Here is a 134,202-nt window from a genome sequence, read left to right as displayed (position 1 = left end):
GTGTATGATTATTTTTGGCAATTTTTGGTTCTCACTGGCTGCAGGCTCGACTGCTTTCCCCTGCCTTCTACTGCCTTCTACTGGATTCTAGAATGTAGTGCGCTGGAAGAGGTAGAGGCTTGGCCTGCATATTTATGTGGTATCAGCCAATCCCTGGGGGAGAAAATGCCAAGTAGGAGGCTGAGAGCATACTTTGGGACCTGAAGCAGCAGGGTTCTTGTTCAGGAGGAGAAGATCCCAGCCTGGGGGACTGGGGCCCTGCTGAAATCCAAGTTCATTAAGGTCCTAACTCAGTGAGAGCTAGGGGACCTATTTTCTGGAAGTAGCTGGAGACAAATCAAGGGAACTCACTGAGGATCTGGCCTGGAGACTCACTAGAGAAGGGTCTGGATGATATTGGATGGAGGCATCCAAGTATACGGGGCTATTGTGAGTAGAAGCCTGGATGTTGGATCCTAGTGACTGTTTACTCCTTTAACCCCTTGAGTATCAGCTCCAGTGTTGCTGAATTGGGACTTTCCCTTCACTTGGAATCCTAAAGTTGCTTTTCTCATGTTGCTTGTTAATAGGAAAAAGGGCAAAGAGTGTCCAGACGATATCTTGCTCTTTGCATACCCGCAGCTGTCCTTATCTCCATTACCACTTGTTAACAACTTGTTCCAGGACAATGCTTTCGCTTGATCCAAACCTGCAACCCTTTGTTACCAATTTTTGGGTTGTTTACTGACTACACTTCTGCTTGATCCCTACCTGCTATATCTGCTATTGGACCCCAGATTGCTCACTTCCTAGTGGGGCGACACTAAGGACCGTGACCTAGTACTAACATGCAGCAAAACCCATCTCTACCATCAAGAGCTCTGGACTTAGGCCCAGCACCTATCACAGAACTGTGATAGTGTAGAGTCATTATGGTTGGAACTCCATAGGAGTGCAACAAATAGTAAAATATTTGTGGGCGCATTTTATAGGGCCATTAAATAAAGTATGAGGAAGAGTCTCAGCCACTGAAATGGATGGGAAGAATAATGATGTTGTTATTATTGGCAATTTTAATTATCCTGATATTCATAGAGTACATGGAACTGTACACTTGACAAAGTCATCTCATTTCTTAACCTTACTGCAGAAAACAGATAATCTGTTTAATGAAACAGATGGTGGAAGCCCCAACAAGGAACAATGCTCTGTTGGATCTACTAACTGTAAACAACATGGAGATTATTACAGATGTGCCATAAGTTACAGGAAAGAAAAGCATGTTCGTAAGACAAGAACTCTAAATTTAAAAAAAATAACTTCAATAATTTGTGATCCTTACTGCATAACACTCATTGGACCAAATATTTGCAATAAAGAGCAGGCAAGGCAATTTAGTGTTTTAAAGATGTATTAAGCAAGTGCATTAGTCATTGTATTCCATTGGGTAACAAGCATAAAAAGAACAAAATTAAAACCTATGTGGCCCAATTCTAGTCTTAAATAGCAAGTAAATGAGAAAAAAACAGGCCTTTAAACCGTACAAAGTAGAAGGGACACACTCTCTATTCCATAGTTATCCACTCTGGAGAGGAAGTGCTTAAGAGGGTATTTCATTACCATGTACAAGGTGACTTCAGTAGCTGTAATAAACTGTTTACTCTAAGGCTTGCCATACATGGATCAGATTTGTTTGATTTGAATTGAAAAAAACTGAATGGATTCTCCCTTTCTTCCAAGCTAGGTAAATGGAGGAATCCTCCCCGCTGTGCTTATTATATTCTGACAGTGAGGACCCCTCCGCTGCCAGAATACACTAATCAGTGCTGCAGCTGATTGTCTGTAGTGTCGATCGAAAGAAAAATTTCCAACAAGCTGGTTCGAAAGGAAGTTGATCATTAGATTGAATTCTCTGGAACCGGAATGGCCACTGAAGGATCGAAATCTGACCAGTCCCTGTGGAACCCGACAAATTTCGATCCATCTATGGCTAGCTTAAGGCACCGGAAGATGACATGTGGCCATGATTTGAGGTTAGAAGAAAGAAGGTTTAAGTTTTACTAGCTCCGAGTGTCAACAACTTTAAAATACTTTTAGATGTCTTCCTCAGGAAGCAGAACATACAGGGCTATGGGAATTGTTAGAGAATACAAATCACACACACATAGGTTGAATTGGATGGACCTTTGTTGTTTTTCAACCTTATAAAAACGACTTTAAATATTTTTGTTTTTCATTACAAAATTTCATTACAAAATGATAAGTTTGATGTTTATTGCACAACTTTCTAGTTTTAAAAAATTTGCATAAGAGCCATTGTGGTCCTTTCCCTCAATCGAAATGTACATTAGGTAATTCTTGTATAGTCTATTGCTACTTCCTGTTCTCTTGTGCTGGTATTGTATAGGGTAAAGGGCAAATATGATTAATATCCTGTGATAATGTCTAAAGAGGTCTAGAGGGTTACCCTATGGCTCCCTTCTTCTAGCCATTACTGAAGCCTTTCTCAACCAGGGTTCCTCCAGAGATTGCTGGGGGGTTCCTTGAGCTGCAGCTGGTTGAAACGCCACTTGGCAAAGCCAGTGGCATGACAATAAAAATCTTGTAAAGGTGGAATCCTAGCCACCACTGTGAGGGGCCTTTTTACCACTGATCACTGATAAATTCATTTTAGCGGGGGGTCCCTGGGTCCTGAAAATTATTTTAAAGGTTCCTTTGGGGTTGAAAGATGAAGAAAGTCTGGACTACTGTGTATTAAAGAGTAATTGTGGGTAGAGCTTTACATTGGTATGATCCCCAGCATCACTAATCCTCATCAATTTGGTCAAATTTGAAGCATTTGTTTGTTGAATGAAATGATTGTTTAGCAAAAGCGATTTCTGTAGGCTATTATTACAATTATCATTATAACAGAAGGCTAGCATAAGCCTTAAAGTATTTGCTCCCATCTTTCTAAGCATGTCTCTCCTGCTTCCAATTTCTGAACACTTAGATGGAGTGTGCATAAGAGTCTCCAACTGGATTGCAGGAACATATTTTGAAGACTAATTGCAAACCGTTATCCAACCAGTAATTTAAAAACACATTTAACGATTAAAAAAAACACAAAGAGGTAGCGTTTTTTGCTTCTTCATGTCAGCACTTGCAATCTGATGAACTGAAGTCTGCTGTTTTAATGGTATGGAAAGATCCTGAGATGATCTCACACTGAAGATTTGCATGCAGCTTTGAGACTACAGGAGCAGAAGTACCCAGACACAGTCACACATCAAGATTGGCATTGCCATTTCTCAGGGGAAGTTCAAGGCAAAATGTACATTACCAGGGCACAGCTTAGCCACAATTCATTTTTCAATCAGGTTTTTGCTTTCCAAAAACAGGAAAAGGTAAAATATGGATGGAATAAATTAGCGGCAATGTGAAATTCTTGGCCCTATATACAAGGTAAGTCATTAGTACATTTTTTTGATGTCTCCCCATTGCTTGAAATTGGCTACCTTTAGAAGACCTTCTGCTTTGTAAATGAAGATAAGAATGAGGGTCAACACATCCCCTTCTGCATAATGGGAAATGTTAGGCTCTTTGCCGAAGAACTGTTGGTAAATTCCCACTAGGGAAAACTGCCCTTTGCTTCTTTTTGTGCTCCCTCTCCCTTGGCTATGCAGATCTCGGAAGGCTTGAAGTGAATCTACACACAGGATGGAGCTGGAGAGGTCATGAGCTTGTTGCAGAAGCTCGGTCTTCAGTAGGGGAAAGTCATACCTAAAGCCATTGTGGGCCACCAAACAAACTGGCTGAGCCTGACGGTTTATAAATTCGAGGACAGTCTTGATAAGGCTCACATCAAATGTTTCCTTCTCACAAGATCTCAGTAGCTCATTGTCCAGGTGAGTGATTTCAGAGGCTGTTAGAGTGAGGGGCTTTACTGGATCTACGCAAAGGCAAAGCTTGTCCAACACTCTAGGTAGCTGTATCTCCCCTGAGTCATTGGTTGTTGGACTCTTCAGTGAAGATGCGTGGACAGCCACCAAACACATCTCTGATTTTGGGACGGGTCCAATTTAGACCAGTAGCTTCCAGGTCTAGGAAAATGAAGGTTTTCACCAAGCTGCCCATCACTGTGAAAGAATTTTTACAAGATTAATAAAATTGGAATTATATAGGTATACATGCATTACCTGAATAATGTAAGAATATTTAAAGCTGTTGTGCAGTCAGAAATTTTTTTTAAAGCAAGTGTCCCTTATTGTTAGGGCATTCATTTATGCAGCCACATGATCCTTTAAATGAATTAATAAGAAAACATTGCCTACTAACTTGTGTAGTGGAAACATTTCCATTTGAGACTAGTCATCTGAGTCAGCTAGCTGTGTGTTGGGTGACTGGTCTACTCAATGACCCCCGCAGCTCTGCAGGGCTTGCCAAGGTCATAAAGGGTGCCCTGCAGACTGCTCCTCCCTAAGCTATGGAAGGCGAGGGCCAGGACACCAGGAGATGTTACCACCTAAACTTCAGAGAGAGGGATTTCTAAGGACAGAAAAAAGATCAGGTTCCTTTTTTTGGAAACGGAAATTCCCAACCTTGGGTACCTCCATTGGAGAAAACATCTGTTTGCGTTGGAAGATTTTGCCAATAGTCTATTGTTCTTCCTTGTCAATAGAAAATAAAATAGAACTGCACTGATAGGGTAGGGTACACCATATATTGGGGTTTGACATTCAGTTGTTGAATAGTTACCCAACGTCTGGCATACACTGGTGGTTTTGTAAAGGTTCTAGAAGTTTATCAATACTGAAGGCATTTGGGAAATATGAAATTGTATGGTAGGGAATACTTTAGTACACACAGTCGACTTTCTTTATAGAAGTCAAGTAGCAGAATACTACCCACAACCATTCTAAGTTGTTTTAGCTTAGCTGTCAAGCTGAAGAATAATTGTAGGATCATCTGGGTTAAACAGGAGGACAAGTTGTAAATGTATTTATTGTGTACTTGGTTCATTTTCTAGAAGTTTGGAGATCATACTAAGTTTAAAATTTTAGGCGATTTAAATATCTGAAAAATGAAAAAAAATGGTCAGGCAAAGGGAAAATACCATCTGGGACAGTGACGAAGAACAAGACACAGATTTAAAACCATTCTTGTTCCAGGCCCAAGGACTAAGATTGATAAAGCTAGAGGGTGAGTTTGACAACTGGGATCAAATATTGATCTAAAGTAGGGTTGGGCGAACTTTTGCTCGGCCCGAACTTCGCCTGTTCAGTGAGTACCTACATTTTCAGGGTGCTCGCTGGGATGTTTGCCCGCCGAGCGCCCCACAGTGCACTGCGCGCTGCACAGTGCATTCTAGGGCCCTAATTGGATGAAGCCTTACTCCTGATCACTGGTCAGGTGCAAGGCTTTGCCAATTAGGACACAGAACACTGTCAGAGCCCTGATTGGACAAAGTGAAGATGACTTTGTCCAATCACGGCTCAGTGCTCATAATCCCACCCCACACTATAAAAGGTTCCTTCTCATAGGAAGCTTTTGCAGTGTGTTGTTGGAGTGAAAATAGATAGAGCAGGGCTCAGTTTTCTATTCGCGAGTTAGTGTGTTCACTTATTGTAGTGTAGAGTGTTAGTGTAGTGTGAGTATACTATAGTGTGTCAGTGTAGTGTGTTAGTATAGTTCAGTGTTTAACATGGCATTACATAACATTTAGTGCTGTATACCCTTTTTTTTTTTTGTTGCTGTGTGTTTTTTTTTTTTTGTCCCCGCCTTCTCTTAAATTGTCAGATTTCTGTCAGTCTTCAATTTAAAGTCCACAAAACACCACTTTTCATTCAATAAAGTGCATCTACGTACACATTTCCCAGTTTCTGTTAAATTTGGGGAATAAGCCCCCCCATCCTGTCTTGGAGGCCAACAAGGAGAGGCAGACTTTCCCATGGCACTGTGAGGGGGCCAGCAGCTTATGTGTCCACAGGCAAAGGTGGACGTGGTCCGTCCTCAGGCAGGGCATCATTTCCTCTGTTTAATGATGTTGCCCTTGCTATCCAGCCACAGCATTTAGAAGATGTAGTGGACTGGCTAACTAAACGATTCTCATCCTCCATCACCCAAGCTGAGACTAGTGTGCAGTCCACCGCAGCTGCCAGAGTGGCTTATTCTGCCTCCTTGTCCACAGCTACTCCTGCCATAGCCCCATTATCATGCATGGAGGAGTCAGCTGCGTTATTTGAACACAGCATCAGCCACTTGCCTCTTGATGATGCACAGCCATTACTTGATTCTGATGATGGTTCTGAGGAAGAGGAAGGGAGTAACATGAGCCCACAAAGAGGGGAGAACACTGATAAACAACAAATCGTCAGTCATGTTCCCCCAGCCACAGTGTATTGCCAAGTTGGCTCCAGTGATGATGAGGATGGAGGGGATGATGATGATGAGGTCACTGACTTTATCTAAAAAAAAATTGTTAATCTTGGCCTGAGTGTACTAAAATTTGGCTTCTTCGCATAAGGCTTGCTCACTGTGGTGCAAAAATGTGTTATTTCCATCCAAAGTCTGACAAAGAGACACCAGAATTTATCCAAAAAATCTCTTTTTTTTAAATCAGATCTTTTTTATTGAAAATAACTTCATTGAACAAAGTCAGATGGTTACATTCCAACATACAGATCAAGTTCAATTCCATGTTACATGAGGACATTTAGCGTTAATGTTACATGACTCAACGAACAAACACATTCCGCATGAAGCAAATAGCAATCACAATCAGTGAATTAGATATACTTGTGTGATACTTTAGTTATATTTGTGACTTCTACAGGTCGTTGCTTGTCCAACATATCCTCTATTGGTCATTTTCCATTTACTTTTTTATTGTTCCCCTTCCCTCTCCCCTTTCTCCCTTCTGCCTGACCCAACAGGGTCAACATTTGGCTTAGGGTACCAACTTTCCCTAACCAGTGGGGGGTGGTAAAAGGTTTTTTACCCCAATGTTAACCATTAAACTAAGCAAACTATGTACATATCGACCTCTGCAGTACCCAGCTGTTGCTTTACATTTGTTCCATTAAAGTCATTACATAGACGGGATGATGTTTTTCGTCTCCAGACCCGGCACCAGCGGATCCCGCCCTCTAGTATAATCTAAGGTGGTGCACCTGCTGTATGGACTCTACCGCCCAAGATTCTATTGTGGACCAAGCTCAATGGAGCCAGTCCAGGTGTGTCTAACCATGGCTCCCATATGCTTTCAAATTTGTTAGGACTGCTCGATGTTTATATGTGAGTTGTTCTCTAATAAGAGAGTCATTCACCGCTGCCGTCCATTCCGCCAATGTAGGAGTCATCGTAAATAACCATTTTCTGGCAATAAGTTTCCTAGCTAAAAATAGTGTCCTTAAAATGGCAATGTACGTGTGAGGAGTGTATTGTTCTTCATCCAACCATCCCAGTAAACATAATTTAGGGTCATTTGTAAGTTTGATGTTCCATATAATGTTAATAGTGTCTATCACTGCAGCCCAATACCTCTGTAGTTTGGGGCACTTCCAAAGCAGCAGTGAGGACATAGCGGATCATCTCTCCTGTGCCATTTATGTAATTTTTTGGGTGTGCGATATGTACGGTGAATAATAAATAATTGAGTGAGTTTTTGAGAGGAGCATAGGGACACTTTAAGCACATTCTCCAGTATGTTGTTCATCTGAAATTTCCCCTATGTCTTCTCCCCAACCCGTTCTACAGCCTAAAGTCATTGCCTTAGATACATGACTAATGAACTAATGAGCTATATATAGAGGAGATTTGTCCCTTCCAGGATGATGACATAACTAGTTGTGTGAGCACCCCGGGTTTAATTAACTCCCAGTTGGATGTTTTGGCTTGTGCTGCTATGGCATGCCTAAGCTGTAGATACTGATAGAATGAGGTGTTAGGCAAATTAAATTCTGAGCATATTGATTGGAAGTCTCGGAGAACCCCCCCACAATATAATTGTTGGATGTAGTGTACTCCATTCCTTGACCAATTAGAGAAGTTCTCCAATTTGTTCAGTTCTGGATAGTTACGATTATTCCATATTCGTGACCAGTTTGTGTATCCGGTATATTTCAGGTGCTGTTTGGTTTTGTTCCAAATTTTGCCTATGAGTGTTAGTGTGGGGAACTGTATCAAAGCTCCTAGCTCACCTGCCTCTATGCACTCCACAAGGCCATCACGAGACAACTGTGTACTCGCAATGTTCCGAATAGGATCAGAAGACTCGGGGTGAAGCCAGCCCGTTAAGTGTTGCAGCTGAGCCGTTATAAAATAGTAAAATGGGTTTGGGACCGCCAATCCACCTGAGTCCTTCATCTCCTGTAGGGTTTCCAGTTTAATCCTTGGAACTTGTCCCCTCCAAATCAGTGCTCGGTATAGGGTATTACACCGCTGAAACAGATGGATAGGGATCCATATGGGGGCGTTGTGCAGTGCATACAGTAATTGTGGATTCCAGATCATCTTTATCAAGTTGCACCTACCGACAACTGAAAGGGGCAGCCGGGTCCAACTGACTAGTTTTTCCTGAAATATTTTAAGGAGTGGGTCTATATTTAGCTTTATATATTGGTCTAAGTTAGGGTGTATTACTATGCCTAAATATTTGAATTTATCCACTACTTTAATTTGGTCGGCTATTTGAGGTAGGGGCAACACCAATGGGTCAAGGGGTAGTATTGTCGATTTATCCCAATTTATTTTAAATCCGGAAAAGTTTCAGAGGGTTTGAATCAGTTCCATGAGCTTAATCAGAGAGGTGGACATGTTACCTAGGAATAATAGTGCATCATCAGCATAAAGTGCTAGTTTATCCTCCATCTCTCCCCGCCTGAAGCCAACTATTTCTGTATTTCCCCTTATGGCAGCCGCCAGTGGTTCAATAGCTAGGGCAAAGAGTAAAGGCGATAAAGGGCAGCCCTGTCGGGTTCCCCTGTGTAAATCAAATGATGGTGATAATGTGTTATTAATTCTGATGCAGGCTTTTGGTGCCTTGTATAATAGTTTGATCCAAGAAATTATGTTGTCTCCCAGATCAAACTTCGCTAGTACTTTCCATAAATACTCCCATTCAACACTATGGAATGCCTTAGCGGCATCTAACGATATTATAGCTCTTTGTCCCTGATTGTCTGTGGGGATTTGCATGTTAAGATAGAGACGTCGTAGATTATTTGCCGTGGACCTGTTTGGTATAAAACCGTCTTGATCCGACTGTACCAGTTTAGACACCACCTTTTGAAAGCCTCATGGCAATGATTTTCGTGAGGAGTTTCAAATCTGTATTCAGAAGTGAAATGGATCTGTATGATTCTGGTTGATCAGGTTCTTTCCCCGGTTTTAAAATTACTACCACCACCGCTTCATACATAGATCTCAGCAAAGAATCTGATTTAAATGCCTCTGTGAGTGTGTGAAGTAATTCTGGCAAAAGCATTCCTCCAAACTTTTTATATAGTTCGATTGGTATACCGTCACTGCCCGGAGCTTTGGAGTTGGGGAACGTGGCTAAAGCAAGTTGTATTTCTTCTAGGGAAAGAGGTGCATTTAGAATTTTTTTATCTATACTCTGGAGTTTGGGTAGTGTAATGGTTTCCAGGAATTGTGTTAGCTCCTCCTCAGGGTAAGAGACTTTGGAGGAGTATAGATCCTGATAAAAGGAGGAAAATTCCTGCAAAATAGAGGGTGTATTAGTTACTGTTAATGTCGATTTAGCGTTCAGGTCAGGAAAGTTGGGGATCTGTCTGAAGTCCTAATATGCAGGGATTTTTGTTGTTGTCGGTGTTCCTCTCAGGGGGACTCCCTCTCGATTTATGTTCAAGTGACATTTGCCACTGGGACAGAAAGCGAGGGATTATCTAACATTTGACTTGTCATCAGAGCAGGAGAAGAGGGGAAGTCTCCCAAAGAGGATACCTTCTCTGGTGACAAGTGTCAACGGCACCTTGAGGAGAGTTCTTCTCATTTCCTGTTATGTTGGATGGGAAGTAAGGGCAAGTGAGAACACTGAAATCCATTAGAAAGAAAGAAATTAGAGCTTTTATTACTGTATTGAAAACTGGAAAAAGTTTTGGCTGGATCGGGCTCAGAGGTCACTGCAGAGAAAAAAAATACAAATCTAATCCTTCCAGAGTAGGTGCTTAACAGATATGGTTCAGGTGGGGCACTGGCTTCATCATTTACCTTTATTATCCACCTACACTTGAAGGATTTGACCTTTGTGCCTTCTGAGGTTTGAGTTCCTGACGGGTTTCCTATGAGCTATTTCTTTGGATTCTTATGTGTTGTTAAATGCTTCATTGCTAAACGCTGTCTGCAAAAAAAAAAAAGGCGAAGTACAGCCAAACGAGCTTTAGCTCTACTTCTCATTTTAATGGTGTTTCTTTTTAAAAGTTTTGTATATATAAATACACACACACACACACACATGCGAGTTTGAGCTTTGGGGTGCATACCCGAATGCAGTATGCTGCGCACACCTATGGTGACACCTATTTCTTTTTATCTCTTGTCCTGGTGTCACAGGGAAAAGAATTGATGGAATATCTTCCTAGTGGGGTCACAGACATGAATTGTGACCTGACAGATGTTGTAACTTTTACAGAGAGCCTAATGAACCATGTACATGAACAACAATGCAAGTTTTCTATTCTTCAACCCAGACAAACACAGTGTCCTTGTCTATAGGAACACATGACTAAACACCAGCTACACTGTATACATTCTAGATCAGGCTAGAGTCAACAGTGAATGGTTGCTACTGATTACCAATAGATCATTTAGCGAACAGGAAGTGATGAAGTCTGATTGTTTCCAAAAGTACACTGTGGTACACCAGATCCATGCGTCCCGGTGATCTTCTCTTGGTTTAGGCTCTATTTACACTTCTATGCAGTGCAACTTTGACTCAACTTTGGATGGGTGCGACTTGGATGTGATTTGTTGATCCTCTGCAAAGTTGGACCCACTGTTGCATGTAAAACATTCAGGTACGACTTTCATGCAACTTTTGAGGGTTAACAATGAAGTCTATGGCCCTCAAGTTGCATGAAGGTTAGACCAAAGTAGTGCATGAACTACTTTGAAGTTGCTGTGACTTTAAGTCGTGCATTCAGTATATGATTGGTTATCATTGGAAAACATGGGGTGCGACTTGTCATGTGACTTTGATGTCCAAAGTCGCATGACAAGTCGCACAAGTGTAAATCCTCTTCCACTCCTCCATGATGACATCACGGAGCTGGTGGATGTTGGAGACCTTGCGCTCCTCCACCTTCTGTTTGAGGATGCCCCACAGATGCTCAATAGGGTTTAGGTCTGGAGACATGCTTGGCCAGTCCATCACCTTTACCCTCAGCTTCTTTAGCAAGGCAGTGGTCATCTTGGAGGTGTGTTTGGGGTCGTTATGATGTTGGAATACTGCCCTGTGGCCCAGTCTCCGAAGGGAGGGGATCATGCTCTGCTTCAGTATGTCACAGTACATGTTGGCATTCATGGTTCCCTCAATATATGGAATAAAGTGTAGCGCTAATAAGTGGAAATAATATACAATTAGTGAAAAAAGGCGATCAGAGAATGACGCCCAAAAAAAAAGTGATTAAAACGTGACAAATCAGCACTATGCGATTGAGTAGAGAACCCAAATCGCACTTGATGAGTGAAGAATGTGACCTCATATGCCACTGTGGGAGTGCAGCAATAGTGGTCAACAACCATGTCACATTAAGCCAAATATGTATATAACCACTGTATTGGCATACTGCGACATCATATATAGATAAAGAGACATATCAAAAGGCAAGTATAAAAATAAAAAACTATAGCTATTAGTGTAGCAAAACAATTATTCACCTAAAAACAAAAGTTTGTGCACACACTAAATTGGTGTTACTAACATCAAATGCAAAATTAAATGAAAAAACGGTGTTGCTAGCGCCCAAAAAAAGTTCATAAATGTAGATAGTGACAGTCCCAGAATTTATCATGAGTTTCTCAAACTGCCCAAAATGGTGAGGAGATGATCCAAGTAATATTCTTCCCAATGGTGATTGCAAACAATGTAAAAGATAAGGTACTCTTACCAGCACTGGTGGACTCGCAAGCCATGAGCGGTGAGTCAAAACGGCTTAAACTGTCATACAATGAGTGACAGTGTGGACACGGTCTGCAGAGCTGAGATGTTTCTCCTAGGGTGGAATCCAGATATCCGTCCAGATCGTTCGTTCGATCGTCCGACTCAGCAGTGTAAAGGAGCCATAATCACTTTTGTTATTCTGAAGAAATCCATGTGTGTTTCTCTGTGCCTCTGTGGGAAAATGGATCTAATGGGAGTGGTTTCACAATCAACATGATTGTGAAACCACTCCCATTAGATTCATTTTCCCACAGAGGCACAGAGAAACACACATGGATTTCTTCAGAATAACAAAAGTGATTATGGCTCCTTTACACTGCTGAGTCGGACGATCGAACGAACGATCTGGACGGATATCTGGATTCCACCCTAGGAGAAACATCTCAGCTCTGCAGACCGTGTCCACACTGTCACTCATTGTATGACAGTTTAAGCCGTTTTGACTCACCGCTCATGGCTTGCGAGTCCACCAGTGCTGGTAAGAGTACCTTATCTTTTACATTGTTTGCAATCACCATTGGGAAGAATATTACTTGGATCATCTCCTCACCATTTTGGGCAGTTTGAGAAACTCATGATAAATTCTGGGACTGTCACTATCTACATTTATGAACTTTTTTTGGGCGCTAGCAACCCAGTTTTTTCATTTAATTTTGCATTTGATGTTAGTAACACCAATTTATTGTGTGCACAAACTTTTGTTTTTAGGTGAATAATTGTTTTGCTACACTAATAGCTATAGTTTTTTATTTTTATACTTGCCTTTTGATATGTCTCTTTATCTATATATGATGTCGCAGTTTGCCGGTACAGTGGTTATATACATATTTGGCTTAATGTGACATGGTTGTTCACCACTATTGCTGCACTCCCACAGTGGCATATGAGGTCACATTCTTCACTCATCAAGTGCGATTTGGGTTCTCTACTCAAACGCATAGTGCGGATTTGTCACGTTTTAATCACTTATTTTTGTAGTTTTGGGGCGTCATTCTCTGATCGCCTTTTTCACTAATTGTATATTATTTCCACTTATTAGCGCTACACTTTATTCCATATATTTTTGCACAATTTGTCTGATTGTAGTGTCGGCTGCTTTTGATTTTTTTGGGATTGGCGCGGTACTATTACCCTACTATATGGTTACCTCAATGAACTGTAGCTTCCCACAACTGGCAGCACTCATGCAGCCCCAGTCCATGACACTCCCACCACCATGCTTGACTGTAGGCAAGACACACTTGTCTTTGTACTCCTCACCTGGTTGCCGCCACACGCTTGACACCATCTGAACCAAATACGTTTATCTTGGTCTCATCAGACCACAGGACATGGTTCCAGTAATCCATGTAATTAGTCTGCTTGTCTTCAGCAAACTGTTTGACCAATTTGATGCAGTGTGCGGTGTATGGTCTGAGCACTGACAGGCTGACCCCCCACCCCTTCAACCTTTGCAGCAATGCTGGCAGAACTCATACGTCTATTTCGCAAAGACAACCTCTGGATATGACGCTGAGCACGTGCACTCAACTTCTTTGGTCGACCATGGCAAGGCCTGTTCTGAGTGAAACCTGTCCTGTTAAACTGCTGTATGGTCTTGGCCACCGTGCTGCAGCTCAGTTTCAGAGTCTTGGCTATCTTCTTATAGCCTAGGCCATCTTTATGTAAAGCAACAATTTTCTTTTTCAGATCCTTAGGGAGTTCTTTGCCCTGAGGTGCCATGTTGAACTTCCAGTGACCAGTATGAGAGAGTGAGAGCGGTAACACCACATTTACCACACCTGCTCCCCGTTCACATCTGAGACCTTGTAACACTAACGAGTCACATGACAACTGGGAGGGAAAATGGCTAATTGGGCCCAATTTGGACATTTTCACTTAGGGGTGTACTCACTTTTGTTGCCAGCAGTTTAGACATTAATGGCTGTGTGTTGAGTTATTTTGAGGGGACAGCAAATTTACACTGATATACAAGCTGTACACTCACTACTTTACATTGTAACAAAGTGTCATTTCTTCAGTGTTGTCACATGAAAAGATGTAATAAAATATTTACAAAAATTTGAGGGGTGTACTTACTTTTGTGAGATACTGTATATAAGACCACACGCAATACCATACACACATTACATACATATATCTTCACAAACAAACTGTACTCACCTGATAACAATGTTCTTGATATGACGGTTCAGTAGCTGTGGTCTTTCCTCAAAGATGTTGGGGCAGCTTTATAAAGGGAGTCAGTCACTCCCTCCCATTGTCTTTATAGGATGGAGCACAGCACAGCTCTATGATCACACCCTCTGGATGGGACGCACAAGCAGTAGGAAACCTCTTGTCATCTGGTGCAAATAGTTTCTATTCTGTTTAATCATTGTGACAGTAGTTTCATTTTCTTAGAAAGCAGAGATTTTAGTATGTACATTGCTGACCAATGGCTTCAACCTGCAGTGAAAAGTTGTCTACAGGCTTGTAGGGTTAAAGTGGTCAAATGACCGTTCCAACAAAGGCGTACTGTCATGGAGGATTGTTTTGGGGGCAAGAGCAACCAAGTTGTTTTGTGGTACGGACACATTTCTGTGGGCTAAAGTGTACCATCGTGCCACAGTGATTGGTGGTCATTATGAACGATGGATATCAAAGCTTTTAGTTCAGTGTTGAGGGCCACCCAACATAAAAGTTCATGACAATTAAATGTTTCAATCAAAAAACTATTACTGTCCATGATACTTTTTTGGTCTAAATCATTTGGTGGAGGAGGGGATTATGGTGTGGGGATGTTTTTCAGGGGTTGGGGTTGGGCTTGGCCCCTTAGTTCCAGTGAAGGGAACTCTTAAGTAGGGACGGGTGAACGGTTCGGCTCAAGCCTAGGTTCGGGCCGAACTTTGGTTGTCCAGACATTCGGCAAACAACAAACATTATGCGGTGTACGTGGCAAATTCAAAAGCCACAGAACACCGTTAAAGTCTATGGGACACTAACATGAACAACCAAAAGTGCTCATTTTAAAGGTTTATATACAAATTATTGTCATAAAAAGTGTTTTGGGGGCCCGTGTCCTGCCCCAGGGGACATGTATCACTGCAAAAGAAAGTTTTAAAAAAAGGACATTTTTTTTCGGGAGCAGTGATTTTCATAAGTGAAACAACAATAAACATGAAATATTCCTTTTAAATATCGTACCTGGGGGGTGTCTATAGTATGCCTGTGAAGTGGCGCAGTTTTCCCGTGTTTAGAACATAACGACAGCAAAATGGCATTTCTAAAGGAAAAAAGTCATTTAAAACTGATTGCGGCTGTAATGAATTGTTGGGTCTTGGCAATATAGATGAAACTCATTGAAAAAAACGGCATGTGTTCCCCCCTCCTCCCCTCCAGTACATTACAAGGCCCTTTGGGTCTGGTATTAATAATAAGTATGGCATGCAATGCCAAGCTGCTGCTAACAAAGCAAACAGAATATTGGCATGCAATTAAAAAGGGGATTAGTTCCAGAGATAAAACGATAATTCTCCTGCTCTATAAGACTCTGGTCTGGTCGCACCTGGAGTATGCTGTCCATTTCTGGGCACCAGTCCTCAGGAAGGATGTACTGGAAATGGAGCGAGTACAAAGAAGGGCAACAAAGCTAATAAAGAGTCTGGAGGATGTTAGTTATGAGGAAAGGTTGCGAGCACTGAACTTATTCTCTCTGGAGATGAGACACTTGAGAGGGGATATGATTTCAATGTACAAATACCGTACTGGTGACCCCACAATAGGGATAAAACTTTTCCACGAAAGGGAATTTAAAAAGACACGTGGCCATTCACTAAAATTAGAAGAAAAGCAGTTTAACCTTAAGCTGCTTAGAGGGTTCTTTACTGTAAGAGCGGCAAGGATGTGGAATTCCCTTCCACAGGCGGTGGTTTCAGCGGGGAGCATAGATAATTTCAAAAAACTATTAGATAAGCACCTGAACAACCGCAACATACAGGGATATACAATGTAATACTGACATATAATCACACACACACAGGTTGGACTTGATGGACTTGTGTCTTTTTTTAACCTCAACTACTATGTAACTATTATGTAACTACTACATGTAACTACTGTGTAACTATGTAACTTCTTGAGTGGTATTGGAAAGCATGTCACATAGCAGCAGCTGTGTCGCTGTCTGCGAGGGGAGGTGGGAGTAGGTTCAGAGTCTAACCACAATTTTACAAGCGAGTGACAAACATGTTTTGTGAAGAATGATTTTAGCTAGTTTTAAACTGACCCTCACTGCCACATTCTGGTTCTAAACTGACCCCCACTGCCACATTAGCCAAAACAGGAAGTGAGGAAAACCCCTGCAAATTAGGGGAATTCCTTGAGGACCCCCAGGACACCAGAACTAGTGTCCCCATTGGAAAGTTTCCCCTGGGGACAACCCAAAATTTGGGGTTTTCTTTTACTTTCACTTTTAATGATGATGGTAAACACGACAAATTGAGAGTGTGGGTCTCCGTAACGGGGCACAGACTGCAATTAAAACCTAATGTGCCCCGCTAGGTAGTGCAACCCTAGGACTGAATGCTGCAGATTGAACCCTGGGAGGTTCAGGAAGCAGGTCTACTGGATCACTAAAACAGATCCCACTGGGAGCTAGAGCATAGATTCCCCAGGGCGCGGAGTCTAAGAGCCAGCAGGTGTTCACCAGAGCCTTTAATGGTAAGGATGGACTGCGCTGCAGTCTGGCTTCAGGTCACGGCCCCCAGGGTCTCACAGCTCACGCTCACGGTAGACTACAGGAGAAGAGGAAGGAGGCAGCAGGCTGGAACAACAAGGAAAGTAAGGGACAAGCCAAGGTCGGGGCCACAAGCAGACAAGGACAACAGAGTTCACGCCAAAGTTTAGGGTCACAGGCAAACAGGGATGGTCGGGGACCTTCCAAAGGTCAGGGTCAAGAGCAGACAGGAATAGTCGAGAACAGGCCAAAGTCGGTAACTGAAATCAGACACAGGAAACACAGCAAGTACACACGACCGCTAACACACAATGGTTGATCAGCACTGCTGGCTTGCAGTGCACAGGTTAATATAGGGTTCCCTGATAGGGCCTGGGGCGGGGCCATGCTTAGAGGAGAGGTTATAAAACCAGTCAGGTGAGAGTCAGCTGGTCTTTAGAGATGAACACATGGAGACAGGTATGCTGACAAACAAACTCTATTGCATAACCATGACAGTACCCCCCCTCTGGAGGGAAACTCCAGATGGAACCTCCTCAATAGACGAGGAGCAAAGACCACAGATGCAGTGATCCGTATACACTGTCTGAAAATTCCTTTGACCAAGAAGTTTTCTATTCTGCGCTTTTGAATTTTCTCGTCACTGTGTTTGAAAACTAAAATGTCCCACTAATGATTAGAAAATGGAACAAAGGTTCTTAAAATGACATTTTTTTTTAACCACTTCAGCCCCGGAAGGTTTTACCCCCTTCCTGACCAGAGCACTTATTACAATTCGGCACTGCGTCGCTTTAACTGCTAATTGCGCGGTCATGCAATGCTGTACCCAAACAAAATTTGCGTCCTTTTCTTCCCACAAATAGAGCTTTCTTTTGATGGTATTTGATCACCTCTGCCGTTTTTATTTTTTGCGCTATACACGGAAAAAGACCGAAAATTTTGAAAAAAAATGATATTTTCTACTTTTTGTTCTAAAAAAAATCCAATAAACTCAATTTTAGTCATACATTTAGGCCAAAATGTATTCGGCCACATGTCTTTGGTAGAAAAAATGTCAATAAGCGTATATTTATTGGTTTGCGCAAAAGTTATAGCGCCTACAAACTAGGGTACATTTTCTGGAATTTACACAGCCTTTAATTTATGACTGCCTATGTCGTTTCTTGAGGTGCTAAAATGGCAGGGCAGTACAAAACCCCCACAAATGACCCCATTTTGGAAAGTAGACACCCCAAGGAATTTGCTGAGAGGCATGTTGAGCCCATTGAATATTCATTTTTTTTGTCCCAAGTGATTGAATAATGACAAAAAAAAAAAAAAAAATTACAAAAAGTTGTCACTAAATGATATATTGCTCACACAGGTCATGGGCATATGTGGAATTGCACCCCAAAATACATTTAGCTGCTTCTCCTGAGTATGGGGATACCACATGTGTGGGACTTTTTGGGAGCCTAGCCGCGTACGGGGCCCCGAAAACCAATCACTGCCTTCAGGATTTCTAAGGGCGTACATTTTTGATTTTACTCCTCACTACCTATCACAGTTTTGAAGGCCATAAAATGCCCAGATGGCATAAAACCCCCCCAAATGACCCCATTTTGGAAAGTAGACACCCCAAGCTATTTGCTTTGAGGCATGTTGAGTCCATGGAATATTTTATATTTTGACACAAGTTGCGGGAAAGTGACACATTTTTTTTTTTTTTTTTTGCACAAAGTTGTCACTAAATGATATATTGCTCACACAGGCCATGGGCATATGTGGAATTGCACCCCAAAATACATTTAGCTGCTTCTCCTGAGTACGGGGATACCACATGTGTGGGACTTTTTGGGAGCCTAGCCGCGTACGGGGCCCCGAAAACCAATCACTGCCTTCAGGATTTCTAAGGGCGTACATTTTTAATTTTACTCCTCACTACCTATCACAGTTTCGGAGGCCATGGAATGCCCAGGTGGCACAAACCCCCCCCAAATGACCCCATTTTGGAAAGTAGACACCCCAAGCTATTTGCTGAGAGGCATGGTGAGTATTTTGCAGCTCTCATTTGTTTTTGAAAATAAAGAAAGAGGAGAAAAAAAATTTTTTTTTTTCTTTTTTCAATTTTCAAAACTTTGTGACAAAAAGTGAGGTCTGCAAAATACTCACTATACCTCTCAGCAAATAGCTTGGGGTGTCTACTTTCCAAAATGGGGTCATTTGGGGTTTTTTTTTGCCACCTGGGCATTCCATGGCCTCCGAAACTGTGATAGGCAGTGAAGAGTGAAATCAAAAATTTACGGCCTTAGAAAACCTGAAGGCGGTGCTTGGTTTTCGGGGTCCCGTACGCGGCTAGGCTCCCAAAAAGTCTCACACATGTGGTATCCCCGTACTCAGGAGAAGCAACAGAATGTATTTTGGGGTGTAATTTCACATATTCCCATGGCATGTTTGAGCAATATATCATTTAGTGACAACTTTGCGCAAAAAAAAATAAAAAAAATAAAAAATTGTCTCTTTCCCGCAACTTGTGTCACAATATAAAATATTCCATGGACTCGACATGCCTCTCAGCAAATAGCTTGGGGTGTCTACTTTCCAAAATGGGGTCATTTGGGGGGGTTTTGAACTGTCCTGGCATTTTATGCACAACATCTAGAAGCTTATGTCACACATCACCCACTCTTCTAACCACTTGAAGACAAAGCCCTTTCTGACACTTTTTGATTACATAAAAAAAATAATTTTTTTTTGCAAGAAAATTACTTTGAACCCCCAAACATTATATATTTTTTTAAAGCAAATGCCCTACAGATTAAAATGGTGGGTGTTTCATTTTTTTTTTTCACACAGTATTTGCGCAGCGATTTTTCAAACGCATTTTTTTGGGAAAAAACACACTTTTTTAAATTTTAATGCACTAAAACACACTATATTGCCCAAATGTTTGATGAAATAAAAAAGATGATCTTAGGCCGAGTACATGGATACCAAACATGACATGCTTTAAAATTGCGCACAAACGTGCAGTGGCGACAAACTAAATACATTTTTAAAAGCCTTTACAGGTTACCACTTTAGATTTACAGAGGAGGTCTACTGCTAATATTACTGCCCTCGATCTGACGTTCGCGGTGATACCTCACATGCATGGTGCAATTGCTGTTTACATTTGACGCCAGACCGACGCTTGCGTTCGCCTTAGCGCGAGAGCGGGGGGACAGGGGGGTTTTTTTTTTTTTTTTTTTTTCTTTATTATTATTATTTTTTTATCTTATTTTTAAACTGTTCCTTTCATTTTTTTTTTTTTTAATCATTTTTATTGTTATCTCAGGGAATGTAAATATCCCCTATCATAGCAATAGGTAGTGACAGGTACTCTTTTTTGCAAAAATTGGGGTCTATTAGACCCTAGATTTCTCCTCTGCCCTCAAAGCATCTGACCACACCAAGATCGGTGTGATAAAATGCTTTCCCAATTTCCCAATGGCGCTGTTTACATCCGGCGAAATCTAAGTCATAAAATGCTCGTAGCTTCCGGTTTCTTAGGCCATAGAGATGTTTGGAGCCACTCTGGTCTCTGATCAGCTCTATGGTCAGCTGGCTGAATCACCGGCTGCATTCTCAGGTTCCCTGTTGAGACAGGAGAGCCAGAGAAAAACACGGAAGACGTTGGGGGGGGGGGGGGTCATTCCCTCCCACTGCTTGTAAAAGCAGTCTAGAGGCTAATTAGCTGCTAGGATTGCTTTTACATGAAAGCCGATCGCTGGCTGAAAAGAATGATACCAAGATGATACCTAAACCTGCAGGCATCATTCTGGTATAACCACTCAAAGTTGTGAATGGCGTACCTGAAGACAAAAAAATGGTTAACAATAAAGCACAGTAAACGGTAAGGTATAAAAAATTGCATATCTGAAAAGCAAACATGATAAAACATAACAACAATAAAACATTGCAGAATAGAATACAGTAAAAAAGAGCAGAACAATAGAGAGAGAATAGAGAGAGAGAGAACAATAAAACGACAACTATTTTTTTTTTATTTTATATTTTTGTATGTGTTTTTTTTTTTTTTTTTAACACTTTTTTTTGTAACTAACTTTTATAACTGTAACCGGTTCCAGGTTCGGGTCTCTCAAAATGCGATGGCATCTTGGGAGACCCTGTGAAAGTGTGCCTAGTCTGTGCAATGCTGTACCCTACGCTAATACTCAACTAGTGAATGGTAGCGTTCAAAACATTCACCAATGCAAAGACCAGGATTGTCAGGACAGGAGGGACAATAATAGCGGGTGTCACGCCTATATCCGCGCTTGCTGGAGACACGACATCTTTTTTGGGGGGGTTCGTTGGGTAGGGGTACTCGGGAGGACATAAAGAAAATGCCTCTCATGCAGCCGACTGCATTTGGTTGGGGATGTGAATGGGGGAAGTACGGGCGCTGCAGAAGCGGTGGGTTCCCAATTAGGATTGGCGAATGCAGCAGGAAGGGCACTATGGGCACGACGGGCCTGTTTTTGTCTTTTTGGTGGCAGCGGGACACTACTTGTGCTTGCCACCTCACCAGCTTGAACTGCACTTATGGGACTCGCCACGTCACCAAGTGTTACTGCAGTGCTGGTTTGACTACGACCGGGGTGTACTAGGCCGCTGGTGCTTGCCAGTTCACCAAAACGCTACAAAAAAAAACTGTTAGCGATCGCAGGGATCAGGCCTGACTCTGCGAACGCTGCAGTTATGCATTTAGTGTTTTGTAAGTGTCAGTGATCGATCGATACTGCACTTGGGTGGGCTGGGCTGGGCCGGGCGGAGGGGCAAAACGCAGGTGCTAGCAGGTATCTGGGATGATCCCGCTAACACTGCGTTTGTGGGAACCCTAAACTGCTGAGGACGCTAGTATAGATCTGATCAGATCAGATATTGATCCGATCAGATACTATACCACTAAGGGAGGTGTACGGTGCGTGCGTGGGTGTTAGCGGTACTGGCGCTAACCTGACGCTGCCTGGGGCTGGTGCTTGCCAGTTCACCAAAACGCTACCAAGAAAACTGTTAGCGATCGCAGGGATCAGGCCTGACTCTGTGAACGCTGCAGTTATGCGTTTAGTGTTTTGTAAGTGACAGTGATCGATCGATACTGCACTTGGGTGGGCTGGGCCGGACAGAGGGGAAAAACGCAGGTGCTAGCGGGTATCTGGGCTGATCCCGCTAACACTGCGTTTTTGGGAACCCTAAACTGCTGAGGACACTAGTATAGATCTGATCGGATCAGATATTGATCCGTACAGATGCTATACCACTAAGGGAGGCGTATGCTGCGTGCGTGGGTGTTAGCGGTACTGGCGCTAATCTGACGCTGCCTGGGGCGACGCATATCACCGCCGGGCGATCAGGGGGCTAAACCTTTATTCGGTAATAAACGGCGGGTGCCCTGACACTATAAAAAATAAACGAACTAACCAGCGTCACCCGTAACGGTTATACGGTGATCAGTGGTGAAAGGGTTAACTAGGGGGCAATCAAGGGGTTAAAACACTTATTAGGTAGTATGTGGGGGTCCCTGTCGCTATAAAACGCTGGCGGCGAACCTAAATATTAACCTCCCTAACTAGCGTCACCAGCGACACTAATACAGCGATCAGAAAAATGATCGCTTAGCGACACTGGTGACAGGGGGTGATCAAGGGGTTAAAACTTTATTAGGGGGGTATCCTAGACCTAAAGGGGGGTAATACTCACTGCCCTAACACTGTAACTGTCACAAACTGACACCATGCAGTAATCAGAAAAAAAAAAATACTGCTTGCTGTCAGTTTGTGATGGGGGGGGGGGTGATTGGGGGGGGATCGGGGGTGTAAAGTATGCCTGGCATGTTCTACTGTGTGTGTGTGTGTGTGTGTTGTGCACTCACATGTCTTCTCTCCTCGGCGCTGGGACGGAAACTGCCAAGCCGAGGAGAGATGACATCACATCCTCTGCCTGTGTGAAACTACACACAGGCAGGGGAGGATTCCGATTGGCTGGGAGCGATCGCGAGGGGGGGGCCACGATCGGATGGTCTCCCCCTCGCCTCCCGACGCTCCCAGTCAAATGCCGACCGCCGCTGGCACCGGGGGGGGGGGGGGGTCCGATCGGACCCCCCGCCCGCGGGAGGCAGATCACGTACGGGTACGTGATTCTGCCTGCCTGTGCCATTCTGCCGCCGTATATGTGCGTTAGGCGGTCGGCAAGTGGTTAAGGAAGACATTGTATTTGTATGGCCAGCATAGGTGACAGCAGGCGCAGGTAGCTTTTATCAAGCTACCTGCCTATGACAAGAGAGTCAGTCTTACATAATATATTACAGTTCTGTCTGAAAATCTGCAAAACAGTCTTTAATTTTTGTTTTTCTTTTTGATCTCTGAGTCTAATGATATTTACCAGATTCAACCTCTAATAGTATATACAGTATATCTCTTCTGTCTGTTATTCTCAGAGTGGATTAGAGATTTTTCTCTTTAACCATATTATTTATAATTATAGTATAAATTTATTTATGTTATTTATTTATATTACCACTGGTTATTTATATTTACCACTGCATAGAGATATTTAAGAATAAATTGCCCTTTACATATTAACTAAATTATACACAACACTTTTTTTAAGGTTATTATCCGATTAATCGCAGCAATAATCGGCCAACTAATCGATTATGAAAATAATCGTTAGTTGCAGCCCTAAATTAAAATGTACAAGATGACTTCGGCATACTCTAATGGATCAGATTTTTTTTAATCCGCCAGAGGGCTGATCAAAAAAATTGAACGGATTCCCCCTTTCACACAAGTTAGGTGGATGGAGGAATCCTCCCCATTGTGTTATTGTATTCTGATAGCAGACTCTTTGCTACCAGAATACACTGATCAGCGCTGCAGCCGATTGGCTGTAGTGTCAATGCAAAGAAATTTTTTCAACAAGCTGGTTCAAGAGAAGTTGATAGTTAAATTGAATTTTCTGTAATGGGAATGGCCATTGATGGATCAAAAGTCATCCGGTCCTTGCTGAACCTGCTAAAAATTTTGATACATCTATGACCAGCTTAACCACTTGCCGCCCGCCCTATTACCAAATGACGGCGGCAAAGTGGTTTGATATTCCTGACCGGACGTCATATGACGTGATCAGGATATCGAGCTGCTGCGTGCGATCGTTGTTGCGGCGATCGTTGTTGCAGGGTGTCAGTCTGACACCCTGCAACACCGATCTAGGTAAAGAGTCTCTGACAGAGACTCTTTACCACGTGATCAGCCGTGTCCAATCACGGCTGATCACGATGTAAATAGGAAGAGCCGGTGATCGGCTTTTCCTCACTCGCGTCTGACAGACGCGAGTAGAGGAGAGCCGATCGGCTGCTCTCCTGAAAGGGGGGGTCTGTGCTGATTATTTATCAGCACAGCCCCCCCCCTCGGATCCCACCCAGGACCACCAGGGAATCTGCCCAGGACCACCAGGGAAGCCATCCACACTGGACCACCAGGTATGCCCCTAGACCCCCAGGGAAATACCACTATGTGCCCAGGCAGCTGCCAATCTGTGCCCAGGCAGCTGCCAGTCAGTGCCCACTCCAATGCCTACCACTGCCAGTGCCACCAGGTATGCCTATCAGTGCCTCATATCAGTGCCGCCTATCAGTGCCCAGCAGTGCCGCCTATCAGTGCCACCCTATCAGTGCCCAGCAATGCCAACTTTCAGTGTCCATCAGTGTCGTCTATCAGTGCCACCCATGAGTGCCCATCAGTGCCGCATATCAGTGCCGCCTACCAGTGCCGCATATCACTGCCCATAGTCAGTGCCCGCTCATTGGTGCCACCTCATCTGTGCCGCCGTATCAGCGCCTGTCAGTGCCGCCTTATCAGTGCCCATCAGTGAAAGACAAAAAATTACATATTTACAAATTTTTTTAACAGAAACAAAAGCAAAACTTTTTTTTTCAAAATTTTCGGTCTTTTTTTATTTGTTTAGCAAAAAATTAAAACCGCAGAGGTGATCAAATACCACCAAAAGAAAGCTCTATTTGTGGGAACAAAATTATAAAAATTTAGTTTGGGTACAGTGAAGCGTGACCACGCAATTGTCATTCAAACTGCGACAGCGCTGAAAGCTGAAAATTGGTCTGGGCAGGAAGGTGTCTAAGTGCCCTGTATTGAAGGGGTTAAGGTCCTTGAAGAGGACATGTGGCCATAATTTAAGGTTAGAAGAAAGGAGGTTTAACTTTAGATTGTGAAAAGGGTTCTTTACTGTTATAAGGGTAAACATATGGAACTCCCTCCCCCAGGAAGTTCGACTAGCTCAAAATGTCAATAATTTCAAAAGACTTTTTTAGATGTCCTCCTCAGGAAGCGGAATATACAGAGCTATGGGAATAGTTAGAGAATATAAATCATACACATACACGCGTAGGTTGAACTGGATGGACTTTTGTTGTTTTTTCTTTAAAAATTTTCATTACAAACTGATAATGCTTGATGTTCATTGCACAACTTTCTAGTTTTAAAAATAGCATAAGAGCCATTGTGGTCCTTTCCCAGAACTCACCATCAATAGAAATGTACATTAGGTTATTCTTGTATAGCCTCTAGCTCATTCCTGTTCCATTCTGCTGGTATTGTATAGGGAACAAAGATGATTAATATCCTGTGACGACGTCTGAAGAGGTCTAGAGCAGGGGTCTCAAACAGGCGGCCCTCCAGCTGTTGTGCAAACTACAAGTCCCATAAGGCATTGCAAGGCTGACAGTTACAAGCATGGCTCTTACAGGCAGAGGCATGATGGGACTTGTAGTTCCACAACAGCTGGAGGGCCACCAGTTTGAGACCCCTGGTCTAGAGGGTTACTCTATGGCCACTAATGAAGCCATTCTCAACCAGGGTTCCTCCAGAGGTTCCTGGGGGGGGGGGGGGTTCCTTGAGCTGCAGCTGATTGACTTCCTATCTGCATGGTTCTGGGAGCAACACCCCTTGGCAAAGCCAAAGGCATGACACCAGTGCAGTTTTAAGAGGTCTGTAAGGGTGGCATTCTGACCATCGCAGCAAAGGGGCCTACTTCCCACTGACAAATTAATTTTAGCAGGGGTTCCTGGGTCCTGAAAATTATTTTAAGGGTTCCTTTGGAGTAAAAAGATTGAGAAAGGCTGGACTACTGTGTATAACAGAGTAATTGTGGGTAGAGCCAATCTGCCAGGACCTGGATCAGAACTATGGACCTCTGCTGTGTCTGGCAGTAACTCTTCTTGCTAAGCCGCCTGAGATGCTAGACAGCTGCCTTCTGATCAGTTAGAAAATGTTGCCTTGTACCTTGTTTTTCATGAACCTTGAACTCTTTGCTCCTCCCACTAACTTCCTGATTTAAGCCCTGTCTCTGCACTTCCTGTTTGCCAGATTATTGTGCTCTCTCCAGCCAATATCTCGCTCTAGTCACTCCTGCTGCTATCTGTTTCTACATTACCACTCTTTACCGATCATTGGCTTGTTTCTCAACTATGCTTCTGCTTGATCTTAACCTGCAAGCACTTGTTGCCAACCTTGGCTTGTTCTACGGACTATGCTTCTGCTTCATCCCTACCTGCTATATCCTCTACTGGACCCCAGCTTGCTCACCTCCTGGTGGAGCGATCCTGAGGACCGCGACCTGGTACTAACATGAAGCAAAACCCATCTCCAACATCTCTATCTCTGGTGAGTACCAGTTAGTACTTCGGGTGAGCCCATGTCATCCACCAGGTTGACCTACTTGTACACCTGGTTGATCGAACCCTTTCTACTGCTATATCTACTGACTCCAGACCATGACACAAACATTGGTATGATCCCCAGCATAATTATCATCACTAATCGTTATGAATTTGGTCAAATTTTGATTAAATTATCTGTTTTCTATTAAAGCATTTGTTTGTTGCTTGAAACAATCGTTTAGCATAAGCAGTTTCTGTAGGCTATTATTAAAATTATCATTATATCAAAAGGCTAGCATAGGACCTAAAGTATTTGCTCCCATCCTTCCAGAAGTTTCCTAACCATGCCTCTTCCACCTCTAATTTCTGAACACTTAGATGGAGGGTGTATAGAGCTGCATAAGAGCCTCTCATTCTGGCCAGCGCGCAGCATGTGAGGACGGCAGGGAAGGAGCTCTCTCTGCAGATTTTGGATCCTGACCTAATCCTGTGAGCTACAAGTCTGAATTTTGACCTGGACTGCTGGGGCATGAGTGGAGGATCCTCGGGAGAGCCTCCAGTGATGGTGAAATACAAGCCACCCTGGCCAAAAATGCTGGGAGAGGCTGGCACGTTATGCCTGGGGATTTCAAGATGGCGCCGCCGTGCCAGAGGGAGAGGAGGAGGAGGAGGAATGGCTGTCGCTCCAGAGGGATGAGCACACAGAAAGGCAGCTGCCTGATACCCCTGATCAGGTGAGTCCCAGAGTGCAGAGAGATCGCACTATACGCAGGGGGAGATCACTGGACAGGGGGGATGAGCACAGGCATGAAGCTGACAGGGCCCTAGAAGGGGATGGGGAGCCGTCCCTCAAGCAAATTATGGCTGCCATACAGGGGTGCCAAAACAAGCTGCTAGATCATTTCGGGGAGCTGAAGGGGGAATTTTCCTTTATGAAGCACGATATGCAGTACAATGTTTCAGTTATGTGAAAAGACAGAGTCAGCTGACTCTGTCCATTCACAAAGGAAGGAGGAGGAGGACAGCAGAACGGAGGGGACAGCGGAGAGGCACAGCAGAACGGAGGGGACAGAGAAGGAGTGGGGGACAGCGGAACAGAGGGGACAGCGGAGAGGCACAGCAGAACGGAGGGGACAGAGAAGGAGAGGGGAACGGCGGAACGGAGGGGGACAGCGCAGGGAGACAGAGGAACGGAGGGGGCATGGAGGAGGATGCAGTGACAGTCAGCGGTGATCGCGTGTGGGGGAGTTACAAGCACCGATCACTGCTGTATGTCACTAAAGCAGCTGAAAGCCGCGGGGGGAGAAGCTGGTAACTCCCCCATGCGCCGATCACCGCTGACAGTCCAGGTATCGGGGGAAGCATCGGGAGCATTTGCCCGAGTACAAGTACTTGGGCAAATGCTTGGTATCGGTGCAGATACCGATACTAGTATCGGTATCGGGACAACCCTAATTAGGAGGCTATTTGTTAACCTCCAAACTGAGTATGACAATTCTGGGGAGAGAGTAGTGGCCTCTTTAGACACCAAGAAGGCCTTTGATTCAGTGGAGTGGGATTACCTATTTGGTCTTCTGGAGGTAATGGGATTTGGACCTATATTCATCTCATGGGTGAAGCTGTTATACACAGACCCATTGATTAGGGTGAGAGTAAATGGAATTATATCTGAACCCTTCCCTGTCCTCCGGGGGACCAGACAGGGATGCCCGCATTTAAATACTTGGGGGTGGTGATTCAACTCCCCATTTCTGAGTATCTGGACCTTAATCTGAGACCGGTCATGGGGGCTCTTCGGGAGAGGGTACAGCGTTGGAGAAATATGCCATTGACAGTGATGGGTCACATAAACCTGTTTAAAATGATCTTCCTTCCAAAGTTGCTGTACATTCTCTCGAACTCACCTGTGTATGTCTCGGTGAAACTGTTCAGACGCATAGATTCTATTGTGGTGGAGTTCTTGTGGGGATCTAAGGCCCCCAGAATATCTCTGTCAGTCCTGAAGTTACCGATAGCACGGGGGGGTCTGGCTATGCCAGACATTAGATCCTATTTTTTTGCGTCCCAACTGACCTTTTTGCACTGGCGATGCTTCCCTCAGATACCAGTGAAAAAAGGGGGGAATGATTAATGCGCTACCCAAAAAAGACAAAAAACAGCTGCTACAAACCATGAGACAAAAAGGTAACAAATATAAAGATAAATTGTAGCGCTAAAACACACAAGAGTTAATAGTGAATAAAATTCAAAGTGCATATAGACGTAATGTCCCAAGTGAAAAAGGGGGAATGTATAGTCCAAATAGGACAACAGTCCGCAGTGAGATTAAATAATCTGTGTATCGATCCTGTCTGCTTCCCAATCTTCAGCTTGTATATCATCAACTTTAGCGAATAGATGGAATACGCTTACCAGAGAGGTTGGATTCTACTGCCGTGAGCATAGAATCAATGGAGCTTGATGCCACCCTGGGCAAAATGGTGAAGTGTTGGAGGCAAGGGTAGAGCCTCTACAGGGCCGGGACGTCCCCTCTATGTCCACCAAAGCAGAGCCAAAATGGATTCCAAAAGGCAAAGTGGTTCCGCGGTTCTCCAGGGTATATAAAAAAGGGAAGGAATGCTTCCATATAGTGTAATTCTGGGTGTTTTTATTCATAAAAAAACACAATACATGTAAAAAGTGATCACAGGATAAAAGCAGTGTATAGGGTCTATAAAAGCCGCCCTACGCGTTTCGGTCCAATGACCTTCAACAGGGGCATGTGGGACCCTCATAACACTGCCCAAATTTATAAACTACTGTATACCATCTAAAATGATCAAGACCAATAGGCTGTAAACAAACGAATAAAAATGAATCTCATTGGACCCAAAGAATGTCACCTGTTAGGGTATAACACACCCCCTAAAGAATATCCAATCTGTGAACTTGTGACATAAAGTTTACTTTATCTTGTGAGCCAATGAAAGTGTAAAGTCTCTCCATGTCCATATGAATGTTTATGGCTGCGGAATGGGCGTCCGTGTGCAGAAAGCCCGGGAACTCAGCTAGAACGTGAGCGTGTGACGTCAGTGTTTGAGGCTGTGTGGTCCGTGCAGGAGGGTTGCCTAGCAACCAGGCACGCCATTAACTAAAAGCCTGCGAGCACAGAAGGTGTGTCCGCGCGGTCATCACGTGGTGCTGGGTGACTAGAAACATGCGGACCGTGCAGAAGGGTTGCCTGGGCAACCCTGCGCGTTACCGCTCGGGAGCCCGCGAGCGCAGGGGGGGGCGTGTCTGTGCGATCATCACATGATCCAGGGTAATCCCTCATGTGATGACTGACGTCATTCACACAGGGACACCCAGGATAGATTGCCAGATAGCAACATTGCTGACTCGGGAGAGCCGGTGTCTTGTCAAATACAGTCCCCTATCATATAGTGTCCGCCCTGTACTGCGCAGGCGCAGTACGGAGGACAAACGAGATGCCGAAAGTCTCCAAAGTTTAACAGCTGATCATCAGCTGTACATGGCGCCTGCGCTGTTATTCTCACCCTATGTCCAGGTTCATTCCCTACTATCCAAGTGGACATAGAGTGAGAATAAATAGTTGCCGCGCGCCACGAGGCCGTGCCCGAAGCGTGGCGAGCGAAGCGTGGCGAGCGAAGCGAGCCCGCGAGGGGCCCTCTTACACAGCCATCGCTAACAAGTGCCGAAGCGCCGTGTACAGCTGATGGTCAGCTGATCAACTTCGGACACTTTCGGCATCTCCTTCTGCTCCGTACTGCGCAAGCGCTGCGCATGCGCAGTACGGAGCGGACACTATCCGATAGGAGGACAGTATATTTCAGAACACCGGCGAACACAAGAGGCGTGTCCGCACAGCCGTCACGTGACCCTGGGTTGTCCTCCGTGTGATGACTCACACGTGGTCACTCAAGGTCGGTTGTCAGGCAACGGGGACGCAATGTTAGGGAAGTCCGCAATAATGCGGACGTACCCGCACTGCAGTCATCCATTACAGGAGAGAACTCCCCCATAACACCTGGCACCAATCACCTTTAAGGGTACATCACTATACCAGGGAAGATGGGCATAGGTGCCCTCTCCGGACAATCCTGGTATCACTCCTAATGTAAAGAGAGACATGCAAGGAGTGAAAGTGAAAGTAATAATATATAAAATATGATGTGAAATAAAAATGAAAAATGCTGGTGAAGGGTGTGAAATAAATGGAGTGTTTTAGGGCCGGACCTGAACCCGGCCTAAAACACAACCCCCTGAAAAATGACTAAAAGTGAATAAAAAGATAATAATCAGTGTCATGACTGGAAGTCAAGACAAAAAAGTGTATACGGGTAAGGAAAAATGTATGTGTATATATCCAAATATATAGTGTGTATATATATGGAATGTATAAAAATGTGTAAAATCATGTATGAAGATGTGCTGAATAAGGGTTACTGTAGTGACAAAAAAAAAAAAAAAAAGGATGACACTAGAATAGGGTGAAACTGAAAAAGATGTATTAGGATAGATTGATAAATGAGTTCAGATCCCATTCCACGTTAAGCCCAAACGGGAAATAGGATCTGAGCTGGTGTATCCAGTATGTCTCAAGCTTGGATACCCCCCGGAGGCATGACTCCCCCCGCCAATGGGGGACGAACTTGTCAATCACCTGGAAAGTGCTTCCCGTGGGGTCCTTGTTACCTGCCCATGTAAAAAACAATACGTGGGCAGGACTATCAGAACATTCACTATACGTGTAAATGAACACATTGCGGATATAAAAGGAGGTAAAGACAAACATACGGTACCCCGACACTACTTACTCCACCATAACAAGGACCCCACGGGAAGCACTTTCCAGGTGATTGACAAGTTCGTCCCCCATTGGCGGGGGGAGTCACGCCTCCGGGGGTATCCAAGCTTGAGACATACTGGATACACCAGCTCAGATCCTATTTCCCGTTTGGGCTTAACGTGGAATGGGATCTGAACTCATTTATCAATCTATCCTAATACATCTTTTTCAGTTTCACCCTATTCTAGTGTCATCCTTTTTTTTTTTTTGTCACTACAGTAACCCTTATTCAGCACATCTTCATACATGATTTTACACATTTTTATACATTCCATATATATACACACTATATATTTGGATATATACACATACATTTTTCCTTACCCGTATACACTTTTTTGTCTTGACTTCCAGTCATGACACTGATTAATATCTTTTTATTCACTTTTATTCATTTTTCAGGGGGTTCAGTGTTTTAGGCCGAGTTCAGGTCCGGCCCTAAAACACTCCATTTATTTCACACCCTTCACCAGCATTTTTCATTTTTATTTCACATCATATTTTATATATTATTACTTTCACTTTCACTCCTTGCATGTCTCTCTTTACATTAAGAGTGATACCAGGATTGTCCGGAGAGGGCACCTATGCCCATCTTCCCTGGCATACTGATGTACCCTTAAAGGTTATTGGTGCCAGGTGTTATGGGGGAGTTCTCTCCTGTAATGGATGACTGCAGTGCGGGTACGTCCGCATTATTGCGGACTTCCCTAACATTGCGTCCCCGTTGCCTGACAACCGACCTTGAGTGACCACGTGTGAGTCATCACACGGAGGACAACCCAGGGTCACGTGACGGCTGTGCGGACACGCCTCTTGTGTTTGCCGGCTCTCCCGAGTCAGCGATGTTGCTATCTGGCAACCTATCCTGGGTGTCCCTGTGTGAATGACGTCAGTCATCACATGAGGGATTACCCTGGATCATGTGATGATTGCACAGACACGCCCCCCCTGCGCTCGCGGGCTCCCGAGCGGTAACGCGCAGGGTTGCCCAGGCAACCCTTCTGCACGGTCCGCATGTTTCTAGTCACCCAGCACCACGTGATGGCCGCGCGGACACACCTTCTGTGCTCGCGGGCTTTTAGTTAATAGCGTGCCTGGTTGCTAGGCAACCCTCCTGCACGGACCACACAGCCTCAAACACTGACGTCACACGCTCACGTTCTAGCTGAGTTCCCGGGCTTTCTGCACACGGACGCCCATTCCGCAGCCATAAACATTCATATGGACATGGAGAGACTTTACACTTTCATTGGCTCACAAGATAAAGTAAACTTTATGTCACAAGTTCACAGATAGGGTATAACACACCCCTTAAGAATATCCAAACAGGTGACGTTCTTTGGGTCCAATGAGATTCATTTTTATTCGTTTGTTTACAGCCTATTGGTCTTGATAATTTTAGATGGTATACAGTAGTTTATAAATTTGGGCAGTGTTATGAGGGTCCCACATGCCCCTGTTGAAGGTCATTGGACCGAAATGCGTAGGGCGGCTTTTATAGACCCTATACACTGCTTTTATCCTGTGATCACTTTTTACATGTATTGTGTTTTTTTATGAATAAAAACACCCAGAATTACACTATATGGAAGCATTCCTTCCCTTTTTTATATATCCTGGAGAACCGCTGAACCACTTTGCCTTTTGGAATCCATTTTGGCTCTGCTTTGGTGGACATAGAGGGGACGTCCCGGCCCTGTAGAGGCTCTACCCTTGCCTCCAACACTTCACCATTTTGCCCAGGGTGGCATCAAGCTCCATTGATTCTATGCTCATGGCAGTAGAATCCAACCTCTCTGGTAAGCGTATTCCATCTATTCGCTAAAGTTGATGATATACAAGCTGAAGATTGGGAAGCAGACAGGATCGATACAGATTATTTAATCTCACTGCGGACTGTTGTCCTATTTGGACTATACATTCCCCCTTTTTCACTTGGGACATTACGTCTATATGCACTTTGAATTTTATTCACTATTAACTCTTGTGTGTTTTAGCGCTACAATTTATCTTTATATTTGTTCCCTCAGATACCTAATGCCACAACTCTATTAGAGGCGGCGGTGGCCACATCACAGGAAACACTACTGAATATGCTATTTAGAAAGGAGATACCGGGGAGACAGGTGGGGTCTGTTATGGCGTTACCAGAAAGGGTGTTTCACCTATGTGCGCAGAGAATGATGGTTGACCCCTTATGGATGTCACCTTATTGTCCTTTGTGGTGCAATAAATCCCTGAGAGAGTTCTACAAAATAGAGGATGGGTATAGATGGGCCAAATATGGGGTAAAATATCTTCACCAGATATACCAAGATGGTAAGCTGTCCTCCTTTACACGTTTACGGGAACAGTTTGGCATACCTAGAACCTGCCAATTTAGATATGCTCAACTGCAACATGCAGCGACAGCTCAGTTTGGGAGGGGGGAGGGGAAAGTGCAAAACACGACTTTGGAAAAGGTCCTGATTGACCCGGAACCAACTAAACGTATTTCCAGGTACTATAGGGAGATAGGACTGGGAGGCCCTGACCTGACTGCTAGGACTAGAAACAGATGGATAGCGATTATACCAGAACTGACTGAGGAAACGTGGCAGGAGGTGCTCGATGCATATCTTGTCTCGGTTATCTCTTCCACAGGTGATACAGCTTCGATATTTACATCAGGTGTACTATACTCCAACCAGGCTATTCAAAATGCATAGGAGAGACACGGCAGAGTGCCATAAATGCAAGGGAAATGAGGGAACTTTCTTTCACATGGTCTGGGACTGTCCTAAGATAAGGCCACTATGGTTTCAGGTGACTGAGTTAATATCCGACCACTTTGACCTTCCAAATATATGCTCTCCTTTGAGATGTCTGTTGGGTGTCTTTGACCAAGAAGAGATTAATGTGTTTACAAAATTGTTGCTCAGACTTCTGTACTTCGAAATGCGAAAATTGATCGCACGAAGATGGATTCATGACGAAAAACTCACTTTGGGAATGTGGATGAAAATAATAAATGCAGATATACCCTTGTATAAAATGACATATGAGGCAAGGGGGGCCCCCAAAAAATTTAGGAAGGTACAGTTTAGGTGGACAGACTCCAAAAACACATTAGCAGATGAGGGGGAGGGGGGCACTGGGGATAAACGAACGTAGGCAAAGATGAACATGAACAGTACTGTGATAGATGAGAGGATACATACAATATTCTGGATAAATTAACACTGAAGGGGGGAGGGAGAGGGTGGGGAGGGAATTCATCAGTTTATATGATTGAAACTATGTTTCTATGGTTGATGTCGAAGGTTCCGACATTATACTTAATTCTTTGGTAAAAAATTTTTATATTTAAAAAAAAAAAAAAAAAGAGCTAAACTCAGGTTGGAAGAATTAAAGGAAAGTCTAACAGAACCCGGAAGAAATATTAGTAATAAACGATGATGTTATTTCTGTGCGGAGACAATCTGATGTCATTAATGTAATGTATGAGAGGTAACATGTCAATATGCTCAATAAAAAACTTTGTTTAAAAAAAAAAAAAAAAAAAAAAAAAAAAGAGCCTCTCATTCTGATGGATTGCGAGAAGATAACTGAAAAACAAATTGAAAAATCCAAACCGTAATTTAAAAATACATTTAATGTTAAAAAAAAACACGTGGAGGCACCCATTTTGGTAGAGGCAAGGTTGTTTGCTTCTTTATGTCAGGACTTGTGATCTGATAAACTGAAGACTGCTATTTGAACGGTATGGCAAGAGGGTGGGATATGCCTGAGATGATCGCATACTAAAGATATGCATGCAACTTTGGGACTACAGGAGCAGAAGTGCCCAGGCACAGTCACACATCAGGATAGGCATTGACTCTGGGGAAGTTCAAGGAAAAATGTACAGCTTAGCCAAAGTTAATTTTTTAATCAGGTTTTCATTTCTAAAATATGGGTCCACTTTAAGCACAAATCTCACGCTATTGGAAGGGGGTAAAATCTAGAATATGGATGGAATCACATGGTTAAGGGAGAGTAAATTAGTGGCAATGTGGTCCTTTATACAAGGTAAGTCATTAGTACATTGGTTTGATGTCTCCCCATCGCTTATAACTGGCTACCTCCAGAAGACGGTCTGCTTTGCAAATGAAGGCAAGAATTAGGGTCAGCACATCCCCTTCTGCGTAATGGGAAAAGTTGGGCTCCTTGCCGAAGAACTTTCGGTGAATTTCTATTAGGGAAAACTGCCCTTTGATATACTCTGGCCTCGGTTTCTCTTCATTATGCAGATATCGGAAGGCTTGAAGTGAATCCACACACAAAATGGAGCTGCAGAGGTCATGATCTTGTTGCAGAAGCTCAGTCTTCAGTAGGGGATAGTCGTAGTAAAAGCCATTGTGGGCCACCAGACAAACTGGCTGAGCCTGACGGTTTATAAATTGGATGACAGTGTTGATGAGGCTCTCATCAAATGTTTGCTTCTCACAAGTTCTCAGTAGCTCATTGTCCAGTCCAGTGATTTCAGAAGCTTTTGGAGTGAGGGGCTTAACTGGATCTATGCAAAGGCAAAGCTTGTCCAACACTCGAGGTAGCTGTATCTCCCCTGAGTCATTGGTTGTTGGATTCTTCAGTGAAGACGCATGGACAGCCACCAGGCAAAGCTCCGTGATTTTGGGAAGATCTTCATTAAGGCCAGTAGCTTCCAGGTCTAGGAAAATGAAGGTTTTCACCAAGCTGCCCATTACTGTGTCCTAGAGTAAGAATGTTTACAAGATTAATAAAATTGAAAGCAAAAAGGTATACAACAATATGCATTACACAAGTGTCCCTTATTGTTAGGGCCTTTCTTTCTGCAGCCAGGGGCTCCACTGAATGAATTAATAAGAAAATTGCCTGTTAACTCGTGTAGCGGCAGCATTTTCATTTGAGGAGACATCAGTCATCTGAGTAAGCTGACTGTGTGCTGGGTGACTGGTCTTCTCAATGCCCTCTTGCACTGCAGGGCTTGCCAAGGTCACAAAAGGTTCCCTTCAGACTGCCCTTCAGACTGCTCCTTCCTAAGCCATTGGACATCAATGACCAGGGCACTGGGAGATGACACCACCTGAACTTCAATTAGGGATTTCTATGGACAGAAAACAGATAATATTCCTTTCTTTGGAAACAAATGCCCACATTCAAAACCTTGAGTACCTTCATTAGAGAAAGCATCTGTTGATTGCATTGGAAGATTATGGGCAATAGTAAATTGTTCTTCCTTGTCAATAGAAAACACAAAAGAACTGCGCCAATATTTTTGTGTAAATGTAAATATGAGAGCAGTTGGGGTTTGACTTTCAGTTGTTGGATAGTTACCCAACATCTGGCATTCCCTAATAAGTGTGTAAAGGTTCTAGAAGCTTATCAGTGCTGAAGGCATTTGGAAAATATGAAATTGTGGGGTGGGAATACTACACACAGTCAACTTTCTTAATGGAAATCGAGAAGCTGAATTCTACCCACAACCATTCACAGCTTGTTTTAGCTAAGGTGCCTAGCTGAAGACTAATTGTAGGGTCATCATTTGATGATGAATTTGTAGGCAGGCGCAGGTGGAGCTCTTCTGCAGCAGCACTGCAGTTGGAGAGGAAGTCAAGAGGAACGCAGTTACTCTATGGTTTCCTGGGTCACTGGGGAAGCATCCAATGGAATACTACCATCCCATGTGACTCTGGTAGCCATCTTGGGTCAGACAGAGCTTATTTAAGGCCCTAGATTCCAGGTTTGGTGTGCATTTGCAAGTTGGTATTGTAGAGACAGATACCTCACCTGGTAGGGACAAAACTAGTGGCAGGGAAAGGTTCCATATGAGGTGGGAAAGCATAGGGCTCACAACTTAGGCCTGCCTGTTGGGCACAAGATAGCCAGTCCGCATTCTTCCCCACTCTACAGACGCTGACAGTTTGGCTACACTCTGCTCTCTACGAGCTGTTGAAACTGTGAGTGTTCACGGTTGGGCTGCCTTCCCACCTGGTTATTTGTGGACTGTTTCTGTAATATTTCAATACAAGTTCTTTAGTGTGTTATTATGCGTACCGTGCTCCACCCCACTTACAAGCTGTAAATGTATTTAATGTGTCCTCAATTTACTTTTCTGGGAGTTTGGAGATCATACTGAGTTTAAAATGTTTAAGCCATTTAAACATCTTTATGAAAAATGGTCAGGCAAAGGGTAAATACCATCTGAGACAGTGACGAAAAATAAGACACAAATCTAAAACCCATTCTTGTTCCTGGCCCAAAAACACCAAAGGGTGAGCATGACAACTAGGATCAGATATTGATCTACGGACAGAAGAATCCACCAATAATGGCAGCCTCCATGTCAACTGTGCTTCTGCATAGGTACATAATGGATATAAATTTGCTGCTATCAGCCTTTTTATATAAAGTGGCTCTTTTATTTTAAAGTAAACTGGTCATTTACAAAAAACAGTCAAATCAAAAGGTAAATGTGAAAGAAGAGCTCTTATACTCATCTTTCTGGTGGTCCTTCCTCTCCTTCCAGTTCTGCAACCTCCACCAGTCTCTTTGGCCTTCAATATTTCCTGGAGTAATGGATACCAGTGTCCCCTACCATGTGCCATGACTCCTTCTTCCAACTTTTACGACATTACAGGTATAATAGGTGACATAGAGGGTAGAGAAGGGAACCCCAGCCTGTGGCGTGGGGCAAGATTATGGGCAATAGTCTATTGTTCTTCCTTGTGAATAGAAAACACAAAAGAACTGCACCAATATTTTGGTGTACAATCTAAATATGGGAGCCATATTATGGGGTTTGACTTTCAATTTTTGGATAGTTACCAAATATATGCAATTCCCTGATAAGTGTGTAAAGGTTCTTAAATGCTTAAAGCATTTTGAAAATATGAAATTGTGGCGTGGGAATACTCTTTCTTTTCAAGTAGCAGAATACAACCCACAACCATTCAAAGCATGTTTTAGCTAAGGTACCTAGCTGAAGAATAAAATATATAGTGGCTCTTAAATCTTAAAGTGACCTGCACAGCTTTAAAAAAAAAAATCAAGACAAAAAGTCCATGTAAAAGAAGAGATCTTACTCCTCTTTCTGGCGGTCCTACCTCTTCTTTTTCCAACTCTGCAACCTCCGGCGTTTTGTTTGGCCTGCAATATTACCTGCAGTATTGGATAGTTGTGTCCCTTACCACGTGTCATGACTCCTTCCAACTTCTACGTCATTACAGGACTCAGCAATGACATAGAGGGTGGAGAAAGGAACTCCAGCCTGCGGCATGGTACGATATCCGACAATCTAGAAAGAGACTCTGAAGGAAGCCACAGCACTGGAACGGAGGGGAGGTAGCACGCATGAGCTGCTGGAGAGGTCAATTTAAAAACTCTTCTTTTGCAAGGAACTTTCATTTTGATTTCCTTTGTATGTTGACAGGGTTGCTTTTAATGTTGGCATCCTTTGACTCTATAGCTGTAACCTTGCCTTTCTGTTAAAACTAGGGCTGAGCCGATGCCATTTTTTTAACACAGAGTAATGAGTACAGATACTTTGTTTTTAAGTACTCACCGATACCAATTACCAATACCTATCGCCTACGAAGAGTAGGTAGAGTGGTGGTTTGGGAGGTGGGGGGGAGTTGGGTGAGGCTAGGGGGGAGTAGGAGTGTAATTGAGGGCAGGGTGGGGGGGGAGGGTAGCTAGAAGGGACTCAGGGAACACAAAGGACAGAGAGCAGCGCCATCTAAGTGCAGTATGACCTCAATTTAATGTATTAAAAGGAAAGAAATACACTCACAAAAACAATTCAAGCATAAATGATGAATGTGGTGGTCATCTGTTGTACTCTCGATTGGTAGCCGACATTCTGTCGGTGGCCAGAGGTCCAGGGGCGCTGGTGGCTTGGAAGTGACGTCATCAGTGCACCTGAGTGTCTCAGACTTTACCAGGAAGCGCTGGGACCTCTGGCCACTGACACACCAGAAGCTACCACCCGAGAGTAAAGCGGATTAACATGATAATTTATGCTGAAATCTTTTTTTGCAGTCATATTGCACTTAGAAGGCACTGCGCTCGCTGTCCTTTAGGACAGGAGAGTGACAGCTGGCGGGAGGGGGGGGGGATGGGCAGCAGGGAGGGAAATCCCACGGACAAATGAAATGTCATTGGTTGTTAAGGACGCCCTGCTCCTTAACAACCAATAATTGCCTGCATTATTTTCTTTACATTTCAGCGGTTAGCGGGAAAATCCCGCTGACAGCTGAAAGAACTGAGCCAGTAGGTATTGGTTTCGGGTATCGGTGCATTTGCATGAGTACAGATACCCGTGCAAATGCCTAGTATTGGCACCGATACCGGTATCGGTGCAACCCTAGTTAAAACCATTGTAACTGCCAAAGTTCTAAGGATTTTTTTTTTTTTACCATGTACAAACATCTAATGACGTAGTATCTTTTTTTTAAAGGGGTTGTAAAGGTAATTTTTTCTTTTTTTTTTTAAATAACAAACATGTTATACTTACCTTCACTGTGCAGCTTGTTCTGCACAGAGTGGCCCCGAACCTGGTCTTCTGGGGTCCCTCGGCGGCTGTTTCGGCTCCTCCCCGCAAGGACTCACCACCTTAATGCGAGCTCCCTCGCATGGTGGTTAGTTCTTGCGGGCGCGCTCCCGTGATGCAGCCGGCGGCTATAGCCGCTCACTGTATAACTCGGCCCCGCCCCCCGGCGTGCCGCGTCATTGGATGTGATTGACAGCAGCGCGAGCCAATGGCTGCACTGCTTTCAACCTATCCACTGTAGCCAATCAGCGGCCAGCGAGCGTGGGACTTTCGAGGGGTCAGGTAAGTAAAATGGGGGGGCTGGGGGCGGCGGTATTGTCGGAAGTGCATAGAATGTATTAAGGTGAAAAAACTTTTACCTTTACAACCCCTTTAAGCTTACCTCTGCAAGTCGTCATCTCATAAAATCTATTAATAGTTGCGTTATGTTAATAATGGGTTTGGCAGACGAGTCACAATAAAGGTTAAAAATTAAGTAAACAACAATTATCAAGTTTGACAGAATCTTCTTTGTTCGATAGTAAATGGTTTCAAACATGCTTGGCTCAAACATAGAGCTATATCCAGACAAAGTTTAAAAAAAAAATATGTATAAATGAAAAAAAAAAGTAGACTTGATGGACCACTCCATTTCTGGATGTTATTCTATGTCTCTAAAACCTGCGTATATTTCCTGTAATCTCCATTTAAGCATATAGAGAGTTTGAACTCCACCCTTTAGCTAAAGAGACCATAGAGCAGGGGTCTCAACCTGGTGGACCTCCAGCTGTTGGGAAACTACAAGTCCCATGAGGCATTGCAAGGCTGACAGTTACAAGCATGACTCCCACAGGCAGAGGCATGATGGGACTTGTAGTTTCGCAACAGCTGGAGGGCCACCAGTTTGAGACCTCTGCCATAGAGCTAAGATCTTGCTGGTTCTAAGGACAAGTGGGTGTAGGACTGCAAGGGAGGTTGGAGAGAAGATTACACTTAAAATACTTAAGTGTATTCATAGAAAAAAAAAAAATCCTACCATAGTTGTTTGTCCATTAAAGCTGTGTGTCAATTCCTTCTGTGCGGATTTTGCAAAATGGAATGCTCCCAGGCTATATTCTCTGCAATTTGAATGAGTGAAAACAAAAAATACTGCATTGTGGCCACTAGATGGTGCTGACTATCATAGGAAATACATATGCTCCTCTATGCCATCCAGTGGCCACAATGCAGTATTTTCTGCATTCACACATTCAAATTGTAGAGAATATAGACTGAGAACATTCGATTTGTTTCCAGGAGAATCAAAAATATTCTTTACATCTGGAAAGAAGATCTGGCTGATATTGAGAGCTGATGATTTAGTAGGATATCACTGTTTATTTTTGCGTTTTTCTTGTCGCGGTGGCACCTATTTGTTTTTATCTTGTCCTGGGGTCACAGGGAAAATAATTTATGGAAAATCTTCGTAGTGGGGTCACAGAAATGAATTGTAACCTGACCTGATGTTGTAACTTTTACACAGAGCCTAATGAACCATGTACAATACATGGACAACAATGCAGGTTTTCTATTCTTTACCCCAGACAAGCACAGCATCATTGTCTATAGGAACACATGACTAAACACCAGCTACACTGTATACATTCTAGATCAGGCTAGAGTCAACGGTGTGAATAGATCATTTAGCAAACAGGAAGTGACACAAGATCCATGCATCCTGGCAGTTTTATCTTGGCTTAAAAGTTCACAGCTACTATAGAAGCCTCAGTATCAAGACTGGTTACATCATACAGTATATATATATTTTTTTACTATTATTTTTTTTGAGAAGGGTAAAGCCGGCCATTGACAGTTCGAATCTCAACTGGTTCAGCAGGGACTGGCCGAGATCCGAAGCATGTATGGACAGGCTGATTGTACCCAAGTCGATCGATAGATGGATGGATACAACCAGCATGTCAGTTTTTTAATGCGATTATTGCCAGCGGCTGTAGCTACTAGCAAGAATTGCTGTGTGTTCTCCCGGCAGGAACGGTTCCCCGTGACCCCCACACAACAGCTCTGCGGGAGGGATTCCCCCATCAACATAGTTGCAGGAAAGTATATCACACCATCTATGGCCGGCTTAATAGCACTAATTGAATTGACCTCACTGTATGATATATGTTGTTCCCATTATCTACGATTGTTACGTAACAGTCATCTCATCCTTTTATAAATAATAGTTAGTAATACAAAAAAAGGGTCACTGCCCCCACCTATAACTGGTCTTCACAGCAAGGAGCACTGGAAGGGCAAATGCATGTAAAATAAAACCAAAGAATTTCCAAGCTCAACTTAGTAATACTGAAAGTCCAAAAAATTTCAAAAGGAGAACGAACATATGCATTGCAAAACATATACAGCAAAAAATGGCTGAACTAGAGGAACTAGAATGAACTAAACTCATTAAAGAAGTCCAGCCAAAGCTTGTTTTTCTGTACTTCTATAGATCACAGTAGTGCAATTCGTTTTGCACCTCTGTGACGCGTTTTCAGCAGAGTGGACTGAATTCCACTCTCTGCTGACGTCACCAATGTCAGTCCAGGGACCACGTCATACCGACAATAAAGTCTGGATCCGCTAGGTGACTGAACTGACACCCGGCTCAGCCTCTCAGCGAGCCGCTGAGCCTGAGATGGCCCGCTCCACAGCTCAGCGCTCCAATGAGCGAGGAGGGAGAACAGCAGAGAGCTGTGACTGACAGTCTACAGCTCTCTGCTCACGGAGCTGTGAGAACCGAGTGATCGGCGGTGTTCAGTCGCTCGGTTTTCAGTGTAGAGGCAGTGGGGGAAAGATGCAGCATCCACCTAGGTAAGCATTAATGGGGGGAAAAAAAAATACTCATACTTTTCTTTTAATATTAACGTTTGGATAATACAGGATTTTTATGGCGCCAACAGTTTGCATATCGCTCTACGATATTAAGGGATACAGTACAGTTATATTACAAATCAAGAAGAAGGTTCAGAGGGCCCTGCTTGTGAGAGCTTACAATCTAATGGGAAAGGCAAGTGATAAAGTGGGGGGGGTGGGGGGGGCGATGAGTTGGATTACTGGAACCATGTCCTGTGGTCTGATGAGACCAAGATAAACTTATTTGGTTCAGATGGTGTCAAGCGTGTGTGGCGGCAACCAGGTGAGAAGTACAAACACAAGTGTGTCTTGCCTACAGTCGAGCATGGTGGTGGGAGTGTCATGGTCTGGGGGTGCATGAGTGCTGCCGGCACAGGGGAGCTACAGTTCATTGAGGGAACCATGAATGCCAACATGTACTGTGACATACTGAAGCAGAGCATGATCCCCTCCCTTCGGAGACTGGGCCACAGGGCAGTATTCCAACATAATGACCCCAAACACACCTTCAAGACGACCACTGCCTTGCTAAAGAAGCTGAGGGTAAAGGTGATGGACTGGCCAAGCATGCCTCCAGACCTAAACCCTATTGAGCATCTGTGGGGCATCCTCAAACAAAAGGTGGAGAAGCGCAAGGTCTTTAACATCCACCAGCTCCGTGGTGTCATCATGAAGGAGTGGAAGAGGACTCCAGTGGCAACCTGTGAAGCTCTGGTGAACTCCATGCCCAAGAGGGTTAAAGCAGTGTTGGAAAATAATGATAGCCACACAAAATATTGACACTTTGGGCCCAATTTGGACAATTTCACTTAGGGGTGTACTTACTTTTGTTGCCAGCGGTTTAGACATTAATGGCTGTCTGTTGAGTTATTTTGAGGGGACAGCAAATTTACACTGTTATACAAGCTGTACACTCACTACTTTACATTGTAGCAAAGTGTCATTTCTTCAGTGTTGTCACATGAAAAGATATAATAAAGTATTTTCAAAAATGTGAGGGGTGTACTCACTTCTGTGAGATACTTTATATATAAATAATTTGGTTTTTTTTACTGTATATTAGACTACAAACAATACAACACACAGATCACGCACACATTACATACATATATTTTCATAGACATAGCGTAAGCTCACCTGATAACAATGTTCTTGATATGACGGTTCAGTAGTTGCGGTCCTTCCTCGAACATGTTGGGGCAGCTTTATATAGTGAGTCAGTCACTCCCTCCCATTGTCCCTATAGGACGGAGCACAGCACAGCTTCATGATCACGCCCTCTGGATGGAACGCACAAGCAGTAGAAACCTCTCGTTATCTGAGATGCAAACAGTTTCTGTTCTGTATCATGCAAATTTAGTTTCATTTTCTTAAGACGTGGAGAGTTTAGTATATACACAAATGTGCAAAGGTTTTAGGCAGGTGTGATGCTAATGTTGTAAATGAAGAATGCTTTCGCAAATAGAAGTGTTAATAGTTGATTTTTATCAATCAACAAAATAGAAAGTAAATGAATGGCTTTCCTCTACATAGTCTATCACCTTTTCAATCCATCATGAATGCTGCTGCCAGATTCATCCACCTTACCAATCGCTCTGTCTCTGCTACTCCTCTCTGTCAATCCCTCCACTGGCTTCTGCTCACCCAACAAATTCAATTCAAAATACTAACAACTACTTACACAGCCATCCACAATTTAGCCCCCAGCTACATCACTAGCCTAGTCTCTATAGCCTAGTCTCTAAATACCAACCTACTCGTTCTCTTCATTCCTCTCAAGACTTCCTGCTCTCCAGCTCCCTCGTCACCTCCTCCCATGCTCGCCTCCAGGACTTTTCCAAAGCCTCTCGAATCCTATGGAAAGCCTTACCCCAATCTGTCCACTTATCTCCTACTCTATTAGCTTTTGGACGATCCCTGAAAACCCTCCTCTTCAGAGAAGCCTACCCTACCCACCCCTAACAACTGTATTTTCATTTTCTCCATCAGCTCACCCCACCACAGTTATTACCTTTTTTTCCACTTGACCCTCCCTTCTGGATTGTAAGCTCTAACTAGCAGGGCCCTCTGATTCCTCTTCTCGTCTGAGGACTCCCAGCCAATCGGGTCTCAAGACCCACTTCCTGTTCTCCAAGGAGGAAAAGCAACAACCACGGCTCTTCCGTGACAAGCTGGAGCGAGGAGCAGCACCGGCCACCTAAGGTAAGGCCACTGATCGCCGCTGTCTGTCTCCCATGGGGAGGAGGGGCACTGATCGCTACCGGCCATCTCCCGCGCACAGAGGAGGGGCACTGATAGCTGTAGTCCATCTCAGGTTTGTTCCTCCCCCCCACCCCACCCCAAAAATATTGAGCACCAGCCGTCACTGATTGGGACGCCTGCCTTTAGAGCCCTTTCACACTGGGGCGGGGGGCGGCGTCGGCGGTAAAACGCCGCTATTATTAGCGGCGTTTTACTGCCGGTATGCGGCCGCTAGCGGGGGGGTTTTACCCCCCCGCTAGCGGCCGAGAAAAGGTTAAATACCACCGCAAAGCGCCTCTGCAGAGGCGCTTTGCCGGCGGTATAGCCGTGCCATCCCATTGATTTCAATGGGCAGGAGCGGTAAAGGAGCGGTATACACACCGCTCCGAAGATGCTGCTGGCAGGACTTTTTTTACCGTCCTGCCAGCGCATCGCTCCAGTGTGAAAGCCCTCGGGGCTTTCACACTGGATACACAGCAGCGGCACTTTCGGGTCGGTTTGCAGGCGCTGCTATTAGCGCAATAGCGCCTGCAAACCGCCCCAGTGTGAAAGGGCTCTAACACTCACATTAATTTTAATGGCATCCCAGTCTTAATCCGTAGGGTTTCATTATTGGGTTTGCATCCTTTGCAGCTATAACAGCTTAAGCTCTTCTGGGAAGGCTCTCCACAAGGTTTAGGAATGTGTCTATGGAAATGTTTGACCATTCTTCCAGAAGTGCATTGTGAGGTCAGACACTGATGTTGGACGAGAAGGCCTGGCTCGCAGTCTCCGCTCTAATTCATCTCAAAGGTGTTCTATCAGGTTGAGGTCAGGACTCTGTGCAGGCCAGTCAAGTTCCTCCACCCCAAACTCAGTCATCTATGTCTTTATGGACCTTGCTTTGTGCACTGGTCCAAATCATTTGGTGGAGGGGGGATTGTGGTGTGGGGTTGTTTTTCAGGGGTTGGGCTTGGCCCCTTAGTTCCAATTAAGGAAACGCTTAAGGCGTCATGCATACCAAGACATTTTGGACAATTTCATGCTCCCAACTTTGTGGGAACAGTTTGAGGATGGCTCCTTCCTGTTCCAACATGACTGTGCACCAGTGCACAAAGCAAGGTCCATAAAGACATGGATGAGTGAGTTTGGGGTGGAGGAACTTGACAGGCCTGCACAGAGTCCTGACCTCAACCTGATAGAACACCTTTGGGATGAATTAGAGCGGAGACTGTGAGCCAGGCCTTTTCTTCCACATGAGTGCCTGACCTTACAAATGCGCTTCTGGAAGAATGGTCAAATACTCCCATAGTCACACTCCTAAACCTTGTGGACAGCCTTCCCAGAAGAGTTGAAGCTGTTATAGCTGCAAAGGGTGGGCCAACTCAATATTGAACCCTGTGGACTAAGACTGGGATGCCAGTAAAGTTCATGTGCGTGTAAAGGAAGGTGTCCCAATTGTGACTGATCAGGTAAAATGCCCATTTACTATGCATCTTTTTTCATACTATAAAGTCTATATTTTTTCCTGTACATAAACTGCTTTTATATTCCTGCTCAAAATGGCCGCTAGTAGCACCCCCTCCCATCGTGTCAAAGGAATGTGAAACTAAGATGGCGCCTCCACCCAGGAATACGCCCGACTTGGTGACACCCAGATCCGGGAGGAAGTTCACCTTACATGGACACAACCAATCAGAAACTACTAATACCTAGATAACTTTGTGCTAATGGTACATATGCTCACCGCTTAAGTAACTCACCTATAAAAACCCCAAAGTATCCGGAAACAATAAAGAGATTTATCGCATATCTGAACGAAGGCTCAGAGTGGTATTTCATTGTGCGCACAAAATTATTCAGGGCTAATCAGGATGGGAACAGATACTCAACAGACGATTGGTCTGATCCATTTCACAATAATTTTGGTACTATAGAGCAGTGGTTCTCAACCTCCGTCCCCAAGAACCCCGAACAGGCCATGTTTGCAGGTTTTTCTTCATCTTGCACAGGTGCTTTAAATCAGAGTCAATGGCTTGGTATTTTGGCCAGCTATTTTATCTAAGAGAAACTCCCAAAACATGGCCTGTTTGGGGTACTTGAGGACAGGGTTGAGAACCACTGATATACAGTATATTTCATTGCTTTAATGTATAACTAAAGCCAAAACTTTTTCGTTTTGGATAATGGAGCGGGATTAGAACCCCTGTCAGGTTATTATTGCTGTCTGTAACCCCCCCCCCCCTTTTAGGGAGATTCCCCTCTCTCTATTTGTCCTGTTTACCATTATCAGTGAAAGTGAAAGAAAATCCCAAATTTTGGGTTGTCTCCAGAAAAGTAATAGAGAGGGAAATCTTTCAATGGGGATACTAGTTCTGGGGACCTGGGGATCCCCAAGGGATTCAAACCCCAGTCAGGTTATTATTATTGCTGTCTGTACCCCCCCCCCCTTTAGGGAGATTCCCCTCTATATTTGTCCTGGTTACCATTATCATTGAAAGTGAAAGCAAATCCCAAATTTTGGGTTGTCCCCAGAAAAGTAATAGAGGGAAATCTTTCAATGGGGATACTAGTTCTGGGGATCCCCAAGGGATTCCCTTAATTTTCAGGGATTTCCTCTCACTTCCCATTCAGCTATGGGACAGGAAGGGAAATCTCTGCAATGGGACATAGGTGGCGAAAAAAATCTCCCTTGCTCAATCCAAAATGAAAAAAGAGTTTTGCCAAGGGTTTTACTTTAAGGGAGCAGTTGGGGGTGTTAAAAAATATGGCTCAACACAAGGCCTACATCCTTGTCTTGGTGGATTTTAGATTTTTACCTGATGAGGTTAGTGGAGCTAAATGTAATTTAAAAGGTGAAATAAGGACAAAAGCAGAATGTTTACCTACAATTCTTCCTAATGATAGTGTATGTGACAAAAGTGTCTTAAATTGCAGTCTACATAAAGGGCACACCTATTGTTGTGGTTGATGAGAAGGTTACGGTATGAACGCTATGGAGGTGATTCACTGACAACACCTCGCCGGAGTAATCGGTCATATTCAAATTTCTCTGCATTTACAATGACTGACTAATCGTATTTATATTACAAACCAGGAACCTAATTTACTGGAAATTGCATAATATATGCAAAACTTCTTTGCATTTAGTTACAAACAAAGCACCATGACACACCGCATTCCAGCAAACCATTCAGTGGTGGCCGCTCCATTAGGGGCGCCACCCCCCTAATCCATGCGCCCGGCCCCTAATCTACATGCAGGGCACCGGACGCATGGATTCCAATGGGTTTTCTTTTTTCTTTTTAAGGCCATGATTAGAGCCAGAGGCTATAATTGGCTTCAAAAAAGGGTGGGCTCGGGGCGCAGAGCACTGCGCCCTGAGTCCACCCATTTGTGTGACAATAGCGAATTAATATTCGCTATTGTCTTCCTTCTTCTCCTTGAGCAGAGTCACTATAAACTTCTTCTGCTTATCTGCTTATCTTAAAGATACGAAGGATACTATAGTAGCCTTGAGTGAAATGACGGTAGTTGAGGATTCCATTTTGGTACCTGCTGATGTATCCTCACTTTATACAGTCACTCCACATAAGGCACTTGAAGCTGTGAACTTCATGAAGGTGCTTCTTCATGAAGGATTCACATGATATACCTAGGTCCCAAAATAAGTTTATAGTGACTCTGCTTAAGTTCTGTATGAGTCACAATTACTTCTGGTATAATAGTCAGTATTTCCTACAACAGGTGTAGCCATGGGAGTTAAGTTTGCTCCCAGTGTTGCCAACACTGTTTATGGCTCACTGGGAGGATAAGGTTATCTTTGACACACCTAGGAGAGAGCTGATTTTTTTCGGCATCACTATATTGATGACCCATTATTCATCTGGAAGGGCACAGAAGATACCTTGATTGTTTTTATGGGGGAACTTAATGCTAACCATATAGGTATTAGATGGAATTATGAGTATAGCCATACGGAAGTGAATTTTCTGGATTTAGTTATTATGCGACAGGATAATGGGTTCAGTACAAAGAATTTTTTTTTAAAAAAGGATAGGAATGGTTACATTCCATTATTCAGTTGCCATCATCCTAAGTGGCTTTCTGGGATTCCCAGGAGCCAATTTTTGAGAAATAGGCGGAACTGTTCTGACAAGGATGAGTTTCTGAAACAGTCAGAAATAATTAGACAAAGATTTATAGAAAAAGGGAACCCACAAGAAACCCTGGATGTCACAATTCGACAAGTAGCTTCAATGGAAAGAGAGGGAATGTTAGTCCGCAAGGATAAGTCTGGTGAAAGAGGGGACTTTGAATGGTCCTTCCACATGACATATTAAATAGTCAATACGGGATTATAAATAAATTGCTCAAGAAACATTGGAAGGTGTTAAAAAATGATGAAATTCTGGGTTCAGCTCTCCCTGAACATCCCAAAAAACATTTTTAAGAAAAGCACGGGGCCTTAGAAATTATATAGCCCCAAATGTAGTGGAACCACCAATAAGACCTTCTTTCTTTAGCAATTTGAAAGGTTTTTTTCCCCTGTCAGAAATGCCCAGTATGGAGGTGTGTGGGCCCCAATTCTATTAGAACTGCCACATTTTCTTCCACAATCACACAAAACGTATCCAACAGAAAAGTATATATCACGTACCCTTAAAAATGTAGTATATTTATTGGAATGTAGTTGTGGGAAACAGTATGTAGGTAGAACGAAAAGAGCCCTACATGTTAGGATAGGGGAACATCTGGCTAATATTAACTTGTTCAGATCCGCGCTATAGCCGAAAGACGGCTACAGCGCGGACCTGCTTTGCCGGGAGTATGTCTATCGACGTCCTCCCATGCCCGAGCGGCCTGCGCTATGAGACTCGCCTGATCACAGATCAGAGTAAGGGGTCGATCCCGACCCCTTACCACGTGATCAGCTGTCAGCCAATAACAGCTGATCATGTGATGTAAACAGAGCCGGTAATCGGATATTTTTTCTCCTCACGCTGACAGTGTGAGGAGGGAAAAAAAAGCCGATCACCAGTGGCTGTGAGAGGGACATCAGTCCCGATCACAGAGAGCTGCCGCCAGCTCATCTGTGCCCACCTAGCAGTACACAACAGTGCCGCCTACCAGTGCCCACCAGCGCCACCCATCAGTGCCCACAGTGCCACCTATCAGTGCTGCTCATCAGTGTCACCTACCAGTGCCCATCAGTGCCACCTATCAGTGGTACCCATCAGTGCCATCTTATCAGTGGCCATAAGTGCCGCCTTATCTGTGCCCATCAGTGCCGCCTTAACTGTGCCCCATCAGTGCCGCCTATCAGTGCCGCTTCATCAGCGCATATTAATGAAGGGGAGAAATTACCTGTTTGCAAAATTTTATAACAAACTATGAAGCATGATCTTTTTTTCAAAATTTTCCATCTTTTTTATTTAGCAAAAAAAAAAAAACTCCAGCTGTGATTAAATACCACCAAAAGAAAAGCTCTATTTATGTGAAAAAAAAATGATAAAAATTTCATTTGGGTACAGTGTTGTAATGACTCGCAATTGTCATTCAAAGTGTGACAGTGCTGAAAACTGAAAATTGGTCTGGGCAGGAGGGGGGTTTAAGTGCCCAGTAAGCAAGTGGTTAAAAAAGCCTTTCCAAAACACAATTTATCTAGACATTTTGCTTTAAAACATTTGAAAAATCCCACCTAAGGAAAGGTGTCATGGGTATAGAAGTGGGCATACCACATTGGAGGGGGAACAATATAGTACGCCAAATATCCAGGCGAGAAACACGTTGGATAAATGAATTAAAATCTCACCAACCACAGGGGTTAAATGTTGACTGGGATATAAATAGTTTTATCAACAATAGTTAATCAATTATACATATTATGCAATTGGGAACTATCCATAATTTAGATTTTTGATCCATCTAGTGATTTTAGTCATGACAGTGGCGGAATTACCAGGGTCGCACCAGTCGCATTTGCGACTGGGCCCTCGGGTTCCGCCACTATAGGGGGGCCCGCCGCCGCTTGGGAGATAGTACAGTAGTGTACACTCACGGTGTACACTACAGTCATTCACGGGGAGTCTGCTCCGCCCATCCTCTCCGGCCGCTCCGCCCATCCTCTTCAGCCGCTCCGCCCATCCTCCCTGAGCGCACTCACGGGCACACTGCACAGGCTCCGCCCATCCTCTTCACCCATCCTCTCATCCCGCATTCAGGGGCACAGTCCCCGCCCGCTTTGCCCATCCTCTCCGCCCATACTCTCTGCCTGTACTCACGGGCACAGTCCCCGCCCGCTCCACCTATCTTCTCCAGCTCCTCCTGCACTCACAGGCCCCGCCCATCCTCTCTGCTCACCCAAGCAAGACCCAGCAAGGAAGGGGAACCAAGTGATCTGCAAGTAAGTGGCACCCATCCCTCTATATCAACACCGCCACTGATCCCCACACCACCACTACTGCACTGATTCCCCCCCACACCACTGCTGCCACTGATACCCCCCCACACCACCACTACTGCCACTGATACCCCCCCACACCACCACTACTGCCACTGATACCCCCCACACCACCACTACTGCCACTGATACCACCCCACACCACCACCACTACTGCCACTGATACTCCCCCACACCACCACCACCACTACTGCCACTGATACCCCCCACACCACCACCACCACTACTGCCACTGATACCACCCCACACCACCACCACTACTGCCACTGATACCCCCACACCACCACTACTGCCACTGATACCCCCACACCACCACCATCACTACTGCCACTGATACCCCCTCACACCACCACCACCACTACTGCCACTGATCCCCACACCACCACTACTGCTACTGATACCCCCACACCACCACTACTGCCACTGATACCACCACTACTGCCACTGATACCCCCCACACCACCACCACTACTGCCACTGATACCCCCCCACACCACCACCACTACTGCCACTGATACCCCCCCCCACACCACCACCACTACTGCCACTGATACCCCCCCACACCATCACCACTACTGCCACTGATTCCCCCCCACACCACCACTACTGCCACTGATACCCACCACACCACCACTACTGCCACTGAAACCCCCCCCACACCACCACTACTGCCACTGATTCCCACACCACCACCACTACTGCCACTGATACCCTGAACCCCCCCCCACACCATCACAACCACTGATCCACCCCACCATGACCACTACTGCCACTGATCCCATCCTTGCCACTGATACCATTCCCCTCCCCACCACTCATCCCATCCCACCCCCCCAACCATCACCCTCGCCATGGATCCCATTCTCCCACCACCGCTGCCACTCATTTCATCCAGTGTCCACCACCGCTGCCACTTATCCCATCCAATCCCTCCTTCCACTACCACTCATCCCATCCTCCTCCAACCATCACCCTTGTCACTGATCCCATTCCCCCACCACCTCTGCCACTCATCCCATTCAATCCCCCCTACCACTGATCCCAACCACAACCCTTGCCACTGATCCCATCCCCCTCACCGCTGCCACTCATCCCATCTCTCCCTCACCACTGCCACTCATCCCATCCCCCACCACTGATGCCATTGATCATATCCCTCCCCAACCACCACTGATCCCATCCCCCACCAACACCGCTGCCACTCATCCCAGGGGCATAACTACAGGGGCCACAATTGCAATAGCACACGTTGCCCCTGAACACCTGGATTGGGGGGGGGGGGCATTTAGAGGAACAAATCCCCTCCATTTTTCTCCTGCAGCCACTAAAAATCTGCTTCTCGTCCTCTCCCTCTGATAGGCATTCAGTGGCTGCAGGAGGAAAATAGAGGGGATATGTTCCCCCTCCTATCCAGGTCCCGCTGCCCCTGGGATCAGTGGGAAGGACCCTGGCCGGAGGTCAGGGGGGCCCTCCATAGTTTCTTGCACCGGGGCCCTGAAGGTTCTAGTTACGCCACTGAGTCATGATATAGTAGATGATTGCATACCAAGTGTAAATTGTGATAAATGGCTTAGATCAGTGGTCATCAACCCTGTCCTCAGGGCCCACTAACAGGCCAGGTTTTATGTATTACCTTGGGGAGATGCAGACTAGAATACTGCAATCACTGAGCAGCAAATTATATCACCTGTGATGTATTTCAGTTATCTTGCAAATTTTGGTGGTATTTTATGCTGTATGCAGGTAAACTTTTGTGCTGATGTTTACATGCGTACAGTAGGTGGGCTTTTCACACCAAGCACAGCTTTTTGCTTTAACCACTTTAGCTCATGACCAGGTTATTGTGCGCTACTTTAATTGTTAATTGTGTGGTCATGCAACACTGTACCCAAAAAAATGTATATTTATATAATTTTTTTCACACTAATAAAGCTTTCTTTTGGTGGTATTTGATCACCTCTGCGTTTTTTTTTATTGTTTGTAAATACAAGCGGTTATCGGCATTCCTTTCCTCATGCTGATAGCGTGAGGAAGGGAGAAGAGAGACGATAACCGACTTGTGTAAAAGGGACATCGGCACTGATAATCAGTGCAGTCCCGGCAGTGCCCACTAGTGCTGCCAATCAGTGCCTATCAGTGCTGTCAATCAATGCCCACCAGTGCTGCCAATCATTGCTCACCAATGCTGCCAATCATTGCTCACCAATGCTGCCAATCAGTGCCCACCATTGCTGCCATTCAGTGCCCACCATTGCTGCCAAACTGCCCACCAGTGCTGCCAATCAGTGCCCATCATGGCTGCCAATCAGTGCTGCCAATCAGTGCCCACCAGTGCTGCCAAACAGTGCCCACCAGTGCTGCCAAACAGTGCCCATCATGTCTGCCAATCAGTGCTGCCAAACAGTGCCCACCATTGCTGCCAAACAGTGCCCACCATTGCTGCCATTCAGTGCCCATCATTGCTGCCAATCAGTGCCCACTAGTGGAGAAACATTAGCTGTTTGCAAAATTTTATAACAAACTATGAAAAATATATTATTTTTTTCAAAATTTTCTGACTTTTTTTGTCTGTTTAGCAAAAAAAAACCCAGCAGTGATTAAATATCATTGAAAGTAAATCCCAAATTATGGGATGTCAGCAGAACAGAGAGAGGGGAAATCTCCCAATGGGGACACTAGTGCTGGTGACAACCAGGGATTTCCTCTCACTTCCTGTTTTGTCTGTGGGACAGGAAATGAAGGGAAATCTCCCCAATGGGACACAGATGGCAAAATGTAAAAGCTGATAGAGGTTATAACCCTCCTTTACTCTATCCAACCCACAGAGGACTCTGCTCTATGATGTATGGGTGGGATAGAATTGTTATAGAACTGATATGGGGATCTCCCCGGGCACTTCGCTCCTCTCTACTCCCCAGTGTGTGTACGGAGCGGTGTCATCCCACTGACCGCCCGCTATGACTGTATGGACCGGATACAGCATGGGTGACCAGGGACTGTCCTGTTGTCTGCTGTTAATAAAGTTTGTTGATGAAAAGAAGTCCGGATCCCGGAAGTTGTATGGGAGATCCGCACATGGGAGGTGAGTGTTGTGTGTATTGTGATGTGTGCAGACCGTCCTCTCTTCTCCTCCGTATGTCCCCATCTCTATGACTGGCAGTGTGACTGAAGGAGAGTGAGGACAGGTCCGATCTGTAATATAGAGGGGTGTAGATGCCGAGACAAGGAGCTGATCACACCAACATACTGTATACACTGCACATGTGTGCTCAGGTTTGGGTGGAGGGGAGAGATTAGACTCTCTCATAGGATCTATATTGTGCTCCTTCTACTCGTGTCCCAAATACCCTTATCTCCTCCAACTTCCCCACCCATTCCCAACCCCTCTCACTACCCTCTCCCATTCCCAACCCCTCTCACTACCCTCTCCCATCCCCACCCCCTCTCACTACCCTCTCCCATCCCCACCCCCTCTCACTACCCTCTCCCATCCTCACCCCCTCTCCCATCCTCACCCCCTCTCACTACCCTCTCCCATCCCCAACCCCTCTCACTACCCTCTCCCATCCCCACCCCCTCTCACTACCCTCTCCCATCCTCACCCCCTCTCACTACCCTCTCCCATCCCCTCTCACTACCCTCTCCCATCCCCAACCCCTCTCACTACCCTCTCCCATCCCCACCCCCTCTCACTACCCTCTCCCATCCCCTCTCACTACCCTCTCCCATCCCCAACCCCTCTCACTACCCTCTCCCATCCCCAACCCCTCTCACTACTCTCTCCCATTCCCAACCCCTCTCCCATTCCCAACCCCTCTCACTACCCTCTCCCATTCCCAACCCCTCTCACTACCCTCTCCCATTCCCAACCCCTCTCACTACCCTCTCCCATTCCCAACCCCTCTCACTACCCTCTCCCATTCCTAACCCCTCTCACTACCCTCTCCCATTCCTAACCCCTCTCACTACCCTCTCCCATTCCCACCCCCTTCACTTCTAGAACCCTGCGATTCCCAACACCTTTAACCTGCCTGCCCCTCCTACTCACCTCCCCAACTTTTCCACTCCCTACCCCTCCCACCTACTTATCTCTCACTTCCCTGCTCATTCTGCTTCCCTCCCATTCTCACATGACATCCTACTTCCCCACCCCTTCTACCTCCCGACTCCCCCAACTCCCCCAACCCCTTTTCCCCTCCCACTGTCCTGCTGCTCCTATTCCCCTCTCACTTCCCACCCCTCCCAGTTGCCTCCTACTCCCATTCTTTTCTCTGCCCCTACCACCCCCTTGCATTTTCTGCCCCGCCCCCCTCACTCTTCTACCCTCCTATTCTCCTCCCCCCCCCTCCTCCCCCTCCTCCCCCCCCCCCCCCCCTCCTCCTCCCCCCCCCCCTAGTGCACTGACTTACCAGACTTGATGACTGGAATCTCTGCTGAATTATTCTGTATTTTGTAGGTTTATTTACACGGTATTGAATACATCAGGAAGCTGTGTGACCGCCTGAAGAAAATGACCAAAGAGCAGAAAGAACCGAAAAGTAAACCGAAGAAGGTGAAAAAGCCCAAAAAAGAGACGAAGTCAGTGTAAGTAGAAGATGGCACTTAACTGCCTTACAAATTACATTTTAGGGCTTTTTCACAGTGCGGGAATGTGTATGAAATTAGGCGGTTTCCCGCACTGCAGATGCCTGGCGGTGCTGTTAATTCCTAATGGTTCCCCCCACACATCCACCAATTGCATGCACATTTGCACCCACTAAAACGGATAGCACTGCAGTGCCATGGATTTTTTTTTAAAATCATGCCAGAACCTTTTTTGCGTGTTTCATGAGCATAGAACAGCCTATTAAAAAACTCAACACGTGGGAACGCGTAAAAAAAAGCGCCTGCGCTCAGACGCACCTCCTTGTGTGACTGAGCCCTCAGACTGGTGTGCCCCAGGATTCTAAAGGGTGTCGAAAAGCATGTATGAGGATCATGTGACTCTCTCTCATCTTCATCTCATAATGCAACTCTGGTTGCCATAACTGCCAATTGGCAGACCCTAAAGCTGTCACCCGGGTGCAGGGAGAATGTCTTTACCTCTGTGTAAGCTCTAACCAAAATGCCATGGAGCTTCCACAGGGCTTGTACATTTTGCTGTAAGGTAGGACAGTACAGTGAGGGGGAAAAAAGTATTTGATCCCCTGCTGATTTTGTACGTTTGCCCACTGACAAAGGAATGATCAGTCTATAATTTTAACAGTAGGTTTATTTTTAATGATGAGAGACAGAATAACAACAAAAATATCCAGAAAAATGCATTTTATTGAGAGAAATAAGTATTTGACCCCTTTGCAAAACATGGCTTAGTACTTGAAGGCAAAACCCTTGTTGTCAATCACAGAGGTCAGACATCTCTTGTAGATGGCCACCAGGTTTGCACACATCTCAGGAGGGATTTTGTCCCACTCCTCTTTGCAGATCCTCTCCAAGTCATTAAGGTTTTGAGGCTGACGTTTGGTGACTTGAACCCTCTGCTTCCTCCACATATTTTCTATGGGATTAAGGTCTGGAGAATGGCTAGGCCACTCCAGGACCTTAATGTGCTTCTTTCTTGAGCCACTCTTTTGTTGCCTTGGCCGTGTGTTTTGGGTCATTGTCATGCTGAAATAACCTTTCACGACCCATTTTCAATGCCCTGGCTGAGGGAAGGAGGTTCTCACCCAAGATTTGAGGGTACAAGGCCCCGTCTATCATCCCTTTCATGCAGTGAAGTTGTCCTGTCTCCTTAGCAGACAAACGCCCCCAAAGCATAATGTTTACACCTCCGAGTTTGATGATGGAGATGGTGTTATAGGCAGCATTCCTCCTCCTCCAAACACGGTGGAAGTTGAGTTGATGCCAAAGAGCTTGATTTTGGTCTCCTCTAACCACAGCACTTTCACCCAGTTCTCCTCTGAATCATTTAGATGTTTATTAGCAAACTTCAGACGAGCCTGTACATGTGCTTTCTTGAGTAGGGGGACCTTGCGGGCTCTGCAAGATTTCTGTCCTTCACGGCCTAGTGTGTTACCAATTGTTTTCTTGCCTTGCTGCCTTGAGACCACTGACAAGATTCTCCCGTGTAGTTCTGGGCTTGATTCCTCACCATTCTCATGATAATTGAAACTTCAGGAGATGAGATCTTGCATGGAGCCCCAGACTGAGGTCGACAGTTATTTTGGGTTAATTCCATTTGCATACAATCGCACCAACTGTTTTCGCCCTCTCACCAAGCTGCCTGGCGATGGCCTTGTAGCCCATTCCAGCCTTATGTAGGTCTACAATCTTTTTCCCTGACATCCTTGGACAGCTCTTTGGTCTTGGCCATGGTGGAGAGATTGGAATCTGATTGCTTTTGTGGACAGTTATCTTTTATACAGGTAACAAGCTGAGATTAGGAGCACTCCCTTTAAAAGAGTGCTCCTAATCTTAGCTTGTTACCTGTCTAGAAGACACCTGGGAGCCAGAAATCTTGCTGATTGATAGGGGATCAAATACTTATTTCACTCATTAAAATGCAAATTAATTTATAATTTTTTGGAAATGCGTTTTTCTGGATATTTTTGTTGTTATTCTGTCTCTCACTGTTAAAATAAACCTACCATTAAAATTATAGACTGATTCATTTCTTTGTCAGTGAAATCAGTAGGGGATCAAATATTTTTTTTCCCTCACTGTATAAGCAGTGGGGAGGGGGCAGTTAACGTGATATTAAAGGCTTGGTTTTACTTATCTGCCCTGTGCAGCGGTTTTGCACAGAGCAGCCCCAATCTTCCTTTTCTGGGGTCCTCCAAGTTCCCCCACAGCAAGCAGCTTGCTATGGCAGCTCCCAAGCTGCTGCTCTGCATGTCAATTCACACACACAGGCGTGGCTTGACACCGCCCCCCTCTCTCTTTCTCCTCATTGGCTCACTGGCTGTTATTGACAGCCAATGGCTCTTGCCTCTGTCCAATGTGGAGAGAGAGTCCCCAGACAGGCAAGGCTCTTGTGCACATCGCTGGATCGCAATGGGGCTATGGTAAGTATTAGCAGGGCTGCTACACACAGAATGTTTTTTACCTTTATGCATTTTTGAGCCTTTAGAACCACTTTTAAACTGTTGCTTTGCACTGTATGGGCAAAGCAGAGATTCCCTTCCCAAAGCTGAGGATACTCGGGGGCGGGGATGCTCATGATATAATGTGGTCACTTGGCCATATTATGTTAATGGTGTCACAAGCATCCCCGCCCATGCGTAATCTCAGCTACAAGGAAGGGAATCTCCTTTTTTTGGCTCAGTATAAAGAGAAGGGTAAGTGGGACTTTAAATGAAGCACATATAAATATGTGCCTCCATTCCTAAATTGGGTAAATAAAACGTTTTTTTTTTTGGGGGGGACTTTGAGTGAGGCAAGTGGCCAACAACTGAATAAAAATGATACATATCAATGTGATACAGTTCATATACATACAAAATTATATAGCAGCACACTCCAGTTGTCAATGTGTAAAATATTGATCTCCGTAACAGAAAATGAACATAGATAGCAAGAAATATGTGGTATGCATAGAGTAGCAATATGTAAAGAACATGGTTGCATAATACAATGCTTGGCGCGTTCACGTGGTAAATCCACTTCCTCAGGAGCGGATGCATCTACATGTCTGCAAAAAATAAGCAGCAATATAATCTGGCTTTGACTAAAAAAAAAAAAATCAAAAGAAGGGTTAAATGAAGGAGAAAAAGGATGTCTGGTCCTAATTACTCACATGCGACCTAGAGTATGAACAGGTACGATACTGCGAAATAAGGGCCGCTATGGTTGTAGTCTGCACCGGGAGCTGAGGTAGTAAAACAAAGCGCAGGGTGATCGCCCACAAACCATTCCAAAAAATAGAAGTCGCCATGTAGTGTTGAGTGGTGGCAGGAAATGATAAATCCAAGGGGATCTGTGAAATTAGTAAATAAAGAATGGCTCTCAGAAAAATGAGTAGTACTCAAATGCCTCGTTTCCACTGAGCGGATCGGTTCGGGTCGGTACGGTTTGGAAGGCCTAGAATGGTCCGGCCTATTCAGGTGAGCGTTTCCACTGCAAGTGGGACCGCCAAGGGCCATACGTGGGTTTAGAAAAAATGCCTAGAGTGGCGTCACACGTCCGCCAATCAGTGGAATGTATCCTAGCTCCGCCCTAACCGAACTGTACCATTTTCTATGGCACAACATCTTAAGCAGGACCCAGAATGGTGCGGTTCGGTTCGGTTGTATGGGCCGCTTTCATAATGGAAACACTCAAAATAGCGTACCGTACTGAACCGAACCGATCCGATCAGTGGAAACGAGGCAAAAGTGTAAACCAGAAAACAATGGAGGGTGTGAGATGGTAGAAAGAAATATGGAAAGAGCAAGAGAAGTGCACATAGGAGTGTTGCCATGAGTCATGGACAAATAAAGGTAAGACTAGTGTGCAGGGTGTTGCATGGGCAATCATACAGTGCCTTGAAAAAGTATTCATACTCCTTGAAATTTTCCACAATTTGTCATGTTACAACCAAAAATGTAAATGTATTTTATTGGGATTTTTTGTGATAGACCAACACAAAGTGGCACATAATTGTGAAGTGGAAGGAAAATGATAAATGGTTTTCCAATTTTTTTTACAAATAATATGTGAAAAGTGTGTCGTGCATTTGTATTCAGCCCCCCGGAGTCAAAACTTTGTAGAACCTCCTTTCACTGCAATTACAGCTGCAAGTCTTTTTTGGGGATATCTCTACCAGTTTTGCACATAGAGTGACATTTTTGCCCAGTCCTCTTTGCAAAATAGCTCAAGTTCTGTCAGATTGGATGGAGAGCATCTGTGAAAAGCAATTTTCAAGTCTTGCCACAGATTTTCTATTGGTTTTAGGTCTGGACTTTGACTGGGCCATTCTAACACATGAATATGCTTTGATCTAAACCATTTCATTGTAGCTCTGGCTGTATGTTTAGGGTTATCTTGCTGTTAGATGAACTTCTGCTCTCCAGTCAAGTCTTTTGCAGACTCTAAGGCACTGTTCACACTAGGGGTGTGGAATTTAATCGATGCATCGCGATTCAAGGGTCCCCGATGCGGCATCGATGCAAGCACCCCGAAAAATCGATGTCGGGTGTGACGTCATCCCGACTTTCCCCGCCCCTCACGGAAGTGTGCTTCGAGCGTTTTTGTCAAAATGGCTTTTGCTATTAAATGCAATTGTAATCCATTAAGTGGTGATCGCTGTATGTGTTTTTTTTTTTTTTTTAAATATATGTAGCTTCATACCTCGTTTTTAGTCTGTGTATATAACTGTATATCCCGGCTCTCATGTGACTGCTCGGTCCGGCCCGCCCTTCTCCTCTCGCGTATCTCCTGACGTCAGCCCCGCCCGCCTCTCTTCTGATCTGATAGCTACAGATGGTGGGCGGGGCTGAGAACTCCCACCGACGTCAGGAGAGACAGAGAGACATGAGACTGAGAGGAGAGAGATGCGGGCCGGACTGAGCAGTCACATGAGCGGCTTATACAGTTATATACACAAACTAAAAAAACAAGTTATGAAGCTGCATATATTTAAAAAAAAACACACACAGCGGTCACCACTTAATGGATTACAATTGCATTTATTAACAAAAGCCATTTGGACAAAATACACAGACTGAAAAATAAGATATGAAGCTGTATAAATTTTAAAATGCAGATACAGCGGTGGGCACTTAATGGATTATAACTGCATTTTTTTACCACACAGGTATTTTAACAGCAGTATGTAGAGTACAAATGTGTTTGTATTCTACTTACACTGTCTCTTACATGTGCTCTGTGCTGACATTATTTCTCCGCCCCCCCCCCCAGTTTGCACATCCACTGTGTTAACTCCTAGTGTGCTGGAAGGTGCAAACAGGGGAGCCCAGAGAAATGTCATCACAGAGACAGTAGTACAGGAACTTCACAGGGCTGTTTGTCAGTTGTGGATTGTAATCCCTCCTGACCTCCCAGCAGCCGTGTGTGTGTGTGAATTCCTGTACCTTGTAGTGCACCGGATTAGTGCACTACGTAAAGTGGGGTTCCACCCATTTTTTAGTTTATTAAAAGTTAGCAGCTACAAAAAGTGTAGCTGCTGACTTTTAATAATCAGACATTCACCTGTCCCACGGTCCATCGATGCGGCCGCACGGAGCCTCGCTCCTCTCCCTCTCCTGGGCGCCGTCATATCTGCTGTGGGCAGTGACACCCGCCCATAACAGCTTATGGCTTCACAGCCGGGCGCAGACTGCACGAGCCGCACTGCGCTCTGCCATTGGCCAGCCAGTCTTCTGGGACCGAGAAAATCGCTGGCAGGGAGGTGCCGCCTAGTAAATTTTTTGTTTATTAAAAGTCAGCAGCTACAAAAAAAGTGTATCTTCTGACTTTTAATAAAAAGATACTCCCCTGTCCCACAATCCAGCGGCGTGGCCACCCAAACCCTCCATTCTCTTCCCGTGCCTGTCCACGGCGCTGGCAATACTACTGTGGGCATCCGGCTGTGACAGCTTGCAGCTTCACAGCCGAGTGCGCCTGTCTCACTGCGCTGTCCTGCACAGCCAAGCAATCTTCTGGGAACTGTGATGTGTCCCAGAAGATTGCAGGGAGGAAGGGCCGCCTAGGCGGCCCAAGCGGAAGTGGGAGCGCGTCAGTAATCGTGATGCATCGCGGAATCGAATCGTTGACCAGATAATCGAATCGTGCGACCAGTGAAGATGCGCACCCCTAGTTCACACCTAGGCGTTTTGTTTTCAGGCAGAAAGTCGCTTGATTTTTGCCGCGTTTTTGTATAGGTCAAAAGGTCACCAATGTAAAAAGCAGAAAACGCCTGTAATCTGCCAAAAAAGAAGCTCCTGTTTTTTTGGGTTTTTTTTTTGAGTTTCAGGCGATTTTCTTCAGATGACAAAATGCTCAGATGTGAACAGGGGCCATTGAAATGAATGGGATTTGTCTTATTGTGCATTTTTAGAGCTGAGGCTTACAGCAGAAAAATGCCCCAAAATGCCTAGGTGTGAACAGAGCCTAAGGCTGCATTCACACCTGAACGTTTTCAGCTCATAAAACGTCCAAAAAAATGCCCGAAAAACGCCCAACAAGCACAATCCCATTCATTTAAATGGTCCCTATTCACAGCCCGAAGCTCAAAAAAGTACATGAGCTTCTTTTTGGGCAGATTACAGGCGTTTTTCTGCTTTTTACATTGGTGACCTTTTTTGACCTGTGCAAAATCGCAGCACAATATGATGTAAATATCGCGGTAAAAAGATTCTCTGCCTGAAAACAAAACGCTCAGGTGTGAAAGCAGCCTAACAGTTTTTCTTCTAAGATTGCCCTGTATTTGGCTCCATCCATCTTCCCATCAACTCTGACCAGCTTCCCTGTCCCTGCTGAAGAAAAGCATCCCCACAACATGATGCTGCCACCACCATGTTTCACGGTGGGGATAGTGTGTTCAGGTTGATTTGCAGTGTTAGTTTTCCGCAACACATAGCATTTTGCTTTTAGGCCAAAAAGTTACATTTTGGTCTCATCTGACCAGAGCACCTTCTTCCACGTGTTTGCTGTGTCCCCCACATGGCTTCTCGCAAAATGCAAACGGGACTTCTTATGGCTTTCTTTCAGTAATGGCTTTCTTCTCGTCACTCTTCCATAAAGGCCAGATTTGTGGAGAACACGACTAATAGTTGTCCTGTGGACAGATTCTCCCACCTGAGCTGTGGATCTCTGCAGCTCCTCCAGAGTTACCATGGGCCTCTTGGCTGCTTCTCTGATGAATGCTCTCCTTGCCCGGCCTGTCAGTTTAGGTGGACGGCCATGTCTTGGTAGGTTTGCAGTTGTGCCATACTCTTTCCATTTTCGGATAATGGATTGAACAGTGCTCCGTGAGATGTTCAGCTCTTGGAATATTTTTTTTTATAACCTAACCCTGCTTTAAACTTCTCCACAACTTTATCCCTGACCTGTCTGGTGTGTTCCTTGGCCTTCATGATGCTGTTTGTTCACCAAGGTTCTCTAACAAACCTCTGAGGACTTCACAGAACAGCTGTATTTATACTGAAATTAAATTACACACAGTCGGACTCTGAAGACAATTGGTTCCACTAGATTTTAGTTAGGGGTATCAGAGTAAAGGGGGCTGAATACAAATGCACACCACACTTTTCACATATTTATTTGTAAAAAAAATTTGCAAACCATTTATCATTTTTCTTCCACTTCACAATTATGTGCCACTTTGCGTTGATCTATCACATATAATCCCAATAAAATACATTTACGTTTTTGGTTGGAAAATTTCAAGGGCTATGAATACTTTTTCAAGGTACTGTATTTATATATTGCCTAAGAGAAGCAGAGAAACGCGATAAAAACGTGAAAAAAACATGCAAAAAGGAGACCATGTGTACCTGATGGTTACCTTGAGTGTCTACACAGTGGCATAGTCCACGTGTAGTAGACAGCAGTGGTACCCCCAACAAGCCATGTTTGCAGGTTTTTCTTCGTCTTGCACAGGTACTTTAAATCAGAGTCAATGGCTTGTTATTTTGGACAGCTATTTATCTAAGAGAAATTCCCAAAACATGGCCTGTTGGGGGTACTTGAGGACAGGGTTGAGAACCACTGGTGTACAGCATACCCGAATGTGCAGCTGTGTCAGTGAGGGATGTCTTATAGGCATCCAACGCATCACATTGGTCCCTCCCAGTGTCACGCTGGCATGATAAATAAAGGGAGCCCCCCCGGGGGGGCGTCTGCCATCCGTAATTTAGCACCAAATGGCTCCCCACAGGAATCGGCCAATGAATGGAAAGAGCGCACACTTCATGACGCCCAAATGACGACATGTCTGCAGCACCCAGCTTGACGCTGATGCGCAGTGGGTAATGCCCATCCGATTCCCCACATCACATCGCAAGGAGAAAGGGGAGTGCGCCCGGTGTGCATCGCAGCCCCCAGATATCGGACGGCCAAGCAGCCCCACTGAGGCAGACCGTATGGAGTTAAAGGGTCTGGAGGATATTCGTTATGAGGAAAGGTTGCAAGCACTGAACTTATTCTCTCTGGAGAAGAGACGCTTGAGAGGGGATATGATTTCAATATACAAATACTGTACTGATGACCCCACAATAGGGATAAAACTTTTTCGCAGAAGAGTTTAACAAGACTCGTGGCCACTCATTAAAATTAGAAGAAAAGAGGTTTAACCTTAAACTACCTAGAGGGTTCTTTACTGTAAGAGCGGCAAGGATGTGGAATTCCCTTCCACAGGCGGTGGTCTCAGTGGGGGGCATCAATAGCTTCAAGAAACTATTAGATAAGCACCTGAATGACCCCAACATACAGGGATATACAATGTAATACTGACATATAATCACACACATAGGTTGGACTTGTCTTTTTTCAACCTCACCTACTATGTAAGTATGAATGCTGTAACAGATGGAACAAAGTACTAAACATTGCTAAGATGTAAAACCTAGATGTGTCCTGTGTGTGCAGACCAATACAAAGTCTGTCAAACATCCAGAAAACATAAACGTGCATAGATGGCAGTGCAGAACTGGCTCTGTGGCCGGAGAATGACAGCTTCCCCTTGGGTTTGGAGCCAGATGGAGGTTTCAAAAAAAAAAAAACCACAAGCTGATCCCTACCTTGTGGCAGCTCGTAATGGCGGGCCCGTAGCAATCTCTGTAACTGCAAGAAGACGCCAAAGTTTTGTGGTCAGAACGTACCTGGCTGTAACAGGACCCAGAGGATGCCACAGAAATTAAATACCTGAAAGCGGCTGCTTTATTTATTTTATTTTTTTTCTGTAATAGTCACTTTTTGTATTTGAAACATTTTGTGTATCTGGGAAATATTGTCATTTTTTGCTATTGCTACTTTTTTGCAGAGGTGAAACGAAAAGCCTGGAAGTGGCACCCGGAGCTGAGAGCTATGTTGCTGGAGAAATTGCAGGCAGCTTGTTCTCCAAGAAATCTACCCAGAGTTCCACAGCCCTGTCCTCCCTCTTCGATACCAAGGTCTCCACTGTACAGCCGCTATATGTTCCTGTTGTGCTGGTGAGTTGTCACAATGTTTACAATGAACTGATCACCGGACGCAAAAACTTTTACTAAAATATATCTCCTCAATAACCACAAAGTACAGTGAGGGAAAAAGTATTTGCTCCCCTGCTGATTTTGTACGTTTGCCCACGGACAAAGAAATGATCAGTCTATAATTTTATTGGTCGGTTTATTATAACGGTGAGAGACAGAATAAAAACAAAAATATCCAGAAAAGCGCATTTCAAAAAAGTTATAAATTGATTTGCATTTTAATGAGTGAAATAAGTATTTGACCCCTTTTGCAAAACATGGCTTAGTACTTGATGGCAAAACCCTTGTTGGCAATCACAGAGGTCAGACGTTCCTTGTAGTTGGCCACCAGGTTTGCACACATCTCAGGAGGGATTTTGTCCTACTCCTCTTTGAAGATCCTCTCCAAGTCATTAAAGGGATTGTAAAGCTTAGTTTAAAAAAAAAAAATAACAAACATGTCATACTTACCTCCATTGTGCAGTTGGTTTTGCACAGAGTGGCCCCAGTCCTCCTCTTCTGGGGTCCCCCAGCGGCGCTCCTGGCTCCTCCCTACATCGAGTGTCCATGTCGGAGAAGCGATCTCCTTGGTGGACACCTGTGCGGGCGCGCTCCCGAGTCCCTGTGTCCATTAACAGAATGCAGGACTCGGCCCCACCCCGTCATTGGATTTGATTGACAGAAGTGGGAGCCAATGGCTGCGCTGCTATCAATCTACCCAATCGGGACACTGAGACACCAGCTAGAGCTGGCATGGTCGTTCCCGGCTGAAGAATGACAGCGTTCAGGTAAGTAAAACTGGGGGGCTGCAGCATGAGAGGTTTTTCACCCTAATGCATAGAATGCATTAATGTGAAAAACCATGAGGGTTTACAACCCCTTTAAGGTTTTGAGGCTGACGTTTGGTAACTCGAACTTTCAGCTCCCTCCACATATTTTCTATGGGATAACACTTTAAGTCCGCTCCGAAAGGTTTTACCCCCTCTCTGACCAGGCCGTTTTTTGCGATACGGCACTGCGTTGTTTTAACGGACAACTGCGCCGTTGTGCAACGATGTACCCAAATAAAATTGATGTTGTTTTTTCCCCACAAATAGAGCTTTCTTTTGGTGGTATTTGATCACCTCTGCAGTTTTTATTTTTTGCGCTATAAACAAAAAAAATAACGACAATTTTAAAAAATATATATATTTTTTACTTTTTGCTATAAAACATTCTCAATTAAAAAAAAAAATTAAAAAATCAAATTTCTTTATCAGTTTAGGCCAATATATCTTCTGCTACATATTTTTGGGAAAAAAAAAAAAATCACAAAAAGCTTATATTGATTGTAGACGCTATAACTTTTGCGCAAATCAAACTATGGGATAGATTTATGGACTTTTTAAAATGTATTTTACTAGTAATGTTGGCGATCAGCATTTTTTTTTTTTTCCCCGGGATTGTGGCGGACAAATCTGACAGTGACACTTTTGGGGTACCAGTGACATCAATAGTGATCAGTGCGAACAAAAATATGCACTGTCACTGTATAAATGACACTGGCAGGGAAGGGGTTAACATCAGGGGCCATCAAAGGGTTAACTGTGTTCCTTATGAGTGTTTTCTTACTGTGTGGGGAACGGATGCACTGGAGGAAGAGACACATCTGTGTTCCCGATTAGCAGGAATCACAGATGTCTCTCTTCCTGTCTGACAGAATGACGGTCTGCCTTGTTTGCATAGGCAGACCGCCGTTTTGTCTCTCCAGCAAGCGAACGTGGGTGGCCGGTGGTCTGAACACCTGCGGCCATCGCGTCCGCCGGACCCGCTTATTGGCTCCCACTGTGTCCCCGCACGCCCCAGAGCTGTCCTCAAGAATCACGTACAGGTATGTGATTTTGTGCTTAAGGGGCGCCCTGCCACAGTAAATGTACATTGGGTGTTCCTTAAGTGGTTAAAGGAGTTGTAAAGGCAGAAGGTTTTTTTATCTTAATGCATTCTATGCATTAAGATAAAAAAAACACCTGTGTGTAGTAGCCTCTCCAATGACCTACCTGAGCTGCTTCTCTCTCCAGCGATGTCCATTATACCCTTAGCCATCCAGTACATTCCTCCTGATTGGCTGAGACAGAGCAGCGGTGCTATCGGCTCCTGCAGATGTTAATCAGTCAGCCAATTGGGGGGAGAGGGGGCGGGGCAAAGTCGGGGGTTCCGTGTCTAAATGGATACACGGAGCTCTGACTTGGTTTGGGTGACCCCTGTAGCAAGCTGCTGGCTGAGGGTCGCTCAAAGGAGGGAGGAGCTAGGAGCGGCAAAGAGGGACCCAAGAAGAGGAGGATCCGGGCTGATCTGTGCAAAACCAACTGCACAGAGGAGGTGAGTATAACGTGTTTGTTATTTTTTTGTTATTTTTTATTTTTTAAACAAGCCTTTACAATCACTTTAAGTGCCCAGTAAGCGAGTGGTTAACCAACTAAGTTTGGCGGTGGATATCGTTGTTATGGCAGCAGCTAGCTGCCATAACCCCGGTATCCCCATTTTCGGCCTGCTACAGGATAAAAGTGGTCTCTGCAGCGGATTCTTTTATCGATGGCTGGAGAGGCCCCCACCTCCCGCCGCGATCCGGTGCCCTCCGGCGCTTACTGGAGCTGTCAGCAGCGGCGGAGGCTATTGAGTCTATCCCCTAGCTGTGCATGGAGACGAGTGAGGGGAAGATGGCGTCCACTCGTCTCCATGACACTGCAGGGCGGAAGTGACGTCAAAACGTCACTTCCGCCCATACGTCTTAAAGGCACATTTTTTTCAATGTAATTTTTTTTTTATTGCATTTTAGTGTAAATATGAGATGTGAGGTCTTGTTGACCCCAGATCTCATATTTAAGAGGTCCTGTCATGCTTTTTTCTATTACAAGGGATGTTTACATTCCTTGTAATAGGAATAAAAGTGACACAATTTTTTTTTTTTTTTTTCAAAAGTTTAAAAATAAATAAAATCATGTAAAATAAATAAGAAAAATAAAAGTGTTTTTTTAAAAATGCCCCGTCCCGACGAGCTCGCTTACAGAAGTGAACGCATACGTGAGTAGCACCCGCATATGAAACCGGTGGTCAAACCACACATGTGAGGTATTGCCGCAATCGTTAGAGCGAGAGCAATCATTCTAGCCTTAGACCTCCTCTGTACCGCAAAATATGCAACCTGTAGAATTTTTTAAATGTCGCCTATGGAGATTTTTGAGGGTAAAAGTTTGACGCCATTCCACGAGCGGGCGCAATTTTGAAGCGTGACATGTTTGGTATCAATTTACTCAGCATAACATTATCATTCACAATATAAAAAAAATTTGGGCTAACTTTACTGTTGTGTTATTTTTTTTATTCAAAAAAGTAATTTTTTTCCCCAAACAAAGCGCGCTTGTAAGACCGCTGCGCAAATACGGTGTAAAAACAAAATATTGCAATGACTGCCATTTTATTCTCTAGGGTGTTCGAAAAAAAACAATATATAATGTTTGGGGGTTTTAAGTAATTTTCTAGCAAAAAAAAACCCCAACATGTTAAACATGTAAACACCTAAATTCCAAAACGAGGCTGGTCCTTAAGTGGTTAAAGCCTTTATTGTCAGCTCCATCTAGTGGCCAAAATGCAGTGTCGTTCCTTGAGATGTTAAAGAAAACTCCCACATTTTGGCCACTAGATATAGCTGACAATACAGAAATGAATCTCTTAGAAAGAATAAGGGACATTTCATTCAACTTGCACAAATCCTTCTGACATTCGTACAACAAATAGATCCCAAAGAATTGGGGCACCAAAAAAAATGTATAAAAATGTGGGAGTATCCAATAGTTCAGTGTGAGAAGGGGGGATACCGTAAAAGCCAAATCTTCCATCCCCCTATGATTGTTTGGTCCGATCTTTTTAATGATTGCACCCTTTGAATTGCTTCCACAGACTAAAACAAAAAGAAAACTTCCTGAAACAGAAGACACAAAAGAAGACAAAACGACATCAGCCTCTCATCAGACAGCGGAGAAAGAAACTAAAAAGCCTAAGAAGGAGCTGACTGTAGCAGAAAAGAAACTAGCAAACAGGTATAATTCAGATTATTGGAAGAAGGTGGGGGCAACATCCAGTGATGACATGTAATACAAAAAAAAAAAAAAAAACACTTTTGTCTGCTTGTTGTGTTTTTGGATTCAGTGTTTGGGTAGGAAAGTGGGCTTTGCATTAGAACGTGATTGTTACTGATTGTGATTTAATTGGGACCCTCCCCCAACCAGGTTATGATAGTTTTTAATATTTTTTTTTTTCACGCCCACTTGTATTTTAGTTTCGACCTGTAATATTGGGATTTGATTTGAGTATATATGGGCTTTGTGAATGTGCACAGTTAATATTTTTGCCCCCTAAAAATTGGCAACCATATTGAGAGATTCTATTGGACCCCCGGGGTCGTCCAGCTGCAGTGTGTCCCTCTGCGCAGTTTAGTGCGCCCAGGATGGACAGGTGAAGTGTTCAACCTGCTAAAGGGAAAAAGGTCCAGAACTCAGGTCTTCTGCATTCCAAACCTTTGTCCCTGAATGTACTGTGCCCTAAACGCCCGTAACATGCAGCACAGCCCTGTAAGCCTGCAGCCTGCCATTTACTTTGACAGTCTACCTGCAGTGGGGCTAAAGCACTGCACCTGTCCCTCCCAGGCAAACTAGAATGCCGGCAGGGTCTCACTGCAGTTCAACGGCCGATATTCACTTTTTTAGAAGTATCAGTCGAAAAACTGACCGATATTACCGATATTGCTTCAAGGTGTTTTACCGGGGGGATGCATGGAGCTGCAGGCATCACCCCGGTACCATTCTTTAGAGCAGACGGTCGGCTTTATTGTAATGACAACCATTGCTGGGCTATTATTACAAACAGCGAGAGGGGACATCCCACCATCTTCCGCCGCTCGCCACTGCTTTCCCGTCCCACCTGGAGACCGGAGACGGAGCCACCGGCCGACACGTCTGCCGGCTTCGCCGAAGACCCGAACAAAGCCGATGCTTTGTTCAGGTCTCAGATATAGTAACCCTGAAGCGATGTCATGACATCACTTCCCGGCTTACTGGCATCTTATAGGCGCCTGTTTTAAAAAATAAAGTATTCAAAAACGCTGATCTTGACGTTTTTGAATACTTTGAAGTGCACAGGAGGGATTTGGTGTCTTACAGACCCCCAATCTCTCCATAAAGAGTACCTGTCACTGCCTATTACTGTCACAAGGGATGTTTACATTCCTTGTGACTGCAATAACAGTGATAAAAAGCAAAAAAAAAAATGTAAAATGACAGTGTAAAAAATGTTTTAGAAAATGTACAAAATATCGGCAGGAGAGGTGGCCGAAATATCGGTATCGTCTCGGCACCGAAAAAACGATATCGGTCGATCCCTAGTTTCAGGAGTGATTCATGCAGATAGCAGATAAATAAAGCAACAGACAGAAATGCAACTTAGTGCTCTGGATTGAGACAAGTGCACACTATAGAGGGATATGCTTTATTAATATTTTTATGTTTGAGGTTTACAAACACTTTAATACCAACTAGCAACTCCTGCTATCATTGTATTCAGCTATTGTTTTATAATTTATAAGACTTCATTAAAAAACATGTAATAAAATAAAATTACAGTTCTTCCACATCCATGATGATGTCTCTTATTGTAGGGAAAGCTCTCTGGCAAATGCAGACGAAGATGAAAAAACAAAAGCTCAAGCAAAGAAGGGCAGGAAGAGCACCGACGATGAGGAGCTGCCCCTGTACATCAAGAGGAGACAAATCAAGGCGGAAGAGAAGGTGAAAAACAAGAGAACCATCTTTATTGGGAACCTGCCTGTGTCCTGCACTAAACAGGTAACATACTATATACAATGTAACCCTTATACTAATGCATATTAACCATTGCTTACCATGAGTCCTTTGACGATGTATTAGAAGTCTTCAGCTGCTTTGCAAATGTCTGGGCTGCTGGTGTGTCGCTGTACTTTTTTTTAGGGTAGTGATTGCTACCTCCTACTAACCTTCTCTCAGGCTGTGCATTGAGTTAAAGTGATTGTAAAGTCTTTTTTTTTTTTTTTTTTTTTTTTTAGTTAAAATAACAAACCTGTTCTACTTGCCTCCTGTGTGCAGTTGGTTTTGCACAGAGCAGCCCAGATCCTCCTCTTCTCGGTTCCCTCTTCGCTGCTCCTGGCCCCTCCCTCTTGTTGAGTGCCCCCACAGCAAGCTGCTTGCTATGGGGGTACCCGAGCCAAGCCGCCGCACCCTGTGTCCATTCAGACACGTAGCCGTGGTCCTGCCCCATCCACTTTCTCTCCTCCATTGGCTGACTGACTTTGACATCAGCGGGAGCCAGTGGTGCCACGCTGCTGTCTCAGCCGGCGAGGAGGGGAGTCCCGGACAGCCGAGACATTCCTGGCAACTTCGCTGGATCTAGACGGACTCCAGGTAAGTATTAGGGGAGCTGCTGCACACAGAAGGCTTTTTATCTCAATGCATAGAATATGATAAAAAACCTTCTGCCTTTAAAATCACTTTAATCCGGCCTTAGATGGATTGAAGTTTGGGTCAGCTCAGCAGGGACTGCCCTGATTTTGCTCCATGTATGGCTGATTCTGCTCAGCAGAAGTTAATTTAACAGTTGACTACTGTCAGATGGGACTGTAGAAAACTTTTTTTTAATCGGCGGCCTGCAGCCAATCGGCTTCAGCCACTGATCTGAGTATTCTGACAATAGAGGAGTCTCACTGTCAGAATACAGTGGCAAAACTGGAAGGATTAGGACAATAGTAAAGTGGATGGGGGAATCCATTAGTTTAACGATCAGCCTTTCCAGCTGATTGAAAAAAAAACAACAAAATGATTCATGTGTGGCCAACCTTATGGACCACACTTAAAGCAGTTTTTCACCCTTCCTACTCCCACATTTTTATTTTTCCATTAACCCCTACCTTCATGGTGGTGAGATGAGCAGATTTTACATACTTGCCCAAGTAGCGCTGTCCAGCGGACATCCCTCCTCTCTTTTGGCAGTTCTTGGTTCCTCGCCCCCCCATGTTGTGCCGTGATGTCATCAAGAAGCTGCCAGGTTTTCCAGGTTCAGCCAGCACGCCCCTCAATGACGCCCGGCCAGGCCCGCTCCATCCTCTTTTACTGAATAAAAAAGGCTTTGCTACTGGGAAATGTGACCTTTATATTCCGGGAGGCAAAGAGGGAACATTGCATGTCGTTCATCTAGGAGGCGATTAACGTGCAGGGAGGGGGGGCAGACAATTTCATTAAAAAAAAAAAAAAAAAAAAAAAACAGCAAATACAGTGGGTAAAATTATTTGATCCCCTGCTGATTTTGTAAGTTTGCCCACTTACAAAGAAATGAAGGGTCTATAATTTTTATCATAGGTGTATTTTAAATGATAGAGACGGAATATCAACCAAAAATCCAGAAAAAACGCATGATACAGATGTTGTTTTACTCACTGAACTGCAACTCAATTTATAAGTATTTGATCCCCTACCAACACACAATAATTCTGCTTCCACACGCTGGCTACAGTATGTGCTCATGTGGTACACAGATTAGTCCTGTCAATGTAAGAAGGTGCTCCTAACGACAACTCGTCATGTGTATAAAAGACACCTCTACAGAATCTTTCTTCCATTCAAACCTCGCCATCATGGGCAAGACCAAAGAGCTGTCAAAGGACGTCAGGGACAAGATTGTAGACCTGCACAAGGCTGGAATCTGCTACAAGACCATTAGCAAGAAGCTTGGTGAGAAGGAGACAACTGTTGGAGCGATTATTCTCAAATGGAAGAAATACAAAATAACCATCAAATCGCCCTCAGTCTGGAGCTCCATGCAAGATTTCACCTCATTGGGTAAGGATGATCATGAGAAAAGTGAGGAATCGGCCCAGAACTACACAGGAGGAGCTTGTGAATGATCTCGAGGCAGTTGGGACCACAGTCACCAAACAAACCATTGGTAACACAATACGTCACCATGGATTGAAATCCTGCAGTGCCTGCAAGGTCCCCCTCCTCAAGGAGGCACATATACAGGCCCGTCTGAAGTTTACCAATGAACATCTAAATCAGGGATATGCAATTAGCGGACCTCCAGCTGTTGCAGCACTACAATTCTTATGAGGCATAGCAAGACTCTGACAGCCACAAGCATGACACCCAGAGGCAGAGGCATGATGGGACTTGTAGTTTTGCAACAGCTGGAGGTCCGCTAATTGCATATCCCTGATCTAAATAATTCAGAGAAGGATTGAGAGAAAGTGTTGTGGTCAGATGAGACCAAAATTGAGCTCTTTGCCATTACCTCGACTCGCTGTGTTTGGAGGAAGAAAAATGCTGACTATGACCCTAAGAACACCATCCCTACAGTCAAGCACAGAGGCGGAAACATTATGCTTTGGTGCTGTTTCTCTGCTAAAGCTACAGGTCCACTTTGCCGTATTGAGGGGACAATGGACGGGGCAATGTTGAATGAGAACCTTCTTCCCACAGCCAGAACACTGAAGATGGGTCGTGGATGGGTCTTCCAGCATGACAATGATCCAAAACATACAACCAAGGCAACAACGGGAGTGGCTCAAGAACAACAACATTAAGGTCATGGAGTGGCCTAACCAGTCTCCAGACCTTAATCCTATAGAAAAATTATGGAGGGAGATGAAAGTTCGAGTTGGCAAGAGAAAGCCAAGAAACCTTAAGAATTTAGAGAAGATCTGTAAAGAAGAGTGGACCAAAATCCCTCCTGAGATGTGTGCAAACCTGGTCACCAACTACAAACAACGTCCTACCTCTGTGCTTGCCAACAAGGGTTTCTCCACCAAGTACTAAGTCATGTTTTGCTTGGGGATCAAATACTTATTTTACTCACTGAACTGCAACTTAATTTTTAACATTTGTATCATGTGTTTTCTGGATTCTTGGTTGATATTCTGTCTCTCTCATTTAAAATACACCTATGATAAAAATTATACACCTTTCACTTCTTTGTAAGTGGGCAGACTTACAAAATCTGCAGAGGATCGAATCATTTTCCCCACTGTAAGGGGGAAAAAAAAAAAAAAAAGATCCCAAATCATGCAGAGGACCGGAGGAGGTACGGAGAGGAAAGTTTAGATCCACTTTAACCACTTGCCAACAGCAATATGTATATACACGCTGCGGTTCGCAAGTGGTTTACCGAGATTATGGCTGAAGATATCAGCCATAACCCCGGTATAGTTCTTTTGCAGCTGGCTTTCTCATGAAACTGTTCCGAGCGGCTCATGAGCAGCTGGAACGCTTTCCGAAGCGGCAGGTGGGGATGTCCCTCCCCCTTCCCCGGTGTGGCTGTAAAGGTAGAAGGTTTTTTTATCTTAATGCATTCTATGCATTTAAGATGAAAAGCCTTCTGTGTGCAGCTACCCCCTCAGCCCCGCTAACACTTACCTGAGGTCCCTCTCTGACCAGCGATGTCCACAAGTATCTCTGCCGTCCGAGATTCTCCTTCCTGATTGGCTGAGACACAGCAGCAGCGCCATTGGCTCCTGCTGCTGTCAAAGTCAGCTAGCCAATCAGGAAAGAGAGGGGGTTGGGTTGGGGCTCCATGTTTGAAGGGACACAGGGAGCTGTGACTCAGCTCCCTTGCCCCAATAGCAAGCTGCTTGCTGTGGGGGAATTAAACAGGAGGGAGGGGCCAGGAGCAGCGAAGAGGGACCCCAGAAGAGGAGGATCTGGGCTGCTCTGTGCAAATCCACTGCAAAAGAGCAGGTAAGTATAATATGTTTGTTATTTTTATTGGAAAAAAAAACGAGGCTTTACAATCACTTGAAGGTGAATAATGCAGGAGAAGGACCACCTTGTGGTGAAGTCCAGTAGGCTTAGTTTTGAGAAGGAGAGGCAGGAATCTGCAGACTTGGTATAACGACACTAGTATTGTAAAGTGCATGGAACAGCATTGGGGGTCTGCGTGGACGGGCTTTGGTGCACATGCTGTGTGCTAATGCCATCAGATTGAGAAGCTCCTGGAATCACTCAGATTTTGTATGTCTGTAGATTTGTATCGAGAAGCAGTGCTAAAGCAAGTAAAAGCCTGCAGACAGTTCAGGTGTTCGTAGGGGCTGGAGCGGAGTTCTGCTTTAACTTTCATACTGACCGCTTTTGTTTCAGATGCTGAAGGCTTGCTTTAAGGACTTTGGCGAGATTGAATCCATGAGGTTCCGCTCCTTGGTAAGTGTTCTATCATTCAAATTAAATTCTCACAGACTGATAGTCAGATGGACTTTTTTATACCGATTATATTTTTAGATGTCCTTTCTTCTAAAAAAAAACGGATTCTGCAAAAGATCAGAATGACTTCCCAGTCTGGTGCGCAGTGATTCTCACCTTCGCTCTCCTGAAGAGCTCTGTGTCTGAAGAATCCTTCCTGGGGTTTCGGGGTGCCTAGTCCCCCTCTGTGTTTTTTTTTTTTTTTACGACAGGAACTCAGTAGTATCCCATCGGGCACTGCAGCTTTTCAGGAGCCTGAAGACAGGAGTCGCCACCTGCTGGACTCTTTTATTCCTCATTTTCTTTTTTGCAGGGTGCATTTAATCTGGCAACAGTCATGGTAAAGCTGAACTTCAGGAAAAAGCTAAAAAAAAAAAAATCCCTTGCAGTGGGGTTCCCTTTGCACAGCAGGGCCCCCTCTGCTCATTTATGCCTAGGGTACCCATAACAAAGACCTTTACCATAGCTGATCCCTCACTCCAGCAAACTCCCTCCACAACGTCCTGCAGCCTCTTCTCCTCCACTCTAGTGGTCGCAGGCACTGTGGCAGCATCAAGTACAATGCAGTACCCTTAGCCCTGCATTGTATGTGAGGATGATTAGGGCTTGCCAACAACCTGGAGCTTCAGGGAGAGGATTTTAGCTCTTCTTGAGGTAGGTAAAAATGCTTGTTATGGGTGCCCCAGGCATAAATGGGTTTTTAACCCTTGCTGTGCAGGGGAAGTCCCATTGTAGAGTGTCCTGTCTCCCAGATCTGTAGGAGGAATTTTCTCCTGCTGCCGAGATGGGAGGGGGAGGGACAGACGAGTCTCTGGCCGCATGGAGAAGCGTGGGATTTGGTAGAGAATTTTGTCCTCTCTGCTGCTGACTGCTGTGATAAGAGGGGTCCCAAAGCTACAGGAGATGTGCGAGGGCCACCTGCTCAGGCACAGGCAGCCAATTCATGCCTCTGCCAGACATAGAACCATCCCTAAATATGCGCAAAGAACTGCACGTGTCAGGTAAGCGGCGAGCTAAAGAGAGGCCACCTCAGCAAATAGGTATTTCTTTATCGTACATCATGGGACACAGAGCCTTAAGCAATTACTTAATGGGTTATAGGCCACCTTCAGGTGATGGACACTGGTTATACACAATCCAGGAAGTTCACTCCCTATATAAGCCCTCCTCCTTCCAGAAGCACATAAGTTTTTTCGCCAGTGTCTAAGGTGTTGGCCACGAGTGAAGATGTCCTCTGAGGAGCTCCACTGGATGGATCCATGCTGGATTTAAATAGCCTCCATAAAGACCATCCAAAGTGCCTCTAAGGCCTAAAAGGATGGTACCTGGGGCCTCGTATCTGAAGCACAAGGTTTTGACTGTAACGCCTCTCTTTGTAGGGCTGGACCTCAGGAACCCAGGGCTTTGGTCTTGCTACATTATCTAGCTTTCCTGGTGGGGTGCTTTACAGGTCCAATGCAGTTGGAACCCCGATATCTAGGGACCCGGTCCTTGAAGGTTTGCTGAACGCAGCCCGCCGTGATGGGTGAAGGTTAGATTGTCTGTTAATTTAGCAAATCCTGTGGCGGGGGTAAGGGAAGAAACTTCGGTATTAAAAACACCTATGTATTTCTTCCATTAGGGAAAAAATGTTGTCATGCCTTAAATCTCCACTAGAGGGAGTCTATGCACATACCTTACTCTGTTGTCTTCACTGTAAAGCTCAGTCTGTGTCTGGTTGCAGCAGCGTGTGCAGAGAGATTTTTTTCAAGGTAAAAGAAATCTGCAAAAATGTTTTCTTTCTCCCGCCTGAAGGGACCAGAGGGTTAGGTGGAAATCAGCGCTGTACCCCCTTTACATTACACCCCCCCCCCCCCCCCCCCCCCCACCGCGGGGGGTGCAGAGGTCCCGCTAATACCGCTAAATTTATTACTGTTGGCTGATTTTGCGCCTGCTGCTGGACAGGTCTCTGACTCCCCCCAACCCCCCCCCCCTCGCATTGGTTCTGTGGACCCAAAAACGCCGCGCATAAGCGTGGGAACATTATAAATATAAAAAGAGGGCGGGATTTTTTTCTTGGAGGGGGCGGGGCCTAAGTGTTGTGCCGTGAACGTCCACAAGGACGCAAGGCAGGCTAAAACAGATAAAGCTACAGCTGTGACAGTCTCTCCTCGGCTGACGAGCACACAGGGACACAGGAGCTGTGGGACAAGTATGAGTTCCTGATACACGAAGGACACCTTTTTCCCAGCACTAGGCTGAACTTTATAGCGGCTTTAAATGTCATGACTATTTTCAGCGATTAAGTACAAATTGTATAGTGCCTCTGTTTTTGAACTTAGGACTATGCCTACCAAAAAAGACACCACAAAAACCAAAAAAGTTAAGTTTTCACCCCCGGGCTCTAGGATCTCGAGTCACATTTCCATGCTGTCATCCTCGCCTGAATTACCAGTTATGGCAAGCCAGGGTGAGCCATTGGAACAAATAAATGGTGCAACTGCTTCTCACATCTCAGCCCCTGTATACTTGACTGAAGATGTCCTTTCCTCTTCCCTGCAGGGTCTGGAAGAAAGATTAGCGGCTTTAATCGCATCCTCCATTCAAATGGATAGGAAGCGTGCTAGATCCCCCTCCCCCACTTCAGACCCCTTGCAAGGTAAACAGTGGGCTCAGGATGAGGTGTTACCCTCAGTCGATCAGGAGGAAAAACAAACCAATGATTCCTCTGCGGAGGAAACAACAGTAGATGAACCTTTTCAGCCTCTCAATCTGAGAAATTGCTGATACAATCTTACGGAGATGGTTGGTTCCACTTTTATGTTGCTCCTAACGGAGTCTCCTGAAAGCTTGGTTTCTTCCTTGGGTTCCTCAAAACCTTCTCAACCTTTGCATGCGTTTTCCTGTCCATGCATTACTAGAACGGCTTATTTTTGCTGAATGGGATCACCCGGATAAAAGCATTTTCTCCCTCCTAAGAGATTTTCAATTCTCTATCCCGTGGAGGAGAAATTCTCCAAAAGATGCAAAATACCAGCAGTTGACGCTGTGATTTCCAATGTAAATAAAATCCTAACTTGTCCTGTAGACAATGCACAAATGCTTAAGGATCCAACAGATAAGAAGTTGGAATCCATGTTATAATCAGCTTTTTCCATGGCAGGTGCCGTTACTCAGCCTGCAGTCGCTGCAATAGGAGTCTGTCAATCCTTAAAGGACCAATTTAGACAGGCCCTTAGAGAGATTCCTGCACAACAAGCCCGGGAATTGACTGAACTACCAAAAGCATTATGCTTTTGCCATAGATGCCATTAAAGATTCTATTCACCAGGCGTCCTGCCTTACGCTTATGCAACCTCCTAACTGTGGCTTCCCTTTTCATGGGGAGCCACTATTTGGAGAAGACTTAGACAAATATATCCAAACACTTTCTATTGGAAAAAGTACTCTTTTGCCAGTCAAAAGAAAGTATAAATGCCCTTCATTTAAACAGGCTCTTTCCCCTTGTGCCGGGGCTTCCGTCTCTAGGCCGTGGTGACGGCCTCCGCCGTCAGACTCTAGAAGAAAACCTCAGGGTCAGACCCCGGCTCAAAAGAAGTCCTGGGGTCAGAAACCAGAATCCTAAAGCCTCATCACGAAGAGGCAACCCCCGTGACCAAGGTGGGGGGAAGACTTCTGCAGTTTTCAGAAGTCTGGAAAGAGGAAAGTCAGGACAGATGGGTCATCGCCACAGTAACGCTGGGGTACAAGCTGGAATTTCAGGACTTTCCACTGTCTCGCTTCCTGAGGTCAGGCGTTCCCAAAGATCCAGAGAAAAGACAATCTCTGTTTCAGGCACTAGACCGATTAACATCTCAAGGGGTGATCATACAGATCCCCACAAAAGAGCAAGGTCTGGGGTTTATTCAAATCTTTTTATGGTACCAAAACCAAACGGGGATGTCAGACCCATTCTAGATATAAAAAATCTAAATCAGTTCCTGAAGATCCGCTCCTTTCGCGTGGAGATGATCAGGTCAGTAGTTTCTATCCTTCTAAGAGGAGAACTTCTGGTATCAGTCGACATCAGGGATGCATATCTGCATGTCCCTATATCACCAAAAGTTTCTGCGGTTTAAGGTAGAACAGCAGCATTTTCAGTTTGTAGCCTTGTCCTTCGGGCTAGCCACAGCACTTCAGGTGTTCACAAAAGTGCTGGCCCCACCTCTAGCCAGGTTAAGGGCACAGGGCATAACAGTGGTAGCGTACCTAGACGCTACGGACAGGCTCCCTGCCAGCAGAACACAATATGGCTGTTTTGTGCAGAGGGGGCAGAGTCACATGTTGTTATTAGGCTATTTTCCCTCCTGGTTGAATGTTCAGAAAGAAAAAAAAACAGAGCGAATCAGAAAAGTACCACATTATAGCTACTGGATGGAACAGATAACAAAACTTATGTATTTTATATGATCATCAGCTCCATCTAGAGGTCAAAATGCAGTATTTTTCTAAATCTCTCTATTCAGTATAAATGAAAAGCATTCAACCCGGAAAGAAAAAAAACTAACATCTGATTTTGCCCCTTGGCACAGAACACATGTACATATAGTTTCTTGAGAAGAATAGCTCTGTTTTTTTTCTATAAATGAACCTATATGGGGTTGATTTACTAAACACTGGAGAGTACAATATCTGGTTCAGCTCTGCATGGTAGCCAATGTGCTTCAAACTTAAGCTTGTTCAATTAAGATTTGACAATAAAACCTGGAAGCTGATTGGTTTCTATGCAGAGCTACACCAGTAAATCAACCCCATAGTGTCTACATTCGTTGTTTTTTTTTTGTTTTGTTTTTTAAACTTTCATTCACTCCGGTGATCCTGCCAGTACTTCGTCTAAGGTGACAAGACTCACTGCAACTATGAAGGGGCAGCATTTCCACCCTAGGATGCAACTACTAAACACCTTCCTTTCTCCATAACATGGGGGGTTTCTAACTCACTAGATGAACTGGACAGGCCTGATAATGCTGTACAGGACAGTACTGGATTTCTGTCAGGATCAACCGGCAATTCTTTTTTTTTTTTTTTGCACTTTTCAAACAGAACACTTTCAATATTATATGTAACAAACCAAAAGAAAGCATTGTTGGGGTTTCCATACCCTTTAATACAGTACGTCCGAGGCTTTTTATGTATTTGCTTGACTTTTGGCTGACTTTTTTGCACTGATTTACTAAAACCGGAGAGTGCAAAATCTGCACAGGTTCACCTCTGCATAGAAACCAATCGGCTTCCAGTTTTTTTTTTTTGTCAAAGCTTCATTAAACAAGCTGAAGTTAGAAGCTGATTGGCTCCCATGCACAACAGATTTTGCACTCTCCAGTTTTAGTAAATCTCCCCCAAAGTCTCTTGTGCTGTAAATGATTCACAGCTGCTCGTCACTCTGTCTATGAATGTTAATTCTTTTGTTTCTGCTTTTTCTAGGCTCGGGCTGATGCCTCCCTCTCCAAAAAAGTTGCAACTATCCAGTAAGTTGATATATATATATTTTTTTTCTTCTTTGGCTACAAAGGTGAAGGGCTGGATTACACCAGAACACGGTGCAGGAAAGGTGTGTTCCCTGTGCGTTTCCCCCACCGTGTTCAAAATGCATTGCTTTTACAATCCGATGAGGGTGTCAGTGCATTGTTAATGGTGCTCCAAATGCAGTGTGTTTGCAGGCACCAGATTACATGGAACTGCGGTGCCATGCGATTTGGTTAGTTGGTGAGGCTGAAAAAAGACAAAAGTCTAACCTGTGTGTGTTTTTATGTTAATAGTACATTGTATAACACCCCTGTATGTTATGGTCGTTTAGGTGCTAATAGTTATTTGAAATTATCGATGCTCCACGCTGGAACCACTGCTTGTGGAAGAGAATTCCACATCCTTACCGCTCTTGCAGTAAAGAACCCTCTACGCAGTTTAAGGTTAAACGGCTTCTCTTCAAATTTTAGTGAATGGCCGCGCGTCTTTTTAAATTCCCTCCAATGCAATACTCCCAATGCACACGTACCTGCACAAAGGGCTGCATCTTAAATTGGGTGCTGAAATGACCAACGGCTGGAACCGACTGCAAACAGAGAAGAAAGTGTCACCAGCACACCAGGATCTCCAAAATTGGGTCCAAAATTTGAATCACCTAGTATCAAAAAAATAAATAGAAGCGACATTCGGAGCCACCCAGGACCCCTTCATCAGGCATGCACCTTTCAGCCCAACAAAAGTGGATTCTTTTAAATTTTCCTTGGCAAACCTCTCCGACCGCCATATACTCTCCTTACCAGCATTCCCTCCATGGCTTTAATAAATCAAAGAGGCCGAATAGCTTTCATCTGATATAATACTACAAAGGTGCATGTGCAGTTGCTGAAACCTGGGATTGAACCAGGGACCTTCAGTCTAACACTCTCCCAACTGAGCTATTTCAGCATCTAATGCACCTTAAAAGCACACTAATATAAGAAAATCACACCAATTTAAAAAAAAGCACACTTATATATGACAAATCACACCAATATAAGAAAAACACACTAATCTAAAAAAAAAAAAAAAAAAAGCACACTGTAATTTTCCTGTCACTCTGATGGTAGAAATATGTCACATAAATATTGCTGCGCCTTTGGCTCTATGACTTTGTTATGAGCCTCTTCATGGTACATTGGCCAGGGTGTGAGGAGATTCTCCTGGTTGTCCGCTGATGCGAAAAAGTCCTGTGGCTGCAGCATCCGACTCTTGCTGCTTTTGAAGCAAAAGTCATTGAAATTATTCTGCTCCTCTGGTCCTTTTAGGGTTTGATGAGCCTCTTCATGATACGTAGAGCATTATAGAAGACATCAGACAGTAGAACGCAAAAAGCACTGCAGAAACGGATCAAAAGCAAACTGCGTAGGTTTAAACCGAGCTTTAAGCTGAACCCTGGGGGAAAACAATTGACTCCTTCAGCCCTGGTTCACACTAAGGCAATGCGGGAAATGCACAAAATTTGCTGCGTTTCCCCACATTGCATGGCAATCGCATGCGATCTGCTGTGGGTGTCAATGGTAAATTAATGACACCTGAAACTGATCGCAAATCGCAGTGCGATTGCCAGAATCGCATCACATGGGTGTCAATACCCATGCGATGTGATTCAAGTGCGGAGGCAAAAAATAGGGCCCTGCACTATTTTGGTGTGGATGTGATACAATTTGAGCAATACAAAATGTATGGTTAAATCGTACCGGCCAGACATCGCATGTGATGAGCACAAAAATGCGGTGCAATTCCTGTGCAAATGCAGTGTTTTCCAAGTGCCAGTGTGATCTTAGGCTGAGGGAGTGGTGTTTGTAGTTCAAATCAGGAGAGCAGCCTATTGGGGAGGGAGCAAGGGGGCGGGACTTTGAGTGAACTGGCTTTACCAGGTCATGCCTTCATTCAAAGTCCCTAAAACCAGTTTCGCTATTAATAGGAGAGCAGCCTATGGTGACAACACCTCCATAGATAGTGTGTACAGTGAGTGAGCGTCGTCTTGGGAAGTGTGATATTGGTAAGATCACAAGTGAAATCAGAAATTAGAGGAGTATGTTAAAAAACGAAACAAAAAAAAACTGTTGCAGCCACCATATCTAGCGCCTGATGCAATATATTATATTTTTCAGTTGGTTTAGATACAGGCAGTGCTGCAGCCTATTTGATGCCATTAGGCTGCAGTCACACTTCAGCGTTTTGAATTGTGTGCAGATTTGTAAGCGTCGAAGTGTAAATGTCAAATCGCGCAACTCGCATTTGAATGACCCCTAAAATCGCGGTGCGGATCTGCCGTGATAAATCGCGCTGCATTTGCGGCAACCCGCATACCGGGAAGCATGTCGCTTAAAAAAGTTCAGGAGCTACTTTTGGGCGATATGATTACCATGATTGCAGCGCAATTTATCGCGCCAGACCCGCACCGAGACTTTAGGTGGCATTTCAAATGCGAGTCCCGCAATTTGTCATTCACATATTGATGCTTTCAGATCGCGGCAGATCTGCCCGTGATTCAAGATGCTGATGTGTGAATGCAGCCTTATGGTACTGACCGGTTCACTTAAAGTGGATGTAAACCCGAATTTTTTTTTTTTTTTATATATCATACTGTAGAGTATAAGATTTCCTATCATTTGAGTCCAGTCTTGCCACACAGAGTTAATCCATCTCTGAGCAATTCTCTTTTATTGTTCAGTGAGATAAATCTTGACAAACTGAGAAAAAACTTTGTCAAATCCTCCCCCTTGCTGTGAGTGACAGCCTAAGACACAGGCATTATTTTTTTATTCCCTCCCCCACTCCTTTCTTCAGCAGCTCTGCCAGGATTGGCTGTTCCACACCTCAGCATGCTGAAGTCATGTGGTTACTTTTCACTGGATGTTAGAGACCATAGCAGAAGTTCAGTGTAAGAAATACACAGGAGAAAATGCATATTGACAAGGGGAGTGTAGAGGTGGGCGGGGACTCTACTGACATCACGACTCCACCCACCGAGCTCCAGACAACAGACCCGCCCACAGAATATGCAGTTTTTCGGGTCTCATAACAGACAGAGGGGAGACATTTGACAGGTAAAGATACATGCAGGAGGCGTGTATATCCTTATAGATAACCCCTATGGCAGTAGTTTAGAAAGGATGACATTGGGTTTACATCCACTTTAAGCCATGCATTGTTGTTAGTTTAAGCCAGCAGGTTTGAAATTTTGTGAGTTCGGGGGCGATTTGAAAGACATCTGTGTTAAAGCTGCCAAAAGCAGTGCAGGAGCTACTTTTGGGAATCGGTGCAGCACCGCAAAGACGGCAATAGGCTCTGATTTGGCATGCGATTTGACATGTCAAATTGGCCCGACATGAAAAGGGGCTTAAAGTGGAACTTCAGTCATTTTTCCATCTATTAAATCTTCTGCCCTTGTTTTAAATTTGGATAGTTAAACATTTTTTTTTCTGCCAGTTAATACCTTATACATCCCACTTCCTGTTTCTTATCTGGTCATTAGCCTAGGCTTATGATATCATGCACAGCTCTCTCTCTCTCTCTCTCTCTCTCTCTCTCTCTCTCTCTCTCTAGAGAGAGAGATTGCCAGGAAGGGAGGGGGTGCGAGTCATACAAGGGCCAATGAGAGCTGCAGAGCTGGAGGTGTGTCTGTGAAAATCTAGGAAGTGAACAGGCAGCAGCTTCAGCTGCCCACAGTAAAAATGGATGCAGCCAGACTCTGGAGGGAGATTTCTGCAGCATATTTGGCAAGTACAGAATCACAGTATATATATAAAATAATATGCAAAGTGGTTGGAGGGAAGCTTCAGAATGGCAAAGATGTTTTTACTACAAATTATGTGAGCAGACTGCAGTTCCTCTTTAAAGTTCCTCTTTAATGAGAAAACGTTTCCCTTCTTTTCAGACGGAAAATACATCCTAAAAGGAAAAACATTAACGCGTATGTGCTTTTCAAAGACCAAGAAAGTGCAACTAAAGCTCTTGTACGGTAAGTACCTGAAAATGTTAGTAGTGGCCACATGAGCTGGCTTTTCACAAGGCCTTACCATAACGGTTACATTAGTGAAAAAAGGTTTGCCAGCCAGAGGTCTGAGGCACTGCATCCCAAAAGTTAAAGAATACATAAAGAACACAAGTTTGGGGACTTCTGAGGTGCCACACAAACAATGTACTACATAATAATTTTAAAAACCATGTCAAACTTTATTGGGTACATTTAAAATACTTTGTTTTAGAAGATTTGAATAAAGATCACATGCGATCCAGGTATATAGTACATCGATTTTTGCTCAACATGTTTTGCCAAAAAGGTGGCTTCTTCAGGAGTCTTTAATTATTTTACAAGATTTTCACTGTGGACAGAAAAAAAAACACATTTGCAGACAATATAACATGGGGCCATATAGCGCTATTGTCTATATCAGTGTTTCTCAACTCCTGTCCTCAAGGCTCCCCAACAGGTCATGTTTTCAGGCATTCCATTATTTTGCACAGGTGATTTGATCAGTTTCAATGCCTTAATAATTACCATAGCCGTTTCATCTGAGGGAAATCCTGAAACGGCTATGGTAATTATTAAGGCATTGAAACTGATCAAATCACCTGTGCAAAATAATGGAATGCCTGAAAACATGACCTGTTGGGGCACCTTGAGCACTGGAGTTGAGAAACACTGGTCTATAGTCATGCACAATTCACATACATCAAAGTTACAATGAGTCGTCTGAGAGACCGTTCATACCCCAGAGGTACCACCAGGTAAGTAAATGTCAGTGCAGGAGCCACAAAATAACCATCCTAGAGATATCAGTGTGTCATAGGAGGACTATGTCCCCACAGTGGAAGTCTGTGGAAATTATCAAATCGTGTTGAGAAAACCATTAGGGTTCGAATCCTACCCATGGTAGGTCCCCAGTTATGGACATGAATACATGAAATGTTCACCTGTCGTGTCACGATGAGGAACCAGAGAGATGGTATCTTCCAAGATGGAATTTGTGCAGCTTGACTTCAACTAAATTGATTTGTCCAACAAATAAGAAGCTCTGTATGTACAACACCTACTTCACTATAGCAAATTATCTACCAGACAGAAAAGAACTTGTCATAAATAGAATACTCCATTGTATGTTTCAAAAACACACCAAGCCAAATGATATATGGGAGTTTTCCTAAAGATGTTACAGTGAGGGGGAAAAAGTATTTGATCCCCTGCTGATTTTGTATGTTTGCCCACTGACAAAGAAATGATCAGTCTGTAATTTTAACATTGAGAGACAGAATAACAAAAATATCCAGAAAAACACATTTCAAAAAAGTTAGAAATTGATTTGCATTTTAATGAGTGAAATAAGCATTTGACCCATTCGCAAAACATGGCTTAGTACTTGGTGGCAAAACCCTTGTTGGCAATCACAGAGGTCAGACATTTCTTGTAGTTGGCCACCAGGTTTGCTCACATCTCTGGATCTTCTTTGCAGATCCTCTCCAAGTCATTAAGGTTTCTATCTGATGTTTGGCAACTCGAACCTTCGGCTCCCTCCACATATTTTCTATGGGATTAAGGTCTGGAGACTGGCTAGGCCACTCCAGGATATTAATGTGTTTCTTCTTGAGCCCCTGCTTTGTTGCCTTGGCCATGTGTTTTGGGTCATTGTCATGCTGGAAGATGCCTCCACAACCCATTTTCAATGCCCTGGCTGAGGGAAGGAGGATCTCAACCAAGATTTGACAGTACATGGCCCCGTTCATCATCTTAGGCAGCATTCCTCTTCTTCCAAACATGGCGAGTTGCGTTGATTCCAAAGAGCTTGATTTTGGTCCTATCTGACCACAACACTTTCACCCAGTTCTCCTCTGAATCGTTCGAATGTTCATTAGCCAGCTTCAGATGGGTCTTTTACATGTGCTTTCTTCAGCAGGGGGACCTTGCGGGCGCTGCAAGATTTCAGCCCTTTACGGTGTAGTGTGTTACCAATTGTTTTCTTGGTGACTATGGTCCCAGCTGCCTTGAGATCATTGATGAGATTCTCCCGTGTAGTTCTGGGCTGATTCCTCACTGTTCTCGCGATCATTGAAACTCCATGAGGTGAGATCTTGCATGGAGCCCCAGACAGAGGGAGATTGAGAGTTTTGTGTTTCTTCCATTCTGTAAAAAATCGCACCAATTGTTGTCACCTTCACTAAGCTGCTTGGCGAAGGTCTTGTAGCCCATTCCAGCCTTGTGTAGGTCTACATCTTGTCCCTAACATCCTTGGACAGCCCTTTGCTCTTGGTCATGGTGGAGAGATTGGAATCCGATTACTTCTGTGGACAGGTGTCTTTTATACAGGTAACAAGCTGAGATTAGGAGCACTCCCTTTAAGTATAAATTCAGATGGAACACCGCTTCAAAGCCTGAAAGCGACTTCTCAGATATGGAAAACTGATGTTTTGTTTGTGTTGCCAGAAGGCCCTAGAAAGGGTCAGGCAGCATCGAAATCTACTATTGCTAATTGGATTTGTCAGGTGATTAGTCAGGCCCATGGCCTGAAAAGAATGGTTCCTCCCTTTAAGATTAAAGCGCACTCTACCAGGGCAGTCAGTGCTTCATGGGCAGTGCATCACCAAGCCTCTGTGGCTCAGGTTTGCAAGGCCGCTACTTGGTCGTCAGTACATACATTTTACAAGATTTTATCAAATGGATGTGAGGTGGTAGGACACCGCCTTCGGGCGCAGTGTGCTGCAGGCAGCAGTATAGGTCCTCACGCCTGGCGGCGGCTGTTTTGCTTTGTGTCTCGATCCCCTCAGGTGGCATTGCTTTGGGACATCCCATATAGTTATTACTATGGTGCTCTGTGTCCTGTGATGTACGATAAAGAAAATAGGATTTTTATAACCGCTTACCTTTAAAATCCTTTTCTTGGAGGTCCCTCCCCTCTTATTGGGATATGTGTATATATTGCTTTGCTACAAAAACGGAGATACTTCCAGTATGGGAGGGGTTATATAGGGAGGGGCACTTCCTGTTTCCTTTTTGGTTTTACCAGTGTCCATTCACCTAAAGGTGGCCTATAACCCATATAGTTATTACTATGGTGCTCTGTGTCCTGTGATGTACTCCAAGAAAAGGATTTTACAGGTAAGCTGTTATAAAAATCCTATTGTACATCCACATCAGTCACTGTGGTCAAGGAGCTTACAATCTAAGGTCTCACATGCATACATACTGTACAATGCCTATTGTAGCCATAAGATTTGGACAGGCATCTGACTACCAAAAGCACCCGGAGGATGTAGACCAGGAGTCTCAAACTGACAGTTCTCCAGCTGTTGCAAAACTACAAGTCCCACAAGGCATTGCAATGTCGATGGTTACAAGCATGATGGAACTTGTAGTTTTGCGACATCTGGAGGGGCACCAGTTTGAGACCCCTGATGTCCTTTCTACTGCTGCTTAGGAAACCATTAGCAATAGCCTCCCTCTTTCACCCTGAAATATTCATCAGTTTAGGTTAATAAGCGTCTCCTATACACGTGCCATGCTTTTGTCAGCCAGGGTTCCTTTTACTGCAGTTCAAGGGGCCCTTTAGGAAGGCAATATGTAATGAGGGCAGGTAAAGTGAAGTCAAGGATCCTATAATGATATGGACACGGTATAGCAAATGCTGTAAGGTGCCAAGAAAAACCTTTTTACGCAGTGACCCCCATGTCCAACGCATATGAAAATGTACATGGTTGGAGGTGTACACATTCCACGGAAGGAATTATACCACCTATCGAGCTTGACGGACAGTGCTGTCAGCTGAGTGCAACCCATTCAAGGGAATGGACCGTGCTGAAACCGCCCTGCAACCATGCACAATGAGAGCAGTTGCGGCGTGCTTGTCCAGTAATTAGGAGGTTAAATCTGGTGGTGGAGCCGGCGATACAATTCCTCCTCACTTCTTGTCTATTGTGGTCTGAAAAGCAAATCGCGAAGGTGGATCAGCTCTGGAGCTGGCGGTGTTGGAGGAGCTCTGCAGCTGGAGTTAGGGATTTGTTTAGGGCTTGGAGAACGAATGTGAGAGAGAAGCCATTTTAAAGCAAGCAAAAGCCTGTTTACACAGACCCTTAAAGGGAAACTGTAAGCATTAAAATGTGGGTTCTGCCATTGCTGACCGATGTATAATTCCTGCCTCACTGTTTAGGGGTCTGCTTACATACCACTATTTGCTCTCCATTGCAATGCTACTGCACACTACAGGTCATGTCAATGTAATGCTGCAGAGAGAACTCTGTGATTGGAGGAGAGCCGGGTGGATATGGTGACTGTCCTAGTTCACTTGACCAGGCTGTCTTCCTGACTTTCCCCTCCCTCTTTATTTTAATTGCACTTTACTGCAGAGTTCCGAAGCCAGGGTGAGTGCAATGCACATTTGTAAAGCACACTGCTGTTCTTTAATTGTGTGGTGTATTTCTGCTGTTAGGCCATGTACCTGCTTCATAAATGGACCCCTTAGGTTGCAGTTTCAGCAGATGAAATGGAAATGCTTGCTTGGGTTCACCTACAAATCTGTTTCACCTGCTCACACTAATCATGTTCAATTATTTTTATAACTAGGAACGGTACAGAGATCAGCAATGGATTCCACATCAGAGTGGATCTTGCCTCAAAGAGCTCTACGGTAAGCTGCTTTTAAATGTACCTAAACCAAATTACAAAATTATAGTACACCAGTTTTTTTCTCAACCGGGCTTCTGCGAGAGGTCCCCAATGGTTCCACCACGATCTACTCGATCATCACAAGCAGATGAATAGTGGATTGCATCCATGCATAGCTGACAGACGGAGACAGATAAACAACTTGCACCACTGTCGTGCAGCGATCCCAACCAGCCCTCCCCTCATGTCCATCCCAGATGACTGTGTGTGACATCAGTTGGGAGGGACAGGGGTGGAAATCGGGGTGCAAGATACGATTCAGCAGCTACTCTGCATAAGAAAAACGCTACAGATCCCAGTATTGTGCCCCCCTGCGCTGTACTGTTCCCCTGTTCCCTCCTGGGCCCCTGTGTGCTGTGGTACTGCTGTGTCCTGACCCCCCGAGCTATACTCCTGCCCCCCCCCCCCCCCATACTGTTCTCTCCTTGCCCTCCTGTGCTATGTTGTTCTCTTCTGCCCCCCCCCCCCCCCCCCCCCCTCTGCTATTCTTTTCCTACCTGGCCCCCGTGTGCTATGCTTTTCCCTCCGGGTGCCCCTGTACTGTTTCCTCCTGTCCCCTCTACACTATTCCTACTTGGCTATACTGTTCCCTCCTGTCCTAACCCCCCCCCCCGTACTATAGTGTTCCCTGCGCTATCCTGTTGCCTCCTGGCCCCTGCCTTGTACTATCCTGTCGCCTCCTGGCCCTGTGCTATACTGCACCCTCCTGGCCTCCCCTGTGCTATACTGCACCCCCCCCACCCTACTTGCCCCTCTGTGCTACACTGCTCCCTATTGGGCCCCCTGTGTTATACTGCTCCCTGTTGGGCCCCCCCCCCCATGCTATACTGCTCCCCATTGGCCCCCCCGTGCTATACTGCTCCCTATTGGGCCCCTTTCCCGTGCTATACTGTTCCTTCCTTTTTGCCTGCACAGGTGTTTCTTGCATACAGCCCCATTCATGTTTGTTGGGCACAGGCTTAAAATTGGGAGCTTTGCGTCCCAACAGACTTGAGTGGGACTGCCTGCACGTGGATGCATGGAACTCCTGTGCATCCCATGCGGGCTAAAACAGCCCTTCGCACAAATGTACGCTCGTGTGAACAAGGACTTTTGGAGCATGTAATGTCTCTTCCTTCTGCAAACTTTTTCCTCTTGCTTCTAGCAATTTTTTTTGTTCCATACATTGCACAACTTGCCACCAACCAGCTGTCTTTAATTCTGTCTTTATGATTCCACTCAATGCTTGTCCAATGGTCATAAACTACATTTTATTTTTTCTTATAGCATGACAACAAGAAATCCGCCTTTGTAGGAAATCTTCCATATGGTAAGATCTCTACCCATTGTCTTAATTCAATCCAGTCTAAATGTGTCATGTTTCACGGATCATGCAAACAGACCGCACTTCTATTATTTCTCTTTTAACCATTTGCAGAACATATACAGTTCATATACGGCGGCAAAGCCTTCGACGACCCGCTCCTGCTGTGGTTGGACACAGTGGGAGCCAATCAGCAGGTCCGGTGGACACGATGTCCTCTGGGGCCTGCCGATCACTTGGCAGACGGGCAGAACGGCGGTCTGCATATGTAAACAAGGCAGATCATCGTTCTGAGCCATAGGAAGGCTGTGATCTTGTGTTTCTAAGCAGGAAGATGGATCTCTGCCTTCCCACAGTACAAGCACCTCCCCTACAGTTAGTAAGCGCTTCCTAGAAACATTGTTAACCCTTTGATCGCCCCTATTAACCCCTTCCCAGCCAGTGTCATTAGTACAGTGACTGTGCATATTTTTAGCACTGATCCCTATATTAGTGTCACTTTGTGTCAGATTTGTCCGCTGCAATGTCACAGTCCCGCTATAAGTCACTGATCGCCGCCATTACTAGTAAAAAAAAAAAATTCCAGTATATATCCTATAGTCTGTAGACACTAACTTTTGCGCAAACCAATCAATATACCCTTATTGGGATTTTTTTTTTTTTTACCAAAAACATGTAGCAGAATACATCTTGGCCTAAATTGATGAAGAAATTAGATTTTATTTTTACATTTTTTTTATTAGATCTGTCTTATAGCAGAAAGTAATATATATAAATTTTTTTTTTTCAAAATTGTCGGTCTTTTTTTGTTTATATCACAAAAAATAAACCCGCAGCAGTGATCAAATACCACAAAAAGAAAGCTTTATTTTTATGAAAAAAGGACATACATTTTATTTGGGCACAGCGTTGCATGACTGCGCAATTGTAATGCTGTGCCGTATCGCAAAAAATGGCCTGGTCATGAACGGGGGTAAATCTTCCAGAGGGCAAGTGGTTAATGGGCAACAAGCTTTATTGCAAGATTTGAAAACTCAAACCCACATTGGCCATGGAGGGTCTGGCTTTGTGAGTTTGTGCTGCTTGAAGTAAAGCTTGTTGGATATTAAGAAATCAAAATGGCGCTAATGTAGCCTGTTTGTTTGCATGTGGATACTGTGGGGAGGAACTGCCAGTGGATGATGGAAGACTGCCTGGAGCAGTAATAGTCTTACGCAGGGCTTTTTTCCTCAAATAAAAGGTACAGGAACTCCTCCCTTCAGTCACTTCTGGTCTGGCAGCATCGAAATCTACTATTGCTAATTGGATTGGTCTGGTCTGGCCCCACCCACCTCCTGAGCATCATCCCTTGATCCCAACCCCTTACCCACCTCCAAGTACCGCCCCTTTTAGTGAATCCAGAACCATGGAATTTGTTAAAGCGGAGGTTCACACAAAAATTGAACCTCTGCTTTTCGGAACCCTCTCCCCCTCCGGTGTCACATTTGGCACCTTTCAGGGGGGAGGGGGGTGCAGATACCTGTCTAAGACAGGTATTTGCACCCAATTCCGGGCATAGACTCCCACGGGAGTCTATGCCTCTTCCTGTCCCGCCGCGCTGTCTGCTGGGACACACAAAGGTCCCAGAGACAGCACGGACCATTCAGATTGCGCTGCGCGACTCGCGCATGCGCAGTAGGGAACCGGTAGGTAAAGCCACAAGGCTTCATTTCCTGATTCCCATACCGAAGATGGCGGCGGCAGCATCCAAGGACCGAGGGACGGTCCGGCCTCGGATGCAGACATCGCTGGACCCTGTGACAGGTAAGTGTCCATATTTTAAAAGTCAGCAGCTGCAGTATTTGTAGCTGCTGACTTTTAAAAAAAAAAAATTTCGCGAGACTCCCTTTTTAACAAGAAAAGCAGTAATATAGATCCCCCACAGCAACAATAGAACCCAGCAGCAACAACAGATTTCCTAGCAGCCAGCCCAGCATCCATAGACTCTCCATCAGCCAGCAACAATAGACCCCTACCTCAATAGTAGATCCCTTCCAGCAACAATTGACCCCCCAGCAACATAAACCCAACCAGCATCAATAGATCTCTCACAAGCAACAATAGACTGGCACACAAAAATAGATGCCCTCCAGCAGCAATTAACCCTCCCCCCAGCAACAACAGATTTCCCCACCAGCAATAATAGACCTCCCAAGCAACAATAGAATGCCATGCAAAAATAATTCTCCTTCAGGAACTATAGATGCCCCAGCAGCCAGCATTAATGGACCCTCCAGCACACCCCACCACCCCTTCCTATTATGTACATTCAGTGCCGGAGGTGCCAGAACCACGTTCCTGCTAAAAAAAAAACACTGGTCTTATGTACAGTGTCTTGAAATAGTATTCATACCCCTTGCAATTTTCCACATTTTGTCATGTTACATCCAAAAACGTAAATGTATTTTATTGGGATTTTATGTGATATACCAACACAAAGTGGCACATAAATTGTGAAGTGGAAGGAAAACGATAAATGGTTTTCCAAATTTTTTACAAATATGTGAAAAGTGTGGTGTGCATTTGTATTCAGCCCCCCGAGTCAATACTTTGTAGAACCACCTTTCACTGCAATTACAGCTGCAAGTCTTTTTGGGGATGTCTCTATCAGCTTTGCACATCTAGAGGGACATTTTTGCCCATTCTTCTTTGCAAAATAGCTCAAGCTCTGTCAGATTGGATGGAGAGTGTCTGAACAGCAATTTAAGTCTTGCCACAGATTTTCAATTGGATTTAGGTCTGGACTTTGACTGGGCCATTCTAACACATGAATATGCTTTGATCTAAACCATTCCATTGTAGCTCTGGCTGTATGTTTAGGGTCGTTGTCCTGCTGGAAGGTGAACCTCCACCCCAGTCTCAAGTCTTTTGCAGACTCGAACAGGTTTTCTTCTAAGATTGCCCTGTATTTAGCTCCATCCATCTTCCCATCAACTCTGACCAGCTTCCCTGTCCCTGCTGAAGAAAAGCCTCCCCACAACATGATGATGCCACCACCATGTTTCACGGTGGGGATGGTGTGTTCAGGGTGATGTGCAGTGTTAATTTTCCACCAGACATAGCATTTTGCTTTTAGGCTAAAAAGTTACATTTTTGTCTCATCTGACCAGAGCACCTTCTTCCACATGTTTGCTGTGTCCCTCACATGGCTTCTCGCAAACTGCAAACAGGACTTCTTCTGGCTTTCTTTCAACAATGTCTTTCTTCTTGCCACTCTTCCATAAAGGGCAGATTTGTGGAGTGCACAACTAATAGTTGTCCTGTGGACAGATTCTCCCACCTGAGCTGTGGATCTCTGCAGGTCCTCCAGAGTTACCATGGGCCTCTTGGCTGCTTCTCTAATTAATGCTCTCCTTGCCCGGTCTGGCAGTTTAGTTGGACTGCCATGTGTTGGTAGGTTTGCAGTTGTGCCATACTCTTTCCATTTTTGGATGATGGATTGAACAGAGCTCCGTGGGATGTTCAAAGCTTGGGATATTTTTTATAACCTAACCCTGGTTTAAATTTCTCCACAACTTTATCCCTGACCTGTCTGGTGTGTTCCTTGACCCTTATGATGCTGTTTGTTCACTAAGGTTCTCTAACAAACCTCTGAGGGCTCCACAGAACAGCTGTGTTTTATACTGAAAATAAATTACACACAGGGGGACTCTATTTACTAATTAGGTGACTTCTGAAGGCAATTGGTTCCACTAGATTTTATTTAGGGGTATCAGAGTAAAGGGGGCTGAATATGCTAGCCACGCTTTTCATATATTTATTTGTAAAAAAATGTTGAAAACTATTTATCATTATCCTTCCATTTCACAATTATTTGCTACTTTGTGTTGGTCTACCACGTAAAATCCCAATAAAATACATTTAAGTTTTTGGTTGTAACATGACAAAATGTGGAAAATTTCAAGGGGTATGAATACTTAATACTTTTTTTGTCATAAGTTTTTGTCATTTCAGTTTTTTCATTACTTACAGCGCATTGTATGTCGGAGGGTAGGTCCACATGAGATGGACAAATAAATCAACCGGAACCCGCTGGCGTTCAGTGGATCGCTCTTAGTTGGTACAATCACTTATCTGGTTTCTCTTATCTTAGATGTGGAAGAAGAAGCTCTCAGGGACCACTTTTCTGAATGTGGAACCATAGAGGCCGTTCGTATCATCAGAGACCAGAAAACTGGGATTGGTAAAGGCTTCGGTTATGTGTTGTTTCAGGTAAGACTAAAGAGAAATAAAAATGCATATCTCCCCCCCCAAAAAATAAAAGCTCATTGGAGACTTTGGTTTAAACTGGCAAAATAAATTTTAGGCTCTATTCCCACCTGTGCATATCAGTTTACTGGCTGTTTTCGCAGCTTTTAGCTTCAGGTGACAGAACGCTCATACGTGAACAGGAACCATTGAAATGAATAGGATTTGACTTTGAACATTTTAGAGCTACAAGCAAAAAAAAAATAAAAAAATCGCTCCGGTGTGAATGGGGCCTTAGGTCCATCAATACAGAAGGTTTCAATATCTGAAAGTGTGTTGGCTTTCTAACGCAACCACTGTCTAAGTAGAAAAGCGTGTGTTCTGCCAGCAGCCGCAGAGTGGGATCCCTGCTGTTCTGTTTGTTTGGAAGCAGTGGTATCTGTAGAGAGCTCCAACACGCCCCATAAGAGCCTGACCTATAAAGCTCTGCCATCAGCAAAGCTCATGCTCCACTGATTAGAGAGCTCTGATGCAGCTGGGAATGTGTTGGACCTTTTGCAGTAAGACCACTGCTTCCCCAGAGAGCAAGGATTAAGAGACTGCTTTTCTACGAAGACTGGGGCTGATTTAAAAAAAAAAAAAAGTTTGCACAACTTTTATCTTGATGTACCTGGAATGTGTTTAGTCAGAAAATTAACAATCAGTTTAATTCAGCTACAGTTCCACTTTAAAGCCCTAAAGTCTTGCTAGATCACTGCACTGTTGTGTTAAAGTCGATCTCCAGGTTTGAGTTCTGAAAAAAAAAAAAAATAAAATACAAAGCTTCCTCAGATTGGCTGAGGTGGAGAGGCAGGCTGTCACGCTCTCGGATTCTGTGAATGAATAAAAGCTTCCTCTGGTTGAGTTGGAGAGCTTGATGTCATCAGCCTGCTTCTCTGCCTCAGACAATCTGAGGAAGCCTTACATTCATTCACAGAATGCAAAGCTGTCTATGAATGGTTGAGCACTGCTCAGAACGACTGTCATGTTTAGGGTGTGAGACGGGAAGTCGATATCTCACACCTTAACCCATCACAGTGTACTGTATGGAACTGAAGCTTAGAGCCAGTGCAGCACATTTGCTTGGTTCAAACGAACTAATAAAAGTCACGGAAAACCTGGAGATTTGCTTTAATGTGTACAGGAAGCATTACAGCTCTTCAGGTTTTAGTGACGTTTATATAGTTTGTTTGGCCCAAAATTGGTTATTTACTTCACTAACAGATGTAGCAGCTGTGTGTGCTGTATAAACTGTATGTAGCCTCAGCTCCATGTATACAGCACTGTTGCAGCAGGGGGGGGTAGGAACTTCCCATCCCACACCTGGAAAAAAATCAATTTAGACTGAGCTCTGCTCAGCCATTCACAGGGAACTTTGTATTCTATGAATAAATACAAAGCTTCCTCTGATTGCCTGAGGCAGAGAGGTGGCCAGATGACAATCTCCAACAAATAGGTTACAAGACAGTCTGAATGGCTGAGCAGCACTCAGTTTGACTTGATTTTGTTTAAACTTAACTAAGACCTGGGCATTAGGTAGGTCTTACAACTCGTTTTTGTAGCTGCTGACTCTTAACACACACTTGCTGGTCCCAGGATCCAGCAATGTGGCCACCCGAACCCTCGCTTCTCTTGCTCTCCCCCGCACCGGCATTACAAGTGTGGGCACCCGGCTGTGACAGCTTGCGGCTTCACATCCGGGTGCGAGTTCCGCTGTGCCTCCTCAAGAAGGTTGCAGGGAGGGGGAGAGGAGAACTTCAATTCTGATCGCCTATGTGGCCCGAGCATAAGTGGGTGCCTGTCAACCCCCCCCCCCAAATGACATGCCAAATGTGGCATAGTGGGGAGGAGTGCTGAAAGCAGAAATTCCCCATTTGGGTGCAGCTCAGCTTTCATTTTAAGGCCCAAAGTGTACTGATCTGAATGTTCATTGCCAAAAAAATTCTGCAAATTAAGAACGCATTCAAAAGTAGAAGTGTTTGTTTTTATCATTTAACACAATGGAAAGTAAATGAGCAGAAGAGAAATCCAAATCAAAATTTGGCGTGACTGCCTTTTTCCTTCAAAACAGCATCAGTTCTTCTAGGTAGACTTGCACAGTTTTAGGAGGAACTCAGCAGGTAGGTTGTTCCAAACATTTTGGAGAACTAACACAGATCTTCTATGGATATCTACATCCTGAAATCCTTCCTTCTTTATGTAATCCCCGACAGACTCCAGAATGTTGAGATTAAGGCTCTGTAGGGGCCAAACTAACACTTCCAGGACTCCTTGTTCTTCTTTACACAGAAGATAGTTCCTAATGACATTGGCTGTATGGTTGGGGTTGTTGTCCTGCTGCAGAATAAATTTGGGGCCAATCTCACGTCTCCCTGATGGTATGGCATGATGGGCAACTATCTGCCTGTATTTCTTTATCATACATCACGGGACACAGAGCACCATAGTAATAACTATATGGGTTATAGGCCACCTTTAGGTGGATGGACACTGGTATAACCAAAAAGGAAACAGGAAGTCCCCCTCCCTATATAACCCCTCCCATACAGGGAGTACCTCAGTTATTTCGCCAGTCTTTAAGGTGTTGGTCCCGGTTAGTGAAGTGCAAAAAGAGCTCCGCTAAGTAATCCCTGACTCAAGGGGCTGTGCAAACAGATCCATCTAAAATGCTTGAAAGCTAAATGGATGGTACCTGGGCCTCGTGGAAGAAGAAACAAGCTTTTTGCCTGTAATGCTTCTCTTTTGAGAGCTGGACCCTGGGACCTGGCAACTTGGTCATGTTGATACTGCCAAAGAGTTTTCCGGCAGGGTGCTGTACAGGTCCAAGGGAGTGGACCCGTGAAAGGAGACCCGGTTCTTGAAGGTCTGCCATGACACGGCCCGCCGTGATGGGTGAAGGCTGGGTCTATGATAATTTCCAGCAGATCTGCGGTGGGATCAGGTAAGTCAGAAAGATTACAAGGAATATATATTTATATGATTCACTTGGTCTTTCTGGTGTGAGCATGCAAGGCCTTGCCTGTGTTTTGCCACTAGAGGGTGTAAAAGCTACATACCTGGCTCCAACATTCCATGCTTCCCCTGTGTGTGCTCAGTGTCAGTAAGGCTCTGCGGACAGCATTGCGATTTCTCCTGCTCTCTCAGCCATCAGAGGGTTTTGGGGGGACCATCCACCGTCAGAGAGGTCAGGTTCCCTGCCTGCTGAGACCTTCCAGTATTGGAGCAACAAGGGGCAGATGATATTGGGGTGCCATTGAGAGAAGGAGGTTCAGGTGACTCCTCTTCTGAGGATTCAGCATCTGAAGAACCTTTCTCAACTTCGCAATCTCATAAATTGCTAATCCAAATCCCTTACGGACTTGGTTCATTCTGAAGTTGCCTCCTGCAGAGGTGAAGGATGTTTCCTTCTCCTCTTTGGGTTCGCTAAAACCCCCACAGGGTTCTCATGCTTTCCCTATGCACCGTTACTGGAGCAACTGATTTATGCTGATTGGGATCACCCAGATAAGCAGTTTTCTCCTCCTAACAGATTTTCAATTATTTTCCCTATGGAGAAAGTTCTCAAAGAGATGGGATTTGCCAGCGGTAGATGCGGCTATCTCCTCTGTGAACAGGAGTTTAACTTGTCCAGTGGACAACGTACAAGTACTTAGTGATCCAGCTGATAAGAAGTTGGAATCTCTACTTTAAGGCCTCATTTGCTGTAGCTGGTGCGGTAGTACAACCTGCAGTGGCAGCAATAGGCACCCATCAGTCCCTTCGGGATGAAGTCAAGCAGGTTATTAAAAAAAGTTCCTGCTCAAACTGAAGAGGCCCAAAGTTTAGATGAGCTACCTAGGGCCCTATACTTTGCAGTGGACGCCATCAAGGATTCTATCATCAGGCGTCTCGCTTTGCGCTCATAAAAGAAAGATTGTAACCGTGCCTCATAACAAGACACAGGGCTACAGAATGCCCTGAAGTCAGAAATCCACAAAAGAGTCCCAAGGCTTCCTTGTGAAGGGGCAGCCCTGCTCGATCGAGTAGGTGGGAAGACTGCGGTGGTTTTCAGAAACTTGGCAAGAGGAAATCCAAGACAAGTGAGTCCTCTCTGTAGTAGCCATAGGCTACAAACTAGAGTTCCAAGAATTTCTACCATTGCGTTTTCTAAAATCAAACGTTCCCAGTAAAGAAAAAGTCCTTATTTCTGGAACTGGACCGATTACTTTATCAGGGAGGTTCCCTAGGAAGAGAGGGACATGGGGTTTTATTCAAATCTCTTTATGGTACCAAAACCAAATGTCCAGACCCATTCTAGATCTCAGGAATCTGAATCACTTCCTAAAACATTTGCTCCTTTCGAATGGAGTCGATTTGGTCAGTTGTTTCCACCCTACGTGGAGAAGAGGTTCTAGCATCCATAGATATCAAGGATGCGTATCTACATGTGCCAATACTTCCCGCTCAACAGAGGTTTCTGCAGTTTGCGGTAAAGCAGTGCCACTTTCAGTTCGTGGCTTTGCCTTTCGGGTTAGCCACCGTTCCCCGACTGTTTACAAAGGTGGTAGCCCCAGTACTAGTAAGACTAAGGGACCAGGGTATTGCAATAATAGCATACCTAGATGACCTGCTACTGGTAGATCAGTCAATAGCAGGGTTTAATCAGGGGGTGTCCAGAACAGTCAGTTATCTGAGACACCTGGGTTGGATTCTCAGTCTAGAGAAATCATCCTTACAGCAGGTAAGAAGGCTGCAGTATTTGGGCCTAGTCATAGATACAACCCAGGAAAGGTTGTGTTCTTGCCTCAAAGCTCTAAGAGAGCTGGTCAAGGCAAAGAAGAGTCCTTCCATTCGTTTTTGCATGAGATTACTAGGGAAGATGGTAGGTTCCTTTGAAGCGGTTCCCTTTGCCCAGTTTCATTCAAGACTGTTGCAACACAGTATTCTATCTGCTTGGAACAAACAGAGCCAAGCCTTGGATTATCCAATGAATCTGGCTCCAAAAGGTACACCAGAGTCTTAATTGGTGGTTGATAACCAGGAATTTACTGAAGGGGAAATCCTTCATTCCAGTTTCCTGGAAAGTAGTAACAACGGATGCCAGCCTATGGGGCTGGAAGAGACCACTGTTCAAGGAAGTGGTCAGAGTTTGAGAAGACCTTGCCCATCAATATCCTAGAGATTCGGGCAGTACGTATGGCTCTAATAGCCTGGACGTCCAGGTTGCGGAATGCTCCTGTCAGGATACAATCCGACAATGCCAAAGCAGTGGCATATATCAATCACCAAGGGGGCACCAGAAGCCACGCAGCCCAAAGGGAGTTGGACCATATTCTGTCTTGGGCAGAGAAACAAGTTCCTTGCCTATCTGCAGTTTACATTCTAGGAATGGAAAATTGGCAGGCAGATTTCCTGAGCCGTCAACTGTTGTTGCCGGGAGAATGGTTTCTACATCACGATGTCTTTTGGCCATATGCCAAAGATGGGGTATGCCGGACGTAGATCTATTGGCGTCCAAGTTCAACAAGAAGTTGAACAACTTTGTGGCGAGAACAAGGGATCCACTTGCACTTGGATTAGATGCGTTAGTGACCGCGTGAGATCAGTTTTCACTGATTTATGCATTCCCTACTGTTCAGCTGCTACCACGGCTGCTTCACAGGATCAGGGAAAAAGGGAAGCCGGTAATCCTAGTGGCCCCGGCCTGGCCCAGAAGACCCTGGTACGCAGGGATCAGGAGAATGGCAGTAGGGGAGTCTATGACTCTTCCACCTGGTCCGGACCTGCTGTCGCAGGGACCGGTATTCCATCCTGCCTTACAAACGCTAAATTTAACGGTGTGGCTATTGGAGCCCACATTCTAAAAAATTGGGGGCTTTCAGGTTCGGTAGTAACCATCCTGATCAATGCCAGAAACCCAGCATCCAGGACCATTTATTACAGGGTCTGGAAGGCCTATGTCACTTGGTGTAAAACCAAGGGTTGGCATCCTCCTAAGTATGTCAAAGGAAGAATTCTGGCCTTTCTACAATTAAGAGTAGACTGCTCAGATACGTAAAACTAATGTCTTGTGTTGCCAGAAGGCCTAGAAAGGGTCAGGCAGCATCGAAATCTACTGTTGTTAAGTGGATTAGTCAGGCTTATGGCCTGAAAAGAAAGGTTCCTCCCTTTAAGATTAAAGCGCACTCTACCAGGGCAGTTAGTGCTTCTTGGGCAGTGCATCACCAAGCCTCTGTGGCTCAGATTTGCAAGCCCGCTACTTGGTCGTCAGTACATACATTCACAAGATTTTGTCAAATGGATGTGAGATGGCAGGAGCACACCGCCTTCAGGCGCAGTGTGCTGCAGGCAGCAGTATAGGTCCTGGCGGCGGCAATTTGCTTTGTGTCTCCCTCCCCTCAGGTGGAATCCCATATAGTTATTTCTATGGTGCTCTGTGTCCGTGATATATTATAAAGAAAATAGGATTTTTATAACCGCTTACCTGTAAAAATCCTTTTCTTGGAGTACATCGCGGAACACAGAGGTCCTTCCCCTCTTATTGGGATATGTATATATTGCTTTGCGACAAAAACTGAGGTACTCCCTGTATGGGAGGGGGACTTCCTGTTTCCTTTTTGGTTATACCAGTGTATTCACCTAAAGGTGGCCCATAACCCATATAGTTATTACTACGGTGCTCTGCGTCCCGTGATATACTCCAAGAAAAGGATTTTACAGGTAAGCTGTTATAAAAATCCTATTTTCTCAGCATTGAGGACACCATTGATCCTGACCAAATCTCCAACTCCATTTGCAGAAATGCAGCCCCAAACTTGCAAGAAACCTCCACCATTCTTCACAGTTGCCTGCAGACACTCATGGTACTGCTCTCCAGCTCTTCGCCAACACACTTCCTCCTGCTACAGCCAAATATTTCATGTGTTGACTCGTCAGTCCAGACTCCAGAGCAACTGCTGCCATTTTTCTGCTCCCCAGTTCCTATGTTTTCATGTATAGTTGAGTTGCTTAGCCTTGTTTCCACATCAGGCTTTTTGGATGTGGTTCTTCCATGAAAACCACTTCTGGCCAGACTTCTCCAGACAATAGATAGGTTTACCTCAGTTCCACTGCTTTCTGCAAGGTCTGTGCTGATCGCACTACTGCACATCTTCTGATGTAGCCTTCATTGACTTAGTTGAGTCGCTTAGCCTTGTTTCCATGTCCTATGCATGAAAACATAGGAACTGGGGTGCAGATAAATGGCAGCAGGTGCTCTGGACTGATGAGTCAACATTTGAAATATTTGGCTGTAGCAGGTGGCAGTTTGTTGGTGGTTTCACCAAATATTGATTTGGATTTCTCTTCATTTACTTTCCTATTAACAATTCTATATCTGAAAGCATTTTTCACATCTACCTAAAACTTTTGCACAAAACTGTATATAACAAAATGCTTAGTATGATTATATGTAAAATTAGCTCTTTTTGAGGGTTACATATACTGAGGTATTTGGATGTAATAAACAATTCAATATTTTTTGCACTTTTATTTTCAGGGTACAGATGCTGTGCAATTGGCTCTGAAATTAAACAATTCAGACTTAATGGGGAGAAAAATTCGAGTAAAGCGCTGCCTGCCCGGTGGCGCACAAAACACACAGAATCACGGGGCGGCCTTCAAACCTAAGCTGCAATCACAGAAACCAGGAAAATTAAAGAAGAAGTTGAGCTTTGTGGGTGAAACTGCTGATGCCACAAAGAGTAAAAATAAGAAGCCCAAAACTAAGAAGAAAAAAATGAAGTCATAGAGCATGCTCCACTAGTACAGTTTGATATTTTAGGAGACATTACCTTCAATGGGCAAGGATGCAAAGTGGCCTCCTGCTCTACAGGTACTTACCTTTATCACTGTTTCTCTTCTGTTACAGCCAGCACTAAAATCGATTGGTGAAGGAGTGGTAAGGAAGCAGTGGTAAGATGAGTATCTATATGGGGTAGTAAGGGGAGCATGGTCTCTTGGAAGACGTGTTTCTACAGCATTTTCCACAAGCATCCATCTTATTTTGTAGCTGATTGTTACAGAATTTTGTTAAGTGAACATTACAGGAGCCAACCCCCAGGAATTTTTTGTGTTTAGTTAATTACCTCAATAAAATGGATAACTCATTTATAGAAAATGTCCCCGCCCATGTCTTTGGAAATACATGTAATGACCTTACTAGTAAGCACCTCTTTTGAAAAGGTTTTTTTTTTTTTAATGCTGATCACATAACTCTCTCCATTGGAGAATCTGCAGTGATCAGCAAACAGAAGAAATGCATAGTATCGAGGCATGCATTTTATGAATGGGTCATAAAAACAGTTATTACCTGTTAACTACTTTTTCCAGGACAGCTTATAGAGAGATATACGCCTCCCACCTAGCACAGGAAACACATGATCCACATTATAAATGTACAGACACAGGCAGTAGCCCCTCAGTATTAAGAAATAACCAAAGGCACATAATAAACATTTTTATTAACGAAGCTCCCTATATGACAGTATAAGTATGTCACAAAATAAAAGGGAGGGATTAACGCCGTCCTGAAGAAAGTAGTTAACAGGTAATAACACTGTTTTTCCAGGTCGGCTTACAGAGAGGACAAAAGAGGAATACCTGATTAGGGCGGGATCACAGCCTACCGAACCTTCCTGCCAAAAGACTGCTGGATCTGCTGGCCAGCCAGGACCAATGTCATACAAAGGTCTGGAAACTGGACCAGGTTTCTGCCTTGCAAATCTGAAGGGGAGATGCTCCAGCCCAAGATGGCAATACTGCCCTGGGTGAATGAGCCTTTACTCCAGACAGTGGTGCCAAGGATACTGCCTTGTATGCCTCTATGATGGCCAACTTCATCCACCTTGTAAGGGTATTTTTAGATGCTTTCTTACTCCTTTTTGGGCCTGCGGAAACTTACCATTGTTTGGTGGGCTCAATATAAGCGATCAAACATCTCCTGACATCTATTTTATTAAATGAGGCCTTATTCTTGGGCTCCTGGCAAAAAGGGACCAAAATCTCCTCAAATCTGTGGAAGTTAGATGGGACTTTTGCAAAAAAAGCTGGGTCTAGAGAGAGTAACTTTGTCCAAACAAATGATGCAGAAAGGCTCTGCGATAGAGTGAGCCTGGATCTCGCTGATTCTTCTTGCGGATACCAGTGCTATCAGAAGCACCGTCTATAAGGTCAATAACTCAATCGGTAGCTCCTCTAGTGGTTCAAAAGGCACCCTACAAAAACTCTGCAGCACCGTAGATAAATCCAGGAATCTTCTTGTTCTGGTAGCCCTTCTATGGCCATAAGAAACCTCTCGATTAGGGGCTCTTCTATAAGCCTCCTACTTAGGAAACTAGACAGTGCTGATACCTGTACCTTGAGGGTACTAACTGTCACGTTCAAGACTGCCCCCCGCTTTGAGGAAATCTAGGACTGCAGGAATGATGGGCCCCGAAACTCTGTTAAGCCTGTGCCATAGGCTGAATTTCTTCCAGATTTTATCGTATGTAGCGTGGTAGTTGGTTTCCGGCTACTAAGGATAATAATCACTTTAGCTGAAAGCCCCTTTCTTCCTAACAGCTCCCTTTCAGAAGGCAGGCAGTCAGAGAAAGCGCTCAATTCTGGATGGTTCACCACTCCCTGATGGATGAGGTCCTCCCTGCAGAGTAATTTCCATGGGTCCGAAATGCTGAGCTTTAGAAGACTTGGGAACCATGACCTTTTTGGCCAAAAAGGTGTGATTAGGATAACTCTTGACCTTGATGACTTTTGCTCTCATTCCAAATGTCATTCGGAAGATAAAGCGAGGAAAAGCATACACCAGATCTGCCTCCCATGGTTAGGAGAGAGCATCCAGACCCAAGCTGAGGTGGTCCCTCTGGAGACAGAAGTGGTCTACCTGCCTGTTTTCCCTTGATGCGTATAGATCTATTTGAAGAGAACATCGGGTGTTCGCCGAACAGCAAATATTATGGGGCGTTCGTGGCAAATTTGAGCGCCGTGAAACACCCCATAATGCACTGCGAGATTGCAGTGCATTGATGTCTTATGATTGACCAAAGCATGCACCTGACCTGCATGCTTTGGCCAATCATGGCACAGGAGGGGGGCTAAGTCCACACCTCACAGTATATAAGGCTGCTTACACAGCAGCCGTGTGTTGGAGATATATGGAGCATATGTATACATATCAGGGGGAAATCATGTGTGCGAGTTATATGCCAAACGGCTGCCTCAGAGGGGAAGGAGGGAACGAGTGCCGCAGAAATAGACGGAGCCGAATCTCCTGTGTACTCATCTCCGCTCGAAGTCGCACCTCCTAGCATTAATGTCCCACCATTGGACTGGTGTTATGTCCATCATAGGAGTTGGGCCAAGGGGTGGGACTGCAAGCCGAGTACACAGGAGATCCGGCTGTGTCTACGTCAGCAACAACAAGGCTGCAGATGGGCACTGATCATGCTGCAATGATATTCAATGACCCTTATTTTGCTTCAAAATTCTTTATTTAACTCTTTTATGACAGCCTGTCTGACATTTGGTGTTTACAATTTAAAATCCATATTTTTTTGCTAGATAGTTACTTAGAACCCCTTTTTTTTTAGCAGAGAATAAATTGGCAATTGTTGCAATATTTTATGTCACACGGTAATTGTGCAGCACTGTTTTAAACATAACTTTTTTGGAAAAGGGACACTTACATGAATTAAAAAATGAACCGGTATAGTTATCCCAATTTTTTGTATAATGGGTAGATACCAAACATGTCACACTTTACAATTGCACACACTCGTGGAATGGCAAGAAACTATGGTACCTAAAAATCTCCATAGGCAACGCTTTCAAGTTTTTTTTTACGGTTACCAGGTTAGAGAGTTAGAGGAGGTTTAATGCTAGAATTATTGCTCTCGCTCTGCCGATACCTCACATGTGATTTGAACAGTTTACATATGCGCGGGCGACTTCTGTATGCATTTTCTTTGCTGCATGAGCGCTTTAAAAAAAAAAAAATTTAATTTGATTTATTTTTATATTAAATTGTTTAAAAAAAAAAAATGTCACTTTTATTGCTTTCACAAGGAATGTAAACATCCCTTGTGACAGTAATAGGTGGTGACAGGTACTCTTTATGGAGGGATCAGGGGTCTAAAAGACCTCCAATCCCTCCTTTGCACCCCAAAGTATTCAGATCGCCAAAAACGGCAATTCTGAATACTGTATATTTTTTAAAATCTGACACCATTGGCAGCCGAGTAGACAGAAAGTGACGTCGCTTCCGTGTTTACATTCAGGAGACTGAAACAAAGCAGTTTCCAGCTTCGTGCCAGTCTGTCTCTAGCCGCCGGAAGTGGAGGATCAAGGATCGGGTCTCTGCTGGGGGGGGGGGGGGGGGGATGATCGAGCGGCTTTTAGCCGCATCGGTTGTTATCCCTGGAAAGCAGATAGCCTGTTTTAAAAAACGGTACCGGGATGATGCCTGCAGCTGCAAGCGCAGTGCCATACACTAGCGGGCTCTTTCACATGGGCAATCCTGCTGGCAGACTCCACTTTGCTCAGCAGGGGATCGATCTGCTGATCCCCGCTGAGCAGGCAGAAGACAGGTCTGTCTCCGCTCACTGTGCAGACAGACCTGTCAGAGCCCCCTTCTCCATTTTCATCCGATCGACAGATGGAAAATGGGTCACCATCTGTCTGGATTTCACAGACAGAATCAGATCACATATCAGCTGGTGTCAGGCCAACATCTGCCGCTCCATAGGAGGTGAATGGAGGCTCCGATGAGGTCCACCTGGAAAACTGAAAGGCAGACCTGATAAGAAAGCACATGTGAAAGGGGCTTTAGTGTTCGGGTTTGGCTTAAAGAAAAAGGTGGCAACCCTTGCGGTGCCATTTTTGAGCTGTTGGTGGTAGCTTGACTTAATCTATTTGAATGAGTTTGCAATTAAAATCTGCTTTGAAAATGATTGCAATGGTTTTATTATAGCAATGTGTGACCTGCATACAGTCGGTAAATATCAATGTCTCCTTAGATGCAATTCTTTACTATCTTACTGTTATATGTCCCAATCATATACAGAACAAATTTTACTGAAAATACACCCTCTTGGTGGCTTATGGTGTCACTCAGTGGTGCTGGTGCTCCATTGGTGGGGGGTGGGGTGGCAGCCAGACCTGGCCCACCCCACCACATACACAACCCCCATCGCCAGCTCACACACCTCGTTCTGACAAGTGAAGGCAGTTTTATGTCACTGTATTTGCGCAGCGGTCTTTCAAATGCAGTTTGAAAAAAAATAAAATTAATGTTAACCAAATTTTTTTTGTAAAATGGGAATGATGTTACTACTCTGACTAGATACTCAAGTCATGCTTTAAAATTGTGCACGCTCATGGTATGACGACTAATTACAGTACTTAGAAGAAAAAAAAAAAATCTTAATTTACACAGTCTATTCAAATTTTTTTTATCACTTGTTTTATTACAAGGAATAGAAACATCCCTTGTAATAGAAATAAGCATGACAGGTCCTCTTTGAGAGACCTGGGGTCAAAAGTAAATGAGACCCCAGATCTCATCTCAATTACCTTTAAAAGAAAAAAAAAAATCATCCCTTTAAGCCCGAGAGGCAGAAGCAAAGTCAGTTGTCGCTTAGGTCCTCCAAGGGCATAGAGCCAAGTGGGGGGGCCATCTTGCTCTCACTTGGCTTCCTGCCTAGCAATCAGCTGCATGGGATTGGTCCAGAGCTTGCCAACTGCTCCAGTACTAGAACCAGAACTACTGGGAAGCAGCAGGAGCACCTCTCCCACTGCCTATAAAAGTGATCTTGCGGCGGATCTGCCGCTGAAACCACTTATCTGAAAGCTGGCTGTCTGGAGAATTAAAAAAATATATATCGGGTTTATCGCAGCTAGTTGCTGCCATAACCGCAGATACAACCAAATTACTGACATACATTTACAGTTGTGGTCAAGTGTTCCAAGTGCAAGCAAACTTGCTACCGCGATCTTAGTTAAAAGCATAATGAAAAGATGGAGACGTTTAGGTTTAAAAAAAAATCGAGTCAACATTTATTTTTTTAGCCATGTATGATTCTATAGTATAGAGAATAGTAGAAAACAGTTCTTGAAGTCATCAAAAAGAGCATGTCTTGATGCACATCACAGGAAATCAGGCAAATTGAAAAAGATTACATCTTTGGGTTGATTGCAGTCCACCTTGACCTTGCTGGCAAATCAACACTGCTAGTCCAGTTGAGAAAACTCATTGAAATCAAGGCAGGAGCTAAAAAAAGGGGAAAGTTATAGGGGAGACATTTGTAAGCATTCCTTAAAGCATATTTCCACTTTTGCAGCCAAATTTAGATTACATCTATATTTGGGGAAAAAAGTTCTAGGTTGAAAAAAAAAAAAAAAAAAAACACAAGTTCATCAGTTGAGACCTGTGAGAAGGCAGAATCCAGTTTTGGATTTTCCTCAAACCGGATTCTTTGGTTCCAGCCATTCTTTATCATGCCTGATTGAATGGACTGGAAAAGTATAGCCTTTTGAGTCTCCCAAACCTGCTTACATGCAGTCGTGCAGGGAGAGCTGCGCTTTTTCCTCCTCTATCCCCAAGATAGCATGGATTACCTTCAGGAGTCCTCCAACCTCTTCTAGTGACATTTTGTACTTTGAGGCAGCATCTGCTTCATTTTCTTCCTCAGAATCTGTTCCATCTGGCACGAGGGAAGCCACCAACCCAGAACTGGAAGTTTAAGGCACCAGGTGACCCTGCCATCTCCCCCTGCACTTGCAGCCAGAAATGACACCGTGTGCCTGACCCAGAAGTGCTACCTCTTCCTGTACACTGCACAGGACATGGTCGAGGATGCTCCCCGGCCACCAGAACAGCGGCTGCTCAGCCTTGCACCGCCACTGTCCCGCAATGCGGGGGACCACAGCAAACCTCCCATCCTGCAAGAAAAAAGGGCAGTACAGGGTCTCCCCAAGCACAGAAGGGGGAGAGGGAGCCCACGGGACCATCCAGCAAGTGGGAGGACTACTCTCTTTGCAAAAAAACAGGTGAGAACCTTTAATCTCCCAGGAAAGCCCTGAAAGATCATGGTTCCCACCAGAGGTGTTCCTCTGGCTAGAGGAAACAAAAAAACTGATGGAAGCAACAAGTAGGCCTCCTGATAGAGATTAGATTGATGAGGTGTTTCCTGTGGGAGGAGCCATGATCTCTCGGGTGCTGTCCTGAAAGACATTTTGGGAAAAAGAAAACAAACTTTCTGCTATAAAACATCTCCAAAAATAAAAAACAAATGTCTTCATAAATTTAGGCCTATATATTCTGCTACAATTTTTGTAAAAAAAACCCAATAAGTGTACAGTATATTGATTGGTTTATGGCAGGCATGTCTAAAGTCTGGCCTCTGTAATATTAGTAAAGAAAATATTTCCACCGCTCAGGCTGACACTGACCCAGGTGTAAGTAGAAGTTTCAGAGCAGAAGAGCTCCAGGTGCTGGCTGAATGCTAGGCAAAGCAGGCTTGAATGGAGGAGAAGATTCGGATGCCGCACACCGGATGTAGTCAAAAAATTTTCACTTTATTGAAAAAAAATGGGATCATCAAAATAACAAGACTGTCATGCAGAAAGTACAGATAAGCTGACGCGTTTCGCACTCAGGACTGAGTGCTTACTCATAGCCTCTGTAATATTAGTCCTGTCTCCTGCGCTGTCATTGGATGACTGTTCTGTCCATCAAAGGAGGCAGGACTTTGTATTAAAGAGGCTGCTGCAAAAACATGCTGTGTTTGTAATATGGTGGGGGCTGCATTCCTGGCAGCTGACCCTTCTTTTGCTTCAGTTCTTTATTTAAAATTGAAGTTTTTTCCTGAAACTTAGCTGAAACACATGAAGCATAATACCAAAACATTGAATATTAAACGGGATATAGTAAAGTCCCAATGTATGGCTATGAATCTAATACAAGAGAGTCCCAAACATAGGCCAAATATGAATGTTGGACTGATGTAGAAATCTTCTCTTGTATATCATAAGTTGTACGATCATGGGAAGTGAATAGATGGAATACGCTTACCAGCAGGAGTAGATTCGGATGCTGGTGACACCGAATCAAACAGGCTCTGAGATCCTTGTTGGACGATGGTTGGACGATGGTTGGACGATGGTTGGACCTGGAAATCCCAGATCTTGAGGGGGATCTATCCTCTATGGTCCACATCACGACTGTCCGTTCAGAAGCCCAAGGGGGAATTCTCCGCCACAAACAAGTCTCCAGAGCATGGATGGTTCCCAAAAAGATAGATAGGATGCCAATAGTGCAGATCAAATTACGTATTTTATTGGATATAACCAATAATCAACAAACGATATAAAAACGTGATCACGTGTAAAACAAAAAAATCAAGTGTAGGAAAGAGTAAGGCTCTTTATAGTGTCTACAAAAACTAGAGTTAGACTTACCGCAACTTGTTTCTTGGAGTCATCCAGGACAGCACTAGAGAGATAGGCTCCACCTCCGGAGGCAAGAAACATCACCAGATCTTAAAACGGCAGCTCCCGTCCCTTCTTCCTCAGTCTAACCGAGAACTTCCCCAGAACGTATTCTGAAACAAAAACAAACACTCTTCCAAAGTTATAACAGCATATAGGGAGGGAATCCCTGCTGTCCTGGATGACTCCTAGAAACAGAGTTACCAGTAAGCCTAACTCTAGTTTTCTCTAGTCTGTCCAGGACGCTAGAGAGGATCAGTGAGAGCTTACCAGATGGGGGGGTATCTACCGCTTGAAGGACTTTTCTTCCAAACGCTTGGTCTTGCGCTGAGATGAGGTCCAATCTATAGTGCTTCATGAAAGTCGAGTAGTTTGACCATGTTGCTGCTCGACAGATTTGTTCTATTGTCGCTCCAGCTCGCTCCGCCCAAGAAGCCGATGCACATATGGAGTGAGCCATGGGGGCAAAGGGACATTACGTTTTCATAATTTTGTAAGCTTCCACAATAGCTTGTTTAATCCAACTTGCGATTGTATTTTTTGAAGCTTGGGACACCAATTTTTTTCCCGCATGTAAAATAGAGCATTGGATTTTCTAATGCTTTGACATCTCCATATACCATAAGACACAGGCTCTCACATCCAGTTGGTGGAAATCTACTTCCTTTGGATTGGTGGGGGACCCACAGAATGACAGCAAAACAATTTCCTGAGTTCTATGTAATTTTGTCACTACTTTAGGCAAAAACCCTGGGTCTGTGTAGCAAAAAATCAAAGTTACTTACTGGTAATGTTTTTTTCCAAGAGTCTCAGGACAGCACACGAGAGACCTCGGCTCCTCCCCTCTTAGGAAACACCACCTCCACCAGACTTTTAAGTCACCCCTTCCCTTTAGCCCGTCAGTTTTTGCACGAGAACCTCCGGCCAGTCTAGGGAGACAGAACACAACATTTATATTCCTGATGCTCACATCCTAGTGGCAAGACAATATTTGGGTGGGTACCGGTGCTGTCCTGAAAGACTCTTGGAAAAAACGTTACCGGTAAGTAACTTTGATTTTCCCTCTTTCGTCTTTCAGGACAGCACACTTGATAAGCGAGCACTTACCCTAGGGTGGGACTACTGCCTGCAGAACTTTACACCCAAAAGCCTGGTCCTGGGCAGACAAGTTCAGTCTGTAGTGCTTAACGAAAGTCTTAAAACTTGACCACGTTGCTGCTCTGCAGATCTGATCGGGTGTAGCACCAGCCCACTCTGCTTGTGACGTTGCCATAGTCCTAGTGGAATGAGCTCTAATACCTTCCGGAACTTCCACCCCCTTTTCTATATAAGCTTGACTGATAGCCAATCTTAGCCATCTGGCTATAGTGTGTCTAGAGGCTTTGGAACCCATCCTTGCCCCTGAAAAGGAAACAAAAAAGGAGTCTGATTTCTTAAACTGCTCTGTAACCTCCAGGTACCTTAATGCACATCTTCTGACATCTAACTTGTCGAAGACCTGTTCCTAATCCTTCACAGGATTTGAGCAAAAAGTGGGTAAACAAATTTCCTGGCTTCTATGAAATTCCGAAACCACTTTTGGAAAAAAGGCTGGATCGGTTTTAAAAATAATCCTATCTGGAAAAACTTGAAAGAAAGGTACCCTCCTAGAGAGGGCTTGTAGCTCACTGACCCTCCTTGCAGTAGCGATGGCTACTAAGAAAACCGTCTTGATGGTTAAAAACTTCACTGTACAAGACTCAATAGGTTCAAAAGGACCCTCTGTAAGGGCCTGTAATACTAAGGATAGATCCCATACTGGAAAGGGGCGAGAGCTGACTGGTCTCTGCCTTCTTAAAGCTCTAAAAAACCTGGATATCCAGGGATTCACTGCTAGCTGTTCAATACACTTAAAGCCGACACCTGACTCTTAAGGGTACTAAGTGCCAACCCCTTATCTGCCCCACTCTGTAGGAACTCTAGCACTGCTACTGGACTGCAAACATTAAAGGAGCTCTCTGCGCACCAAGAACTGAATTTCTTCCAGACCTTCAAATAGATTCTGCGCGTCTCCTCTTTTCTAGAATTCAGAAGAGTTATCAGTCCTTCGGAAAACCCCTTACTTCTCAGCAAGTCCTCTTCAGTAGCCAGGCAGCCAGATTCCACCTCTCTACCTGAGGGTAGCAGACTGGGCCTTGATAGAGTAGATCTTCCCTGACCGGTAGAATCCAGGGTGGTTCCACCGCCAGTTTCCTTAGGACCAAGAACCATGGCCTCCTGGGCCAGTGTGGAGCGACCAGGGTCGTGTCCTCTAACTGGAATTTTCTCAAGACCGCAGGCAACATAACCGGAGGGGGGGGCGAGGCATAGCATTTGGAATAATGCCAGCTCTGAGACAGAGCGTCCACCCCTATCGCCCCGTCCCAACAGTTCAGGGAGAAAAAGAGGGGGGCCTTCGTGTTTTCCCCTGAAGCAAAAAGGTCCACACATGAGATCCCATTTCTCGATAATTTTGTAGATGACTTGATTGAGGACCCAATCACCTTCCTTCAACTTCCTGCGGCTGAGGAAGTCTGCTCTCTGGTTTAATTCCCCTTTCAGGTGAACCGCCAATAGTGACAGTATCGTGACCTTGGCCCAAATGAAAATGATCTCCGTCAGACCCCAAAGGGAACTGCTCCTGGTGCCCCCGTCAGTTTACGTAAGCAACAGCTGAGGAATTGTCTGAACAGATCTGTACATGTCCCTGGAGTTCCTGTTGGAAAGCTCCGAGAGCCAGAAAAAAAGGCCCTCAGTTCTCTCCAGTTCAAGGACTGCACTGCGTCCTCAACTCCCCAGGAACCTTGTGCCAGACTCGCCCCCAGGTGTGCGCCCCAACCTGTGCCGCTTGCGTCTGTTGTCACAACTTTGGACACAGGCAGAACCCACTCCAGACCCTGCAATAGGTTTGCTGCCTTTCTCCACCCCCACAGGGAGCTCTTCACTCGTACAGGAATGAAGACCGCCGAGTCCAAGGACTTCTGAGTGTGGTCCCAAACTTTCAGAATGAACCACTGTAAAGGGCAGAAGTGCACTCCTGCCCACCTTACTGCTGGGAGGGCAGCTGTCAGCAATCCCAAGGCTGACATGGCCCTTCTTATGGTGATTTGGTGATTGCCCTGCAGAACTGTCAAGGCTCTCCCTAGAATCAACTGATTGGAGGTAACTGACTCCCACTGTGGGAAGGCAGGCCCCCAGTCTTCCTCCCACTGGGGTTACCCCGTCATTGGGGCTTTCGGGGGTTTTCAGGAGGGCGAAAAATAACTCCCCCACGCCCTCTGCCCTTGTTGGTACAGACTTCTTAGACTCTGCTCTTGGAAAATTAAACTTCCTTTATGAGCAAGTCTTCTTTTTAGGCTGTTCCCCCCCAACTTTTTTTTTTTAAGGGGAAGGCCTTCTTTTTATCGGCCGTTCGATCAAGAACCGCCTCCAGATCCGGACCGAACAGCAAGTCCCCAGTGAGAGGGACCCCTCAGTTTTATTTTTGAAGCATTGTCCCCCTGCCAGGTCTTTAACCAAAGGGCTCTCCTGGCTGAGTTGGCCAAGGCAGAAGATCTAGCAGACATGCGGACCGACTCTGCTGAGGCGTCAGCAATGTATGCGAACCCCTTCAAGAGCGTTGGGAAGAAGGAGAGAATCGTCTCCTTAGCGGTTCCAGCTTCAATATGAGCTCTTATATGTGTTAGCCAGCGCTCCATGTTACGTGCCACCACTGACGGCCATGGCCGGCTTATGTTGCCTAGAGAGGAATCCCAGGATTTTCTAAGTAGAGAATCCATCCGTTTGTCAATGGGATCTCTTAGTACCCCCATATCTTCAAACGCCAAGTCTGTTTTTCTGGATACCTGAGAGAAGGCTGCATTCAGTCTAGGTGACTTGTTCCATACAGCAGCTTCATCCTCTGAAAAAGGGAATCTGCGCCTTAATGCTCTAGAAAAGAAAGGTTTCCTTCCTGGGTCCCGCCATTCCTTTTTAAGGGTATCTACTAGGACCTCATGTACCAGAAAGACCATTTTCTTCTGCTCTCCAAGACCCATGTACATTGGGTTATGTAGAGACAGATTTCTTCTCCTGGATACCTAGGGTGGTGTGGATTGCTCCCAAGAGCTACTCCACCTCCTCCAAGGAAAGTTTATATCGGGAGGTTCTAGAGGACTCGCCGCCCACCTTCTCCATCTGATTCGCCTGAGGAATGTGAGGATGCGCCATCCGATTCATCCTCTAAAGCTTCTCTGGAAACCCCCGGTAACTCCTCACTGACTGAGGGACCTGAAGGCCCAGGTGCAACATGTTGCTGTGCTGGCAGAGGACCTGCTGGGGGCTGTATAGGCTGAAAATTTTCAAACAATGCTTTGAAAGACTGAAAAGTGCTGGAAAGCTCCTTAACAGAGGATGCCAGGTCAGAGCTCTGTTCCATAGAGTGTTCCTTAACTAAGCCTTCAATGCATTTACTGCACAAAACCTTCCCCCAGGACTCTCCTAAAGTACTTCTACATAATGGGCACTTTCTTTTGGACACATGTCCTGAAATGACAACAAGCGCCAGCATCAGCAACAGTCTTTAAAAACAAAAAAACAAGTGACCAACACCAGGAGTGCACCCCCCAGGACCAACCACCACCAGGGTCCCAGACGTGCCTCTCCTCCCCTCTGACCACTAAGAGGGGGGTTTACCCGTGGAGCTAAGTGGGAATAAGGTAAGGGAACACCACCCCAGGGTCCCACTTACTTTAGTGTGGCTGGTGCTGGCGTCACCAGGCACAGAACAGGAACCATCCGTCTCCGACATCCCTCTGGCCAGGGGAGTGGTCTGCCTCAGAATGCTCCTCTGACACTTCAGCCTTACTGGAGCCCGCACCAGCCGTCGCGCCGTTCGTTTATCCGTCCCGCGACTGGAACCGGAAGCCACAGTCCAAACGGAAGTGCCCTCCCCGTCGGAAATGACGTCGCCCGTCATCTGACTCAGCGTTGCTCCATGCTGACTCGCAGAGTGAGGGGGATCTGGACACCTCCGCATCGCCCTCCCCAGGCAGCAGAGAAACGAACTCCCAGGCCTCCACATTTCCCAAGGGAGGACAGGGAGCGCAATGCCACAGCAGGTAACCAGACTCCCCATCCGTGCTGCTGTGAATGAGAGACCTCTGTCTCTCCCTTCCAAGATCGTACCGGCCTCAGCCTCACCAGCTGATATGGCCCAGGTTCCTAGCAATGTCTCCCTCCTGGAGGAAACACCAAAACTGACGGGCTAAAGGGAAGGGGCGACTTAAAAGTCTGGTGGAGGCGGTGTTTCCTAAGAGGGGAGGAGCCGAGGTCTCTCAAGTGTGCTGTCCTGAAAGACGAAAGAGGGAAAAGGCTCTTTAATGGAAAGCACCTGAAGCTCACTAATGAGTCTGGCTGTAGATATGGCCACTAAGACCGTTTTGAGTGTGACCCATTTTAAGGACAGCTTTTTCCTGTGACCATTTTATCCAACCCTGTAGTACTGTGGACAGGTCCCATTTTAGCAAAATCCTAAACAGAACAGGTCTAATTCTGGCTAACCCCTTAAAGAACCTGCTAACTAGCGGGTCAAACCAGGGGTTGCTCTAAAAAAAAAAAAAAAAAACAGACAAGGCCAAAACTTGCACTTTTAATGTACTAATTGCCAGTCCTTGATCTGCACCGTCTTGTAAAAACTCCAAGACAGCCAGAATACCTGCAGACACCTTCTTGGTATCTAACCATGAACAAAAAAACTTTCAAAAATTAACTAATATCTTGGGTTATCTTCTTTCTACTAGAAAGAATTGTGTTTACCACCCTGAGAGCCCCTTAGAATTCAAGAGGCTTTCGTCAGACACCAAGCTGATAATTTTAGAGAGTATTTCTGGTAACCGAACTGGGACCGGGGACAGCAGATCCTTCCTCTCGGGAAGCATGAGGGGAGGCTCCTCTGACAGTTGTAACAGTGTGGAAAACCACGGCCTCTTCGGCCAATACGGAACCACTAATATCATGGTCCGTTCTTGAATTTCCTCAGGACTAGAGGAATACGTTTCAATAGGGGAAAGGCGTAGCAAGTGGGAAAGGCCCCCCCTCTGGGCCAAGGCGTCTATCCCTTTTGCCTGTGCTTCTCTTTCTAGCAAGTACACTGGAACCTGGGCATTTGCTCTGTTGGCAAACAAGTCCACCTCTGAGAGACCCCATTTCTGTACTATTAGCTGGAAGATCTCGCTGTTTAGTGACCATTCTGACACTTGGTGTTGGCTCAGAAAGTCCGCCAGGTGGTTGTCCACTCCTCTCAGATGGACTGCAGATACCTACTTCAGCTTTCTCTGCCCATTACAAGATGATACTTGTTAGTCTGATTAAAGACAGACATCTTGATCCCCCTTGCTTGTTTAGATAAGGGACTGCTACCACACTGTCCAAGAGGACCCGTTTTTGGTGACCCTTCAGATCTCTGGCAAATGTTTTTAGTGCTTCCCAGATCGCCTGCAACTCCCTCCAGTTGGCTGACCTTTGGGACTGTACTTTCTCCCAGCACCCTTGGGCTATTTTGACCCCCAATGGGCCCCAAGCACTGGCGATACGGACAGACACTGGAAAAGACCACAATAGACCCTGCACCAGGTTCTCCTCTTTCCTCCACCACAGAGACCTTCTGGTAGTAATGCGGTGCGCATAGGGTGCTGCAGAAAAATGTGGGTGTGGCCAAATTGCTTTTGCTGACATCACCCTGCCCCCAGCTCCCGGATGGCAACAGATTTGTGTGCGACTTATCTTAGTTATTTGGGGAGCCACAGCCCAGTCTGAACAATGTGTCTGGGTTTCAGTCCACCTGAAACGCAGACAGTCCAGGTGAATCCCTACCTAGGGTACATTCACACAAGTGTTAGTGTATTGAGAAATTCAAGCAACATTTCCTCCAAAGCACATCTTCCAAATGTGTGAACAATTGACAATCAGCAGCCAGAGAGTCAGGCAACTAGCATTTTCTGCAGGAGAGAACAGCAGGCCACTGTCTCCCTGAGAATGTAGGTTTTTGCTTATATCTAAAAACAGTCTAAGTCAAGATAAAAAGTTCTAGAAAAACTTTGCAAGCTAAATAATGGTTTATAGTAAGGCTGACTGCTCAGTATGCATCTGGGTTTGGAAACAAACAGGGCATATAGGAAAGTGCAATAACCATAGCAGCCAATCAGCAACTGACCCATACGGTTTTATAGCAGTCATGTGATTGTTTGCTATAAGGGTATTACACATTGTACTGTTTATTAAATAAGCCCAAATTATCACTGAATTATTAATGCAACAATCCCCCGCTAAAAAAAATTCAATCGATAACCAATGGCAAAGGGGGGGGGGGGGGTGGGAGGCACGCTTGCCACCCATCCCCAATGGCAAAGGAGGGGGAGAGGCACCCTTGCCACCCATCGCCAATGGCAAAGGAGGGGGAGAGGCACCCTTGCCACCCATCGCCAATGGCAAAGGAGGGGGAGGAGAGGGGAGGCATGCTTGCAACCCATTCTCAATGGCAAAGGAGGGGGAGGAGAGGGGAGGCATGCTTGACACCCATCCCCAATGGCAAAGGTGAGGGGGAGGCATGCTTGCCATCCATCCCCCATAGCAATGGCAAGCTGGGATGCAAGCTTCCCATTCATCACCAGTGGGCGTATCTATATATAAAGCAGCCATTTTATTTTTCACCCAACTTTATTTGGGACAGTACCAAACTGACAAAGCTAACTCAAAAAAGTTTAACTCTTTTGCAATCAGGGTTCGGATGCGTCGCTGTTCCTGGACAGCTGCAGAGAAGGGGAAATGTAAAAAAACAAAAACTGCATGGTGGATAAGTTAAAGGTCAGCTGACACATCCACACCAATTCAAATTTAACCCCTTATTGCCCGGGTTCATTGTTGCTTTGCACAACTTGCCTAAGGTTGTTTGATGGTTTACGGAAATATAAAAAAGGTCACTTTTATTTGGTCAAATTAGACAAATAGGTTTATTCAATAGCGTATTAAGGGCCAGTTCACATCTGTGTGTTATCCTCACACACCAATGAGGGGGCTTAGTCTATCCCCACTCACACCAACGAGGGGGCTTAGTCTATCCCCACTCACACCAACGAGGGGGCTTAGTCTATCCCCACTCACACCAACGAGGGGGCTTAGTCTATCCCCACTCACACCAACGAGGGGGCTTAGTCTATCCCCACTCACACCAACGAGGGGGCTTAGTCTATCCCCACTCACACCAACGAGGGGGCTTAGTCTATCCCCACTCACACCAACGAGGGGGCTTAGTCTATCCCCACTCACACCAACGAGGGGGCTTAGTCTATCCCCACTCACACCAACGAGGGGGCTTAGTCTATCCCCACTCACACCAACGAGGGGGCTTAGTCTATCCCCACTCACACCAACGAGGGGGCTTAGTCTATCCCCACTCACACCAACGAGGGGGCTTAGTCTATCCTCACACCAACGAGGGGGCTTAGTCTATCCTCACACCAACGAGGGGGCTTAGTCTATCCTCACACCAACGAGGGGGCTTAGTCTATCCTCACACCAACAAATTTGAGCGCTAGGGCCACAAAAAATAAACATGCTTGCTGCCTTGGAGGGGACAGGAAGGAGGCGGGACTAGTGCCGAACATACAGAAGTATTTCCTATATACACGGCGGACTCTAATAGGAAGTCCTGTCTTCTACACTGTCATTGAACAACTGTTCTGTCCATCAAAGGAGGCGGGACTTTGTATTAAAGAAAATAAAAACAGACTGTTACGCTTAACACATAGTATAACCTGCTGACAAATTGCTGGATACAATAAGAGATATCAATAGGAAAGGTGCAGCGTTAAAAAGTATTAATGCAAAAATGTCCCAATAAGAACCAGAATAAATGTGAACAAAAGTCCTCTCCGTCAGGAAGAAATACGCTAATCAATGAGATCCATATTGAAAGGAAACACAGAAGAGAAATGAAAACACCGTCACCAACACCCAAACAAACTGACCCTTACCATCAGTGTATGGGTTATACACGTGTGTGGAAAAAAGGCAGTCTTCATAGAATAAACCAACGATCTTCTAAAGGAGTAGCACCAACATATTCCCCTCTGAACTAAATGGAAGGCTTTAGATCTCCTTTTGGTAGCTGGATATTAAACCAAGTATACTCCAGTATGCATATGCACCTCAAGATTGTGGTACGTAGGGAATAAAAAGAAAACGCTCATTGCGCAATCTCCATAAACAAGGATAATTTATTGAAAAGATAAAAACCACTCACATTTAGTAAGAAGGTGTACAGCAGTGTGAAGCGTCCAGCGCTTCTAACCACAAAGATGGCCGCCATGTCACCGTCCCACCACGTCCTGCGTCGTCAGTCTATCATCGCCCATTTTTACATTTGTATTAAAGAGGCCGCTGAGTAAACAAGTTCTGTGTATGTAATCTGTTGGTGTTCGTCCCAACCCCCTCCCTGTCTCCTCCGAGGTAACAGATGGGCATGGATCAGGCCGCATTCCTGCCAACGCTGGGGCCGCATTCCTGCCAACGCAAGTGCAACAACCATAGCAGCCAAAAAGCAACTGACCCATGTGGTTTTACAGCAGTCATGTGATTGTTTGCTATAAGGGTACTTAACTTTGTACTATTAAGTAAGCCCCAATTATCACAGAACAATGTAACAAACCCCCGCTAAAAAAATTAATTTAATAACAAATGGCAAAGGAGGGGGAAGGCATGCTTGCCATCCATCCCCAATGGCAAAGGGGGGGGGGGACATGCTTCCCATTCATCACCAGTGGATCGGTTTTAGCAGAGTTCTCTGGAGGTAAAAGATTAGTCTATGTACTGCAAGAGTTTGCCTGTATGAACACAAACCATTAATGCAGGCCGGAGCATAACACAATTAATAGTAAATCTGAGATTATACATTCACATTGTAACATTTAGTGCAGGGGAAAAAAAAAAAAAAGTTTAAACTGTAGCTTTTACAAAAACATTGCAAACATAATAAAAGACAACTTACCAAACCAACATGGCAACAACAAGCCATGTGCTCAAACCTGTAGGCCAAAAGGAAGACTGTTTCACAAGTGGGCGTATTTATATGTAAAGCAGCCATTTTATTTTTCACCCAACTTTATTTGTGACAGTACCAAACTGACAAAGCTAACAAACGCTCAAAACAAGTTTAAAATAACAATTTTTCTTTTGCAATCAGGGTTGGGATGTGTCGCTGTTCCTGGACAGCTGCAGAGAAGGAGAAATAATATAAAGTAAAAAAAAGAAAACTGCATGGTGGATTAGGAAGTTAAAGGTCGGCTGACACATCCACACCTCTTCAACTTTAACCTCTTATTGCCCAGATTTAGTGTTGCTTTGCATTGCACAGCACAACTTGCCTAAGGTTGTTGTTTGATGGTTTGTGGGGAAAAAAAAGGTTTGTCTGTTTTATTTGGTCTAATTTAGCAATCAAATTAGACAAATAGGTTTATTCAATAGTGTATTAAGGCCCGTTCACATCTGTGTGTTGTGAAACGTACATTGCGTGTTTAGTGCTATTTTTAATGTGCTGCGTTAAAATTCAACGCATAATGCATTTTTCATGTGTTTTCCTCCATGGTCCCCTGGAAAAAATGGAAATGTGACTCAAAAAAGCGCAAAAAATTTTAAAAAAAGCATGTTGCTTTTTCATGCATTAACATTGACTATAATGAGAGGTGTACTTTTGATGCATTTTTTCACAAAACGCACTAAAGATGCAGCACACAGGACTTTTCAAAAGGACAGCCCACAGGTTCACATCTGATACATAGTATTTAAAGGGGATATGCACCTCTGGCACACTGGAGAGCTACCAAAGCGCTGCAAAAGCGCACAGATGTGAACAAGCCTTAACCTATAGAATTAAGTCATACCGAGTTCTTTATAGTAACCTGAGATGTGATTGGTTGGTATGGGCTACTACATGGCTGCCAAGCATCCCAGATCACGAGGGACAGCCCAGGGATTGTGGACGCTGTTTGATAAGGTCCACGTCCTGCAGGGTGTTTTTATCCTCTCAACACTGATGATATGGGACTTATTTTGCTTCTGTTGACACCATCAATACAGTTTATTTTCCTCCCATTCATGCCAGTGATGGAGCTTATTCTATCCCCACTCACACCAATGATGGGGCTTATTCTCTCCTCACTCACACCAATGATGGGGCTTATTCTCTCCTCACTCACACCAATGATGGAGCTTATTCTATTCGCACTCACACCAATGATGGAGCTTATTCTATCCCCACTCACACCAATGATGGGGCTTAGTCTATCCCCACTCACACCAATGATGGGGCTTATTCTCTCCTCACTCACACCAATGATGGAGCTTATTCTATCCGCACTCACACCAATGATGGGGCTTAGTCTATCCCCACTCACACCAATGATGGGGCTTAGTCTATCCCCATTCACACCAATGATGGGGCTTATTCTATCCTCACTCACACCAATGATGGGGCTTAGTCTATCCCCACTCACACCAGTGATGGGGCTTAGTCTATCCCCACTCACACCAATGATGGGGCTTAGTGTATCCCCACTCACGCCAATGATGGGGCTTATTCTATCCCCACTCACACCAATGATGGGGCTTATTCTATCGTCACTCACACACATCATGGGACTCGCGCAGCCGTTCTTTTTTTTTTTTTTAACCATTTTCAGCAGCTGATGCAATCACTTACTGAGTGTGCAGCTTCTTTTTTTTTATTTCTATGCTTCAGTGTAAGCTGGAGCCACGACCTCTGCCACAGGTCTTAGGGTGGCTCCTTTCTCTTGCAGCAACAAATGGAGCCACCCTTGTACATAGGGGCTACACTGTGTGCATCGATAGAAACACCCAGCCCCATAGACCAGGAGTCTCCAAACTATGGCCCTCCAGTTGTTCAAGAACTACAATTCCCATCATGCCTGGTCATGTCTCTGAATGTCAGAGTTTTACATGGGATGTGTAGTTCTGAAACAGCTGGAACGGCGTAGTTTGAAGATCCCTGCCAAGGCACTCCCTTGCTCCTCCCCACGTGTATTTATATATTGTGGCTGGTCAGCTTTAAGTGGAGAGTTCTCAGAGAGGTAATCCAGCGTGTGTAAGGTTAAAGGTCCATGCACACGATCAGACTTTTTGACAACAAACATGTAAATTAGCTGTTTTAAGGCAACATCCAACCGTGTGTACGCTCCATTGGACAAACTTTTGGTTTTCATCGGACAAATATTGGCTATGCGAACAGACAAACCTGGCGACAACAAAAGTCCTATGTTGGCTAGTCCGATCGTGTGTACACAAAACCATCGGACTTTAGTCCAAAGTACAAACACGCATGCTCAGAAACAATGCAAAAGATCAGACAACAATACAGAAGTTCACCAAAGGGTGGCGCCGGAGAATTGAACTTCCTCTTTTGAAGTGCCGTCAGTACGTTGAAACGTCACTACGTTCGTGTTTGTTCCCTAAAAAGTCCTGCCGTGTGTATGCAATACAAGTTCACGGCCAACGCCCTTTGGACAGAAATCCACAGAAAAGTTTGTTTAAAGTCCGATCATGTGTACGAGGCTTAAGGCACCTTGTTTATTTGGTCAGCATAAAAAGCAAACAGAAACAGATTATATGTGATAGACCAGTAATGGTGAACCTTTTTGAGCCTAAGTGCCCAAACTGCAACACAAAACCAACTTATTAATTTCAAAGTGCCAACACTGAATTAAACCTGCCAGCGGTTCCGTACAGAGGATGGGACTGATCGCCCCTTTAAATGAGCCCCAAGGGACCAAAAACGTGCAATTCTGCCCAGAAAAAAACCTTTTGTGTTTTTTCAAACAACGGGAAGCTCAGGTGTGGGCTGGGCCATTGACAGTAATGGGGTTCTTCATCATGGTTGGTGCATTTCATGAATCACACAATCAATATACTATATACAATATAGTGTGTGTATATATATATATATATATATATATATATATATGGACACTGGGGCCCTACATCCAAGGTGGAAATGGTAATTACCTGTTGGTAAAAAAGTGGTTTCTACTGATGTCCCAATGGTGTCCTCCAAGGCAAAGCACTGTGGATACAGGCTGTCTTGGGAGCTAAATTTGGCACTGGATGCACGTACGCGGCTCAGGAGATAACCACTCATACACGGGGTGGCTCCAGGACCAACCAAGCCTGGAGGGCATGGCGCCGCCCCAACAGCATGTGGGGTGGCACCATGCATTCGAAGTCCACTGGCGCACGCGTGTGGCTCCACCAGTCCACAGGCAGAATCCCCCCCAGAAGGAAGGCTCTATTTGGCATCAAAGGGCCAATCACATTGTCCTGCTGGAAGGTGAACCTCCATCCCAGTCTCAAGTCTTTTGCAGACCCTAACGGGTTTTCTTCTAAGATTGCCCTGTATTTGGCTCCATCCACCTTTAACTAAATTCTGACCTGCTTCCCTGTCCCTGCTGAAGAAAAGCATCCCCACAACATGATGCTGCCACCACCATGTTTCACAGTGGGAATGGTGTGTTCCGGGTAATGTGCAGTGATTGTTTTCCACCACACATAGCATTTTGCTTTTAGGCATAAATGTTACATTTTGGTCTCATCTGACCAGAGCACCTTCTTCCACGTGTTTGCTGTGTCCCCCATGTGGCTTCTCGCAAACTGCAAATGGGACTTCTTATGGCTTTCTTTCAACAATGTCTTTCTTCTTGCCACTCTTCCATAAAGGCCAGATTTGTGGAGAGCACGACTAATAGTTGTCCTGTGAACAGATTCTCCCACCTGAGCTGTGGATCTCTGTAGCTCCTCCAGAGTTACCATGGGCCTCTTGGCTCCTTATCTGATTAATGCTCTCCTTGCCCGGCCTGTCAGTTTAGGTGGACGGCTAGTCTTGGTAGGTTTGCAGTTGTGCCATACTCTTTCCATTTTCGGATGATGGATTGAACAGTGCTTCATGAGATGTAAAAAGCTTGGGATATTTTTTAATAACCTAACCCAGCTTTAAACTTCTCCACAACTTTATCCCTGACCTGTCTGGTGTGTTCCTTGGCCTTCATGATGCTGTTTGTTCATTAAGGTTCTCTAACAAACCTCTGGGGGCTTCAAAGAACAGCTGTATTTATACTGAGATTAAATTACACACAGATGGACTCTATTTACTAATTAGGTGACTTCTGAAGGCAATTGGTTCCACTAAATTTTAGTTAGGGGTATCAGAGTAAAGGGGGCTGAATTCAAATGCACGCCACACTTTTCACATATTTATTTGTAAAAAATTTTAAAAACCATTTATCATTTTCCTTTCACATCACAATTATGTGCCACTTTGTGTTGGTCTATCACATAAAATCCCAATAAAATGCATTTACGTTTTTGGTGGTAACATGACAAACTGTGAAAAATTTCAAGGGGTATGAATACTTTTTCGAGGCACTGTAGATAGGCTGCAGAATAGCATTGATGTGGGTTAAGAATCTCATCCATCATCCGCTAGAATGTAGCGGGAGCTCCATTTAACCCAAATGGCATCCGCACATACTGCCAGAAGCCCTCGGAAGTTGCAAAAGCATTTTTTTCTTTTGCTTCCTCTGTCAGGGGAACCTATCAGTACCCCCTAGTGAGATCAAGAGTGGTTATGTACCTAGCGGGGCCCAACTTCTCCACTAATTCATCAACCCGGGCATAGGTGTGTGTGCATGGGGTGTGCCTGGATACACTCTAATCACTACATGTAGTGCAGATTCCCCCGTACTGCACGGGCTTCACCCCCTGTTGCCCCCCTCCCAGCCCCACAGTGCTGCTGGCTTCCCTCGTCTCCTCCCGGCTGCTGCGTGGAATGTTTCGGGATGGAGAGGGGGGAAACAGGCTTATGAATATGTAATTTCTAAATGAACACAGTGAACACACTCACTGTGTTCATTCATAACTGAAGCACAGTAACCTGCGTTTACTATACTTCAGTGTGTGAATGAACAGGGAGCCGCTCTGCACAGAGCACTTCCCATCCGTTTACTGTCCAGTGCAGCTGAGGCTACAGAGAAAGGCGTGTGCGTTTGAGCTTTGGGGTGCACACCCTAATGCAATGGGCTGCACACACCTATGAACCCGGGGTATGGGATAGGTTTCAAACTTTAGAAAAAACTTTAGAGGAGTGTATGCTCCCATGGTTCAGAGAAGCAGGATCTTCCATTCTATGGATTGCGTAGGACCCACTGATATTGGGGTACTTTGACGTAGTAGTGGGCTTAGCACTATATGGCTATATGGTGTAACTAAATCCCCATATTTTCTGAATATGCTCAGGTGTTTTTAAATAGCCTTGTAGGAGTTAAATGTCATGTAATCTTTTTTCTGTCTGTATGGTCTTATGGCTGCACCATCTTATGTTATGCATTTTTTAGGGTGTGCCCCCCAAATCTTTGTTAGGTTTCAAACTTTGACACTTCGTTTAGTTTGCGGAAGTCATTGCAAAATCTTAGGGACCCCTCTTGTTTGGGAACCATGACTATAGGACTACACCATTCACTTTTGGACTTCTCTATCAACTGGAAGTCAAACATCCTCTGAACTTCTTCGGCTAATGCCTGACTGCGGGCCTTTGGAATACGATATGACTTAAGCAGCACCAAAACCTTGAGGTCAGTGACAATGTCATGTTTAATCACATTTGTTCTGCCTGGCAACTCTGAGAAGAAATCTGTATTTTGCTGTAAAAAATGCTCTCACCTCCTGCTGATGGGACACAGACTCGGGTAATGGGCGATTTACTCAAAAAAAATCTGAGATTTTTTATAAAAAAAACTAGATTCACGATTCGAATGGAGTTTTTTTTTTTTGGACACTGCACCAGTCCTGAGCAGCTGAGGGCAGGAGTTTTTAGGCGAGGCTGCGGCTTCGGCCTAGTCCTTGGCGTCCGGCCTCACGGACTAGCCCGAAGCCGCGGCCTCGCCTAACAACTCCTGCCCACAGCTCCTCAGGACCAGCACAGTGAAAAAAAGAATCTCAACTCGATTCAAGATTTAAATCAATTTTTTCCCCAGCTCTATTGGGTATCTGAACCTTCCCTTGGTTAGAACCACTTTTAGAATCCCCGTATTGGTGCACAAGTGGAACAACTCTTTGGCGATCATCTTAGAGGAAGCGTTTCTTAAGGGAACAGCCTAGGGATACCAGATGGCATAGTCCATGACCACTAGGATGTACGAATGGCCTCTAGCAGACTTAAAGTGGTTGTAAAGGCAGAGGCGGCTCTTTAATTAGGCAAATTAGGCGGTCGCCTTAGACCTCGCCCTCAGAAGGGCCTCGCGCTTGCGGCCACCTAATTTGCCTCAGGAGTGGAAGGAAATATCAGCGGTCAGTGTGCCCAAGCAAGCCGGCGGGGTGAGCGGGCAGCGGGCGCTGCACACAGACTGAAGCTGCGACCGCCTGTCTGAGCTGAGCCACCGGGTCTGCGGAACGAGGAGAAGAAAAACACACATCATCTCGGCTGCTGCTGTGTCCAATAGCAGGCTCCACTGCCGCGGCACCTTTTTCCTAGCCTTTCCCCCAAAGTCGGCGGCCCCAGTGCATGGCGGGAGTTGTAGTTCTCCACAGACACACAGACTTCAAATTGGCCCTCTGGTGCCTGTGCTCTGCAGAGACTACAACTCCCAGATTGCACTGCAAGGCACTCAGAAAGAACATTGCGTGCTTCTCTTGCTGCCTTTAGTAGGGGACCGAGGCAAGGAGCAGGTAGGTACATCTTACTACATGCTGTCTGTACCCTGTCTGTCTATGGTCTCATCATGGAGCACAGTGGCAGCATTTGATGGGAACAGTGGTGGCATTTGATGGGGCACAGTGGCAGAATTTGATGGGGCACAGTGGAGGAATTTGATGGGGCACAGTGGTGGCATTTGATGGGGCACAGTGTCAGCATTTGATGGGCACAGTGGTGGCATTTGATGGGGCACAGTGGCAGAATTTGATGGGCACAGTGGCAGCATTTGATGGGGCACAGTGACAGAATTTGATGGGCACAGTGCCAGAATTTGATGGGGCACAGTGGCTGCGTTTGATGGGGCACAGTGGCTGCATTTGATGGGGCACAGTGGCAGAATTTGATGGGCACAGTGGCAGAATTTGATGGGCACAGTGGCGGGATTTGATGGGGCACAGTGGCTGCGTTTAATGGGGCACAGTGGCTGCATTTGATGTGGCACAGTGGCTGCATTTGATGGGGCACAGTGGCGGCATTTGACGGGGAACAGTGGCGGAATTTGATGGGCACAGTGGCGGCATTTGATGGGTACGGTGGCGGCGTTTGATGGGGCACAGTGGCTGCGTTCGATGGGGCACAGTGGCTGTGTTTGATGGGGAACAGTGGCAGAATTTGATGGGGAACAGTGGCAGCCTTTGATGGGGCATAGTGGCTGCATTTGATGGGCACAGTGGCTGCGTTTGATGGGGCCCAGTGGCAGTATTTGATGGGCACAGTGGCAGTATTTGATGGGCACAGTGGCTGCGTTTGATGGCACAGTGGTGGCATTTTATGGGGCACAGTGGCAGAATTTGATGGGGCAGAGTGGCAGAATTTGATGGGGCACAGTGGCGGCATTTGATGGGGCACAGTGGCAGCATTTGATGGGGCACAGTGGCAGAATTTTATGGGGCGCAGTGGCAGAATTTTATGGGAAACAGTGGCGGCATTTGATGGGGCACAGTGGCAGAATTTGATGGGGCAGTGGCTGCAATTGATGGGCACAGTGGCTGCGTTTGATGGGCACAGTGGCTGCGTTTGATGGGCACAGTGGCTGTGTTTGATGGGCACAGTGGCTGCATTTGATGGGCAAGGTGGCTGCATTTGATGGGGCACAGTGGCAGTATTTGATGGGAACCGTGAGGCTGCATTTAATTGGGCACAGTGAGGCAGCATTTGATTGGGCACAGTGGCTGCGTTTGATGAGCAAAGTGGCTGTGTTTGATGGGCACAGTGGCTGCATTTGATGGGGCACAGTGGTAGCATTTGATGGGGCACAGTGGCTGCATTTGATGGGGCCCAGTGGCAGAGTTTGATGGGGCACAGTGGTGGCATTTGATGGGGAACAGTGGCGGCATTTGATGGGCACAGTGGTGGCATTTGATGGGCACAGTGGCGGCATTTGATGGGGCACAGTGGCTGCGTTTGATGGGGCACAGTGGCTGCGTTTGATGGGGAATAGTGGCAGAATTTGATGGGGAACAGTGGCGGCCTTTGATGGGGCACAGTGGTGGCATTTGATGGGGCATAGTGGCTGCGTTTGATGGGCACAGTGGCTGCTTTTGATGGGCACAGTGGCAGTATTTGATGGGCACAGTGGCAGTATTTGATGGGCACAGTGGCTGCGTTTGATGGGGCACAGTGGCTGCGTTTGATGGGGCACAGTGGCTGCGTTTGATGGGGCACAGTGTCTGCATTTGATGGGGCACAGTGGCAGAATTTGATGGGGCAGTGGCTGCGTTTGATGGGCACAGTGGCTGCGTTTGATGGGCACAGTGGCTGCATTTGATGGGCACGGTGGCTGCATTTGATGGGGCACAGTGGCAGAATTTGATGGGAACCGTGAGGCTGCATTTAATTGGGCACAGTGAGGCAGCATTTGATTGGGCACAGTGGCTGTGTTTGATGAGCACAGTGGCTGCGTTTGATGGGCACAGTGGCTGCATTTGATGGGGCACAGTGGTAGCATTTAATGGGGCACAGTGGTAGCATTTGATGGGGCACAGTGGCTGCATTTGATGGGGCACAGTGGCAGAATTTGATGGGGCACAGTGGCGGCATTTGATGGGGAACAGTGGCGGAATTTGATGGGCACAGTGGCTGCATTTGATGGGCACAGTGGCTGCATTTGATGGGGCACAGTGGCTGCATTTGATGGGGTACAGTGGCTGCGTTTGATGGGGCACAGTGGCTGCGTTTGATGGGGCACAGTGGCTGCATTTGATGGGGACTAGTGGCAGAATTTGATGGGGAACAGTGGCGGCCTTTGATGGGGCACAGTGGTGGCATTTGATGGGGCATAGTGGCTGCATTTGATGGGCACAGTGGCTGCTTTTGTTGTTCCCAGTGGCAGTATTCGATGGGCACAGTGGCAGTATTTGATGGACACAGTGGCTGCGTTTGATGGGGCACAGTGGCTGTGTTTGATGGGGCACAGTGGCTGCGTTTGATGGGGCACAGTGGCTGCGTTTGATGGGGCACAGTGGCTGCGTTTGATGGGGAAAAGTGGCAGAATTTGATGGGGAACAGTGGCAGCATTTGATGGGGCACAGTGGTGGCGTTTGATGGGGCATAGTGGCTGCGTTTGATGGAGCCGAGTGGCAGAATTTTATGGGGGACAGTGGCGGCATTTGATGGGCACAGTGGCGGCATTTGATGGGGCACAGTGGCAGAACTTGATGGGGCAGTGGCTGCCACTGATGGGCACAGTGGCTGTGTTTGATGGGCACAGTGGCTGCGTTTGATGGGCACAGTGGCTGCATTTGATGGGGTACAGTGGCAGTATTTGATGGGCACAATGAGGCAGCATTTGATTGGGCACAGTGGCTACGTTTCATGGGCACAGTGGCTGCGTTTGGGCACAGTGGCTGCATTTGATGGGGCACAGTGGTAGCATTTGATGGGGCACAGTGGTAGCATTTGATGGGGCACAGTGGCAGTGTTTGATGGGGCACAGTGAGGCTGCATTTGATGGGCACAGTGAGGCTGCATTTGATTTGGCACAGTGGCTGCATTTGATGGGCACAGTGAGGCTGCATTTGATTGGGCACAGTGAGGCAGCATTTGATTGGGCACAGTGGCTGCGTTTGATGGGCACAGTGGCTGCGTTTGGAGGGCGCAGTGGCTGTATTTGATGGCACAGTGGCTGCAATTGATGGGCACAGTGGCTGTGTTTGATGGGCACACTGAGGCTGCAATTGATGTTTTTTTTTTTCCTGAATTTTTTTTCAGCTTATTTGCGCCTCCCCAAAAATTTTGAGCACCAGCCGCCACTGGATGGGATCATCATTGTGCTGCTTCTCCTTACTTGTTGAGTGACAGGCTGAGGGCATGTACATTCCAGTGTGGGCTTCGAGGAAGGCCGTTGTATGAGGCTGGCTGTCGTGCAAACTGGAGGGCTTATTTTATTTTTAATGGGCTTTTTTTATTTATCTTGCTGCTGTTCTGCTTTCAAAATGAACGCCAGGCAAACAGCTATTCACAAACATATGTGAAATGTTTCATCTACCAAAAGATTTATAATCATGTGCTGCGATTTTTGTGATTCAAATTTCTCTGCCAGAGAGTACAGCCAGAATGGTGCACCACCTATTACAGTTAAGTAATACAGCAGTGCTATTTACCTTTTCCCTAAACCTGCTGATAATGAAGAAGCATTGTCAGGGGAATATTCCTTCCAGGCATCAAAGCCATGTTCCTGCGCGCATGCGTGGCGGAACGGCGCTCCGGCGCATGCGCATTCGCAGGCCGGCAATCCGGCGCACGCACATGCGCACTAGCACACGTCCCATGTGACCCTTGGGCTGGCCTATAAAAAGGACTCTGGCACACAGAACAATTGCTGGTTTGTCTTCAGCTTCCTGTGTATCTCTGCTTCCTGTTGTTACCTGAATACCTGCCTTTTGACCCGGATTGACCTCGACTATTCTGCTTGTCTCCTGAACCTGACCCTTGGCTTGTTATACGGATTCCGCTCTTCTCCAGTGTTTGACCCTCTGCCTGTGACCCGGACCTGCCTGTCTTCTTGCCTTTGAACCATTGCTTGTATCCTGGACTTCTCTTGTGTCTTCCTGACGCACTACCTCAGCCTGTATTTGGATATACTAATCCTGTGTGTTTGACCCTCAGCCTGGTTCTGGACTTTCTCTTGTACCCGCTCCAGCCAGTAGCTGCATAGCTACTCCTCTCTGACAAGGACTTCACGCCAGCAACCTCCTGTTTCCTGGGTAGCCTGTGCCCCTTTGTGCATTCACTCCTTGTCTCACCTCCAGGGGGCGGACTGCGCTTAGTCGCAAGGGTGAACCGCTCTCGGCATTTCAGCCTTGGTAAGTACTTCTCTGACAAGCATTATGCCCTGTACACACGGTCGGATTTTCCAACTGAAAATGTGTGATAGGAGCTTGTTGTCGGAAATTCCGACCATGTGTAGGCTCCATCACACATTTTCCATTGGAATTTCCAACACACTAAGTTTGAGAGCTGGCTATAAAATTTTCCGACAACAAAATCCATTTCCCTGTGTATACAAATCCGACGCACAAAGTGCCACGCATGCTCAGAATAAATTAAGAGACAAAAGCTATTGGCTACTGCCCCGTTTATAGTCCTGATGTACGTGTTTTACGTCACCGCGTTCAGAACGATCAGATTTTCCGACAACTTTGTGTGACCGTGTGTATGCAAGACAAGTTTGAGCCAACATCCGTCGGAAAAAATCCTAGAATTTTGCTGTCGGAATGTCCGACCGTGTGTACAGGGCATAACACTAAAAGTTTATCAATTATGCTCATTCTGTTATCATGGCCGCGCAGTCTCTGACCATCGCCTGTATCATTGTCCCCACACAGTCTCTAACTGTCTCCTGTATCATTGTCCGCACAGTCTCTGACTGCCTCCTGTATCATTGTCTGCACAGTCTGACTGCCTCCTGTATCATTGTCTGCACAGTCTCTGACCGCCTACTGTATCATTGTCCGCACAGTCTCTGACCGCCTACTGTTTTATTGTCCGCACAGTCTCTGACCACCTCCTGTATCACTGTCCGCGCAGTCTCTGACCGTCTCCTGTATCATTGTCCGCACAGTCTCTGACCGTCTCCTGTATCATTGTCCGCACAGTCTCTAACTGTCTCCTGCATCTTTGTGGCGTGATTGTCTGTCAGCACCCTATCTGTGGCTCCAAAGTTTGATACCCTGTTAGCCAGGTAAAAGTTTGCTTGTCGTTACCATAATAAAACCATCTCCTGTATCATTATCCACACACAGTCTCTGACCATCTCCTGTATCATTGTCTGCACAGTCTCTGACCGTCTCCTGTATCATTGTCTGCACAGTCTCTGACCATCTCCTGTATCATTGTCTGCACAGTCTCTGACCATCTCCTGTATCATTGTCCGCACAGTCTCTGACCGTCTCCTGTATCATTGTCCGCACAGTCTCTGACCGTCTCCCGTATCATTGTCTGCACAATCTCTGACCGTCTCCTGTATCATTGTCCGCACAGTCTCTGACCGTCTCCTGTATCATTGTCTGCACAGTCTCTGACCGTCTCCTGTATCATTGTCTGCACAGTCTCTGACCGTCTCCTGTATCATTGTCTGCACAGTCTCTGACCGTCTCCTGTATCATTGTCTGCACAGTCTCTGACCGTCTCCTGTATCATTGTCTGCACAGTCTCTGACCGTCTCCTGTATCATTGTCCGCACAATCTCTGACCGTCTCCTGTATCATTGTCCACACAGTCTCTGACCGTCTCCTGTATCAGCGTCTGCAGTCTCTGACCGTCTCCTGTATCATTGTCTGCAGTCTCTGACCGTCTCCTGTATCGTTGCCTGCACAGTCTCTGACCGTCTCCTGCATCTTTGTGGTGTGAGTGGGGCCTCATGTCTAAGTTTTGCCTAAAACCTCACAAAGTCTAGAGCCGGCTCTGTGTAAAGGCAGAAGTTTTTTTTTATCTTAATGCATTCTATGCATTAAGATAAAAACCTTCTGTGTGCAGCAGCTCCCCTCTGCCCTCCCAATACTTACCTGAGCCCCCTCTAGATCCAGCAATGTTGCAGCAGTGCCTCGGCTGCCTGGGACTCCCCTCCTCATTGGCTGAGACAGCAGCACGGCGCTATTGGCTCCCGGTGCTGTCAATCAAAATCAGTCAGCCAATGAAAAGAGAATGGGGTCGGGCCGGGCCGCGGCTCCTGTGTATGACTGGACACACAAAGCTGTGACTCAGCT

General features: G+C 45.2%; 3 protein-coding genes across 5 annotated transcripts; 1 reads left to right on the top strand and 2 right to left on the bottom strand.

Moving 5' to 3' along the window:
- Positions 1–1,372: 1,372 nt before the first annotated feature.
- Positions 1,373–4,095, bottom strand: LOC141108519 (three prime repair exonuclease 2-like). The gene is given in 2 exon segments (XM_073600197.1): positions 1,373–4,020; positions 4,022–4,095. Coding segments are annotated over 2 exon segments (663 nt in total). The 3' UTR covers positions 1,373–3,431.
- Positions 4,096–12,596: 8,501 nt separating this feature from the next.
- RBM34 (RNA binding motif protein 34) lies at positions 12,597–103,822 on the top strand. Of its 3 annotated transcripts, none has more exons than XM_073600195.1 (12): positions 12,597–12,620; positions 55,973–56,100; positions 65,456–65,624; positions 69,579–69,718; positions 71,332–71,518; positions 75,833–75,892; positions 81,374–81,417; positions 85,338–85,421; positions 90,015–90,078; positions 91,383–91,425; positions 95,552–95,670; positions 103,202–103,822. In XM_073600195.1, exons 2-12 carry the CDS (start codon positions 56,027–56,029, stop codon positions 103,451–103,453), a joined length of 1,236 nt encoding a protein of 411 aa, XP_073456296.1. In that variant the 5' UTR covers positions 12,597–12,620; positions 55,973–56,026; the 3' UTR covers positions 103,454–103,822. The 3 variants fall into 3 exon arrangements, with proteins under 3 accessions (XP_073456296.1, XP_073456293.1, XP_073456295.1); XM_073600192.1 differs by lacking the exon at positions 12,597–12,620 and adding an exon at positions 54,463–54,598; XM_073600194.1 differs by lacking the exon at positions 12,597–12,620 and adding an exon at positions 54,590–54,701.
- Positions 35,025–44,125, bottom strand: LOC141108518 (three prime repair exonuclease 2-like). Its single transcript, XM_073600196.1, has 2 exons — positions 43,971–44,125; positions 35,025–36,141 (listed from the first exon to the last, which is right to left on the bottom strand). The coding sequence occupies exon 2, from the start codon at positions 36,130–36,132 to the stop codon at positions 35,467–35,469; it is 666 nt and encodes a 221-aa protein (XP_073456297.1). The 5' UTR covers positions 36,133–36,141; positions 43,971–44,125; the 3' UTR covers positions 35,025–35,466.
- Positions 103,823–134,202: the final 30,380 nt, after the last annotated feature.

The sequence above is a fragment of the Aquarana catesbeiana genome, linkage group LG09 (assembly GCF_042186555.1).
Source record: "Aquarana catesbeiana isolate 2022-GZ linkage group LG09, ASM4218655v1, whole genome shotgun sequence".
Taxonomy (NCBI): domain Eukaryota; kingdom Metazoa; phylum Chordata; class Amphibia; order Anura; family Ranidae; genus Aquarana; species Aquarana catesbeiana.
The sequence above is the reverse complement of the archived record's forward strand: the minus strand, read 5'-3'. Positions and strand labels throughout refer to the sequence as shown.

Bases quoted from the DNA above. Each gene is read 5' to 3' on its own strand.
- RBM34 (XM_073600195.1), top strand. From the start codon at position 56,027: ATGACCAAAGAGCAGAAAGAACCGAAAAGTAAACCGAAGAAGGTGAAA. The intron at 71,519-75,832 runs GTAACATACTAT...CTTTTGTTTCAG, and splicing joins CTGTGTCCTGCACTAAACAG to ATGCTGAAGGCTTGCTTTAA. The intron at 85,422-90,014 runs GTAAGTACCTGA...TTTTATAACTAG, and splicing joins GCAACTAAAGCTCTTGTACG to GAACGGTACAGAGATCAGCA.
- LOC141108518 (XM_073600196.1), bottom strand. From the start codon at position 36,132: ATGGGCAGCTTGGTGAAAACCTTCATTTTCCTAGACCTGGAAGCTACT.